Source organism: Oryctolagus cuniculus, chromosome 5 (genome assembly GCF_051225735.1).
Source record: "Oryctolagus cuniculus isolate XC-2025 breed Fujian yellow rabbit chromosome 5, ASM5122573v1, whole genome shotgun sequence".
NCBI lineage: Eukaryota > Metazoa > Chordata > Mammalia > Lagomorpha > Leporidae > Oryctolagus > Oryctolagus cuniculus.
The window spans coordinates 89,875,669-90,019,847 of record NC_142871.1 but is presented as its reverse complement, the minus strand read 5'-3'; the positions used below and the strand labels follow the sequence as shown (position 1 = coordinate 90,019,847).

At 41.0% G+C, this 144,179-nt stretch overlaps 2 protein-coding genes across 7 annotated transcripts; one reads left to right on the top strand and one right to left on the bottom strand.

The window, feature by feature from the left end:
- Positions 1–41,547: 41,547 nt before the first annotated feature.
- Positions 41,548–104,287, bottom strand: LOC149126578 (uncharacterized). Of its 2 annotated transcripts, XM_089332979.1 has the most exons (4): positions 104,153–104,287; positions 103,629–103,687; positions 73,333–73,548; positions 41,548–42,497 (listed from the first exon to the last, which is right to left on the bottom strand). In XM_089332979.1, the coding sequence occupies exons 1-4, from the start codon at positions 104,164–104,166 to the stop codon at positions 42,493–42,495; spliced, it is 294 nt and encodes a 97-aa protein (XP_089189105.1). In that variant the 5' UTR covers positions 104,167–104,287; the 3' UTR covers positions 41,548–42,492. The 2 variants fall into 2 exon arrangements, with proteins under 2 accessions (XP_089189105.1, XP_089189104.1); XM_089332978.1 differs by lacking the exons at positions 103,629–103,687; positions 104,153–104,287 and adding an exon at positions 102,478–103,451.
- Positions 103,637–107,496, top strand: TPBG (trophoblast glycoprotein). 5 transcript variants are annotated; one of them, XM_089332974.1, is made up of 3 exons: positions 103,637–104,035; positions 105,182–105,296; positions 106,029–107,496. In XM_089332974.1, the coding sequence occupies exon 3, from the start codon at positions 106,060–106,062 to the stop codon at positions 106,795–106,797; it is 738 nt and encodes a 245-aa protein (XP_089189100.1). In that variant the 5' UTR covers positions 103,637–104,035; positions 105,182–105,296; positions 106,029–106,059; the 3' UTR covers positions 106,798–107,496. The 5 variants fall into 5 exon arrangements, with proteins under 5 accessions (XP_089189100.1, XP_089189102.1, XP_089189103.1 ...); XM_089332976.1 differs by having other exon boundaries at positions 103,690–104,078; XM_089332977.1 differs by lacking the exon at positions 103,637–104,035 and adding an exon at positions 104,489–104,818.
- The last annotated feature ends 36,683 nt before the right edge of the window (positions 107,497–144,179 follow it).

The window sequence follows — 144,179 nt, the reverse complement described above, 5'->3', positions numbered from 1 at the left end:
AAATCTTTAATTATAAGCCTAAGCCACCTTATAATCGATTTGTTGCTGCCATAATCCTCTATCAGCAAATGCAGGTCCATTGACAGAAAACTGGCTCAAATGCAGCTTTAGGTTTGCTATTTGTCAGATAGGAAACTGAATCATAAGAAGGCAAGAGAATTGATAATATGTGAGAGGGAGGCCAGGAAAATGTATAATTTTGAATTTCTTTGGTTTCCATTAAAACGGCCAGTGCCTCGGAAGACTGTCAGTTTAATGTTCTATCAGTAGAACCATAATTTATTCTTTTGTTACATCAGGAGGATTGGAGATGAAAAGACCTGCGCTAGCAGAAGGCACAAGAAGAGATTATGTATGCAAATAATTCTGTAGCTCTTGTACCAGGAGAAGGTTTGTCTTGTAATATTTCTTTTAAGTCATACATAGAAATCTTTGGTTGGTTTCCAAAAGGCAAAATTGTTAGGTTAAAAAGAACAAGGAGAGAGGAAGCATCTATTTGAAAGGAGCATGCAAGGCTGTGACGAAAAGTCACAAGATGGATGATAACTTCAGGATCTGTGATTTTTTTTTAAGAAGTAAGAATAGAGGGTATGAGGGGTGGTGGTGCTAAGGAACGCAAAGCAGCTTGGAGAAGCAAGGTTAAGTGTATTCAAGCCTGCGGAACTGAAGACATCTGGTCATATGCAGACCAAAAGTTTGTTATCTTCCCAGGTCACCTGCCCTCCTGAGGCAGATCTGCTGCTTCTTGCTCCCCTTCCTGGGACCGGTGGGTGTGTTCCACAGAATAGAGGTGCCACACATCACTTCCTGATGCCCAGGAAATGAGCAGACACTGAGGGAGGATTTTAATGACACCAGAGGGCCTGAGTGGACGGCCACACCCTGGGAACTGGCAGTGCTAGCGGTCCAGCAGGGCCAGGCAAGAATGGAGAGACAAAAAGTTGGAATCTTCTAGCGTGGAAGGGGTTGGCAAAGGGCAGGTTTAAATGAGCTTTATTCTTCCAGCACAAAGTCATTTAGTTAGCTTTCCCCCTGTTCTTTTGTATTTTAGCTTACAAACATCGGCTCCTCTCTGAAAAGGTCACCCTTGTAGTCAGAGAGAATCTGTGACTCTCAGCAGCTGGGAATACCTTGGCATCAAAGAGAACCTATTAGGAGAGGGATAAAAAAGAAGAATCATTGCTAAGCCAGAAAAATGAAGAAAAGATTAACCTCTACATTTTTTTTAATGACAAGAACACAAAACATTTCCCTCTGATTCATAACCTTAATAAATTTTACTCATCGCTTTCAGTAATTATAAGGTGTTCTAAAAACACTTTTATATTAGTGAAGAGTCTCATGTTGGATTGAATGACTTTAAGAAATAAGTGCCCTATTCTAAGAGTTGTGGAAGCAGCTCTGGCAGAACATTATTTACCCTCTCTAACGAAGAAAGAACCTAACAAGGATTGCTGCATTTTTGAGATTAGGGAGTTGTGTTTATACCCACAATAAAATGTGAAACTGCTACTTCAGAAAAGCCTTGGTTCATTTATTTTGACACAAGCATTTGAAATAATTTAGCTTCCTTGGTAAATGGTCTGTAGACTCTTCAAAGTGTTGTTAGCAAAAATATTATTAATGTGAATCCACTCAACACATCTCATAATTTTGATGAGAAATGAGATGTGCATTTCTTGATAGCAAAAGATGGAGGATGGGAGCCCAGAGAGAAGCAAAGATGAACCATGTGGGTGGAGTCACTGAAGTGTGGAGTGAGAGACTGGGAGGCAGCAGTGACTAGAAAAAGAAAACAGGAAATTTGAATTGTGCTATCAATTACTATTCTATTTCTGCCTGGAAAATAAACTATGATGAACACTCACACTGAAGGTAGTTACTAAAGTGTTCACAGCCTGCTCAACTAAACACCTGCTGACATGGTGATGAGGACTTTTGGGAACAAAATATCCATCTATTAACTCTAATTACAAAAGAAGTATAACAATTGTTGAACTGAATCCAAATGAGCACATTTTTATAGAGTTCCTGGGAAATGTTTGTGGGAGTGAAATTTTGAGGGAGAAAAAAGTCAAGTTTGGAGGAGAGTGTACAATGAATGAGTCACTCCATGCCACAGCTTCAGTGTTCTGCCCGAACCCGAGGTGCCAAGTGTAGTCTGTTTTGCTTCCGTGGAAAAACTCTTGCTTCTCCACCTGATAACCTTCTCTCCCATCTTCTCTGAGATTCCACACTTTGTTCTCCACACCATTATCCCATGAAGTCATTCCTGGTCTCTCAAAGACACTGCTCCTCCCATGCCTCATAAGTAACATCTTCCTCTGAATCCCACTGGCCTTTGAATTATTTTGGGGTTGTTCTGTAGCTTCATTTATAATGAGTTGTATAGGGAGCTTTGTCATTCACTGAAATGCAAACTCCCTGCAAGCAGTGACCTTGTCAGTAGCAGATGCTCAAGTGTATTTAAACTACTTAATTTCCATACAGCTCTAGGAGCAGTGCTCCATATGCATAAACCCCAGCGCATTGCTGGGGTTTTCCTAATCACTCAATATAATCTAGTTCCTAGGTGCTAAATTCACTCCCTTCATGAAAGTTCCCAGTGCTCTGATCCATTCAGTATTTCAGTGCATTTGTGCTTTGGCAAATTCTTGGTTTTTAGCATGGGTACACTCTCACTCATCCTAGGCTACTTAGGAGAGCCTGCTGCTGTGTCTCAGAGCCAGCCTGAACACTTTCCCCAGTTTGTGCAGAACTGAGAGCTTTCCTGGAAAGTGGGATTTCTGGTTCGAACATGGGGACTGTGCCAGGTATACTAGGATAGTTGGTCACCAGACCACTGCTCCCCAAGTTTCTCTTTTAAGGGTTCCATAAATGTAGTGCAACCTTGAATTTTCGAATTTGTCCCTCACACTAGACTGAGTGTCTTCTTCCTCCCTATCCTAACTTCTAGCACAGTGTTTAATTGGCTCCCTATAAATGTTTGTGGAATGGATAAAGAATGGAGTGATGTAGGTATGCATGAAAACAAAATATCTATTCATTTCCCCCACAAGGAGGGGAAACCTAAATCCTTTCTGTGTCAGTTGTAGAGTTTCTGGAGAATGAGGGCCATCTGAAGGAATTAGAAGTTCAACTGCAGCCTTCTTGGTCATGGATCACTTTGGCACCTGTTTCTTTTTTTGTTTTTTTCATCTATAACTGTTTTAATATCAGATATAGCACACATCATTCTATTATGAACATGCAATTTTTCTTAATCTTTTGCATCTTTCTAAAGCATTTTTTTTAACTTTTATTTAATGAATATAAATTTCCAAAGTACGGCTTAAGGATTACAATGGCTTCCCCCCCATACCGTCCCTCCCACCCGCAACCCTCCCCTTTCCCACTCCCTCTCCCCTTCCATTCACATCAAGATTCATTTTCGATTCTCTTTATATACAGAAGATCAGTTTAGCATACATTAAGTAAAGATTTCAACAGTTTGCTCCCACACAGAAACATAAAGTGAAAAATAATAGATGATTTTTTAAATGATGATGAAATCAGATCAGACCTATTGTCATGTTTAATCCCAGTGAGAATCAAGTTGGGAATTGATAATTTCTTTTTTTTTTTTAACAGAAGATCAGTTTAGTACACATTAAGTAAAGATTTCAACAGTTTGCACCCCCATAGAAACACAAAGTGAAATATACTGTTTGAGTACTCGTTATAGCATTAAATCTCAATGTACAGCACATTAAGGACAGAGATCCTACATGGGGAGTAAGTGCACAGTGACTCCTGTTGTTGACTTTACCAATTGACACTCCTGTTTATGGCATCAGTAATCTCCCTATTTACCAGTCATGAATTTCCAAGGCTATGGAAGCCTTTTGAGTTCTCTGACTCTTATCTTGTTTAGACAAGGTCATAGTCAAAGTGGAGGTTCTCTCCTCCCTTCAGAGAAAGGTACCTCCTTCTTTGAAGACCTGTTCTTTCCACTGGGATCTCACTCACAAAGATCTTTCATTTAGGGTGGTGTTTTTTTTTTTTTTTTTTTTTTTTTGGTTTTTTTTTTTTTTTTTTTTTTTTTTTTGCCAGAGTGTCTTGGCTTTCCATGCTTGAAATACTCTCATGGGCTTTTTAGCCATTAGGGCTGATTCTGAGGCCCAGGGAGCACACCATGAAGAGCCTTCTCTCTCTTCTTTTGTGAAACAGAAGAGTTTTCTCTTCGAAGACAGCTTCTTTCACTCTCCCCTCACTTGGACAGAGTTGGCTACTTCTCATTCTAGGATTCTATAGCACTTGTCTTCTCTGGCACTCCAAAAGCACCTGGATCTATTTGTATCTTATTCAGCTTTTGGATCACCAGAGGCCAGCATAGTGTTTAGTTCACAGTAGGTGCTCAAAAAAAAAAAAAAATAAGATAAAATGTTGAAAGTAGAGGAGAATTTATTCACAGATGTTCTATAAGTTGGTTATAGAAATGAGAGAGCTAAACTTAAGGAGGAAATGCTTATAATAGTAACTTAGATTGAGTAAGTACTTTGCATTCATAATTTTATTTGATCCTCATAGCAAGTCTCTTAAAGTTGAAATTATCCCCATTTTATGAAGGAGAAAATTAAAGAGTCAAAAAAATTAAATAATTGCCCAAAGTCACCTACTTTATGAGTGGCATGGACAAATTTGGCTTCATATTCCATTTCATTTGACTTGTTTTAATCTAGGGATAAACTGGTTTTACTTGGCCTGTAGTAGCACCATATGTGCGGAGAGCAGCAGTCTGGAAAACTGGCTCCATGGGTAGGAAATTCTGAGAAAGGCATATGTGATTATTAAAAGGGCTCCCAAGTTCCCATTAGAATGATGTGTACACATGTCTTCTTCAAAGCACTTATTCTTCAAATACTTCAGCTTTTGAGATTTGTAGAGAGGACAAGCTAGTAGACATGCCTGTGCCTAATTTTCTTTTTGAATTTTTTGGTTAGGTATGAGTGAATATGATTATGTGATTTTTAGGAACCTAGGAGGAAAAAATTTGCAGTCCCAGATCACGCCTGAAACCCAAAACTGCAGATTAATCCCACTTAAGAAAAGTAGAATCCTTACACGGAAAGATTGAAAAGAGAAAGTATTATGAATTTTAATAGAAAGTATATGTGTATGTATGTGTATGGGGGCGTTCAAGGTTAAATTTTATATTATAATCCAATGCACAAACAACTGTAACTTCTTTACTTCCTACACGCGGGGTGAGAGGAATGTGAAGAAACAAGAGACTTTTTAAACAAGGTAGTGAAATGCACAGACGTCTAAACCATTTTTAAGTATACATTTTAGAGGCTGGGCAACAGACATATTAACTGGCAATTAAAATAACTTCTGAATTAAAAAGTTTATTAAGTTAAATGTTTTGTCAATTCAAGGGTCAACTCCCTATTGGAGATGCTCCTCCCTTTGTTTTTCTACTCAAGATAGTGTTTGTAGAGAAAGTACTCTTGGCAATACAGGTGCATGACATTCTGAAAGTGTTTTCTATTGGTCTTTCCCAGCCTGCACATAATCTGAAGTGTTCTTTGACCAGTATCCCTGAAGTGTAACTGGAAAGGTCACTGAGTCTCTCTGTTTCCTTCAGCATCTTCTCTCAAAACTCTACCTGGGGCCAGTGCTTTGGCATAGCGGGTAAAGCCGCTGCCTGCTGTCTTGGCATCCTATATGGGTGTCGGTTTTAGACCCGGCTGCTCCACTTCCGATCCAGCTCTCTGCTATGGGCCGGGAAAGCAGTAGAAGATGGCCTGGGTCCTTGGGCCCCTGCATCCATGTGGGAGACTCGGAAGATGCTCCTGGCTCCTGGCTTCAGTTCGGCCCAGCTCTGGCCATTGCAACCATTCAGGGAGTGAACCAGCTGATGGAGGACTTCTCTCTTTCTCTGTAATTCTGCCTTTCAAATAAATAAATAAATAAATAAATACATCTTTTAAAAAAAGAAAACCTCTACCTGACAGGTTGCACATGACTTCTGATTATCTTCCTCTGGAGGGTGAGACACTGTTTTCTTTTTCTTCCTGCCGGCAACGAAGTCTCCTAGCTGACAGCTGCCTTTTTCCTGATGGCGTTAAGCAGGATCATTCAGCTTTGCTAGTGGCTGAGCCATCTTTTTCCACGCCTTGAAAGAAACTGACTTGAGTCTGCCAGGTATTGATCTTGATATGGGAGCCTTGTCACAACTTAGAAACAAGAATTGCCGAGGAACAACCAAAATATTACCTTTGTGGCTTATATAAATAAAGCTTTCAGTTGACAAACTTGAGTCAGTTTGGTCAAACTTGGGTGTGATCTGTACTAGATCTCATGGAACTTGAATCTTAAAAGGAAGTAAGTGCCAGCATTGTGGTGTAGCAGATTAAGCCGCAGCCTGTGATTCTAACATCCCATAAGGGTGCCAGTTTGAGTCCTGCTGTTCCACATCTGATCCAGCTCCTGTCTAATGCACCTCAGAAAATGTGGAAATGGACCAAGTCTTTGGGTACCTGCACCCACATGGAAGACCCACATGAAGCTCCTGGCTCCTGGCTTCAGTCTATCCTAGCCCGGTCCTTGTGGTCATTTGGGGAGCAAACCAGTGCTGTTTAGTCCTGCTAAGCCACACTGTCGAGGGTAAGCAGGGTTGCAGTACCTTTTCCCTCCACACAGACACCTGGTACAGGCTTCTGTGGGCATGTCCACATTTATTCACAAGGACATACATTATATAGGGCAGGTAAAAGGGGCATAACCAATTCTGGGGAACACTAACTATAGGACAGAACAGACACTGGCGCCAATATGCCTATCCAATCAGCTTGAAGGTCACGTAGCTTCCCAGGTGGGCTTAATGGGCCTGGGCTGCATCCAGAAGTTGTTTACCTGATTGGCAGAAGGTAGGGGTGGGGAGAAATGTCCCTGGGCTCAACTAACTGCTGAGATCACCCACAAACCAGCAGAAGTAAGGTCCCTCTCTCTCTCTGTCACTTTCTCTGTCTATCCCTTTCTCTGTAACTCTGCCTTTCAAATAAAGCTTACAAAAAGAAAATAATTCATTTCTGTATATATAATGAGTCTATTCTATGTGTTTTCCATACATATTTCTGGTTGTATGTCCAGAAATTGGATTTAGGAAATGAGTGACAACCCAAAAATGGGTTATGACTCCACAAAAACACACGACCACACCCATATCCACATCCATACCTCCCCTACACACAAGATTTGATTAATAATAAAATGAAATTTTCCTTTTTTGGACTTAGTTTCAGTCAGAGATTGATGGAAACCTATTATTAAATCTATATATTTTTATACAGTACCATGGGTTGTGTGTTTTTTATTTCTATAAGAAACACTGTTGGAAGGTGAAGGAAACATCTTACCATGCTAGTCTCTAGAAGAATTTTGGAAGATTTGTCTGTATCAAAAATGAAATTCAGTTACATTTAGAGTATTATAAAACTATTTCATTTATTTGAAAGGCAAAGAAACAGAAAGAGAAGGTGGAAAGCATTTGGCACACCGATTAATTTGTTGTTTGGGATGAGTCATATCAGACAGAGTGCCTGGTTTAGGTGCCAGCTACTCCATTGGGGATCCAGTTTCCTGCTAATGTGCACCCTGGGAGACAGCTCAAGTGTTTGGGTCCATGCCACTCCTACAGGAGACCCAGATGGAGTTCTGGGCTTATGACTTTGGCTTTGCCCAACCCGAGCTATTGAGGGCATTAGAGGAATGAACTAGTAGATAGAAGATCTCTGTCTCTATCTATCTACCCTTCAAACAAAATGAAAATAAATAAAGAAATAAAAACAAAGAGAGGAGAGAGAGAGAGAGAGAGAGAGAGAGAAGAAATTTCATCTACTGGTTTATTCCTTAAATGTCCACAGAAGTCCTGACTGGGCCAAACCAAAACCAGGAGTCCAGAACTCATTCTGGGTCTCCCACGCGGGTGTCAGGGACCCAGCTACTTGAGCTCTCACTGCCGCCTCTCAGAATGTGCATTAGCAGGAAGCTGGAGTAGGGAACAGATTCAAGACTTAAACCCCAGCACCCTGATACAGGATGCCAGTGTCCCGAGGAGAAACATCACTGCTGTCACAAATGCCTAGTCCATTTATTTAAAGTCTTTGATTGTAAAAGTTCTATGGGTGCAAACTGTTGAAATCTTTACTTAGTATATACTAAGTTGATCTTCTGTATATAAAGATAAGTAAACATGAATCTTAATGAAGAGTGAGATGGGAGAGGGAGGAGATGGGATGGTTGCAGGTGGGAGGGAGATCATGGGGGGAAAAACCCACTATAATCCAAAAGTTGTAATGTTGAAATTTATATTTATTAAATAAAAGTTAAAAAAGAAAGTTCTATGGGGACCGGCGCTGTGGCGCAGCAGGTTAACGCCCTGGCCTGAAGCGCCAGCATCCCATATGGGTGCTGATTGGAGACTCCGCTGCTCCACTTCTGATCCAGCTCTCTGCCATGGCTTGGGAAAGCAGTGGGAGGTGGCCCAACTCCTTGGGCCCCTGCACCCGTGTGGGAGATCCAGAAGAAGCTCCTGGCTCCTGGCCTCAGGTCGGCGCAGCTCCAGCTGTTGTGGCCAATTGGGGAGTGAACCATTGAATGGAAGACTTCTCCCTCTCTCTCTCTCTCTCTCTCTCTCTCTCTCTGCCTCTCCTCTCTGTGTAACTCTGACTTTCAAATAAATGAATAAACCTTAAAAAAATAATTCTATGAAAATTTTCTCCAACAGTAAAATCATTATGCTCTAAGGTTTCTAAAAATTACTAGCTTATATTTTATAATTCTACACTAGTATGTATTGTATTAAGAATAAAAGCTTAATGTTTAATATTCACCTTTGACATTTTTGTCTCTTCTAGAATGAAATAATGTGAGCTAAAGATAGCTATCAATTTAATATTTTAGTATTGAGATTAGGTAGACATTGATATATCATTCATATCTGTTCAATTTTAAGGCCAAGAAAAATTGTTATAAACAACATTTATACCTCTGGTTTTCCTGAAGTCTTTTAATAAAGAAAAGGTAGGCAATTCAAAGATGATAGAAAAATAAAAGGAAATGAAATGTTAATTATGCTATTTAACTAATTTAACCAGCTTATCCTGTATCCATGTGTTGCAATATTACGCTAAACCCTGTGACATACACAAATATTAATGGTAATCAAAATAAAAAATCAATACATTTTTTAAAACCGTGAGTTCTAAGAGAATTTATCTGGAAAGGACTGAAAGTAGAGAGATGGCTAACCTCAGGTGTACCAGACCATAATGAAGACGGTAACCTCACTCTAACCTTTGCTTGTTTATTTGATTTCCTGGCTGCTCTGACTTATCTTGCTGCTAGGATGGGTAATACACTCATTTCTTTTTAACTGAAGCTTGTTCTATGCTTATTCAAGTAGCATTATCAGTCGGGTAAGAATTGGGCAGTGAAGCCTTCCCAGGCAGGTTTCTGAGATGAGTGCCTGTCAGCTTCACGCTAGCTGCACCGAGTTTTAGTGTTCCTGTGCCCTTCACATCCCCACCTGACCTCAATCACTTTTGCAGTAGGTCTTTCATCATTTTCAAACCCATTTTAGGCTCCTTACAGATCAATATTCATGGAACACCAACCCTGACAAACTACAGAAACACTTGCTTTTAATATGTTCTGACTATTGATCTTTCTTCATTTTCTACATTCAAGCAAAGTGTGGTATAGTGAGAGAAGATAGCAAGAGAAGTGGTCATATGGGCTTAAGATAAAGTGAAAATGAACTCCCTCTGTTGGAACCTGAATGGAGAGCACGCCGTAGGCCTGCATAGTGTTGGCCTCTAGGATTCAGGGGCTTGCTGTCATCTGGGAACTGTCATGCTTTGGGAACTGTCATTGTCTTAGGTATGCCTTAGCAAAATTGTGCAAAAGGAAAGTTTAGGCAATGATAAAAACTAGTATGTACTGTATACTTTCTATGTATATGATACTTTCTAAAACATTTTAATCTTTACAATCCCATCCTAAAAGAGATACTATCATTTCTGTTTTACAGGTAGGAAAGCAAGGCAAAGAGTAAATAGCTAACACCACAGAGCTAGCAAACAGAAGGTACTTATATTCACTGAAATAATTCTGTTATTCAATCCGTAGATCTATGTGGTATACACATACACACACTGATCTGTAAGGATACTCTTAAATAATGAAATCAAATATGATGAAAGAAATGTCTTCTTAAAGAAAATGTTCTGTTAGGAAGGGCAATAAGAAGGAAGTTTTTGCTGCCTCCAAATCTTTGAATAGCTTCTCTGCAGTGAATTTCAGATTGTGAAGCAAAATAGTGTGCCTGAAAGGGAAGGAAGCAATGCCCTGGGATTCAAGGAAGAGATCAGCAACGTGAATCTTTCCATACTAACTGAAAACACTGGTTACTGGTCAATTTATTTGCACCTATTTACAGTCAACATTGACTGGATTATATTACTTTCTTCACTGATATCAAATTGTTACTATTGGAGTTGATTTTTTCCTTCCCATTTGTGTATGACTCAATACATCTCCCAAAATAGACTGTGATGCAGGCATGTGTTGCAAGGAGCAATGGAAGAATGAGAAATGTAGTAAGCCCAATGGAAGATCTGGTAGAACGGGGATATTACTCTGCCCAAGAAAATATGATCATAAAAAGCCATCATGAGATGTGCTCACTCGCAAAGAGCTTAGTTCCCTTCTCCTTAGTTCCCTTCTCCTTAGCGAGAGTAAAGAGAATCCTCATGGCTCTCTTATTCCTAGGACACTTTCTTTTGTTCCACTGCCTCTCATGAGTGTATAGCTAAGACTCAGAGAAACAGAACAATGGCTTCTAGAAAGGAGAGAAGATAATTTTATAAGCCAAGAGCTAAGAGAAAATTCTTGATACTTTCAGGATCCACAGCTGAAGGAGCGTTCCAGAAAGTCCAGGCAAGTTGATTGTAAAAGTGATTGTACATCATGGAAGGAAGCCGGACAGTGTGTTAGAAGCTGTGATGGAAGCGAGTGGCTCCACAGACAAGGATCTCTATGGAGACTAATCTCTGTATTTGAGAGAGATGCTATGCAGAATTTTTCATTAATTAAACCTTTCAATAAGATTCTGTAGTAGGAATTTTTGCTCTGAATTCAAATATTTCTTGGTTCTGGGTAAAGGGGAGAGCAGAGAAGAAATTACAATACTGGAAAATATTATATAAAATTAATTATTCAGAGGGGATTTAGAAGAAATTTATTACAAGGATGATTGTCCCCACTTAACGTCAGTGATTTTCTTATTTATCAAATCTGTTTCCAGCTATTGAATCAATGTGACATTTCAACAAAGCTCTAACCCAGTTTTTTAAAGTTCCTGCTTTAAAATTTTTTTTCTATTTACTAAAATGTTGAAAGGCAGAGAGATCTCCAATCCAGTGATTGACTCTCCTAATGCCTGCAGCATCTAGGCTAGAGTCGGGACAACTGAAGACAGGAGTTTGTAACAATCTAGGTCTCTCCCACTAGGGACCCAAGTATTTGAGCCCTCATCTGCTGTCTCCCAGAGCGCACATTAGCAGGCTGCTGAAATCAGGAGTGAAGCCAGGACGTCAACCTAAGCACTCTGATTTAGGGTGTGGGTGTCCCAAGCTGCATCTTAACAACTAGGCCAGATGCTTTCCCCTAAGTGTAGTCTTTTGTGTTAAATGAAGGTCAGACATCAACCTCTTTCCTAGTATTTCTTAGCTCCTTACAAAGTCCTACAATTAACTGACTAGGTGATTTTTTTTGAGGGGTAGCATTTTTCTTTTAAGAAAAGATTTATTCATTTATTTAAAAGAGTGACAGTGAAGGGGAGAGAGAGAGAGAGAGAGAGAGAGAGAGAGAGAGAGAGAGAGAGAGAGAAAGAGAGAGATCTTTCATCCACTGGCTCGCTCCCTAAATGGCTACATAGCCAGGTCTGGGCCAGGCCTAAGCTAGGAGTCATCCATCCTGGTCTTCCACATGAGTGGCGGGAGCCAAAATACTTGAACCATTAGAACAGGAGCAGCTGGTGTCAAAAAAATGAAAAAAAGGCCGGCGCCACGGCTCACTAGGCTAATCCTCCGCCTTGAGTCGCCGGCACACCGGGTTCTAGTCCCGGTCGGGGCACCAGATTCTGTCCCGGTTGCCCCTCTTCCAGGCCAGCTCTCTGCTGTGGCCAGGGAGTGCAGTGGAGGATGGCCCAAGTGCTTGGGCCCTGCACCCCATGGGAGACCAGGATAAGTATCAGCGTGGTGTGCCGGCCACAGCGCGCCGGCCGCGGCGGCCACTGGAGGGTGAATCAATGGCAAAGGAAGACCTTTCTCTCTGTCTCTTTCTCTCACTGTCCACTCTGCCTGTCAAAAAAATAAAAATAAAAAATAAAAAAATTAAAAAAAAGAACTGGAGCAACCGGACTCAAATCAGCACTCTGATATGGGATACAGCATCACAAACCCCCGATTTGCCTGCTGTGTAGCACCAGCCCATATTTTTGTCTTTTATCCATTTGACAGAATCACAAGGTCTATATTATTAGCATAATAAATAGATATATGCACACATATAGAGACTACTTTGTAGTTATAAACAAATGAGTTTGTCTACATTTGAGTCAGTTGATTGAAACTTGGAATTATTGTCTGTATAAAAATACTGGAACTTAGTGCTTTCAGAAATATGCTTCCAAGGAATACTGGTGATCTACAAGGAATTCTTGTAATAAGTAAAAAGTATTTTTCTTTCCCCAATATTCAGAGAATTGTAATTTTTGGATATGCTTTTTTTGACTTGAAAGATTTTCCCTATTTTTTTTCTCAAAAGAACTTATTGTGAGCTAAATATTTTTCATGTGTTATCTCATTTTTCTTCACAAGAATCACATCTTATAGACATAAAATTGAAATGACTACTTTTCCCCCAACTACTCAAATAGTAGTGGTTGAGCTAGCATGATGAATTTAAAACACATCCCTTTCCCCTGAAACTGAGCTAGTCTCCTTCACTCACTGTAAGTAGTAGCATTCCATAGAAAGTGACAAAGTGTGACTTCCAAGGCTAGGTCACAAAAGGCCATGTAGCTCCCCCCTGGGTCTTTTGTGACATCTGTTCTAGTAGAAACCAACTGGTAGGTAAGAAATCTGACCATCCTGAGACCTCCATGACAGAGAGGCCTCATGTGGACACCACGGTCAAAGTCCAGCATCAGCTGTCTACTGTGTGAGTAAGCCTTTTGGGCACCAAGCACATGCACCATGCAGCCCTATGTCTGGCTGCCACTGCGTGAGGGACTCCAAGTGAGAACGACGTGGTTGTTGTTTCATACTATGAAGCGTTAGAGTACGTTATGTCAAAAAAAAAAATCAGATGAGCCCATAATAGAACCTGAGTCTGTTGTACTCTAAAACCTTGTCTTATGTTTTATTGCCTCCATTAACCTTTGATTAGTTCCTACCTTTCCATAATAAAATCTAGTACAAGACTCAAGTTAGAATATAATTATTAATTTTAGCATATCCATAGTTTTTTGAGTTCTGCAAAAGTTCCTTGAATTCTATTCTCTTTACCTCTTAAAGATTCAGAAGTAAGTCGTTGTCAATGTATTAATTCAACCAACATTTGTTGAGCATCTGCTATATGCTAGGCAGTGTAAAAATTTCTGTGGACACAAAAATGAATAAAAACAAACTTCATCAACTTGTCATTGGTGGAATTTTAGGAGAAAATGGTGAACACAAAAGCAATATGTAGGGACCGGTTAATCCTCTGCCTGCGGTGCCAGCATCCTATATGGGCGATGGTTCTAGTCCCGGTTGCTCCATTTCCAATCCCGCTCTCTGTTATGGCCTGGGATAGCAGTAGGAAATGGCCCAGGTCCTTGGGCTCCAGCACCGGCGTGGGAGACCGGGAAGAAGTGCCTGGCTCCTGGCTTTGGATCGGCGCCATTCCCGCCAGTGTGGCCATTTGGGGAGTGAACCAACCGAGGGAAGACCTTTCTCTCTGTCTCTCCTTCTCACTGTCTGTAACTCTACTTCTCAAATAAAATAAATAAAATCTTAAAAAAATTTAAAAAAGCAATATGTACACAAAAGCAAATAGTACAACAAATTAAAGAGTCCTGTAACAGAGAAAGCACAAAAGAGAGGCTGGTTCTCTCTGTCTCTCTCTCTCACTGTCTAACTCTGCTTGTCAAAAAAAAAAAAAAAAAAAGAGAGAGAGAGAGAGAGAGAGGCTGGTTACAGAGTTTAAAATTTACTTTCTCAGATAGTTGGAGGAAAGAAAGAAGAAGAATGGAAAAGGACTCCCTGGGGTGATGTAACTTGTTGTACTAACCTCAAGTTCTTAGTACAAGAGCCCTGAGCACTGACCAGCGTGAGGAAGGCAGGTGGAGAGAAGAATCCCAAGGCTGAAAATGAAGGTGGTCCTAGTGCAAAAGCAGCTCTGGAGATACACTGGCCTTGAGAAAAACTGGAAGTAGACCTTCAGATGTTATTCTGCCAGGAGACTTTCCGAATTTTAAAAATTTTTAAATTTCAAAATTTAAATTTTAAAAATTTTCCATATTCAGTGTATGAAACATTAAGTTTAGATGAAGATATTTTCCTTTTTCCCCTGTAAAATAATGATAATGGTTTTACTGCTGAACTAACATGTTTTCACAGGAAAGAGTGAGGCAGTATCTATAAAGATCCCTGATTTCCTTGCTAGAAAAACAAATGGGATGGAAGTTATCATTTTTCCAGCAGTTTAAGAGTAGAAAAACATCTATCTTTGTTCAAGCAGAGTGGTCTACTCAAGGGAGCTATTTTTAATATATTGTATTTCTTGCTCAGTGAACTAACAAACAGTGTTTTCTAATATGCTGTGTCTTTCTCACATTCTTCATTTAATCATCCACAACTAGAGACTGGCCTCGTTGTTCATTTAGTTAGCAAGTTAGTAAATGTTGTACCCATTTTTATTTCTGCCAGTCTCTTTCTGTTTTGGAGATTGTCTACTTTGGGTAGTGAGGACTCTTTTTTTTTTTAACTTTTATTTAATGAATATAAATTTCCAAAGTACGATTTATGGATTACAATGGCTTCCCCCACATACCGTCCCTCCCACCCACTACCCTCCCCTTTCCCACTCCCTCTCCCCTTCCATTCACATCAAGATTCATTTTCGATTATCTTAATATACAGAAGATCAGCTTAGTATACATTAAGTAAGGATTTCAACAGTTTGCTCTCACACAGAAACATAAAGTGAAAAATAATAGATGATTTTTTTTAAATGATGATGAAATCAGATCAGACCTATTGTCACGTTTAATCCCAGTGAGAGTCAAGTTGGGAGTTGATAATTTCTTTTTTTTTTTTTTTTTTTTTTTACAGAGGATCAGTTTAGTATACGTTAAGTAAAGATTTCAACAGTTTGCACCCACATAAAAACACAAAGTGAAATATATTGTTTGAGTACTCGTTATAGCATTAAATCTCAATACACAGCACATTAAGGACAGAGATCCTACATGAGGAGTAAGTGCACAGTGACTCCTGTTGTTGACTTTACCAATTGACACTCCTGTCTATGGCATCAGTAGTCTCCCTATGCTCCGGTCATGAGTTTCCAAGGCTATGGAAGCCCTCTGAGTTCCCCGATTCTTATCTTGTTTAGACAAGGTCATAGTCAAAGTGGAGGTTCTGTCCTCCCTTCAGAGAAAGGTACCTCCTTCTTTGAAGACCTGTTCTTTCCACTGGGATCTCACTCGCAGAGATCTTTTGCCAGAGTGTCTTGGCTTTCCATGCTTGAAATACTCTCATGGGCTTTTCAGCCAGATCCGAATGCCTTTAGGGCTGATTCTGAGGCCAGAGTGCTATTTAGGACATCTGCCATTCTATGAGTCTGCTGAGTATCTCACTTCCCATGTTGGATCACTCTCCCCTTTATTTATTCCATCGGTTAGTGTTAGCAGGTACTAGACTTGTTTATGTGCTCCCTTTGACTCTTAGTCCTTTCATTATGATCAATTGTGAACTGAAATTGATCACTTGGAATAGTGAGATGGCATTGGCACATGCCACCTTGATGGGATTGAATTGGAATCCCCTGGTATGTTTCTAACTCTACCATTTGGGGCAAGTCAGCTTGAGCATGTCCCAAATTACACATCTCTTCCCTCTCTTATTCCCACTCTTATGTTTAACAGGGATCACATTTCAGTTAATTTTTAACACTTAAGAATAACTGTGTATTAATTACAGAATTAAACCAGTCATATTAAGTAGAACCGACAAAAAAAACTACTAAGAGGGATAATGTATTAAGTTGTTCATTAACAGTCAGGGCTATGCTGATCAAGTCACCATTTCCCATAGTGTCCATTTCACTTCAGGAGGTTTCCTTTTTGGTGTTCAGTCAGTTGTCACCGATCAGGGAGTACAAATGGTATTTGTCCCTTTGGGACTGGCTTATTTCACTCAGCATGATGTGTTCCAGATTCCTCCATTTTGTTGCAAATGACTGGATTTCGTTGTTTCTTACTGCGGTATAGTATTCTAAAGAGTACATATCCCATAATTTCTTTATCCAGTCTACCGTTGATGGGCATTTAGGTCGGTTCCAGGTCTTGCCTATTGTGAATTGAGCTGCAATAAACATTAGGGTGCAGACCGCTTTTTTGTTTGCCAATTTAAATTCCTTTGGGTAAATTCCAAGGAGTGGGATGGCTGGGTTGAACGGTAGGGTTATCTTCAGGTTTCTGAGGAATCTCCTGACTGACTTCCATAGTGGCTTGACCAGTTTGCATTCCCACCAACAGTGGGTTAGTGTCCCTTTTTCCCCACATCCTCGCCAGCATCTGTTGTTGGTAGATTTCTGTATGTGAGCCATTCTCACTGGGGTGAGGTGAAACCTCATTGTGGTTTTGATTTGCATTTCCCTGATTACTAATGACCTTGAACATTTTTTCATGTGCCTGTTGGCCATTTGGATTTCCTCTTTAGAAAAATGTCTATTGAGGTCCTTGGCCCATCTCTTAATTGGGTTGTTGGTTTTGTTTTTGTGGAGTTTCTTGATCTCTTTGTAGATTCTGGTTATTAACCCTTTATCTGTTGCATAGTTTGCAAATATTTTTTCCCATTCTGTCGGTTGTCTCTTCACTCTCCTGACTGTTTCTTTTGCAGTACAGAAACTTCTCAATTTGATGCAATCCCAATAGTTAATTTTGGCTTTGACTGCCTGTGCCTCCTGGGTCTTTTCCAGAAACTCTTTGCCTGTGCCAATATCTTGAAGGGTTTCTCCAATGTTCTCTAGTAACTTGATGGTGTCAGGTCATAGATTTAGGTCTTTAATCCATGTTGAGTGGATTTTTGTGTAAGGTGTAAGGTAGGGGTCTTGCTTCATGCTTCTGCACTTGGAAATCCAGTTTTCCCAGCACCATTTATTGAATAGACTGTCCTTCCTCCAGGGATTGGTTTTAGATCCTTGATCAAATATAAGTTGGCTGTAGATGTTTGGGTTGATTTCTGGTGTTTCAATTCTGTTCCATTGGTCTATCCCTCTGTTTCTGTACCAGTACCATGCTGTTTTGATTACAACTGCCCTGTAGTATGTCCTGAAATCTGGTATTGTGATGCCTCCGGCTTTGTTTTTGTTGTACAAGATTGCTTTAGCTATTCGAGGTCTCTTGTGCCTCCATATAAATTTCAGCACCAATTTTTCCAGATCTGAGAAGAAGGTCTTCGGTATCTTGATTGGTATTGCATTGAATCTATAAATTGCTTTTGGGAGAATGGACATTTTGATGATATTGATTCTTCCAATCCATGAGCATGGAAGATTTTTCCATTTCTTGGTATCCTCTTCTATTTCTTTCTTTAAGGTTTTGTAATTTTCATCGTAGAGATCTTTAACGTCCTTGGTTAAGTTTATTCCAAGGTATTTGATTGTTTTTGTAGCTATTGTGAATGGGATTGATCTTAGAAGTTCTTCCTCAGCCATGGCATTGTCTGTGTATACAAAGGCTGTTGATTTTTGTGCATTGATTTTATACCCTGCTACTTTGCCAAACTCTTCTATGAGTTCCAATAGTCTCTTAGTAGAGTTCTTTGGGTCCCCTAAATAAAGAATCATGTCATCTGCAAAGAGGGATAGTTTGAGTTCTTCCTTCCCAATTTGTATCCCTTTAATTTCTTTTTCTTGCCTAATAGCTCTGGCTAGAACCTCCAGAACTATATTGAATAGCAGTGGTGAGAGTGGACATCCCTGTCTGGTACCAGATCTCAGTGGAAATGCTTCCAACTTTTCCCCATTCAATAGGATGTTGGCTGTGGGTTTTTCATAGATTGCTTTGATTGTATTGAGGAATGTTCCTTCCAAACCCAGTTTGCTTAGAGTTTTCATCATGAACGGGTGTTGTATTTTATCAAATGCTTTCTTGGCATCTATTGAGATAATCATATGGTTTTTCTTCTGCAGTCTGTTAATGTGGTGCATCACATTGATGGTCTTGCGCACATTAAACCATCCCTGCATACCAGTGATAAATCCCATTTGGTCTGCGTGGATGATCTTTCTGATGTGTTGTTGCATTCTATTGGTGAGAATTTTATTGAGGATTTTTGCATCTATGTTCATCAGGGATATTGGTCTGTAATTCTCTTTCAGTGCTGCATCTTTTTCCGGCTTAGGAATTAAGGTGATGCTGGCTTCATAGAAAGAATTTGGGAGGATTCCCTCTTCTTCGATTGTTCTGAATAGTTTGAGAAGAATTGGAGTTAGTTCTTCTTTAAATGTCTGGTAGAATTCAGCAGTGAATCCATCTGGTCCTGGGCTTTTCTTTGTTGGGAGGGCCTTTATTACTGTTTCAATTTCTGTCTCAGTTATGGGTCTGTTTAGGTTTTCGATGTCTTCCTGGTTCAATTTAGGTAGGTTGCATGTGTCCAGGAATCTATCCATTTCTGATAGGTTTCCCTGTTTGGTGGCATACAGGTCCTTGTAGTAATTTCTGATGATTCTTTTTATCTCTGTGGTGTCTGTTGTTACGTTTCCTTTTTCATCTCTGATTTTATTGATTTGGGTCTTTTCTCTTCTTTTTTTAGTTAGTTGGGCCAATGGGGTGTCAATTTTGTTTATTTTTTCAAAAAACCAGCTCCTCGTTTGGCTGATTTTTTGGAATGTTTTTCTTGATTCAATCCTGTTGATTTCTTCTCTGATTTTAATTATTTCTCTTCTCCTACTAGATTTGGGTCTGGTTTGCTGTAGGTTTTCTAGATCCTTGAGGTGAATTGAAAGCTCATCTATTTGGTGCCTTTCCAATTTCTTGATGTAGGCACCTATTGATATAAACTTTCCTCTTAACACTGCTTTTGCTGCGTCCCATAAGTTTTGGTATGTTGTGCTGTTATCCTCATTTACTTCCAGAAAGTTTTTGATTTCTCTTTTGATTTCTTCTATGACCCATTGTTCATTCAGGAGCATGTTGTTCAATCTCCATGTGTTTGCATATGCTCTAGGGATTCCTGAGTTGTTCATTTCCAACTTCATTCCTTTATGGTCTGAGAAGCTGCATGGTATGATTCTAATTCTTTTGAATTTGCTGAGACTTGCTTTATGGCCTAGTATGTGGTCAATCCTAGAGAAGGTTCCATGTACTGCTGAGAAGAATGTAAAATCTTTAGCTGTAGGATTGAAAGTTCGGTATATATCTGTTAGATCCATTTGTGCTATAGTGTCGTTTAAATCTACTGTATCCTTGTTGATCTTCTGTCCTATTGATCTGTCTATTTCTGAGAGTGGAGTATTGAAGTCCCCCAGTACTATTGTATTGGGGTCTAAGTCTCCCTTTAAGTCCGTTAACAAATCTTTTAGATAGACCGGTGCCCTGTAGTTAGGTGCATATACATTGATAATTGTTATATCTTCCTGTTGAATTGATCCCTTAATCATTATGTAGTGTCCCTCTTTGTCTCTCTTAACGGTTTTTGTGGTAAAGTTTATGTTGTCTGAAATTAAGATGCCTACGCCTGCTCTTTTTTCATTTCTGTTGGCATGGTATATCTTTTTCCAGCCTTTCACTTTCAGTCTGTATGGATCTTTGTTGGAAAGATGAGTTTCTTGTAAGCAGCAAATAGATGGGTTTTGTTCCTTAACCCAATGAGCCAATCGGTGTCTTTTAACTGGACAGTTCAGGCCATTCACGTTCAATGTGACTAATGATAAGTGGTAACTTTGCCCTGCCATTTGCCAAAGATAAGTTCTAATATATGCTTTGAATTCCCTGTGATCTTTTGCTGTGAGCTTTCCTTCCTTGGTTTCCTTCCTTTACCTTCTTTCATATTGATGACCGTGTTTCTGTGTTTCTGTGTGTAACACATCTTTAAGCATCTTTTGCAGGGCTGGACGAGTGGCGACAAATTCTTTCAATTTCTGTTTGCAATGAAAAGTCTTTATTTCACCTTCATTCACAAATGAGAGCTTTGCAGGATATAATATTCTGGGCTGGCAGTTGTTCTCTCTTAGCACCTGGGCTATATCTCGCCATTCCCTCCTAGCTTGTAGAGTTTCTGATGAGAAGTCAGCTGTGAGTCTGATTGGAGATCCTCTGAGAGTAATCTGACGTTTCTCTCTTGCACATTTTAGGATCTTTTCTTTATGTTTCACTGTGGAGAGTTTAATTACAACGTGTCGTGGTGAGGATCTCTTTTGGTCGTGTTTATTAGGGGTTCTGTGAGCTTCCTGTACTAGGATTTCTCTGTCCTTCTCCAAACCTGGGAAATTTTCTGCTAATATCTCACTAAAAAGGCCTTCTAATCCTTTCTCCCTCTCCATTCCTTCAGGAACTCCTAGAACCCGAATGTTGGGTTTTTTAATAGTATCCTGAAGATTCCTGACAATATGTTTTAGACTCCTAATTTCCTCTTCTTTTCTTTGGTCTGACTGTATCCTTTCCTGTTCTCTGTCTTCTAAGTCCGATATTCTCTCTTCTGCTTCACCCATTCTGTTTGTAAGGCTCTCTATTGTGTTTTTCATTTGATCTATTGAATTCTTCACTTCAGTCACTATCCCAGTTTCCTGTTGTACTAGTTGTTTCGTTTCATTTTGATTCCTCCTTAATATTTCATTTTCACGAGAGAGATTTTCTATCTTGTCCATTAAGGATTTCTGTAGTTCAAGAATTTGTTTTTGAGAACTTCTTAATGTTCTTATCAATTTTTTGAGATCTGCTTCTTGCATTTCTTCTATGTCATCATCCTCATAATCTTGAATTGGGGTGTCTTTTTCATTTGAGGGCTTCATGGTGACTTCCTTGTTTTTATTATCTTGGTTTTTGCGTTTGTTATTTGGTATATTGGAGATATTTGGTTTCTTCACTGTGGTGCTTTTTCTTGTTATACTATGACTCTAGATTAAGTGGACTATCTGTTTTTGATGGAGCCTTAGGGCTTGAGATGGGTGTGGCCTGAGAGCTCTGTTTGGTGTGCCAAAGGTGACACTCCCAGGTTAGGCGTGGTAAACCTCTCTCTCTCTCTCTCTTTCTTTTTTTTTTTTTTTTTGATTCAAAAGGGATTGTCTACTTTGGGTAGTGAGGACTCTTAATCACATGACCTCATTAGACCTGCTAGCAATAAGTCTATGATTCAGGCTGGCCAATAAGATTATTGTCCTTCCTTTCAAACACAGTAATTAGTCCCAGGATGGGTATGTGATCTGCGTGGAGCCAGGGTGTCTTTCAAGCACTGATGTGGGTGATAGAAGACAGGGTCAGTTACTTGTTTGAAGTTCTAAACCTCAAGGTTTGGTATTTTGGGGAGTCATCTTCTCTGTTATGTAGACAACTAACCCGAACATTAAAACCAACACGCACAAAAGCAGAATTAATAGATGAATACATGAAGAGAACAATTCCTGGAAATTTCATTTTAGCACCTAGTTCTTTGCTGGAAGTTACTAACCCTTGGGCTTTTAGATTAAATAAGCCAATAAATTCTTTTCCTTCTGGCTTAAGTCAGTTTGAATTGGGTTTCTGTCACTTCCAATAAAGAGTTCTGGTTACCTAATTTCATTCTTGTATATAAATTCATAACTTTGGAGACAACTTCCACAATGTATGTGCTATATCGTCTCACTACCTTCTTTCCAATGCCCTTGACATACTCATTCAGTGCGGTATGGGTATGAGGAGCAGAGGCTTTGAAGTCAGATAGAACTGATTTTAAAATTCTTATTTATGTATTTTCATCTACCTGAAAGATATATATGGGGGGGGGTGAGACAGAGAAAAAGAGAGAGAGAGAGAGAGAGATCTACAATCTCCATTTGCTGGTTCACCACCCAAATGCCTCCAATAGCCAGGGCTGATCAAGGCAAAGCCAGGAGCCTGGAACTTCATCTAGGTCCCCCACATGTATGGCACAGGCCCAAGCCCTTGAGCCATCATCTGTCGCCTGCCAGGATGCATTATCAGGAAGCTAGATTAGAAGTGGAGCAGCTGGAACTCAAACTAGTACCCCCATATGGATATGGGTATCACAAGTGGCAGTTTAACCCACTGCACCATAACACCTGCCTCCAGTACTGGGTTTTAATATCTGCTCTTTTATATACAACTTGTGTGATTTTGAGCTCAACTGAGTTTTCCAAGCATGCTTCCTCTGTAAAATGGGGATCTAATAGTGTGCATCTTTCAGGTTTGTTTTAGGGTGATTTGGGTAAAGTGCTCAGTTCCATCTTTAATGGATTTTGGGGTCTACTTAAATGATTACTCAGTCACTTTCCCACTCCTTTTGCAGGCTGTCCTGGACACGACTAATGTGGTGGAAGGATTTGGGCAAAACATATGCCAGCAATGCTTCTTTTAAAAATATTTATTTATTTATTTATTTGAAAGAGTTACACAGAGAGAGGAGAGGCAGAGAGAGAGAGAGAGAGAGAGAGAGAGAAAGGGAGAGAGAGAGAGAGAGGCCTTCCATCCGATGGTTCACTCCCCAATTGGCTTCAATGGCCGGAGTTGGACAGATCTGAAGCCAGGAGCCAGGAGCTTCCTTCAGGTCTTCCCACATGGGTGCAGAGGCACTAGGACCTGGGCCATCTTCCAGTGCTTTCCCTGGCCATAGCAGAGAGCTGGATTGGAAGTGGAATAGTGGGGACTTGAATCAGTGCCCATAAAGATGCTGACACTGCAGGCGGCGCTTTACCTGCTATGCCACAGCGCCAGCCCCAAGAATGATTCTTTATTTTATTCCTTAAATCCATTCAGAGGTAAATTGACAGAGGACGGGATTTGCCCCTCAGACATTTCATGATATTCTCTTCGACAGCCGAGTAAGCTGCAGGCACATCTTGGTGTAAAATTATTGCTCTCAGGAGTTGAGATCGTCACTGGCTCATAAGGGGAGCTAGGCTACATTGAAGCCTCTTACAGAAATTTTTCCATCATGCCCTTGGCAATTGTATGCACAACCGGGTGATGGAGCCCTAGGAAGCAGGTCAAAATGGCTATACATACACAGATTTATATTGCAGCAGCCAGCAGCCATTCTACACACAAACAGATACAAAACTGATAGCCTCTTAAATTAGTATGCAGTTCTGAGGAAAACACTAACACTCAATCCTTCTTCAGCTGTTGGAATCTGTGTCCTCTCCCACATTTTTATGTTCAACTCCTAATCCTTAAAGTGATAGTGTTAGGAGATGGGGGCCTCTAAAAGTGTTTAGATCATGAGGGTAGAACTGTCATGTTGAGGAGCAGTCCTGACAGAGAGAGAGAGAGAGATCCTTCCTCTATGTGAGGACACAATATAGAGTACAATTGATACATCAGGAAACAGGGCCCTTGCCAGACAGAATTAGCTTGTGCCTTGATATTGGACTTTCCAAATCCTCACAAAACCCTTAAAGATATTGGAGAGGGGAGATAGGGCTTTATTCATTTTGAGAGAGATAAAATAAAATAGTCCCACATGTTTGGAGAGATTCAGTATACCTTGGCTGGAGCAGCTGTATTACAATTGCTACTATGATGTAGTTAATACTGGAATCCAGTGCGGTGGCCTTTTACATTTGACTCTGGAAGACAGAACTGTGGGTCACTTGAAATCTATATTACTTTTCAGGGAAAATGAGAACAATACTACCAAAATTACTTATCCACGAAAATGTGTTCCTGAGCTCAGAGTTTTTCAAAAGAATTTTTAAAGTAACAAGAGAATGTACAGATGTTTACACTGATGAGTAACTGTGTTTAAGTGTTTGGGATGGTATGTGGCACAAGGTATGATTTCAACAGAAAAGTATCCATTAATAGATAACTTCTTAATAGAAGAGACCATAAAATTATATTAGGATAGACATATAGATAAATGATAGACAGATATATACAGACATGCCTTACATTCATAGCTGGGTGGGTAGATAGATTCAAAATAAAATATAAACAAGTTATAGGGACTATGGCATTGTTGTTACGGCTTGGATTTCATGGTTCAAAGAGAGACTCTGCTTTAATTCTCCCTCTTATCATTCTGCACTCAAATTATACCCTTCAATTCCCATAAGGAATCAAATTTAAATTCAAGAATTTCAATTCCTAAGAATTTTATTCAAATTTAACTAAATAACACAAATGTAATTCTGTGTTCATGATTTGTTGAAATGCCACAGATGGAAGTGATAACTCTTATTTGTAGGAAAACAACCGCAACAAATACTATTCTTGAATACTATGTACAAGTACTTATTTCACATGCATTAATATAAATGACAATCAGAGATAACTTCTTGTTATTATCCCATTTCATAAGGAAGGAAATTGAGGCACAAAGAAGTTAATTAACTTACTAAGGATTTCACAGTTAGAAAGTGTCAAGGTCAGAAGTCAAATCAAGATAGTTCAATTCTGGAGCAGAAACTATTAAAGACTAAATTACATAATCTTCCATAAAGTCAGAAATAACCAGTCACCTTGGTTCATCTTCCTAAATATTTCATCGTTGTCTTTGGGCATATAATTCTGATACTTCATGCATCCACTAACTTTTTCTTTGTTACTGAATGTGAAAGGACAATACTCTAATAAAGAGCCTAGTTTTTCTTTCAGCAAGTATTAAGTGAGCACCTCTTAAGGGCCAGGAGCTTTTCTGGGCACTGGGGCTATAACCATGAACACTATGGACAGAAATCCATGCCTCCATGGAGCTTATATTCTGGTGATATATACAGTTTATTAGGGAAATAACAATAAATATGATGAAGAAACATAAAGCAGAGAAGACTGGGCAGACAAGGACGGCTTCACCAATAAATTTGTTCATCTGTTTAGAAAGTATAGAGAAGGAGAATGAAATTTTGTGTTCACTTTTACTTCTAGTCTCCATTTAACTTAGGTGATGCTTGACTGAGAGCTAGGATGCCACTGGAACCTGCTTACCGCGATTTAAAAAACCCACTTTGACCAAAGGAAAGCCATGTTGATGCTGTTCCCTGTCATCATATTGCTGCTGCTGCTATATTGATGTGTTTGTATGTGGCTGTCACCCCCTGCTGTAACCCTTGTTGGGTGGCAGTTCTTTCCAATGCAATGCTTCTCCATGCTGCAGTGATTTCACAGGTCTGTAGTTCTTGAAAGATACTTCTACGCCAGACTAGCGCCTTCACCTGATCAGCTCTTCATTAAAGCAAAGTGGAGATTTAAACACAGTCAAATGCCTTGGACAGTTCAATGTCCTTTCACAAAGGACATTGGATTGTCAAAAGATGAGTTAGATTCCCTGAGATTTGATCTCAAACTTGTCTGAAGTTAAAACACTGAATGATGAGGCTTTTCCTTTTCTTTCTATTTTGTATGTGTGTGTTTGCTTGTGGCAACATCTTCAGTGAACCTACAGAGACAATCATTATAAAAGTACAAAATAATGGTATGGACTCATGCTGATGAAGACTGGGTTTTCCCATGGGTTTTCATAAATGATCTATCCAGAATAGCAGCCAATCCAAAAACAAGTTAAGTAAAATTTAAGCAAAACACCAATCATGAAAACATTATATTTTGATTTACCATGTTACAGAAAGCTGGATTGGGGAAGTTTCTTTATTTCAAACAGGTAGCAGAAGCTAAGTGGAGGATAAGAAGCAGTTTATTAACATTGAAAGGCCAAGTGGAATTGTCTCCCAAGACTGAACATCAGATCCAGGTTTCTTAAAACTTTTGTAGGTTCATTAACATCATAGTTTAACAACTACAGCATTGGTGGGTTTGATTGCAGGCTACTTGACTCAGGACCACCCATGAGAAATTTAAGACCACACTATGGGGAACTTGAGTGGGAGTTTACAGAAAACAGATTAAGACACCTGCCCAGACATGTCAACATCTATGAGGAACAGAGATTGAGACACCTATGGGGAACTGGAATGGAGATCATAGTAAGCAGAGATTAAGACTTCTACCCTCATCAGAGGTCTTGTTTTCCTTCCTTGTTTCTGGTCACAACCTAATTTCCTCTTCAATGATAGCATTTATTTCCATTGCTTTAAAAATCTCCAGAATTCCTCGATGGTCATCATTTGTTTCCATTATCTCTCTGCCTCTTTATGAAAGCGATTTCTTCAATTATAAAACATAACCACAACCTACTTATTTGGCTTTGGATATAAGGAAAAACAAAAGCTTCAGACCAAAAAATCAGTGGGTGCCATGACTGCAAGGCTTTTCTAAACAACCAATTCTCTTTTTTTAACTTTTATTTAATAAATATAAATTTCCAAAGTACAACTTTTGGATTATAGCAGCTTTTTCCCCCCATAATCACCCTCTCACTCACAACCATCCCATCTCCTACTCCCTTTCCCATCCCATTCTTCATGAAGATTCATTTTCAATTATCTTTATATACAGAAGATCAATTTAGTATATACTAAGTAAAGATTTCAACAGACTGCACCCACACAACCGCATAAGATGTAGAGTACTGTTTGAGTACTAGTTATATCATTCATTCACATAGTACAACACATTAAGGACAGAGATCCTACACGGGGAGTAAGTGCACAGTGACTCCTATTGTTGATTTAACAATTGACACTCTTATTTATGACATCAGTTATCACCCGAGGCTCTTGTCATGAGTTGCCAAGGCTATGGAAGCCTCTTGAGTTCAGAAACTCCGATCTTATTTAGACAAGGCCATAGTCAAAGTGGAAGTTCTCTCCTCCCTTCAGAGAAAGGTACCTCCTTCTCTGATGGCCTGTTCTTTCATCTGGGATCTCACTCACAGAGATCTTTCATTTAGGTAATTTTTTTTTGCAACAGTGTATTGGTGTTCCATGCCTGAGCTACTCTCATGGGCTTTTTAGCCGGATCCAAATGCCTTAAGGGCTGATTCTGAGGCCAGAGTGTTGTTTAGGACATCTGCCATTCTATGAGTCTGCTGTGTATCCTGCTTCCCATGTAGGATCATTCTCTCCTTTTTAATTTGATTAGTTAGTATTAGCAGACACTAGTCTTTAAACAACCAATTCTTATAGTCAGTGCTGGATTTCCCAAGTAGCTCTTCTCAGGTATTTCAGTGGAAAAAACACAAATAATTAGTCAACACACAATAATTTTATATATTTATGAGGTATACTGTTTCAATAGATGTACAAGGATTTTTAAAAAAGTTTGTAGAGAAATGGAATTCAAAAGTATGAATTCATTTTTATGCAAAAATTACCTGGTGCTAAGAGTTTTTTTGTAATATGTGGAAAATATGCATTATGGAAAAAGGACACACAAATTTCAAAACTGGTTTTATAACAAAATAAACTCTTACATTTACTTCCATTTTTCTACAAAGTTTAAAACTTCTTTATTAATATAAAGAGAACAGATTTCATGTATTTCATAGGTAGATTTCTGAGAACCATAATTCTCTCACTCTCCCCTTTTTTAATCCCTCTCTTTCCTTCTTTGGTTTTTTTTTTTAAGTTTTTCAAGAACATAATTTTAGTCCATGTTAAAAATTAGACTTTGGGCCAGCGCTGAGGTGCAGTAGGTTAATCCTCCGCTTGCAGTGCTGGCATCCCATATGGGTGCAGGTTCATGTCCCAGCTGCTCCTCTTCCAATCCACCTCTCTGCGGTGGCTTGGGAAAGCAGTAGAAGCTGGCCCAAGTGCTTGGGCCCCTGCACCCCACGTGGGAGACATGGAAGAAGCTTCTGGCTTCTAGCTTTGGATTGGCAAAGCTCTGGTGGTTGCAGCCATTTGGGGAGTGAACCAACGGACGGAGGACCTTTCTCTCTGTCTCTCCCTCTCACTGTCTGTTACTCTACCTCTCAAATAAATAAATAAAAATCTTTTAAAAAATCACAGACTTAATGCAACACTATCCATAATATACAAGAAGTAAAAAAAAGTAAGACCATATTTCCATAGAAGTATAAAAAAGGGCTAAAAACAACAATCAAATTTCAAAATGTACAATTCATTCTTATATATTTTTTGTATTCTATATTAAGTACTACATATCAGAGAAAATATATGATATTTGTCATTTTGGGACTGGCTTGTTTCACTAAACAGAATGGTTTCTGGCTGTATGCATTCTATTGCAAAAGACAGGTTATCACTACTTTTTATGACTGAATAATATTCCATTATATATATATATATATATATATATATAACTTTTTTATCCATTCATCAGTTGATTGACATCTGGGTTGACTTCATATCTTAGCTATTGTGAATTGGGCTGCAATAAACATGTGAGTATAAATAACTTTCATATTCTGATTTAACTTTATTTTGATAAATTCTCAGAAGTGGGGTGGATGGGTCATAAGGTAGATCTATATTCAGATTTCTGAGGAATCTCCATACTGTCTTCCATAATGGTTGTACTAGCTTACATTTCCACCAGCAGTGTGGGAGTTCCTTTCCAGTATTTATTATTTTTTTTGATTTTTGGATGATAGCCATTCTAACTGGAGTGAGGTGACACTTCATTGCTTTTATTTGCATTTCCCTGATGTCTAGTGATCATGTGTCTGTTGGTTATTTATATTTCATTTTTTGAAAAATGCTTGTTCATATCCATTGCTTATGTCTTAACTGCAATGTTTGTTTAGTTGTTGTTGAATTTTTTGAGCTATTTATAGATCCTGGATATTAATCTTTTATTTGTTAAAGAGTTTGTAAATATCTACTCCAATTCTGTCCATTTTCTCTTCTTTTTGTTGAGTATTTCCTTTGCTGTACAGAAATTCCCTTGCTTGATATAATCCCATTTATCAACTTTTGCTTTTATTGTCTGTACTGCTGGGGTCTTATTCAAGAAGTGTTTGCCTATGTCAGTGTCTTTCAGAATCTACCCAATGTTTTCTCTAGTAATTTGATGGTATCAGATGATAGATTTAGATCTCTGACCCATTTTGAGTTGATTTTTGTGTAAGGTGTAGGACAGGGGTCTTGTTTCATACTTCTGCATGTATAGATCCAGTTTTCCCAACACCATTTTTTGAAGAGACTGTCCTTGCTCCAGGGATTGATTTTTAGCTCTTTTGTCAATTATTAGTTTGTTGTAGATGCATAGATTAATTTCTGGGGGTTTTATTCTGTTCCATTGGCCTACATATATATTTTGTGCCAGAACCAGGCTGTTTTGATTATAGCTGCCTTACAGTATGTCTTGAAATCTGGAATTGTGATGTCTCCAGCTTTGTTTATGTTGTACAAGATTGATTTAGCTATTTGAGGTCTCTTGTGTTTCCATATAAATGTTAACATCATTTTTTCTAGATCTGAGAAGAATATCATTGGTATTTTTATTGAGATCACATTGGATGTAGTATGGACATTTTGATGATATTAATTTTTCCAATCCACAAACATGGAAGATTCTTCCTGTTTTTGTGTCCTCTATTTCTTTCCTTAATATTTTGTAATGTTCTTTGTCTGTATCTTTCACATCTTAGTTAAATTTATTCCAAGGTATTTAATTTTCTTTGTAGTTATTGTAAATAGTACTGTTCTTATAAGTTCTTTCTCAGCATGACATTGTTTTAGTATACAAAGAATATTGATTTTTGTGTGTTGATTTTATATCTTACAGCTTTACCAAACTCTCTTTTGATTTCCAGTAATTTTTTTTTGACAGGCAGAGTGGACAGTGAGAGAGAGAGACAGAAAGAAAGGTCTTCCTTTTCTGTTGGTTCACTTCCCAATGGCCGCTGTGGCTGGTGCGCTGCAGCCAGTGCACTGCGCTGATCCAAAGCCAGGAGCCAGGTGCTTCCTCCTGGTCTCCCATGCGGGAGCAGGAGCCCAAACACTTGGGCCATCCTCCACTGCACTCCTGGGCCACAGCAGAGAGCTAGACAGGAAGAGGAGCAACCGGGACAGAATCCGGTGCCCCGACCAAGACTAGAACCCCGTGTGCTGGCGCCACAGGCGAAGGATTAGCCTAGTGAGCTGTGGCACCAGCCGATTTCCAGTAGTTTTAATGGAGTCTTTGGTTTTCTTTACATAGGATCATATCATCTATAAATGGGGCTATTTGATTTCCTCTTTTCCAATTTGCATCACTTTTTAAAAAAAAATTATTTATTTATTTGAAAGTCTGAGTTACACAGAGAGAGGGAGGCTAAGAGAGAGAGAGTTCTTCCATCTGATGGTTCACGCCCCAGTTGGATGCAATGGCCAGAGCTGTGCCGATCTGAACCTAGGAGCCAGGAGATTCTTCTGGGTCTCTCAATTGGGTGCAGGGCCCAAGGACTTGGGCCATCTACTGCTTTTCCAGGCCATATCAGAGAGCTGCAAAAGAAGTGGAGCAGCTGGGTCTAGAACCAGTGCCCATATGGGATGCCAGCTCTTCAAGCCAGGGCGTTAACCTGACCCCCCATTTTGTATTCATTTGATTTCTTTTTATTGCCTATTGGCTCTGACTCAAGCTTCCAGGACTATATTGAATAGCAATGGTGGAAGTGGTCATCCCTGTCTAGTTCTAGATCTTAATAGAATTGCTTCCAACTATTCCCATTTAATATGATACTGGCTATAGGTTTGCAATATATTGCCTGATTGTGTTGAGGGATTTTCCTTATAAACCCAATTTGCTTCAAATTTTCATCATGAAAGAATGCTGTATTTTATCAAATGGTTTCTGTGCATCTATTGAAATAATCATGTGGTTTTTATTCTTCAAGTTAATGTGCTTTATCACATTTATTAATGATTTGTGTATGTTGAATCATCCCTGCATACCAAGGATAAACCCCACTTAGTCCAGATGAATTATTTTTATGATGTGTTATTGGATTCTATTAGCAAGGATTTTGTTTAGGATTTTTACATATACGTTCCTTAGGGTTACAGGTCTACAGTTCTTTTTTATTTATTCCCCCCCCCCCCAGAATCCTTTTATTTAAGGTATACAAACTTCATGCATTTTATAAATACAAATTTAGGAACATAGTCATTCTTCCCATATTACCATCTCTCCCACCTACACTCCCACCCTTCTTCCTTCTCCCTCTCCTATTCCTATTCTTAGTTTTTACTAAGGTCTATTTTCAATTAACTTTATAAACATAAGACTAACCCTATACTAAGTACAGAGTTTAACAAACAATATGAAAAAAAAATGCTTCTCAACAGTTGAGACAAGGGCCATTCAAAGTCATTGTATCTAAGAGTGTCAATTACACTTCTATAGATTACCTTTTAGGTAGTCTATTAGTTACCATGGATCAGGGAGAATATATATTTTTCTTTTTGGTACTGCCTTATTTTGCTAAGTATAATGTTTTCCAGTTGTATCCATTTTGATGCAAACAACAAGATTTCATTTTTTACTACTGTGTAATATTCCATGGTGTACATATCCCATAATTTGTTTTTCTGGTCTTCAGTTGATGGTCATCTGGGTTGATTCCATTATCTTAGCTATTGTGAATTGAGCTGCAAGGAACATGGGGGTACAGATAACTCTAATATGCTGATTTCATTACCTTTGGGTAAATTCAATGGAGTGGGATGGCTGGGTCATATGGTAGGTCTATATTTAGATTTATTTTTTTTAACTTTTATTTAATGAATGTAAATTTCCAAAGTACGACTTATGGATTACAATGGCTTCCACCACATACCGTCCCTCCCACCCACAACCCTCCCCTTTCCCACTCCCTCTCCCCTTCCATTCACATCAAGATTCATTTTCGATTATCTTAATATACAGAAGATCAGCTTAGTATACATTAAGTAAGGATTTCAACAGTTTGCTCCCACACAGAAACATAAAGTGAAAAATAATAGATGATTTTTTTTAAATGATGATGAAATCAGATCAGACCTATTGTCATGTTTAATCCCAGTGAGAGTCAAGTTGGGAATTGATAATTTCTCTCTTTTTTTTTTTTTTTTACAGACGATCAGTTTAGTATGCATTAAGTAAAAATTTCAACAGTTTGCACCCCCATAGAAACACAAAGTGAAATATATTGTTTGAGTACTCATTATAGCATTAAATCTCAATGTACAGCACATTAAGGACAGAGATCCTACATGAGGAGTAAGTGCACAGTGACTCCTGTTGTTGACTTTACCAATTGACACTCCTGTCTATGGCATCAGTAATCTCCCTATGCTCCAGTCATGAGTTTCCAAGGCTATGGAAGCCCTCTGAGTTCTCCGATTCTTATCTTGTTTAGACAAGGTCATAGTCAAAGTGGAGGTTCTGTCCTCCCTTCAGAGAAAGGTACCTCCTTCTTTGATGACCTGTTCTTTCCACTGGGATCTCACTCACATAGATCTTTTTGCCAGAGTGTCTTGGCTTTCCATGCCTGAAATACTCTCATGGGCTTTTCAGCCAGATCCGAATGCCTTTAGGGCTGATTCTGAGGCCAGAGTGCTATTTAGGACATCTGCCATTCTATGAGTCTGCTGAGTATCTCACTTCCCATGTTGGATCACTCTCCCCTTTATTTATTCTATTGGTTAGTGTTAGCAGGTACTAGACTTGTTTATGTGCTCCCTTTGACTCTTAGTCCTTTCATTATGATCAATTGTGAACTGAAATTGATCACTTGGAATAGTGAGATGGCATTGGTACATGCCACCTTGATGGGATTGAATTGGAATCCCCTGGTATGTTTCTAACTCTACCATTTGGGGCAAGTCAGCTTGAGCATGTCCCAAATTATACATCTCTTCCCTCTCTTATTCCCACTCTTATGTTTAACAGGGATCACATTTCAGTTAATTTTCAACACTTAAGAATAACTGTGTGATAATTACAGAATTAAACCAGTCATATTAAGTAGAACCGACAAAAAACTACTAAGAGGGATAATGTATTAAGTTGTTCATTAACAGTCAGGGCTATGCTGAACAAGTCACCATTTCTCATAGTGTCCATTTCACTTCAGGAGGTTTCCTTTTTGGTGTTCAGTCAGTTGTCACCGATCAGGGAGAACATATGGTATTTGTCCCTTTGGGACTGGCTTACTTCACTCAGCGTGATGTGTTCCAGATTCCTCCATTTTGTTGCAAGTGACTGGATTTCATTGTAATCAAAACAGCATGGTACTGGTACAGAAACAGAGGGATAGACCAATGGAACAGAATTGAAACACCAGAAATCAACCCAAACATCTACAGCCAACTTATATTTGATCAAGGATCTAAAACCAATCCCTGGAGGAAGGACAGTCTATTCAATAAATGGTGCTGGGAAAACTGGATTTCCAAGTGCAGAAGCATGAAGCAAGACCCCTACCTTACACCTTACACAAAAATCCACTCAACATGGATTAAAGACCTAAATCTACGTCCTGACACCATTAAGTTATTAGAGAACATTGGAGAAACCCTTCAAGATATTGGCACAGGCAAAGAATTTCTGGAAAAGACCCGGGAGGCACAGGCAGTCAAAGCCAATATCAACTATTGGGATTGCATCAAATTGAGAAGTTTCTGTACTGCAAAAGAAACAGTCAGGAGAGTGAAGAGACAACCGACAGAATGGGAAAAAATATTTGCAAACTATGCAACAGATAAAGGGTTAATAACCAGACTCTACAAAGAGATCAAGAAACTCCACAAAAACAAAACGAACAACCCACTTAAGAGACGGGCCAAGGACCTCAATAGACATTTTTCAAAAGAGGAAATCCAAATGGCCAACAGGCACATGAAAAAATGTTCAAGGTCACTAGCAATCAGGGAAATGCAAATCAAAACCACAATGAGGTTTCACCTCACCCCAGTGAGAATGGCTCACATACAGAAATCTACCAACAACAGATGCTGGCGAGGATGTGGGGAAAAAGGGACACTAACCCACTGTTGGTGGGAATGCAAACTGGTCAAGCCACTATGGAAGTCGGTCTGGAGATTCCTCAGAAACCTGAATATAACCCTACCATTCGACCCAGCCATCCCACTCCTTGGAATTTACCCAAAGGAGTTTAAATTGGCAAACAAAAAAACGGTCTGCACCCTAATGTTTATCGCAGCACAATTCACAATAGTCAAGACCTGGAACCAACCTAAATGCCCATCAACGGTAGACTGGATAAAGAAATTATGGCATATGTATTCTTTAGAATACTATACCGCAGTAAGAAACAACGAAATCCAGTCACTATATTTAGATTTATGAGGTCTCTCCATAATGTCATACACAGAGCATATGCCAGTTTACATTCCCACCAACAGTGGATTAGAGTAACTTTTTCCCCACATCCTCACCAGCAATTGTTGTTTATTGATTTCTGTATGAAAGCCATTCTAACAGGGGTGAGGTGAAACTTCATTGTGGTTTTGATTTGCATTTTCCTCATTGCTAGTGACCCTGATCTTTTTTTTCATGTGTCTGTTGGCCATTTGGATTTCTTTTTTTGAAAAATATCTGTTTAAGTCCTTTGTCCATTTCTTAACTGGATTCCTTGTTTTGTTGTTGTTGAGTTTCCTGGGCTCTTTATAGATTTTTGATATTAATCCTTTATCAACTGGATAGTTTGCAAATATTTTCTCTCATTCTGTTGGTTGCCTCTTCACTTTGCTGAGTATTTCATTTGTGGTGCAGAAGCTTCTCAACTTGATGCAATCCCATTTGTCAATTTTGGCTTTGACATTTTGTTTCTGGGATCTTTTCCAAGAAGTCTTTGCCTATGCAAAATACTAGCCAATCAATTCCAACCACACAACAAAACAATCATTCATCTAGACCAAGTGGGATTTATCCCAGGTATGCCAGGATGCTTCAACATTCACAAATCAATCAGTGGGATACATCACATTAACAAACTGCTAAACAAAAACCATATGATTATCTCAATAGCTGCAGAGAAGGCATTTGATAAAATACAACACCCTTTCATGATGAAAACTCTAAGCAAACTGGGTATAGAAGGAACATTCCTCAACACAATCAAGGCAATTTATGACAAACCCATGGCCAGCATCTTATTGAATGGGGAATAGTTGGAAGCATTCCCACTGAGATCAAGTACCAGACAGGGATGCCCACTCTCACCATTGCTACTTAATATAGCCCTGGAAGTTTTAGTCAGAGCCATTAGTCAAGAAAAATAAATCAAAGGGATATAATTTGGGAAGGAGGAAGTCAAACTATCCCTATTTTCAGATGACATGATTCTATACATAGCGGATCCAAAAGACTCTACTAAGAGACTATTGGAATTCATAGAAGAGTTTGGTAAAGTAATAGGATATAAAGTCAATACACACAAAGGCTATTGAGCCTTTGTATACACAAACAATATCATGGCTGAGAAAGTACTTCTAAGACCAATCCATTCACAATTTCTACAAAAATAATCAAATACCTTGGAATAAACTTAACCAAGGATGTCAAAGATCTCTACAATGAGAATTACAAAACATTAAAGAAAGAAATAGAAGAAGATGCTAAAAAATGGAAAAATCTTCCATGTTCATGGATTCAAAGTATCAATATCATCAAAATGTCCATACTACCAAAAGCAATTTACAAATTCAATGGCATACCAATCAAAATACCAAGGACATTCTTCTCAGTTATAGAAAAAATCATGCTGAAATTCATGTGGAAATACTGGAGACTCCGAATAGCTAAAGCAATACTATACAACAAAAACAAAGCTTGACCTATAGTTCTCTTACTTGTATCTTTTTCTGGCTCTGGAATCAATGTGATGCTCACCTCATAGAAGGAATTTTGGAGGATTCCTTCACTTTTAATTTCTTGAATAGTTTGAGAAGAATTATAATTCTTTAAATGCTTGGTAGAATTCAGCAAATTACTAGACCTTGGGCTTTTCGTTATTGGGAGGGTCTTTATTACTGATTCAATGTCCAACTTGGTTATTGGTCTTTTTGGATTTTCTATGTCTTCATGGCTCATTTTTGGTAGATTGTATGTGTCCAGAAATCTATACATTTTTTCTGTATTTTCCAGTTTGTTGTCATTTAGCTGCTTTTAGTAATTCCTGATGATTCTTTCTATGTATGTGGTATCCATTGCAACATCTCCTTTTTCATCTCTGATTTTATTAATGTGTATCTTCTCCTTTTTTTGGTTAGTTGGGCCAGTGGTGTATCATTTTTGTTTATTTTTTTGAAAAACCAGCTCTTCATTTTGCTGATATTTTGTATTTTTTTGTTGGTTTTGATTTTTTTATTTCTTCTCTAATTCTAATTCTAATTATTTTTTTCCTCCTACTAATTTTGGATTTGCTTTGTTCTTTTTTTCTACATCCTTGAGATGCACTGTTAGATCATTTATTTAATGCATTTCTAGTTTCTTAAAATGGGCACTAATTTCTATAAACTTTCCTCTTGAGAGTGTTTTGCTGTATCTCATAAGTTTTGGTACATTTTGTCATCTTCATTCATTTTTAGGGGCTCAAGCACTTGGGCCATCTTCTACTGCTTCCTTTGGCCATTGCAGAGAGCAGGGTCAGAAGAGGAGCAGCTGGGCCTAGAACTGGTGCCCATGAGGGGTGCCATATGGGTGCTGGTTCAAGTGTGGCTGCTTCTCTTCCAATCCAGCTCTCAGCTATGGCCTGGAAAAGCAGAAGATGGCCCAAGTCCTTGGGGCCTTACACTGATGTGGGAGACCTAGAAGAAGCTCCTGACTCCTGGTCCAATTGCAGCCAACTGGGGAGTGAACCAGCAGAAGGTTGACCTCTCTCTCTCCCTCTCTCTGTGTAACTCTGACTTTCAAATAAAAGACCTGGAACCAACCCAAATGCCCATCAACAGTAGACTGGATAAAGAAATTATGGGACATGTACTCTATAGAATACTATACAGCAGTCAAAAACAATGAAACCCGGTCATTTGCAACAAGATGGAGGAATTTGGAAAACATATTGCTGAGTGAATTAAGCAAGTCCCAAAGGGACAAATATCATATGTTCTCCCTGATTGGCGACAACTAACTGAGCACCAAAGGGGAAACTTGTTGAAATGAAATGGACACTATGAGAAACAGTGACTTGATCAGCTCTTGTCCTGACGGTTGATGTACAATGTAACACTTTATCCATTTTAGTATTTTGTTTTTGTTCTAGTACCATTGGTTGAACTCTGTAATTAACACACAATTATTCTTAGGTGTTTAAACTTTAACTGAAAAGTGATCCCTGTTAGGAATTTGGAAAACATTATGCTGAGTGAAATAAGCCAATTCCAAAGGGACAAATACCACTTGTTCTCCTTGATAGGTGACAACTAACTGAGCACCAAAAAGGAAACCTGTTAAAGTGAAATGAACACTATGAGAAACGATGACTTGATCAGCCCTCACCCTGGCTGTTGATAAGCAGCTTAATATGTTATCCCTCTTAGTATTTTTTTTGTTTGTTCTACTTAATACTTTTGGTTGAATACTGTAATCAATAGACAATTCTTCTTAAGTACTGAAACTTAACTGAAAAGTGATCGCTGTTAAATATAAGAGTGGGAATAAGAGAGGGAAGAGATGTGCAATTCGGGACATGGTCAAGCTGACTTACCTCAAACGGTAGAGTTAGAAACATACCAGGGGATTCGAATTCAATCCCATCGAGGTGGCATGTACCAATGCCATCTCACTAGTCCCAGTGATCAATTTCTGTTCACAACTGATCATAATGATAGGACTAAGAACCAAAGGGATCACATAAACAAGAATAGTGTCTGCAAATACTAGCTGATAGAATCAAAAAGGGAGAGAACGATCCAACATGGGAAGTGAGATACACAGCAGACCCAAAGAATGGCAGATGTCCTAAACATCACTCTGGCCTCAGAATCAGCCCTTAAGGCATGTGGATCTGGCTGAAAAGCCCATGAGAGTATTTCAAGCATGGAAAACCAAGACAATCTGGGGGAAAAAAAACCTAAATGAAAGATCTCCACGAGTGAGATCCCAGTGGTAAGAACAGGTCTTCAAAGAAGGAGGTACCTTTCTCTGAAGGGAGGAGAGAACTTCCACTTTGACCATGGCCTTGTTTAAATATTATCAGAGTCGGTGAACTCAGGGGGCTTCCATAGCCTTGGCAGCTCATGACAAGAGCCTAGGGTGATTACTGATGCTATAAACAAGAGTGTCAAATTGTTAAGTCAACAACCAGAGTCACTGTGCACTTACTCCTCATGTAGGATCTTTGGCCTTAGTGTGCTGTACATTGAGATTTAATGCTATAACTAGTACTCAAACAGTATTTTTCACTTTATGTTTCTGTGTGTGAGCAAACTGTTGAAATCTTTACTTAATGTATGCTAAACTGATCTTCTGTATATAAAGAGAATCGAAAATGAATCTTGATGTGAATGGAAGGGGAGAGGGAATGGGAAATGGGAGGGTTGCGGGTTGGAGGGACATTATGGGTGGGAAGCCATTGTAATCCATAAGCTCTACTTTGGAAATTTATATTCATTAAATAAAAGTAAAAAAAAAACATAATACAAGAGAAAAGCTAAAAAAAATCAAATAAATAAAAAAGCAGGTGTTTCCTCCCTGCTTGTGCCAGGTGCCTTGCTACAAGAAGATGGCATTTCCTCCAGCCACCATCTGCGGGAGTCGGTGGTGGTTTCCTTCTCAGTGCTGTAAGACTGTAATGTTTCTGCTTCTCCATGACATCTCTCATTCTTTTCTACAATTTCCACTGCAAACTCTTCTCCAACTGTCCTCTGGGAATGTGGTTCCTTCCCTTTTCTTCTCTTACCTTCCTGTTGTCAGAATCAGCATGTCTTTCTCTATTCAGCCGACTTGGATCTCCTTGCCACAGACTATTTCGGAATACCCTCAGATGTATTGAAGAACGATCAAATCAGGCAAATTAGCATATCCATTACTTCAAATACTTACCATTTCTTCATGTTAAGAACATTTAAGGGGCCAGTGCTTTGGCACAGCAGGTTAAAGCTCTGGCCTGAAGCACCAGTATCCTATATGGGTGCTGGTTCATGTCCTGGCTGCTTCTCTTGTGATCCAGCTCTCAGCCATGGCCTGGGAAAGCAGTAGAAGATGGCCCAAGTCCTTGGGCCCCTGCACCCATGTGGGAGACCAGGAAGAAGCACCTGGCTCCTGGCTTCGGATCAGCGCAGCTCCGGCTGTTGTGATCAACTGAGGAGTGAACCAGCGGATGGAAGCACTCTCTCTCTGTCTCTACCTCTTTCTGTAACTTCGTCTTAAAAAAATAACATTTAGAATTTGTTCATCTAGCCTTTCAAATTTATTTATTTATTTTAAATGCAGAGTGATGGATGGAAGGGAGAGACACACAGACAAAGAGATAGAGGGGACAAAAGGCCACAGCAGCTGGAACTGGACCTGGTCAAATTAGCAGCCAGGAATTCCATTTGGATTGCCCACATGGGTGGCAGGGACTCAAGTACTACTTTAAGCCATTATCTGCTGCTTTCCTGACACCTTAGCAAGGAGTTGGATTAGAATCATGGTATCTGGGACTCAAACTGGTTACCTGGTAGCCAGTAGATGATGCAGGCTTCCCAAGTGTTTGCTTATCCTACTGAACCACAAAACTTACCTTGCCTTTTAGCTGTCTTGAATATACAGTATATTATTAGTAATTATAATCACCTGACTGTGACATAAAACACTAGTATTTCTCCTATCTAAGTGAAGCTTCATACCTATAGATTCATGTCTCTCCTTTCCCTATCTAATCTCCTACCTCAGAGTCTCTGGTAACCATTATTCCCCTCTCTACTTCTGTGAATTTGAGTTTTTCTAGATCACACATATGAGTGAAATCATTAAGTATTTGCCTCTCTGCGCCTGGTGTATTTCACAGTGTATAAGGTCTCTAGGTTCATCCATGCTGTTGCATGTGAGAGAATTTCTTGCTTTTTAGAAGACTGACAAGTATGTCATTGTGTTTGCATACTTGTTATTTTTCATCTTTTAAAAAGTAGCCAATTCAATTGATATGATATATCATTGTTTTAATTTGCATTTCTCTGATGATTAGAAGCATTGAGCATTTTTCTCATATCTGTTGGCTGTACTGTACATATGTATTCTTTTGATAAGTGCCATTTTGTATATCAATTATATATAAAATTCAACAATATATATACTTTGAAGGCTTCTTCCCATCCCAAAGATGGCTTGGGCAGAGCTCTAGAATCTACACTTTAAAATTCAATTCCAGGTGATTCTGTTATAAGGATGTTTGAGGACCACCATCTAAAAAGCAGTGTTAATTGGCAGCAAAACAATTTCTCAAGAAGGGAGCTACATGAAATTTTAGATTTCAGATACATTCAGTGTAGAATGAAGATTAGACTTGAGAGTTGTACACATGTAGCATGTTAGAATGCTCAGGCACGGAAGGGAGATCATTCTAGTCTATGCCTTTCTTTTACAGGTGAGAAAATATAGGTTCTGAAGAGTGCCCAAGGGTTACATAACAAGTTTGTGGCAGAATCAAGGCTTGGCAATAAGATCTTAACTGTTCAGAGATCCCTCCACCCCTGCCCGATCCCATTTTGCATTCTAAAATGACATACAATTTTAAAAGTTCATTTAAAAAGTTCTTACAGTTTTTTTAACCTTATGTAGGGCTTGAGAGTTTCTAATTATCTCTCAAAATACAGCTACAGCCTATTTAAACATTTTGGAAGGGCAGCAAAGGGGTTGATTTCCACTAAAGTAGCATGGAAAAATACAGCTACTAGAGGACAAGTTTTTCTCCATGGAGAAATTTAAACAATGCTTTTATGGTTTAAATACCTCTAATTAGACCCCTCTGTAAAACCTTTTTAGTCTCCTTTTGTCTTTTCCATGTAAAATTCCCTCTTCCTTCCTTCCTTCCCTTTCTCCCTTCCTTCCTTCTCTCCCTCCCTCCCTCCCTCCCCATTCTTTCTTTTTCCTTTTTTTTTGTGCACTACAAGATAAAATTGTGTTTTGCTGATACATGCATGAAGTGCCAGGTGCATGATCATGAATGCTAACTGCTAATGCTGATATTACTTTAAGAGTCAGATATTAAAACCTACAATATCAACACAGAGAAACAATTTATTTTATTTTATTTTATTTATTATTTTTTTTAGTGGGAGGTAAAATAGCAAGGTTTATTAGGGAAGGGACATCCGTAAGGACGGATGGGCACCTCTCCAGACAGAGCCTAAGAGAGAGTGCAGTCGCTCGGACTGGGGGGGGGGGGCGGGAAGGAGCAAGGTTGCATGGTTGAATAGAGAGATTACACCTGACCAGGCCAGGCGGGCAGCTCAGCAGAGAGGCAGAGGGCTGAGCGCGCAGTCCGGTTGAGGCTGGGGGTTTTTAAGGAGATGGGTCTTGGTTCCCCACCTCTGCTCCTCTTGGAACAAAGGGCTTTTTGGATATAAATAGAAAAACTTCTCTCTTGAAGGTCTGAAACAAAGGACTTTATGGATGCAAATGTTATCAGACAGGAGGAAGGGTGGGCAGGACCCCCTAGAGAATTGGGATCTGGAGCAGGGTATTTGAAATGCAGATACTGGGCTGCACCTGGGAGATTGTGGAAGATTTGTCAGGCAGAAGGGGTGGGGACCCCCCCCCCCACCTGGCAGTTTATCAGGTAGAAGCGGGCAGGGCAGGATGCAAATACTGGGCTGCCCCTGAAACACCATCAGGATGACTTTGAGATGCAGCATATGCTGGACATAGATGTCTTCTCTTTAGGCCTTTATGTCACACACACATAAGCTCATAACTGACTTTCCTACCTAACATTCCCCCCTCAAGAGGCAATACCCAAAATTCTTCTTTGGGATTATGGATGGAGTTCTGTTTTCTGTAACTTCTTCAAAGCTGGCATGTGGGCGTCCAGGAGGATTTGGGTATTTCCTCTTGCTATCTGTCTTATGGTGTGCAACATTGGCCTTGGAAAGACTGTCCTGCTAGGTCCAGAGGGCTGCTCAGGTTGTCCAGTGGAATGGGCTGGAAGCCTTGTCTGATGACCATTTGGAGTTTGACAGCTTTTAGTCTGTTAGAGACAAAACGAACAAGGGCATTAAAAACACATGGTGCAAAGAGAAGCATCAAGATTACAGAAGTTATTGGGCCAAGGAGAGGAAATAGCCAGGATTTCCATGACCAGATGTCAGGCCAGAAATCTCAGCCTTGCTTGGCCTGGTCCTGGAGGTGCTTGGCTTTGTCCAGGAAAAGTACGAATTTGGATTTGTACCTGTCTAGTCTGATTGACCCAGAGACAACATTCTTCCTGGAACATGGCAGATACCCCCTGGAGCAGCAGTTATCATGTCCAGTATTTCTTTCTTTCATAACCTTTTGTGACTTCTGCACACCTTCTTCAACTTACTTGAAACATTCCATCATTTTCATTCCAGTCTAGAGTAAACTAGCCCTCAGGATAAAGTCATTCTTACAAACCATGTCCTTTCCTTATTAAAAAAACTCTTTTCTTCTTAACCTTTCTTACCAAGCACACATTTCTATACTTGTGATGTTTTCCATAGAATCTGGTTGGCTCTTTCTACCTTACCGGAAGACTGAGGTCTCCATGCAGAGTGAAGGTGCTGAGATATTCCTAGGGCCTCACAAATCCCTTGTGTGATCTAGAGCTCTGGTTAAGGCAATCAGTTCTGCTAACTGAGCAAAAGTTCCTGGGAGCAGAGCACGCTTCAATAATGTGCCATGCCATAACTATTGCATACCCTGAGAAGCAGGTCCTGTATGACAAAACTGTTTCTGTCTGTGAACCAAACCTCACCTGTGTTAGGGGGCTGTCTTTTAGGTCCCTTCTGCTGGCATAGATCAAGTCTATAGACTCAGTACAGGGTGGAGGGGACCACTTTCCCCTGGAACTGGCATTAAAGTAGCTGGATTTAAAGTGGAGCAATGCATTATTTTTACCTGAGGGTTTTCTAGAAGGAGGACCGGATACATTAGTATCCTACTATCTGTGAGCCAGTGAGAGCCCTTTTGCTCTAATAGAGAATTTATTTGATGTGAGGTATAAAGGGCGATATTTTGCCCCAATGTAATTTTAGATACCTCCTCTGTCAGCAAGGCAGCTGCCACTATCATCCTTAGGCAGTGAGGCCATCCTTGTGCAGCCATGTCTAAGGTTTTAGAAAAGTAGCCTACAGGTTGTTTAACGGGTCCCAGATCCTGAGTTAGTACTCCTAAGGTGACTCCCTGCCGCTCAGTGATGAACAGCTGGGAGGGTCTCTCTGGGTTTGGCAGTCCTAGCACAGGGGCTTTAGTCATAGCATGCTTTAGCTGAGCAAAGGCTGTGGTTTGTTCTTCCCCCAAAGTAGGGGGTTCTGCTTTGGCTGCCAGTCAAGAGCCTGGTTTAGGAACTGTGCTATTTCCCTGTATCTAGGAACCTGTAACCTGATAGAGAAAAGCTGGGACTGCCTGAAGTTTGCAGAAGCAGGAATTTGCTGCATGGCCCATATCCTCTCTGGGGCAGGTTTTCTCTCCCCAGGGGTGAGGATAAGGGTTAAATAATGAACTAGCTATGCTTTGTTTTCCTCTGGATACCCAGTAGCTAGTTTTGCTAGGAAGTTAAGCCAATGTACAAGACTAGAGTCTCAGGCTGGGAAAGGAGACAGACTAACAAATCATTCACATTTAACCATCTACATTATGGACTATTGTGCACCCCCCTCAAGAGATAGGCCCTTTAAGTCTTCAGTGAGGACCTGTCCAAATAGGTGCAGGACTATCTGAGTTAGCTGTTACTGAAAGCCCTGTTTTTAGGAACTGGCAGGGAGGGCTTTCTAAGCTTACTATTATTGGATAGACTTTTAAGGCCTGGCTGGGTGTGTGAGGCCCAGACCTATCCATGGGGTGCTGGAAGAGAATTGCAAGAGATGCAAATCTCCTTTAAGGGAGGCACCCTGTTGACTTGCATTACGTGGCTGGACTAGGAGGAAAGCTGAACAGGAGGCTGATAGAAATAGGCAACTTGTGTTTCACTGACCCTAGGCCTTCCCTCAATAGCAGTGGCTGGAGCTGGAAGCTGGGCAGAGGCTGGGCAGAGCCAAAGGCTTTTTAGCTCACGGCCACAAGGTCTGTGGTTCTGAACCAGGAGTCCTTCGACACCCAGGGCACTTCTGTGTCCAGTGGCCTTGCTCTTGGCAAAGCTGACAGAAGGCAGTTGCTGTCACAACAGCTGCTTGCCCAATGCCCTGGCTCCTTATATCAGCAAGTTTGGGGGAGAAACAATATTTTGATGTACTCTTTTCCATGTGTGTCAAATTCTTCTATATTTTTATAGGACTTAAAAAACATTTCAAAGTTGTGCTAGTAGCAGTCTTGCATAAAATTTCTAGTTTTTAAATATGGCTATTTATTTCTACACAGGAAAAATACAAATATGAGTATCATAGAGTTATTCTATACATTATACCAGCCCACTTACCTGGAATATCCACCATTTTAGGTGCTCTCTTTTTAAAGAAATACAGCATCAGCAAATAAGTTACACCTTTGAACTTGAAATCTGATATTCTCAAAACAGGGATAAAAGTTCACTTTTCTATGGTGAAGACAACAGCCATATTGGAGTTGAAAGAGTATTTGTGTTGAACTCAGGTCCAACAAGAAAGCCTTGCCTGGCTTGCCTGTTCTGAACAAGTTTTAATTTCATTTTGTTTGTGTGAGAAATGGGAATCACACCCTAACTTATTTGACAGATTATCAAAAAGCTTATATGCATTTATAATTATAAACTGATTAAATCATCCGATACTGTCACTTAGTAACATGTTTATTTGCAGTGAAAATAGCTTTATGAATATGACAAAATGGCATAAGGAGGAAATAGTCACCATTAGTTACTATTAAATATTGCCCATTTCTGGTGACAGTTGAATACAGCCTTCTGCAAGCCTAGCATTACATAAAATATTTGAGTAATATTATTAGTTTACTTCCCCAGGGTCTTGGAATCAGCTCATAGGTGCTGACTTTTTCCAACCCCCAAATCTCATTCTAGGCAGGAATGAAGCCAAGTGGAAGGAGGAGGGAGGCACGCTGCAGGGAAAGGGAACAGGACCAGTGACAAATGATGATGATACTCTTCCTGAGAGTTCATCTATTCCTTGTACACAACTCCAAGCTTAAAATTGCCTCTAAGAGGACCACCTACTGCAAGCTATTTGTCATTGTAACTCATCAAATCTAATTCACTAAATGAGACAAAGCAACAGTAATAGTCTGAGTGTCACTGAGAAATAATCATAGAGTTTGGGGCTAGAAGGTGTGCATTTTAGGTAATTTCTTCTATGTTCTGATATCCAATCAGGTTTGTGAACCAAAATTATAGAACATCTAATCCAGTTGTTCTCACACTCTGATGCACTGTATAATTAAGGGAATACTTTTTAAAGTACCCAGGCTCCATTCACAGATATGTTATTGAATTGTGCATCAGATTTTTTAGCATCACCAGTGATTCTAATATGCAACCAGAGTTGAGAACAATTGATCTTGTTTAATTTCTTACACAATGAAGAGACTCAGCTCCTCTCCTCTTAGAAGGAGTCTATAATTAAATTTCTATAACCACATACAAATATGAAGACTCAATTCAACTCAACTTGTTGTTGAGCACCTATCAACAAACATATGATATGAATTCCCATCCAATTGGACTTATCACTTATAACAGAAATAAAAGCAATTCATAATTATATAGTGTAGTGTAAGATAAATGCCACAGGGCAAGAGAAGCAAGGTGTTTTGTTATTTTAGAGAGCTGAGAGATAACTTGAAGCCTTTATGTAGCATATCATGGGTGATGTTAACTTTTTTTTAACCTTCTTTAAAAATTTATTTATTTGTGAGGTAGAGTTACAGACAGAGAGAAATCTCTTTCACCCACTGGTTCACTTCCCAAATGGCCACAATGGTCAGTGATGAGCCAATCTGAAGTCAGGGGCCAGGAAGCTCCTCTTGGTCTCCCACGTGGGTGCAGGGGCTCAAATACATGGACCATCTGCTACTGCTTTCCCAGGCCTAAGCAGGGAACTGGATTGCAAGAGAAGCAGCCAGGACTTGAATCAACACCCACATGGGACGCTGGCACTGCAGGTGGTGGCTTTACCTGCTGTGCCACAGCACCGGCCCCTGATGTTAACTTTTGAAAGCCTTTAAGTTCTGAATCTACAGAACTGAAGATAATGATATGATACTGCAATTCTAGCTCATACTTCAAAAGTTATCCTAGCTAAAAACCTAGGAAGACCATTTGATATGGAAACTAGAACTACACAAGAGTCACTTAAAAATTACATACAGATAATAAATATCATATATTTCATATATACAATTTTAAGAGCATAATGATACTCCCACCCTACCCTCTCTCCCTCCCTTCTCCTTCTTCTCTTATTTTTCTTTCAATTTTTACAATGGCATGCTTTCAATTTACTTTGTTTTTTTTTAAAGAGAGAGAGAGAGAGATTGAGCTCTTCCATCTACTGGTTCACTCCCCAGTTGGGCACAACAGCCAGCGCTGTGCCGATCTGAAGCCAGGAGCCAGGAGCTGCTTCTGGGTCTCCTATGTGGGTGCAGAGGCCTAAGGACTTGAGCCATCTTCTACTGCCCTCCCAGGCCACAGCTGAGAGCTGATGGGACGTGGAGCAGCCAGGACATGAACTGGTACCCATATGGGATGCCAGCATTGTAGGCGGCAGCTTTACCGGCTATGCCACAGTGCCCGCCCCTCAATTTACTTTATAATCACAAGCTTAACCCTCTACTAAATAAAGAATTCAACAAGTAGTAAGTAGAAAAACCATGTTCCTCAAGAGTATAGACAAGGGCTATAAATAATAATCAAGTCTCAAAATGTTAATTTCACTCATCTACATAACTTTTTTGTATTCTGTGTATTTGTTGCCATAGATCAGGGAAAACATGATATTTATCCTGGGACTGGCTTATTTCACCAAGCATAAATGTCTCTAACTGCATCCATTTTGCTGTAAAAGACAAAATTTCATTCTTTTTTTTACAGCTGAGTAATATCCCATCATGTACATATACAACAATTTCTTTATCCAGTCATCAGTAGATGAACATCTGTGTAGATTCCATATCATAGCTATTGTGAATTGAACTGCTTTAAATATGGGAATAAAGTAACTCTTTCATGTGCTGATTTTGTTTCCTTTGAGTAAATTACCACAAGTAGATTGACTGAATCATATGGTAGATCTATTTTCAGATTTCTGAGGAACCTCCGTACTATCTTCCATAATGGTTGTACTAGTCTACATTCCCATCAACAGCGTATTAGGGTAATTTTCCCCCACATCCTTACCAGCATTTATTTTTTTTTAACTTCTAGATGATAGCCATTCCAACTGGGGCAAGGTAAAACTCACTTTGGTTTTGGTTCGCATTTCCCCTATGGCTAGTGATCCTCAGCATTTTTTCATGTGTTGTTGACCATTTGTCTTTCATCCTTTGAAAAATGCCTGTGCATACCCTTGGCCCATTTCTTAACTGGATTGCTTGTTTTGTTGTTGTCAAGTTTCTTTGAGGTCCTAATATATCCCAGATATTAATCTTTCACCAGATGTATAGTTATCAAATATTTTCTCCCCATTTGAAAGTCAGAGTTACACAGAGAGAGAAGTTGAGGCAGAGAGATAGAGGTCTTCCATCCGCTGGTTCACTCCTCAATTGACCACAATGGCTGGAGTTGTGCTGATCCAAAACCAGTAGCCAGGAGATTCTTTCAGGTCTCCCACATGGGTGCAGGGGCCCAAGGACTTGGGCCATCTTCTACTGCTTTCCCAGGCCATAGTAGAGAGCTGGATTGGAAGTGGAGCAGCCGGGACTTGAACCAGCACCCATATGGGATGCCAACATTGCATGGGGCAGTTTTACTCACTACGCCACAGTGCCACCCTAGTGAATAATTTTTTTTAAAGATTTATTTATTTGAAAGTCAGAGCTACACAGATAGAGGAGAGGCAGAGGGAGAGAAAGAGAGAGAGAGAGAGGATCGGAAGTGGAGCAGCTGGGTCCTGAACCGGCGTCCATATGGGATAAGATGCTTCAGGCCAGGGCATCAACCCGCTGCGCCACAGCACCACCTGCCCCCATGAATACTTTTAAAAGTAGTGAAATCTGAATAAGGTGTATGTATTGTGTCAATGTCAGCTTTCTTGTTTTGAATTTGTACTGTCTCTATGTAATATGCAACCACTGAAGGAAACTGGGTGAAGGCTTAACTCTCTGAACTACTTTTGAAATCTCCTAAGGATCTATGGAACAATGAAATTAGAAATTAAGTTTACTTTTGGACAAAGACTTTTTAAATTCATGCATAGTTTTTTCATGATATGCATAGACTTTTGAAAAATGTCTCATAATTATTTCAAAATAGGAAGTTTTTTCAAAAAATTAAGAACTGGGGAGAAGGCACATATTTCACACAGCAGTGAAGATACCACTTGGGACATTTGCCCTCATCCCATATGAGAGTACCTAGGTTAGAGTCCTGACTCCACCTTTTTTTAAAGATTTATTTATTTGAAAGGCACAGTTACAGAGAGATGGGAAGAGACAGAGAGAGAGAGATCTTCCCTATACTTGGTTCACTCCCCAAATGACTGCAGGGCTGGTCCGATGAAATCCAGGAGCCAGAAGCTTCTGGGTCTCCCATGTGGGTGCAGGGACCCAAACACTTCAGCCATCTTCTGCTGCTTAGCAGCATTAGCAGGGAGCTAGATTAGAAGTGGAGCAGCCTCTGCCATGGCCTGGGAAATCAGCGGAAGATGGCCCAGGTCGTTGGGCCCCTGCACCTGCATGGGAGATCCGGTAGAAGCTCCTAGCTCCTGGCTTTTGATTGGTGCAGCTCCAGCCGTTGCGGCCAACTGGGGAGTGAACCATTGGATGGAAGACCTCTCTCTCTCTCTTCCTCTCCTCTCTCTCTGTAACTCTGACTTTCAAAATAAATAAGTCTTAAAAAAAAAAAGTGGAGCAGCTGGGTCTGGAACTGGCACCCATATGGGATGTCCATGTTGCAGGTGGCTGCTTAACCTGCTATTCCACAGCACCTGCCCCAATAATAAAAGAAATTAATTTACAGAGTTTACAAAAACAGAACCACATGAAAGGAATTTTACTTTGGTCCACAATAGAAATGGCCAGTTTTATTATACATCTTTCTCTTGATCTCAGTTTTATTTGAATAAAATATAGCTGAATGAGTATTTTTAAAATTTGTATAACTACCCAGTGGTCTTTCCCAAATTGAATATGGTAGAGGGAATTGTCAGAGGTACACTTGTGATGATTTGCATAGCAGTTTCTCCTTCATAGTTTTGTCTTGTTTCTTCTCTGTCTTGTAAAATTTCAACCTTTAGAAATGTATATTTTTTAAGGAATTTATTAATATATTAGAGTCTCAGGATGCCAATAAATGCATGATAATTACTACAACACATTCCTCACCAATTCTCGTTTTCATATAATATTAACACAAAGAGAACAGATTCCATGTAGTTCATACACAGAATTCTAAAACTAAGATACTTTCTTTCCTTCCTCTCTCCCTCTCTCCTTCCTCCCTTTCCTCCTTCCTTCCTTCCTTCCTTCCTTCCTTCCTTCCTTCCTTCCTTCCTTCCTTCCTTCCTTTCTCTTTTTTCCTTTTAAATTTTTGAGATAACATTTTAAATTTACATTATAGTGACAGGCTTAATGCTGCCAGTTGGCCGCAACAGCTGGAGCTGCACCGATATAAAGGCAGGAGCCAGGAGGTTTTTCTGGGTCTCCCACAGGGGTGCAGGTCCCCAAGGGACTTGGGCCATCTTCTACTGCTTTCCCAGGCCATAGCTGAGACCTGGATTGGAAGTGGAGCAGCTGGGATTCAAATCACCACTCATGGGATGCCGGCACTGCAACACTGGCCCCAAGAAGAAGTTTCTTATCTTAGCTTAATGTAATCCTATTTGTCTATTTTTTTTGTTTTTTTTTTTTGGCCTGTATTGCTTGTACTTCTGAGGTCTTATCCAAGAAGTCTTTGTCTAGGCAAATTTCTTGCAGTTTCTCCCATTTTTCCTCTAGTAATTTGATGGTTTGAGGTCTTAGATTTAGATCCCTGATCCATTGTGTGTTGATTTTTGTATAGAGTGAGGTAGGGACCTTGTTTCATAATTCTGCATGCAGAGATCCAATTTTTCCAACACCATTTGTTGAAGAGACTGTCCCTTCTTCAGGGAGTGATTGTAGCTCATTTGTCAGAGATTAATTGGTTGTAAATGTGTAGATTAATTTCTGGGTTCTCTAATAAGTTCCTTTGGTGCACGTGTCTATTCTCATGCCTGCACTAAGCTGTTCTGAATATAACTGCCCTGTACTGTGTCTGGAAGTCTGGCATTGTGTGACCTCTACTTTTATTTTTATTGTTTAGGATTGCCTTAGCTATTCAAGGTCTCTTATGATTCAGAAATATTGCTATAGGTAGAGTAACTTTGAATTCTTTTCATTTACAGTTTTATTTTAAATTGCAGAATTGTATATCTGAAATCCTAAAAAATTACTTAAGGATATCTCTTAAAGATGGCTATGAATATATGGTCTTTCCTTGGATATAATTTTAAATACTTTTTTAGCTTTCAGATGTATTCTGATATGTTACTACCCCAATTTCAACGATGCCCTAAGTTTAGGGACTCATTGCCTACCATCCAGATTATCTCAAAGTCTCCTTTCTGGTTTTCTTTCCTCTACGCTCTTATCCCATTGAATACATTCTCCATATCCTCATTAAAAATTAGTCATTCTAAAATACTTCTGTGAAATATTTTATTTTGTTTGAAAGAGAGAGAGAGAGAGATCTTTCAGCAGCTGGTTCTCTCCCCAAATGCTCACAACAGACAGGGCTGAGGTAGGCCAAAGCCAGGAGCCTAGAACTCAATCTGGGTTCTACATGGGTGGCAGAGATCCCAGACCTGAGCCATAATTCAGTTTCCCAGGATGCATTAGCATGAAGCTGGATTGGAAATAGAGTAGCTGGGACTGGAAATGACATGTGGTATCCCAAGAGGAGCTTAACCTGCTGTACCACAATGTTCACCCTGTAAAGTATTTTAAACTTATATTGAAACTTCATTTTCAATACAAAATTTTATACTACCCAATTATATGTGTCTCTTTTAAAAAACTTAATCATTGTTTATCTTGCCAATACAGAAATAATACCTTTTACTTTTTTAGACAAGTTTTACTTATTTTCTCGCAAGTCAGAGTTCCAGAGAGAAAGAAACAGAGATAGAGACAGAGACAGAGACAGACAGAGATCTTCCATCTGCTGGTTCACTCTCCACATGGCTGCAGCAGCTAGGGCTGGGCCAACCCAAAGTCAGTATCCAGGAGCTTCATCTATGTCTCTCCCACAAAGGTGGCAGGTCCAAACACTTGGACCATTTCCTAGGCCATCAGTAAGGAGCTGAACCAGAAGCAAAGCTGCCAGGACATGAACCACTGCACACATGGGCTGCTGGTGTCACAAGCAGTAGCCTTACCTGCCATGCTACAGTGCCAGCCCCAAAGTAATACATTTTAAAAATCAAAAATATTTAAGAACTTGCAGCTCTCACCTGTCTCAGAACTTTGCATTCCAAATTTCTGCTCCCCAGAGGAAATCAATTTCTACCATTTTAACTGTTTCTGCTATTAATTTTGGAAATGATCTGCTTACACTTCTGCTTGTAGTTTTCTCGATATTAGACATCACCTGTGAATTTCCCACTCCGAAGGATGGGGCATTAGCTCAGTTACACACTCCCTGCCCTCTCCCTATGATAACTGAGGACAGACGAGGATGTTCTGGCAGACAAGACTAGGGTCCTCATACTTACATTCCTTGTGAAAAAAAAAAATACATAAGCAGCCACATAACTGAATAACATAATTCCAGAAAGTGACCTAAATACTTTTAAAAATAAAGAAGTAAGGACAAGAAGAATACACACACCTTCTTCCATCTCCCCATTATGAGTGTAATAACATGTTTGATGTTTTCGTGTGTATGACTGGATAATTACTAGACACTGGGGCATACATTGTGCTTTGCCTATCTTTCCTTTATTGTACAATTATTTCTTTCCTCTGACACTGCAATTGCCTTGTTTTTGCAATTGCTTCTTTTTCTGTGTACTGAGAACTGATTCATTCCTCGACATTCTGCCAGAACTATAAAACTTCTGTCAGTATGGTCAAACACAACAGATAGTCTTTTGATTTTTCCTCCTCCTCCTCCTCCTCCTCCTCCTCCTCCTCCTCCTTCTCCTCCTCCTCTTCCTTTTCCTCTTCCTCTCTCATCCTTCCTTGCAGAGACATTTTGTCCTCTTGCTCCAGTCTTTCCCAGGAGGATTCCAGGCTTACAGCACAGCTATCATTCATGGCCTCCCTTATCATTTTCTCAGGATTTTCTTCCACCTGTCTCCTGGATAGATGTCCTTTCCTGGACACCATGTTTTCTTCTCTCTTGATTAATCCCCCAGTAGTTTCTGGAGAAAGAACGCACATGAATTGAATTTTTGCAACCTTGAGTGATTGACGGATACTTTTATTCTATTCTCACCTGTGGTGGATAGCCTGGGTGTAGAATTCCAGGTTGGAAATAATTTTTCCCTCAGAAATTTGGAGGCATTGTTCTGTTGTCACCTGGTTTTCAGTGTTGCTACTGAGAATTATAATTCCATTTTGCTTCCCAGTCCTTAGTACATGATCTTTTTTTTTTTTTACTGGAAGTCTTAGCGTTCTAAACTTGTAAGATAATTTAGATTTTACAAGCTTTTTGTGTGTGTGTGTCTGTGTGTGTGTTTGGAGACAGGAATGTGTGTTGACTAAGTATACAGATTTTAGAGCCAGATTCTTGCTTTCAGTACTTATCTAGCTCTATAATTCAGGAAGGAATTTCAATGTCCCTGTGCCACTATTGGCTATAAAATGAGGATAATACTAGTGCCCACATTATGAATTTTTGGGGAGGTTAGCAGTAATTATTTAAAATGTCTAGAATAGTGCCCAACACAAGCCCTCTGTAAACACTGGGTTTTAATATTATTACTTATTGAGCTGGGCATTTATTTCAATTTGGAAACTCAAATTTTCTAGTTGGGAAATCTGCTTGTGTTAAATTTTTTAAAATAATTTCTTCTTAATTTTTTCAGTAATATATTTCTGGACTCCTTGTCATTAAATCTAATTTCTTCAATGTTGTATTTCATGGGGAAAAGTTTCTAGTTTATTCTTCTAGCTGCTGTACAATAAATGTTTGTTAAATAAATTAATGTGCCCAGAATTAGTCCCATCTACCCACCCAGCTGCCTTTCCCAAACTCCTGGCAAATGAAATATAAAAGAATATACAGGAATGATTCCTAAATTATACTCCTTGTAATCCTGACTTTGCAAGAACACTTCATTAAGTAAAAGGTAGCAAGAGATCTGAAGTTGAAGAAGTTTCCTCAACTGAGTTCAACAAATTAAATCAATTCATTCGCACCAAGACTGCTTGGAATCTTAACTATGGTAGCATTCATCGTGAATTTTTAAAAAAGAAAAAATTAGTATTTTCCAAATTTATTTCAGTTAATCCTACTTAGACAACAGTCTATGAGCTCCTTAAGAAACAAACTGTACCGGCCAGCGCTGCAGCTCACTAGGCTATTCCTCAACCAAGCAGAAAAACCTGACTCTGGAGGGGAGAAATAACAGGAGACTAAGACCTAGTGAATGTATGGAGCTTATGAACCAGGACTGTGAAAAAAAAAAAAAAAACAACTGAGGGTGTGTGGGAGAACTCACGGTGTGGCTGAGACATGAGTAGTCTCTGTGGGAGACACCATAAGCTTGGGTGGCCTTGGCTACCCGGTGAGAGACATTGCAGGGGAATCTGAGCTTACACTGAGGACTGAACAGATCCTTTCTGTAGTTCTTGGGACAGAGCAGATGAATAATACACCAACTGGGGCTAGTGCTCAGGTGCTGATCTCCATCAAGAAGAGCTCAGCTGAGCAGAATTGCTTCCCTTCTGAATAAAAAAAGAGAGAGAGAGATTTACCATGCCAAACTTGGGTGTGTCACCTTTGGCACACTCTTAACCCTGAAGAACTGAACAGAGCTCTCTGGCCACATCCACCACAAACCTCTAGAAATTCACCAAAAGCAGACAGTCCACATAATCTAGAGTCATAGTATAACAAGAAAAGGCACCACAGTGAAAAAAAAAATTAAGAAACCAAAGAACATCCCCACAATGCCAAACAACAAACAAAAAAATCGAGAAAACAAGAACAAGGAAGACATCATGACGTTCCCAAAAGAGCATGACACTCCAATACAAGATTATGAAGATGATGAGATAGAAGAAATGCAAGAAACAGAACTAAAACATTTATGATAAGAACAATTAGAAGTTATCAAAAACAAATGCATAAACTACAGAAATCCATACAGGACATGACAGAAAATCTCTCTCATGAAAATGAATCTTAAGGGAGGAATCAAAATGAAATGAGGAATTTAGTAGAACATGAAATTGAGATATTGAAGAGAAACCAAAATGAAATGAAGAATTCAATAGAACAAATAAAAAACACATTTGAAAGCCTAAAAAACAGAATCAGTGAGGCAGTAGAGAGACTATCGGACTTAAAAGACAGAGCACAGAGAAGTATACAGTCAAACCAAAGAAAAGAAGAGGAAATTAGAAATCTAAAAAATATGGTTGGGAATCTAAAAGATACTATTTAAAAACCCAACATTCAGCTTCTAGGAGTTCCTGAAGGCATGGAGAGGGAGAAAGGATTAGAAGACCTTTTTAGTGAGATACTAGCAGAAAACTTACCGGGTTTGGAAAAGGAAAGAGACATCCAAGTACAGGAAGCTCATAGAACCCCTAGTAAACATGACCAAAAGAGATCCTCACCATGACACATTGTAATCAAACTCACCACAGTGAAACATAAAGAAAAGATTCTAAAATGTGCAAGAGAGAAATGTCAGAATACTCTCAGAGGATTTCCAATTAGACTCACAGCAGACTTCTCATCAGAAACCCTACAGGATAGGAGGGAATGGGGAGACATAGCCCAGGTACTAAGAGAAAAAACCTGCCAGCCCAGAATATTATATCCTGCCAAGCTCTCATTTGTGAATGAAGTACAAATAAAGGCCTTTCATAGCAAACAGAAATTGAAAGAATTTGTCGCCACTCATCCAGCCCTGCAAAAGTTGCTTAAATATGTGCTATACACAGAAACACATCCATCAGTATGAAAGAAGGTAAAGGAAGAAAATCTCCCAGTAAAAGATCACAGGAAGTTCAAAGCATGTATTAGAAATATCTTTGGGAAAATGGCAGGGCAAATTCACTGCTTATCAATAGTCACATTGAATGTAAATAGCCTCAGCTCTCCAATTAAAAGACACAGACTGGCTGAGTGGAGTAAGGAACAAAACCCATCTATTTGCTGCTTACAAGAAACACATCTTTCCAACAAAGATGCATGCAGACTGAAAGTGAAAGGTTGGAAAAGATATTCCATGCCAACAGAAGCCAAAAAAAAAAAAAAAAAAAGCTGGCATAGCCATATTAATATCAGACAAAATAAACTTTAACATAAAAACTGTTAAGAGAGACAAAAGGGGCACTATATAATGATTAAGGGATCAATTCAACAGGAAGATGTAACTATTATAAACGTATGTGCACCTAATTACATGGCACAGGGTTATTTAAAAGATATGTTAAGAGACTTAAAGGGAGACTTAGACTCCAATACAATAGTATTGGGGGACTTCAATACTCCACTTTCAGCAATAGACAGATGAACTGGACAGAAAATCAACAAGGAAACAGAAGATTTAATCGACACTATAGCCTAAATGGATCTAACAGATATCTACAGAACTTTTCATCCCACACTTGAAGAATACACATTCTTCTCAGCAGCACATGGAACTTACTCTAGGATTGACCACATACGAGGCCATAAAGCAAGCCTAAGCAAATTCAAAAGAATAAAAATCATACCATGCATCTTCTCAGACCACAAGGGAATGAAGCTGGAAATTAGCAATTCAGGAATCCATGGAGCATATGCAAACACATGGAGACTGGACAATATGCTCCTGAATGAACAGTGGGTCATAGAAGAAATCAAAAAAGAAATAAAAATCTTTCTGGAAGTAAAGGAAGATAAAAACACAACATATCTAAACTTACGGGATACAGCAAGAGCAGTGTTAAGAGGAAAGATTATGGTAATAGGTACCTACATCAAGAAATTGCAAAGGCACCAAACAAATGAGCTACCAATGCACCTCAAGGATCTAGAAAAACTGCAGCATATCAGACCCAACACTAGTAGGAGAAGAGAAATAATTAAAATTAGAGAAGAAACCAACAGAATTGAATCCAAAAAACCATTGGTATGCAAAGGAATGCTACAGCTGAGAAAAAACTTCTAAGATCAATCCCATTCACAATAGCTACAAAAACAATCAAATACCTTGGAATAAACTTATCTAAGGATGAAAAAGATCTCTACAATGAGAATTACAAAATCTTAAAGAAAGAAATAGAAAAGGATACCAAAAAATGGAAAAATCTCCATGCTCATGGATTAGAAGAATCAATATCATCAAAATGTCCATTCTCCCAAAAGCAATTTATAGATTTAATGCGATACCAATCAAAATACAAAGACATTCTTCTCAGATCTGTAAGAAATGATGCTGAAATTCATATGGAGACACAGGAGACCTCAAGCAGTTAAAGCAATCTTGTACAAAAAAAAAAAAAAAAAGATGGAGGCATCACAATACCAGATTTCAGGACATACTACAGAGCAGTTATAATCAAAACAGCATGGTACTGGTATAGAAACAGATGAATAGACCAATGGAACAGAATAGAAACACCAGAAATCAATCCAAACACCTACAGCCAAATTCTGTTTGATCAAGGGTCTAAAACCAATTCCTGGAGTAAGGACAGTCTATTCAATAAATGGTGCTGGGAAAACTGGATTTCGACGTGCAGAAGCATGAAGCAAGACTCCTACCTTACACCTTACACAAAAATCCACTCAATATGGATTAAAGATCTAAATCTATGGCCTGACACCATTAAATTATTAGAAAACATCGGAGAAACCCTGCAAGATAGACACAGGCAAAGACTTCTTGGAAAAGACCCTGGAAGCACAGGCAGTCAAAGCCAAAATTAACAACTTGGATTACATGAAATTGAGAAGTTTCTGTACTGCAAAAGCAACAGTCAGGAAAGTGAGGAGCAACCGACAGAATGGGAAAAAATATTTGGAAATTTTGCAAGCAATAAAGGTTTAATAATCAGAATCTACAAAGAGATCAAGAAACTCCACAACATCAAAACAAACAACCCACTTAAGAGATGGGCCAAGGACCTCAATAGACATTTTTCAAAAGAGGAAATCCAAATGGCCAATAGAAATGAAAAAATGTTCAAGATCACTGGCTATCAGGGAAATGCAAATCAAAACCACAATGAGGTTTCACCTCACCCGGGTTAGAATGGCTCTCATACAGAAATCTACCAACAACAGATGCTGGCGAGGATGTGGGGAAAAAGGCTCACTGTTGGTGGGAATGGAAACTGGTAAAGCCACTATGGAAGTCAGTTTGGAGATTCCTCCGAAACCTGAATATAGCCCTGCCACATGACCAAGCCATCCCATTCCTTGGAATTTACCCAAAGGAAATTAAATTGGCAAATAAAAGAGCTGTCTCCTCCTCCATGTTTATTGCAGCTGAGTTCACAATAGCTAAGACATGGAATCAACCTAAATACCCATCAACAGAAGACTGGATAAAGAAATTATGGAAATGTACTCTATAGAATACTATACAGCAGTAAAACCGTGGCTCAATAGGCTAATCCTCCACCTGCGGCGCCAGCACCCCAGGTTCTAGTCCCAGGTGGGGTGAAGGATTCTGTCCTGGTTGCTCCTCTTCTGGTTCAGCTCTCTGCTGTGGCCCGGGGGTGCAGTGGAGGATGGCCCAAGTCCTTGGGTCCTGCATCCGCATGGGAGACCAGGAGAAGCACCTGGCTCCTGGCTTCAGATCAGTGGCCACAGTGGCCATTGGGGGGTGAACCAACAGAAAAGGAAGACCTTTTTCTCTGTCTCACCCTCACTGTCCACTCTGCCTGTCAAAAAAAAAAAAAAAAAATCCAAATGAAATCCAGTCATTTGCAACAAAATGGAGGAATCTGGAAAACATCATGCTGAGTGAAATAAGCTAGTCCCAAAGGGACAAACATCATATGTTCTCCCTGATCAGTGACAACTCACTGAGTACCTTAAAGGAAACCTGTTGAAGTGAAATGAACACTATGAGAAACAATGACTTGAGCAGCCCTTGTCCTGACTCTCTAGGAACAACCTACTATTTTATTCCATTTAGTATTTTATTGTTCTACTTAATATCATTGGTTGAACTCTAATTAATTAAGTTATTCTTAAGTGTTTAAAATTAACTGAAAAGTGATCCCTGTTAAATATGAGAGTGGGAATAAGAGAGGGAGGAGATGTACAGTTCTCCACATGCTCACTTGGTCTTACCCCTAATGGTAGAGCTAGCATTGTTCCAGGGGATTCCAATTCAATCTCATCAAGGTGACATGTACCAATGCCATCTTGCTTATTAAAGTGATCAATTTAAGTTCATAATTGATTAAAATATAGGATTAAGTGTCAAAGGGATTACATAAACAAGACCAGTGTCTCCTAATAATAACTGATAGAATTAAAAAGTGAAGAATGATCCTACATGGGAAGGAAGATACACAGCAAACTCATAGAATGGTAGATGCCCTAAACAGCCATCTGGCCTCAGAATCAGCCCTTAAGGTATTTGGTCTGGCTAAAAAGCCCATGAGAGTTTCTCAGGCATGGAAAGCCAAGACACTGTGGCAAAAAAAAAAAAAAAAACCTAAATGGAAGATCTCTGTGAGTGAGATCCCAGCGGATAGAACTGGCCATCAAAGAAGGAGGTGCCTTTCTCTGAAGGGAGGAGAGAACTTCCATTTTGACTATGGCTTTGTCTAAATAAGGTCGGAGTTTGTGAACTCAAGAGGCTTCCATAGCCTTGGCAGCTCATGACAAGAGCCTTGGGTGATTACTGATGTCATAAATAAGAGTGTCAATTGTTAAATCAACATCGGGAGTCACTGTGCACTTACTCCCCGTGTAGGATCTCTGTCCTTAATGTGTTGTACCATGCGAATTAATAGTAAAACTACTACTCAAACAGTACTCTATACTTTGTGTGCCTGTGTGGGTGTAAACTGTTGAAATCTTTACTTAGTATATACTAAGTTGATCTTCTGTATATAAAGATAATTGAAAATGAATCTTGATGAAGAATGGGATAGGAGAGGGAGTGGGATATGGGATGGTTGCGGGTAGAAGGGAAGTTAAGGGGGGAAAAGCTGTTATAATCCAAAAGTTGTACTTTGGAAATTTATATTTATTAAATAAAAGTTGAAAAAAAAGGAATCTGATTTTCATCATCAGGGGTGGTTTTATCCCTCTCATTACCACTTCCATTCTAGATCCTGATAGCTCTTGATTTCTCTCCTGATATCTTCTGGAATATGAGATTGACAATTTTCTTGCAGGATCTAAATAAGGGGAAAATAAAAACCTGAATCAGAAAAATTTTCATATGCTCACTATTGTGGATTAGTGCGAATGAATAATGAATAGCAGTGGGATGGTGTGGTATAGGACAGGTCATCTGCAGGCCTCAAATGTCTATCTTGTGTATGCCTAGGATCAGGATTAATTTTAGGCAGAAATGTAGAGAGAGCGCATTTTAAGGTCTTATAAGTGTCCTCCACTTTCTTGGTTTTCTCTCTGCACTTTAACATTTGCCAAACTTTCTCTTGACTTGTATTAAACATTCTGAGTTTCTAGCCAGAGCCTCAGACTGACTGAACCAGAATCAAGGCCTAACGATCCATATGCTGAAAACAGAATTCTTAGGACTGGCAGATTTAGGAAATACTACACATGGTGGGCACAATGGTGGGGCTGGCTGGCCATGTCTGACCCTGTCCTCCACGTGGTTCTCTCATTCATGTAAATCCTTTTGGCGAGTCTGAAGAATGTCATCTAGACCAGTGTAGCTCGAGAGCTGATTGTGCAATTCCTGTTCTTGCTTTCTATATTTACCATTTTGCAGCGGCATTTAATGGAGACTCTTCCTTCTTGGATTACTCTTGCCAGAGCACCTCAGTAAAGAAATGATCTGAATGCCTCCCCTAATATTAAAGGGAATTTAATGTTAAGTAGATGCCAGGCACCCAAAGAATAATTGTGAAAAGGGATTTTAAAAAATATAACTATTCAAAATCCAGAATTCAAAAAGTACAAAAGGGTAATCCTTAAAAGATATGATTCATTTGTCCTGTGTTGACCAGCTGTGCGTTTCTCTTGCTTGGAGGTCACTAGTGTAATGGGAATCCTCTGGAGATCTTCTAATGAGTTCATTAACATTCATATATATATATATATATATTAGTGTGTGTGTGTGTGTCTTTCACACTAAATTATCATGCTATCTACTCTGCTCTACACATGTTTTTTTTTCCTCAGAATTTACATGAGAAAGAGTGAAAGTGACCTTATTTGGAAATAAGGCCTTTTTTTAAAAAAAAAATTTTATTTATTTGACAGGCAGAGTTACAGATAGAAGGAGAGACAGAGAGAGTTGTTCCATCTACTGTTCACTCTCCAAACTACAGCAATGGCCAGAGTTGAGCTGATCTAAAGTCAAGAGCCAGGAGCTTCTTCTGAGTCTCCCATGTGGGTGCAGGGGCCCAACTACTTGGGCCATCTTCCACTGCTTTCCCAGGTCATTATCAGAGAGCTGGAATTGAAGTGGAGCAGCTGAGACTTGAACTAGCGCCCATCTGGAATGCTGGCACCACAGGCAGCAGATTAACCCACTAAGCCACAGCGCTGGCCCCAGAAATAGGGTCTTTACAAGTCTAACTAGTTAAGATGAGATCATACTGAAATAAGACTGATTACCAATCCAGCGTGACTGGTGTCCTTATAAGAAGGGGACATGGAGACGTACAAGGAGAATGCTGTGTGGTGATGGACACAGAGACAGAGATCTCCGTCCTGCAGTGGCAGGTCAAGGACTGCTGAGGCTTGCTGAAGCTGGGAGGAGGCAAGGGAAGATTCTCTCCAATAAGTTCCAGGGGTAAAAATGGCATGGCTGACTCAATGATTTTACAATTTTAGCCATCAGAACCGTGGTGCAACAAATTTCTGTTGTAAGCTACACAGTTTGTAGTACTTCATTTCAGCAGTCTTAGTAAACTAATATAGAAGGATGTTTTCATTTCAACACAGAGCTCTGGCATTCCATTTGACAGCTACATGGTAATTTTTTTGTATGACTGGGCTATAATTGATTTTCCTAGTCTGCTATTGATGGGCATTTCAGTTGTTCTCAAACATTTATCATCACGAACAATTCAGAAGTGAATAGCACATTGTACAGGTGTCATTTTAACACAAATCAGATTATTCCAAGCTAAAAACCTAGAAAAGGACATTAATTTTTTAAAAGATTTATTTATTTATTTGAAAATCAGAGTTAGAGTTAGAGAAAGGGAGAGACAGAGATATCTTCCATCCACTGATTCACTCTCCAAATGGTTGCAATGGCTGGGGCTGGACCAGGAAGAACCCAGGAGCCAGAAGCTTCTTCCAGGACTCCCATGTGGGTGCAGGGGCCCAAAGAGTTGAGCAATCTTCTACTACTTTCCCAGGCTCTTCAGCAGGGTGCTGGATCAGAAACAAAGTAGCCAGGCCTTGAACTGGCACCCATATGGGATGCCAGCACTGCAAATGGTAGCTAGCTTAACAACCATTGTGCCACAGCACCAGCCCCTGGGACATTAAATTAAAACAACATGTTTTGTACATAAACAAGAGAAAAATTATTGTGATTTAAGCAACTTTAAGTTTACACAAGTGGAAGGAATAAACTGTGTTCAAGTAGATAATGATGCTGAATGATAAGGCTTTGTCCTGTCCTGTCTCCCATCCCTGCTTCTGACTGTGCACCTGCTGCCATGACCTTTCAGCAAGGCATTTTTTCCTTTTGGACCTCTGCTGCCCGTGGGTTTTCAGTTTTATCATGCTTACGTGTGGGGAGCAGCCCGGACTGGACTGAGTTACTGGAATTAAGACTTATTCTATGCATCTGCTCTCCCACAATATGGCGCTGGGAGAGAAGTAAACAGCTTCCGCACAGCTGCCTCCAGTTCAACCAATAAACTGTAGGACTTGCTCCTGATTGGAGAGCAGCGTACTCGGCGTGTGGGCAGCCGAGTTAGGATTGGCGGAGGAGGACTATAAAGGAGGAGAGAGACGGCATGCACCAGGAACATCTAAGGGGAACATCTAGCTGAAGGAACACCTGTGCAGCCCCCGAGCAGAGCCGGCCGGCGGTGTGCCGCTCCCCTGCGGAAGTGGGGAATGTGGCCAGGGGGAACTGCCCTTCCACGGAGGTGGAAGGGATAGTAGCCAACCCGGGAAGAACCAGCAGCAAACCCGGGGAGGGCCGAGCAGACGAAAGAACAGCGCAGGGTCCTGTGTCGTTCCTCCACGAAGAGGGGGAGCGACATAATGGTGCCGTGACTCGGATATGAAGCCTAGGCAGGGCTTAGTGTCGTTCCTCCACGAAGAGGGGGAGCGACATAATGGTGCCGTGACTCGGATTAGGAAACCTAGGACGGATTAGGAAACCTAGGACGGATATGAAACTTAGGAGGGAAGAAATGGGAAGAACTGGGAAAATACCGGAGACAGAGACTAGCAAACAGCCTAGGGAAAAGCCGGACGAAAAAGGTGCCGGAAGAAGCTATTGAAAGCCTAGGCATAGACTCGGATACGGACTACGGGGGGAAGCTGGGAGAAATCTCTAAGGTCGAAAACGAAAGTGAAAGCTAGAACAAACAGACTCGGATACGGACTGTGGGGAGAGGCCAGGAGAAATGAGGGAGGAATATTGTTGGAAGAAAGCTTAGGGAAACATACCGGGTAGAGAAAAATGTTAGGGAAATTGAAGCCGCGGGGGGCAGGCCAAGGCGGAAACGAAAGCCACTTTGGGATTCTCAAGTTAGCCCGGGAATAGGGGGCGAAAAGTTGAAACCAGAAGCTGAAACGTAAGCCAGATTGGGATCCGTCTGATTAGCCCGGGGAGCAAAGGACGGGAAGCCAAACCGTGGGGTGGAGACGTAAGCTGGGTTGAATTCGCCAGGCTAGCCCGGGGAACTTAGATTGAATGCTAGTGGCAGACACGTAAGCTACGCTGTGTGACTCGTGGAGGCTGCCGTGCGCAGACAGAGCGTGCGGGGCTCAAGTACATAGGGAACGCGGGGCTGGCGCGAGGCCGTGGTTCAGACGCGAAAGGGTTAAGTGCGAGACTGCGGAGTGTGCGCGCAAAGCCGAGCCGCGCAGATGAGAGAGACGCGGGCTGAAGCGGCTCAGCCGGAAAGCCGCCGAGAAATAGCCTCGGGGCGGAGCCTGCCGGCAGGGCGAGGCGCCAGGAAGCTGCAGGGATAAGAGAAATAGAAGTTTAGAAGTAAAGTGAGAGAAATAGGAATGCTGGAAGATAGAAGTAAAATGGGAGAAATAGGAATGCCCGGAGATAGAGAAATAGAGAAATAGAAAGGCCTCCCTACAATACTGCGATGTGAGAGCTTGGATTCGGTCTGCCTGATTAAGTGAGGCGATGAGCACCTGCGGGCGGCTAGCAGCTTGTGCGCCGCAGGTCACCGAAGACAGGCACGAATTAACATCAGTAAGGCTTCCCCACAATACAACAATTAGGAGGCTTGGATTCGGTCTGCCTGATTAAGGCGGTAAGCACCAGCAAGCAGCTCGACCAGAGTATGAGCTGCAGGTCACCGAAGATAGGCACGAACCAACACTAATAAGTCTCCCCCACAATACGGCAATGAGAAAGCTTGGATTCGGTCTGCCTGATTAAGGCGGTAAGCGCCAGCAGGCGGCTCGACCAGAGTATGAGCCGCAGGTCACCAAACACAGGCACGCATCAGCGCCTAAAAACCTCCTCACAACATGGCGAAGAGAGGACCCGGATTCGGTTTGCCTGATTGATAGGACTTGTAAGAACCTGTGGCAACTCTAGCAAGTAGAGCAGAGTGTGTGCCGCGGGACACCGAAGACAGGCGCGTATCAACGCCAAAAAATAAAAAGAAAGGGGGATCTGTGGGGAGCAGCCCGGACTGGACTGAGTTACTGGAATTAAGACTTATTCTATGCATCTGCTCTCCCACAATATGGCGCTGGGAGAGAAGTAAACAGCTTCCGCACAGCTGCCTCCAGTTCAACCAATAAACTGTAGGACTTGCTCCTGATTGGAGAGCAGCGTACTCGGCGTGTGGGCAGCCGAGTTAGGATTGGCGGAGGAGGACTATAAAGGAGGAGAGAGACGGCATGCACCAGGAACATCTAAGGGGAACATCTAGCTGAAGGAACACCTGTGCAGCCCCCGAGCAGAGCCGGCCGGCGGTGTGCCGCTCCCCTGCGGAAGTGGGGAATGTGGCCAGGGGGAACTGCCCTTCCACGGAGGTGGAAGGGATAGTAGCCAACCCGGGAAGAACCAGCAGCAAACCCGGGGAGGGCCGAGCAGACGAAAGAACAGCGCAGGGTCCTGTGTCGTTCCTCCACGAAGAGGGGGAGCGACATAATGGTGCCGTGACTCGGATATGAAGCCTAGGCAGGGCTTAGTGTCGTTCCTCCACGAAGAGGGGGAGCGACATAATGGTGCCGTGACTCGGATTAGGAAACCTAGGACGGATTAGGAAACCTAGGACGGATATGAAACTTAGGAGGGAAGAAATGGGAAGAACTGGGAAAATACCGGAGACAGAGACTAGCAAACAGCCTAGGGAAAAGCCGGACGAAAAAGGTGCCGGAAGAAGCTATTGAAAGCCTAGGCATAGACTCGGATACGGACTACGGGGGGAAGCTGGGAGAAATCTCTAAGGTCGAAAACGAAAGTGAAAGCTAGAACAAACAGACTCGGATACGGACTGTGGGGAGAGGCCAGGAGAAATGAGGGAGGAATATTGTTGGAAGAAAGCTTAGGGAAACATACCGGGTAGAGAAAAATGTTAGGGAAATTGAAGCCGCGGGGGGCAGGCCAAGGCGGAAACGAAAGCCACTTTGGGATTCTCAAGTTAGCCCGGGAATAGGGGGCGAAAAGTTGAAACCAGAAGCTGAAACGTAAGCCAGATTGGGATCCGTCTGATTAGCCCGGGGAGCAAAGGACGGGAAGCCAAACCGTGGGGTGGAGACGTAAGCTGGGTTGAATTCGCCAGGCTAGCCCGGGGAACTTAGATTGAATGCTAGTGGCAGACACGTAAGCTACGCTGTGTGACTCGTGGAGGCTGCCGTGCGCAGACAGAGCGTGCGGGGCTCAAGTACATAGGGAACGCGGGGCTGGCGCGAGGCCGTGGTTCAGACGCGAAAGGGTTAAGTGCGAGACTGCGGAGTGTGCGCGCAAAGCCGAGCCGCGCAGATGAGAGAGACGCGGGCTGAAGCGGCTCAGCCGGAAAGCCGCCGAGAAATAGCCTCGGGGCGGAGCCTGCCGGCAGGGCGAGGCGCCAGGAAGCTGCAGGGATAAGAGAAATAGAAGTTTAGAAGTAAAGTGAGAGAAATAGGAATGCTGGAAGATAGAAGTAAAATGGGAGAAATAGGAATGCCCGGAGATAGAGAAATAGAGAAATAGAAAGGCCTCCCTACAATACTGCGATGTGAGAGCTTGGATTCGGTCTGCCTGATTAAGTGAGGCGATGAGCACCTGCGGGCGGCTAGCAGCTTGTGCGCCGCAGGTCACCGAAGACAGGCACGAATTAACATCAGTAAGGCTTCCCCACAATACAACAATTAGGAGGCTTGGATTCGGTCTGCCTGATTAAGGCGGTAAGCACCAGCAAGCAGCTCGACCAGAGTATGAGCTGCAGGTCACCGAAGATAGGCACGAACCAACACTAATAAGTCTCCCCCACAATACGGCAATGAGAAAGCTTGGATTCGGTCTGCCTGATTAAGGCGGTAAGCGCCAGCAGGCGGCTCGACCAGAGTATGAGCCGCAGGTCACCAAACACAGGCACGCATCAGCGCCTAAAAACCTCCTCACAACATGGCGAAGAGAGGACCCGGATTCGGTTTGCCTGATTGATAGGACTTGTAAGAACCTGTGGCAACTCTAGCAAGTAGAGCAGAGTGTGTGCCGCGGGACACCGAAGACAGGCGCGTATCAACGCCAAAAAATAAAAAGAAAGGGGGATCTGTGGGGAGCAGCCCGGACTGGACTGAGTTACTGGAATTAAGACTTATTCTATGCATCTGCTCTCCCACAATATGGCGCTGGGAGAGAAGTAAACAGCTTCCGCACAGCTGCCTCCAGTTCAACCAATAAACTGTAGGACTTGCTCCTGATTGGAGAGCAGCGTACTCGGCGTGTGGGCAGCCGAGTTAGGATTGGCGGAGGAGGACTATAAAGGAGGAGAGAGACGGCATGCACCAGGAACATCTAAGGGGAACATCTAGCTGAAGGAACACCTGTGCAGCCCCCGAGCAGAGCCGGCCGGCGGTGTGCCGCTCCCCTGCGGAAGTGGGGAATGTGGCCAGGGGGAACTGCCCTTCCACGGAGGTGGAAGGGATAGTAGCCAACCCGGGAAGAACCAGCAGCAAACCCGGGGAGGGCTGAGCAGACGAAAGAACAGCGCAGGGTCCTGTGTCGTTCCTCCACGAAGAGGGGGAGCGACACTTACGGTCTTAGTGTGGTTGAAAATATCAAGTCTTTTAAAAATTTTTGTCAAAGCCATTACCCTCTGCAAAGACAGAGATTTGTTATTGCTTTTGCCTTAAAACAGTGCTTGATGACTTTATTGTGCCCTTTAGCCACATTCTACAAGCAAGCACACACACATGCACACACACACAAAGGTGCACTAGGTGTAGGTCTGTTTCTAGAATTTACGTTCTCATGTATTTAGTGGTTTCTTACTGTCTCCTCCTTTACATTTTCCCACAATAATTAATATGGTTTCTTTTCCATAAATGATACTCCTTGACTTAAAAAATATTTATCTTGTGTTTTTTAGGCTAAATTTCTTCTCAAAGAAAATTTTTTTTATTTCTTGTAGTTGGCATGAGGATTTACTTTTATAGAATCTAATTTCTACAAACTACTTTCTTTCTCTTTCTTCTTTTCACAAATTAGAGTGAGGGACTAGTCTTTTAACCAATGGATTGGGGGAAAAATCAGTATAAGAAGCATTTAATTTTCTCAGCTGATCCATGATGGAGGCTACACTAAAGTGGGAGGTAATTTCATATTATTTTCCTAGGTCAAGAAGACTTTTCTTTTTAGGCAGTTTAGCATTGGGACCCTCGTCACATGGATATTATTCTTAGTCTTCTCAGCCTTGTAGCCTGCCAAGAATTGTCAACACTAAGAGTAGCCTGTCGTTTATATGATAAAATTGGTGAAGTGCTAGGAAGAGTTCGAAGTCTTCACACATTGCTCCTAGAGAATTCCAAGGTACTTAAAATTCCTAGTTTCAGAGTCAATGCTTTGTGAATTCTCTCTCTCTTTCAGATGTAAATAGCCTGAAGGGACATCATAATAAACCATTATCAGTCATCAGCAACTCAGTGTGAATTGGTCTATTAGATTCTCTTCCTGCTAACAATGGATAGCCAAAAAGAAAAATGAGAATACAACAGAGAAACTTTTATGGAACTGAGCTTGCTGTGCACTGTTTCTGCCCTGAGAGCCAGGCGTGGCCAAGCACTCCTCCACCATCACCGCCATCACTGCCACCACCATCACCACCCCGGCCCAGCCCCGCCCCTAACCCCGTCATTTCCTGTTTCACAGCTCCTTTGGAGGAAGTCAGTTCTGGGATTGGAGAGGTGTAGAGAATTGGCCAGAATGATCTTCACTTGCCTTCAGAATCAACTCGAGGCAAAACCGTCAAGAGGTAGCATAAGTTTTTGTGGGGTCACTCATCCCCATCCATTTTGGAAGTGGCTATTTGACTCTGTTTAATATTTTATGGCCAACACAATCATCGGTACTCTCCAGTAATCTCCGGTACACCCTACCTGAGATCTGCTTGAAGGATTGTTGGTTGTTATCTCTCTCCCCCTCCCCATCTTTGTGATTCTTACATGACTGTTGCAAACAGTTGATATCCCCTTTAGGTAAACTTGACCACATCTTCCAAGAATTCACATTTATTTCAGCAGCAGTAAAGAACTCTAAGTTCAAAGGAACTTTCAGAGGAAATACTCACTTTTGAGAATAGCCAAGAAATTGTAGTAGATGGTTTCATAAATTGGATTCATCCAGAGACGTTTCAATTCAAATATTTCTCTCTGTTATTGATTTATTAGACTTGTCATATTCTCTCTCTGTGAAATTTATTCTTTATGAAAAAAATTTCTCTAAATAAAGAAGCTCCCTCTTATAATAGTGTTATGCTTATGCAATTACTATCTCTCTCTTCTCAGCCTAAAACATGTTCAAGCCTCTCTCCATCCTAGAAAAAAGAAAATCTCTTAAACACTGCTTCCTACTCAATTGAGTGCTTTATGTTTTCCCTTCCTTATAGATTTCTCGAGATTCTTCCAAATCCTAAACTCCCATTTTATCCTTAATTGTGATTGTATCTTTACTAATAGTGATGTTAATTTTTTAAATGAATAATATGTGCCAGCCACACATATGTACACCCCTTGGGAGCCTGCATCTCTGCAGGCTCTATGGTCAGTCCCATGAGGTACCTCCGGCTGTTGAGAAGTATGCTCTGACAAAGGCTGCTTTAGTTGTACAAAAACGCTCCAGGTTTTGCAAGTCCTGGTCACTTCTATGCCTCTAATACAAAACTGTGAGTTTCTTTCAGAAATATAGCTGCATGTTCTCCAAGAACATGTATAAGAATACCTTGGATTCCTCTGAAGGGTACTAAAACATTAGGGAGCCCACACACAGGAAGTACTTCAGTGAGCCACTGACCAATAGAATGAACTAGAAGGAGGAAGACAAGAGCATCTGCCAATAAGATGATCTATACAGCAAGTTCAATGATTACATCATCAATGTCTACAACCATAGTGAAATCAAAATTTTCTACAAACCTATCTCCAGCACAATCACAATGCTATTCTTGAATTTATACAAATTAACTTCCCAATTTGACATTCACAGGACATTGACTAGGAAGCTCATATGTGTAACCCACCCTAAAAAGTGGCATGGTTTATAAAAAGAGCGGGAAACCTGGGCCTCCTACTTTCAATCTAGTAGGGGAAACAAGCATTGCATACAGATTACCTTAAAACAGAGTGGAAAGAGGTGAGATTTGTAAGAAGGCAGCAAGAATTGTGAGCAGTCTAAGAGTAATTATTTCTGCACGTAGTTATGTCATGTGATATTACCTAAGCCTTGCCCAACGTCTGTGCCCCGAAGACTTCTTTACATGTAGTCTTAGGAGCCTACTAAGCTAAAGTTTACTAACAAGAAAATTTGGACTTAGAAGAGACAGAGAGATCTAGAGTAGGCCTTTACCTAAATAACAATAACAGTGAACTCCAACAAGCTATCAAGGAGCAAAGCAGAAATCTTTCTTTTTCTTTCCTTTTTTTTTTTAAAGATTTATTTTAGGGGCCGGCACCATGGCTCACTAAGTTAATCCTCCGTCTGCGGCACTGGCATCCCGGCTGCTCCTCTTTCAGTCCAGCTCTCTGCTGTGGCCTAGGATAGCAATGGAGGATGGCCCAAGTCCTTGGGCCCCTGCACCCACATGGGAGACCAGGAGGAAGCACCTGTCTCCTGGCTTCGGATCGGCATAGCTCCGGCCATTGCGGCCATTTGGAGAGTGAACCAGGCTGGCGCCGAGGCTCTCTAGGCTAATCCTCAGCCTGTGGCACTGGCACCCGGATTCTAGTCCCGGTTGGGGCACCACATTCTGTCCCGGTTGCTCCTCTTCCAGTCCAGCTCTCTGCTGTGGCCCGGGAAGGCAGTGGAGGATGGCCCAAATGCTTGGGCTCTGCACCCGCATGGGAGACCAGGAGGAAGCACCTGGCTCCTGGCTTCAGATCGGTGCAGTGCACCGGCCGTGGCGGCCATCTGGGGGTGAACCAACGGAAAGAAGACCTTTCTCTCTGTCTCTCTCTCACTGTCTAACTCTGCCTGTCAAAAAAAAAAAAAAAAAAAAAAAAAGAGAGAGAGAGTGAACCAATGGAAGGAGGACCTTTCTCTCTCTCTCTCTCTCTCTCTCTCTCTCTCACTGTCTGTAAACTCTACCTGTAAAATAAATCAATAAAAAAGATTTGTTTTATTTAGTTGAAAGATAGAGTTGCACAGAGAGGTAGAGACAGAGAGAGGTCTTCCATCCCATGGTTTACTCCCCAGATGGCCACAACAGCCGGAGCTGAGCTGACCTGAAGCCAGGAGCCAGGAGCCTCCTCTGGGTCTCCCACGTGGGTGCAGGGACCCAAGGACTTGGGCCAACTTCCACTGCTTTTCCAGGCCAGAGAAGAGAGCTGGATCAGAAGTGGAACAGCTGGGACTAGAATTGGCACCCATATAGGATGCTGGCACTTCAGGCCAGGGCTTTAACCCACTGCACCACAGCGCCAGTCCCAGAAATCTTTCTTAATGTCTTGTGGTTTATAAGCCATAAATTCTTTTTTAAAGATTTATTTATTTGTTTTATTTTATTTTTTTAAATTTAATTGAAGGTAAAATAAATTTTATGTATGTCATACATACAGATTTAGGAACATAGTGTTACTTCCCACCCTACCCTCTCTCCTGCCCGTGCTCCCACCCCTCCTCCTTCTTCCTCTCTTACTCCTTCTCTTAATTTTTTTTTTTTTTGACAGGCTGAGTGGACAGTGAGAGAGAGAGACAGAGAGAAAGGTCTTCCTTTGCCATTGGTTCACCCTCCAATGGCCGGCGCGGCCGGCGCTCTGTGGCCGGTGCACTGCGCTGATCTGATGGCAGGAGCCAGGTGCTTCTCCTGGTCTCCCATGGGGTGCAGGGCCCAAGTACTTGGGCCATCCTCCACTGCACTCCCTGGCCACAGCAGAGAGCTGGCCTGGAAGAAGGGCAACTGGGACAGAATCCGGCGCCCCGACTGCGACTAAACCTGGTGTGCCGGCACCGCAAGGCGGAGGATTAGCTTAGTGAGCCACGGCGCCGGCCTCCTTCTCTTAATTTTTACAGTGTCCTACTTTCAGTTTACTTCATACTCATAAAATTAACCCTTCACTAAGTAAAGGGTTCAACAAATAGTAAGAAAGAAAGGTTGTTCCTCAACAGTAGAGACAGGGCTGTAAACAATCATTGAATCTCAAATGTCAGTTTCACTCCTATACATTACACTTTTGATACTCTATTTGTTACCACAGATCAGGGAAAACATATGGTATTTGTCTTTTTGGGACTGACTTATTTCACTAAGTATAATGATTTCTGGTTGCATCCATTTAATTACAAAAGACAAAATTTCATTCTTTTTTACTGCTGAGTAGTATTCCACACTACATATATTTATATATTTGAAAGGTAGATTTACAGAAAGAGTGAAAGAAACAGAGATGGGGGGCAGAGGAGAGATTATCTATCCACTGGTCCATTCCCCAAATGGCCACAACAATCAGGGCTGGGCTAGGCTGAAACTAGGGGCCAGAAACTTCTTCTGGGCCTCCCAATGGGTACAGGGGCCTAAGCACTTGGACCATCCTCTGTTGCCTTCCCAGGCCCATTAACAGGGAGCTGGATCAGAAGCAGGGCATCTGGGGCATGCATGGTCATCTATATGGGAAGTTGGCATTGAAGGTGACAGCTCAGCCTGCTATGCCATAGCACTGGCCCCAAGTCATAAACTTAATAACATAACATAACATAAATATGAAATTAAACACTAGAAACAAAAATTCTGAAGTGTTTGTATTGGCAGTATTTTACAGTTTTCTTGAGCATAGACATATTTTCTCAACAAAGCTTTTATCATAAAATGAATGCTGAATGTGGTACCTTTTGTTTCTAAATCAAATATCAATTGATAATGAAATTACACATGGCATGATTTACAACAGAAATTATAAGAAAAAATCAAGTTCAGCAAAGATATCAAGAATTCTGAATAATGCTTCATGTTCATATAACTGTACTTTTCACATTATATACAAACTGTAATCGAATAAGGATATTTGTTTCTTTCTGTCCAAAGAAAAAAAAGCCCCCCAAAATGTCATAGTGAATTGCTTGTGATAAAACCTATTTGTCATATTGACTTGCCACGTCATATATTTAGAACATATGTTCGACAACTCTTGATGAACACTTTGCAGTCACAACCTTCAATTTTGCATTGACATATTTTTCTTTGTGTGAGCATTGATAAGCTTTATTTTAATTTCAGAACTTCTAACAGCAAACTGTTGGACTAAGATCCACTGCTTGATGCAGTATCTCAGCCTGGAGTCCACATTATGTAAAGTGTATTAAGATTTTCCCCCTTTACAGAATTTACTGTAACGTTTAAAGCTTCTTACATTCCTTCTACAATAACCCCACAAGAAGGCTTTGAGTATCCAACTCAGGCAACGAGGTGTGTTAAGGTGATCCCTGCCACAGATGTTTCCCAGCATCCCCTGACTGTAACCTAGTGACATGTAAACACATCAGAGAAATCCCTACCTGGCTGGCTGTCCTTGAGTGCCCAACTGTGATTACCAATAAAGGAACCAGACGGGTATTCCCTGTCTCTTTGCTTCTCATCTGCTTGGTGAAATCTGCTCCCTTTGTGCTCCTTCCAACGTGAACAGTGTGCGGTGATCCTGGCTCTCTGGGACCCATGAGCATAATAACCTTGAATTTTCCAGAGCCTCTCCTGTTTCTTCTCAGGGCCACCACCTCAAAAAAGAATATAAAAGAGTGATTCTTTTATTTTCTTTAGGAAAGAGTAAGATGTAGATGCATTTCTTTTAAAATGCTATGTTATGATACAATTTTTAATGTATTCTGAAAAATTCAAAAATTGTTCAAAATTCTATTTGTTAGGAAGGCATCGAATTCATTGTTTAGGCATTTTAAATTGCACTGATTAAAGGTGATTGATACTTTGTAATTAGTTTGTGATCCATCAGTCCATGCATCTGCGGAGTCCTTCATTGGTGCTTTCCTTGGCACTGAGGATAGAGAGGAGAAAGGATCTCAGTCTGATACAGGAGTCAGCCACGTAAACAAAGAACTGTCACACTTGAGATAAATTCCATCATAGAAGTGCATACTTCATAACTTGCATGGGTAGGACAGAGATCGGAGCAGTGAACTTTCTGAGATCGTAAGTTTTTAAAAGAAGAAAGTGTCGTTAAGTATTACTGTTATAGAATGAATCTGAGTTTACCTAACAAGCAAGGGAAGCTCTCTGAAAAAGTGTTGAGTGTATAGAAAATGGAAAGGAAAACCGATACGTTTAGGAAGACATGAACTCTCTGGTGTTGCAGAAGCAGGAGATACAGGAGTAATTTCAGGCAAGTGGTGTGTGGGGCTGGGAATGCTACCCTGAGAAGTCTGCATCTTATTCTGGAGGTGACAAAGTGCCATTCAGGCTATGAGGTGAGAGTGAACTGCTCAGAATTCCGTTTGCAGAAAGATCCCTTCAGTCAGAGTGCAGATGAATTAGGAAAAGGAGAGACTGGAAGGACTAGGTTGGGCATATATTCCCATTACTCCCTGGATGGAATGTCTTCCGCCCTCCCGTATCAGCCCATATTCATTAATATTCTTTAACTTGTGAACTTTGTCTACAAGTTTCATAAAGCAATCCCTAGACTCTGATTTATGTTCACTCTTATACAATGTTAGCTCTTAAAACTCACTTGTTCAACTTTTTTTTTTTACTCCCTCTTCTTTGTCATTTCATCCTTTTAGCAATTTTGTTTCCATTTAAAATGAGCAAGTCAATGTTTTTCTTTAGTACCTTCAGGGCTATTCCATCATCTCCATTATCAACCTTAAAGCATTTTCAGCAAATCAAAAAGAAACCTGTACCCACTAGCAGACATTCCCCGTTTCCCACGCAACCAGTTCCAGCCTTAGGTGACTACTAATCTCTCTGTCTATAAATTTTTGCCTACTCTCGACAACTCGTTTTTGTAGAAACCTATGATATGTGGCTTTTACAGATTGGTTTCTTTCATACAATGTAATGTCTTCAAGATTCATTCATGTTATACAGCATGTACTGGTTCTTCCTTCCTTCTTATTGGCAAATAATGCATACCATTGTATAAACATATCACAGTTGTTTATTTGTTCATTATTAGATGGACATTTTGCTAATTGGAGTAGTGATGCAATAAACATCCATTTCCAAGCTTTGTGTGGACATAGGTTTTCATTTCTCTTACATGTATACCTGGGAATGCCATGGGTTGGTCATATGTTAACTTTTTGTTTAACATTTCAGAAGTTGCAAAACCTGTGACCTAAAAAGCTGCACCACTCAACATTTCCACCAACGATGTATATGAATTCCAATTTCTTCACATTCTTGCCAATACTTGCTATTACCTTTGATTATAGCATCCTAGTTTAGGTGAAGTGTTATCTCTTTGTGGTTTGATTACATTTTCCTTATAGCTTATGAGCATGGATTCATGTCCTTATTGACTATTTGTATATCATCTTTTCAGAAATGACTATTTAGATCCTTTGACCAATTGAAAAAATTGGATAATTTGCCTTTCCATTATTTATTTATTTATTAAAAGGTTTTATTTATTTGAAAGGCAGAGTGGAAGGGAGGTGTCTTTGATCTGCTAGTTCACTCTCCAAATGAGCACAAAGGCTGGACCTAGTCTAGGTGGAAGCCAGGAGACAGGAACTGCATCTGGGTCTCCCACATGAATGGCAGAGGCCGGCCCTAGGCCATCTTCTGGAGCTCTCCCAGGCACATTAGCAGGGAGCTGGATCAGAAACAAGCAGCCAGGCTCCATGGCGGTATCGCAGGTAGTAGCTTAAACTGCTGTGCCACTATGCTGGCCTGTGTCTTTTCATTATGTATTTGTAAGGGTTCCTGATAAGTTCTAGGTAAAAATATCTTCCCAGATACATAATTTGTAAACATTTTCTGCAATCTTGTGTACCTTCTTTTTCATTCTTGTCAGTATCCTTTGAAACATGAAAATGTTTCGTTTTGATAAAATGCAACTAACAGTTTTTTTTGTTATTGCTTTGTTTTTTGATGTCATATATAAAAAGGTTTTTCCTAATCCAAAGTTGCAGAAATTTACCCCTGTGTATTTTCCCAAGCATTTCCTAGTTTTAGCTTTCACATTTAAATCTCCATTTTGAATTTTTTTGTGTGTGTGTGCATAAGAAGGAATCCAACTTGTGCTTTGGTTGGCTTGTAGAAATTTAGTTGTCTCAGCACAACTTGTTGAAAAGATCATTCTTTCACCATTGAATGGTCTTAATACCTTCATCAAAACCCAGCAGAGCATAAAAGTTAGGGTTTGTATATAGCCGTTCCAGTTTATTCCACTGGTTTATGAGAAACAACAACCCACAGCTAACACCGCATTTCATGCTGAAAGACTGAATGGCTTCCCTGTACAGTCAAGAACCAGACAAGTTTGTCTGCTGCCACTACTTTATTTCAGCGTTGTACTGGAGCTTCTACCCAGGGTAATTAGTTAATAAAATGAGACTTTCAAATTAGGATTCAGATTCAATTGTATCCTATGCCAGTATCATTTTTTTTTTTTTTTTTGATTACGGCACCTATGTAGTGAGTTTTGAAATTGGGAGGTGTTTGAGTCCAACTTTGTTTTTCTTTCTCAAGACCACTTTGACTTTTTCTGGATATCTCACATTCCCATAGAAATTTTATGGTCAGCTTATTGATTTCTATAAAAATCTCAACTTAAAATGTATTTTATCAAATGCTTTCTCGGCATCTATTGAGAGAATCATATGGTTTTTCTTCTGCAGTCTGTTAATGTGGTGTATCACATTGATTGTCTTGCGCACATTAAACCATCCCTGCATACCAGGGATAAATCCCACTTGGTCTGGGTGGATGATCTTTCTGATGTGTTGTTGCATTCTATTGGCGAGAATTTTATTGAGGATTTTTGCATCTATGTTCATCAGGGATATTGGTCTGTAATTCTCTTTCAGTGCTGCATCTTTTCCCGGCTTAGGAATTAAGGTGATGCTGGCTTCATAGAAAGAATTTGGGAGGATTCCCTCTTCTTCAATTGTTCTGAATAGTTTGAGAAGAATTGGAGTTAGTTCTTCTTTAAATGTCTGGTAGAATTCAGCAGTGAATCCATCTGGTCCTGGGCTTTTCTTTGTTGGGAGGGCCTTTATTACTGTTTCAATTTCTGTCTCAGTTATGGGTCTGTTTAGGTTTTCGATGTCTTCCTGGTTCAATTTAGGTAGGTTGCATGTGTCCAGGAATCTATCCATTTCTGATAGGTTTCCCTGTTTGGTGGCATACAGGTCCTTGTAGTAATTTCTGATGATTCTTTTTATTTCTGTGGTGTCTGTTGTTACATTTCCTTTTTCATCTCTGATTTTATTGATTTGGGTCTTTTCTCTTCTTTTTTTAGTTAGTTGGGCCAATGGGGTGTCAATTTTGTTTATTTTTTCAAAAAACCAGCTCCTCGTTTGGCTGATTTTTTGTAATGTTTTTCTTGATTCAATCCTGTTGATTTCTTCTCTGATTTTAATTATTTCTCTTCTCCTACTAGATTTGGGTCTGGTTTGCTGTAGGTTTTCTAGATCCTTGAGGTAAATAGAAAGCTCATCTATTTGGTGCCTTTCCAATTTCTTGATGTAGGCACCTATTGATATAAACTTTCCTCTTAACACTGCTTTTGCTGTGTCCCATAAGTTTTGGTATGTTGTGCTGTTATCCTCATTTACTTCCAGAAAGTTTTTGATTTCTCTTTTGATTTCTTCTATGACCCATTGTTCATTCAGGAGCATGTTGTTCAATCTCCATGTGTTTGCGTATGCTCTAGGGATTCCTGAGTTGTTCATTTCCAACTTCATTCCTTTATGGTCTGAGAAGCTGCATGGTATGATTCTAATTCTTTTGAATTTGCTGAGACTTGCTTTATGGCCTAGTATGTGGTCAATCCTAGAGAAGGTTCCATGTACTGCTGAGAAGAATGTATAATCTTTAGCTGTAGGATTGAAAGTTCTGTATATATCTGTTAGATCCATTTGGGCTATAGTGTCGTTTAATTCTACTGTATCCTTGTTGATCTTCTGTCCTATTGATCTGTCTATTTCTGAGAGTGGAGTATTGAAGTCCCCCAGTACTATTGTATTGGGGTCTAAGTCTCCCTTTAAGTCCGTTAACAAATCTTTTAGATAAACCGGTGCCCTGTAGTTAGGTGCATATACATTGATAATTGTTATATCTTCCTGTTGAATTGATCCCTTAATCATTATGTAGTGTCCCTCTTTGTCTCTCTTAATGGTTTTTGTGGTAAAGTTTATGGTGTCTGATATTAAGATGGCTACGCCTGCTCTTTTTTCATTTCTGTTGGCATGGTATATCTTTTTCCAGCCTTTCACTTTCAGTCTGTATGGATCTTTGTTGGAAAGATGTGTTTCTTGTAAGCAGCAAATAGATGGGTTTTGTTTTTTAACCCAATCAGCCAAACGGTGTCTTTTAACTGGACAGTTCAGGCCATTCACGTTCAATGTGACTAATGATAAGTGGTAACTTTGCCCTGCCATTTGCCAAAGATAAGTTCTAATATATGCTTTGAATTCCCTGTGATCTTTTGCTGTGAGCTTTCCTTCCTTGGTTTCCTTCCTTTACCTTCTTTCATATTGATGACCGTGTTTCTTTGTTTCTGTGTGTAACACATCTTTAAGCATCTTTTGCAGGGCTGGACGAGTGGCAACAAATTCTTTCAATTTCTGTTTGTTATGAAAAGTCTTTATTTCACCTTCATTCACAAATGAGAGCTTTGCAGGATATAATATTCTGGGCTGGCAGTTGTTCTCTCTTAGCACCTGGGCTATATCTCGCCATTCCCTCCTAGCTTGTAGAGTTTCTGATGAGAAGTCAGCTGTGAGTCTGATTGGAGATCCTCTGAGAGTAATCTGACGTTTCTCTCTTGCACATTTTAGGATCTTTTCTTTATGTTTCACTGTGGAGAGTTTAATTACAATGTGCCGTGGTGAGGGTCTCTTTTGGTCGTGTTTATTAGGGGTTCTGTGAGCTTCCTGTACTAGGATTTCTCTGTCCTTCTCCAAACCTGGGAAATTTTCTGCTAATATCTCACTAAAAAGGCCTTCTAATCCTTTCTCCCTCTCCATGCCTTCAGGAACTCCTAGAACCCGAATGTTGGGTTTTTTAATAGTATCCTGAAGATTCCCGACAATATGTTTTAGATTCCTAATTTCCTCTTCTTTTCTTTGGTCTGACTGTATCCTTTCCTGTTCTCTGTCTTCTAAGTCCGATATTCTCTCTTCCGCTTCTCCCATTCTGTTTGTAAGGCTCTCTATTGTGTTTTTCATTTGATCTATTGAATTCTTCACTTCAGTCACTATCCCAGTTTCCTGTTGTACTAGTTGTTTCGTTTCATTTTGATTCCTCCTTAATATTTCATTTTCACGAGAGAGATTTTCTATCTTGTCCATTAAGGATTTCTGTAGTTCAAGAATTTGTTTTTGAGAACTTCTTAATGTTCTTATCAATTTTTTGAGATCTGCTTCTTGCATTTCTTCTATGTCATCATCCTCATAATCTTGAATTGGGGTGTCTTTTTCATTTGAGGGCTTCATGGTGACTTCCTTGTTTTTATTACCTTGGTTTTTGCGTTTGTTATTTGTCATATTGGAGATATTTGGTTTCTTCACTGTGGTGCTTTTTCTTGTTATATTGCGACTCTAGATTAAGTGGACTATCTGTTTTTGATGGAGCCTTAGGGCTTGAGATGGGTGTGGCCTGAGAGCTCTGTTTGGTGTGCCTAAGGTGACACTCCCAGGTTAGGCGTGGTAAACCTCTCTCTCTCTCTCTCTCTCTCTCTCTCTCTCTTTTTTTTTTTTGATTCAACAGGGAAGTTATTCTGCACAGCTGAACAAAGTTGGAGGTAGTTAGCAGGCGAATGATATACCCACAGGAGCCAGAGATCAGAAGCTCTTTCCCAAGGACCACACAGGGAATCTGTTCGGCCCTTAGAGTGGGCTCAAATTCTCCTTCAGTCTCCCACTGGGTTGCCAAAGTTACGGAATTGTAGCGTCTCTGGAGAGTGCTCACGTGAATTCCGTGAGTTCTCTCCCCCACCGTCTCTTTTTTCACAGTCTCAGTTCAGTAGCACCATAAATTTACTAAGTCCTAATCTCCTGTTAATTCGCCCCACCCAGAGTCAGGTTTTTCTGCTAGGCTCAGGGCCGGTGCAGACCTGAGGTCGCTCTGCTTATGACGTATGTCCAAGATGGCGCCTGCTCTTTGTCTTGCTCGCCCTTGAGAGGTGAGCGGAGAGAGAGAAACCCGTGTCCATACCAGTCACCTTTTTTTTTTCCCCCTCTCTCTCTTCCAGTTAGCTTGGTGAAGTCCCCCCCGCCCCGGGGGTCATTCCCTCTAGTCTCCTCTCTCCGCTTGCCTGCCGGTGTCTCGGGTTATTGAGGTTCGGCTCACCTCGCGTTCCAGCGCTGGTGTGTTGAGTCTGCCGCTGATGTCCCGAACTGTGGGCTCCCACGCTCTCCACGCAGGTCTGCTCCCCTTCCAGCGCCGATGTGTGGACTCGGAGCCCTGGACTTCCCAAGTCTCCCCGCTGTTGCACTCCCCTTCGAGCACTTGCGGGCAGACCCTGCAGCTTGCGCAGCTCAGTCCCGCTGCTCGGCTTCCGCGGCTCAGTCCCGCGGCTCGGTCCTGCGGTTCGGCTTTCGCGCGCGGTGGGCGACCTTGTTCTCCCAGTAGGTCCTCCGATTCACGCCCACTGGATCCAGAAGAGTTTTGTCTGCAATATTTTCCTGGTTCTTTTTTCTGAGGCTACCGTAACTCCCCTTTTATTAAACTAAATTTTCCCGGACTATCGGTGCGCGCCCTCACTATTCCGCCATCTTGGCTCCCTGATCGGTGACAACTGACTGAACACCAAAAAGGAAACTTGTTGAAGTGAAAGGGACACTATGGGAAACGGTGACTTGATCAGCATAGCCCTGACTGTTAATGAACAACTTAATACATTATCCCTCTTAGTAGTTTTTTTGTCTGTTCTACTTAATATGACTGATTTAATTCTGTAATTAATACACAGTTATTCTTAAGTGTTGAAATTTAACTGAAATGTGATCCCTGTTAAACATAAGAGTAGGAATAAGAGAGGGAAGAGATATATAATTTGGGACATGCTCAAGCTGACTTGCCCCAAATGGTAGAGTTAGAAACATACCAGGGGACTCCAATTTAATCCCATCAAGGTGGCATGTACCAATGCCATCTCACTAGTCCAAGTGATCAATTTCAGTTCGCAATTGATCATAATGAAAGGACTAAGAGTCAAAGGGAGCACATAAGCAAGTCTAGTACCTGCTAACACTAACCGATAGAATAAATAAAGGGGAGAGTGATCCAACATGGGAAGTGAGATACTCAGCAGACTCATAGAATGGCAGATGCCCTAAATAGCACTCTGGCCTCAGAATCAGCCCTAAAGGCATTCAGATCTGGCTGAAAAGCCCATGAGAGTATTTCAGGCATGGAAAGCCAAGACACTCTGGCAAAAGATCTCTGTGAGTGAGATCTCAGTGAAAAGAACAGGTCTTCAAAGAAGGAGGTACCTTTCTCTGAAGGGAGGAGAGAACCTCCACTTTGACTATGACCTTGTCTAAACAAGATAAGAGTCGGAGAACTCAAGGGGCTTCCATAGCCTTGGAAACTCATGACTGGAGCATAGGGAGATTACTGATGCCATAGACAGGAGTGTCAATTGGTAAAGTCAACAACAGGAGTCACTGTGCACTTACTCCTCATGTAGGATCTCTGTCATTAATGTGCTGTGCATTGAGATTTAATGCTATAACGAGTACTCAAATAATATATTTCACTTTGTGTTTCTATGGGGGTGCAAACTGTTGAAATCTTTACTTAATGCATACTAAACTGATCCTCTGTAAAAAAAAAAAAAAAAAAAAAAAGAAAAGAATAGAAACTATCAACTCCCAACTTGACTCTCACTAGGATTAAACATGACAATAGGTCTGATCTGATTTCATCATCATTAAAAAAAATCATCTATTATTTTTCACTTTATGTTTCTGTGTGGGAGCAAACTGTTGAAATCCTTACTTAATGTATACTAAGCTGATCTTCTGTATATTAAGATAATCGAAAATGAATCTTGATGTGAATGGAAGGGGAGAGGGAGTGAGAAAGGGGAGGGTTGTGGGTGGGAGGGACGGTATGGGGGGGAAGCCATAGTAATCCATTATTCGTACTTTGGAAACGTATATTCATTAAATAAAAGTTAAAAAAAAAAAATGTAATAGGGGGGCCGGCGCCACGGCTCACTAGGCTAATCCTCCGCCTAGCGGCGCCGGCGCGCCGGATTCTGTCCCGGTTGCCCCTCTTCCAGGCCAGCTCTCTGCTGTGGCCAGGGAGTGCAGTGGAGGATGGCCCAGGTGCTTGGGCCCTGCACCCCATGGGAGACCAGGAAAAGCACCTGGCTCCTGGCTCCTGCCATCAGATCAGCGTGGTGCGCCGGCCGAAGTGCGCCAGCCGCGGCGGCCATTGGAGGGTGAACCAACGGCAAAAGGAAGACCTTTCTCTCTGTCTCTCTCTCTCTCACTGTCCACTCTGCCTGTCAAAAAAAAAAAAAAAAAAGTAATAGGGGTGTGTTGAGTCTGTAGATTAATTTGTGAGATATTTCCATCTTAATATAAATCCATAATATAAATCTTAATATAAATCTTCAAATCCATGAGCAAGATGCCTATTCATTTATGTGGGGCTTCATTATGCTTTTTTTTTCCCAGAAATATCTTGTAGTTTCCAAAAAAGTGTAATTCTTACACTTTTGTTAGTTATTTCTTTTTTTTTCATTTTGATGGTATCTTATGTTGAATTTTCACAAACTATACTTTTCAGATAGTTTATTACTAGTACATGGAGATAAATTTGATTTTTGTATCATTAGTGAACTCTTATCTCACTAATAGGTTTTAGATAGATTTTAAAATATTTTCTACATAAGAGAAGATCATGTCATCACAGAATAAAGTTAGTTTTGTTTCTCCCTTCTCAATCTGAATGCTTTTTATTTTCTTGCCTGGTTGCCTTGGTTAGAACCATTAGTACAATGCTGGGTAAAGGTAGTGAGAGCAAACATCCCTGTCCTGTTTCAGACAATACTGGGAAGCTTTTCATTCTTTCAGCATGAAAGGCGGTAATAACTGTGAAGAGTTCTGCTGCTGTTTGTTTCATTTTACTTTATTTTGTTTCTGATGCCCTTCATCAGATTGAGGAATTTCCCTTCTATTCCTAAAAAACATAGTGTGTGTGTGTGCGTGTGTGTGTTTAATCATGACAGCTATTGAATTTTGATAAATGCTTTTTCTGCATCAATTGATATGGTCATGGGTTTTTTAAAAACTCTTTTACTGGTGATATGGTGTATCACATTAATTGATTTTCAGATTTTATACCATCGTGCATTCCTGGATAGAAATATCATTTGGTCATAGTCCATAGTCCTTTTTATATATTACTGGATTTCATTTACTAGTTTTTTAAAAAGAATTTTTATATCTATATTCATAAGAGGTAACGATCTAAGATTTCTTGTGATGTCTTTGTCAGGTTTTGGTGTCACAGAAATATTGGCATCATTAAATGAAGATGGAAAATGTTCCTTTCTGTTTGAATTTTACTTCTATAAACTCAATAGAAATACTGAGATATAGAAACATCTCTCCTCTATAGCTTTATTTCCTTTCCCCCTTTTAGTGCTGTTATTGCCATACAAACTCATAATATATTTATATAAGCATACATGCATACATTTTCATGACTATTATAAATTTTGTGTCTATTAAAGTCTGAGAAAAGAAAGAACAGTTATGTTTATAGTGTTTGTTATATTAACTTCATTACTTAACATTTTTGTTCTCTACATATGTTCCATGACTTTAAGTTACCATCTAATGTCCTTTCCTTAGTTAAATACAACTTTTCTCCCACCTTTCTTCTTTATATTGCCATTGGCAAATATACAACAGTTCTACATGTTCTGGGTCAACAGCACAATAATATATGTATTATTTTCTACAATTGCATTTATTTTTTATTTTATTTATTTGAGAAGCAGAGCTACGGGGATTGGTAGGGGGGGAGAGAGAATTTTCTGTCCGCTGATTCAAAAATGGCCACAATGGCCAAGGCTGAGTCAGGCTGAAATCAGGAGTCTGGAACTCCATCTAGGTCTCCTATATGGGTGGCAGGGGCCCAAGCATGTGAGCAGCTTCTGCTACTTCCCCAGGTGCATTAGCAGGGACCTGGATCAAAAGTAGACTGGCCAGGACTCAAACCTGTGCCCATATGGGTTGCCAGTGCTGCGTGCGGCCATTTAACAAGCTGTGCCACAATGCTGGCTCCTATACAATTGCATTAAAACATCACCTAAGAGATTGAAATAAGAAGTAACATGCTTTTATAATTAAAACTAGTTATAATTTTAAATCTAATTATAATTGTAATTAACAATTAAATTCAGGCAGGGATAGTTTTTGAGACTAGTCAAAACAGATTTGTTCTGACCTCAAAAAGGCTCTTCTAGCCTAGTTTTTCAGTAATTAAAAAAAACTTATTTATTTAAGAAGCAGAGTTACAGACACACACACACACACACACACACAGAGAGAGAGAGAGAGAGAGAGAGAGGTCTTCCATTCACTAGTTCACTCCCCAAACTCTGCAACAGCTGGAGCTGGGCCAATCTGAAGCCAGGAGCCAGGAGCTTCTTCCAGGTCTCCCAGGTAGGTGCAGGGGCCCAAGCACTTGGGCCATCTTCTGATGTTTTCCCAGACCAAAGCTGAGAGCTGGATCAGAAGTGAAGCAGCCAGGAATCTAACCTTGGGTCCAAATGGGATGCTAGCACCACAGGTGGAGGCTTAATCTACTATGCCACAATGCTGGCCCCATCTTTCCAGCAATTCTCTGGTAAACTGGCTGGCCTATGACTCAGCCTGTTGTATTTAAATTAAGAATAAATATTGCTTTTGAAAGTACCCTTAGGCTTGAACATTGCCACACTCTTTGTCAAATAAAGTCAGTTTCGTTGGAGAACATCAAAACTCCCCTTTCTTATGGGTTGCCTCTCCCACAGGAAAAAATATTTGAGCCTGTATTCCAGACACTGCAGAGAGCAAGGTACATAGTCTCTGACATTTTCAGCGTGCCTCCTCGGGTACAGAACTTATGCACTACGTGTTAGAATGCAGACAGTTCAGACCCATATTCTGGGCTTGCTATGCTTGGGACAGAGCTTCAGTACAGATGGAAGATAGGTGGAGGAATTTAGCCTCTCCAGCTTGGAGTTCAGGGAGGTGAGAAATGTTGGCAGCCTGCACCTTCTGATGAGACCTGGGAACACTTGATTGGGAGCTAAGGAGGGAGGAAGTAGCATCCTTTTGGCCTTACCCACTGGATGCAGCTATTACCATCTAGCTGAGTTTGGCCTTGGGGGAGAGCAACTACTGGTTCAATTCTGCAGACTTTTCTATAGTATTTTAATAGACTTTCTTGAATAAATGCCCCTTTATTTGCTATTTGCCCTTAGTACAATTTTCTGAGATTTTAAAATGATAGGTTTACATAGTTTTTTGCCAGCCCTGCTTGCTTTGCTGGGGAGAGGTTTCACAGAGCTTTTAAACATTGTTTGTTTGTTTTTTTAAACTTTTATTTAATAAATATAAATTTCCAAAGTACAACTTTTGGATTATAGTGGCTTTTCCCCCCATAACTTCCCTCCCACCAGCACTCCCACTCTATCTCCCATCCCATTCTTCATCGAGACTCATTTTCAATTATCTTTATATACAGAAGATCAATTTAGTATATACTAAGTAAAGATTTCAACAGTTTGCACCCACACAGATACACAAAGTATAAAGTATTATTTGAGTACTAGTTTTACTGTTAATTCGTATAGCACAACACATTAAGGACAGAGAACCTACATGGGGAGTAAGTGCACAGTGACTCCTATTGTTGATTTAACAATTGACACTCTTATTTATGACGTCAGTAATCACCCAAGGCTCTTGTCATGAGCTGCCAAGGCTATGGAAGCCTCTTGAGTTCACAAACTCCGACCTTATTTAGACAAAGCCATAGTCAAAATGGAAGTTCTCTCCTCCCTTCAGAGAAAGGTACCTCCTTCTTTGATGGCCAGTTCTATCCGCTGGGATCTCACTCACAGAGATCTTCCATTTAAGTCATTTTTCTTGCCATAGTGTCTTGGCTTTCCACGCCTGAGAAACTCTCAAGTGCTTTTTAGCCAGATCCAAATGCCTTAAGGGCTGATTCCGAGGCCAGAGTGCTGTTTAGGGCATCTGCCATTCTATGAGTCTGCTTTAAACATCGTTTTTATGTCTAGGCAGAGACACAAATTGGGTCTTCCCTAGATGGAGATAAATTTGTCCCTTGGTAGGAGAAGCCCAGTTTGGGAATGGTAGTTGTGGAAATCTCTTTTTTGAGACATGGGTGTTAATTAATGATCTTTAATCCTCATTTACAGATGAGATGAGAATATAAAAAGTTACATAAATAGCAATTAAAAAATTGGAATGAAGTCAAGTGAGTCTACCTTCAAAGGCCCAAATCATATTCTAATACCAATCCAATGAGCAATTTCTTCCTACACTGGAATGGGAGTATTCCAACTGGAGTATTGTAGGGGAGGAAAAATGATTCAGGAGGAAAGAATAAATAATAATTCATCGGAATTGGTTTAAATTTCTCAGAAGCTACCTTGTAACTGATGGACTGTCTTCCTCAGAATCTAACAACAATACTGTTATCCGGAGCATCTGACCAAACCTATTTATGCCAACTACATCACAGACTTTTAATGTCTGTTTATTCTTGACAATCGCATCACTCCACTTACAAATTATTCACAAATCAATCTGTAAAGCTGGCATGCTTATGATGTAATGAAGTGACTCTTGACAACCCCAAACTTTACTTCTCTTTTCCCACAAGTCTTAATTGGCAAAGCATTTTTAACAAGTGCCTTTTAAGTATTTGTTTAGATAGTTTGGATTTTTCTTCTATCATCTATAAATACTATGAATAATGTTGACACTTTCCTAGATTGAATATTTGAATTTCTGGAAAATAATATTATTTGTCCATGAGATAATTTCCCTTTTATATACTATTGATTTTTTTCTTACTAGTATCTTATTTTTCTTACTAGCATTTTTGTATCTAAATTTATAAGCATTTTAGCCACAATTTTTTTGTTTTGTACTAATATCAAATATTGTTTTTAAAGAGTTGTACACAGGAGGCCGATGCTGTGGCATCGTGGGTAAAGCTGCTGCCTGCAGTGCTTGCATTCCATATGGGCTCCAGTTCAAGTCCCCGCTGCTCCACTTCTGATCCAGCTCTTTGCTATGGCCTGGGAAAGCAGTAGAAGATAGCCCAAGTCCTTGGACCCCTGTACCCACGTGGGAGACCTAAAAGAAGCTCCTGGCTCCAGCTCAGTGTAGCTCTGGCCATTACAGCCATTTGGGGAGTGAAACAGTGGATGGAAGACCTCTCTCTCTCTCTGTCTCTGTCTCTCTCTTTCTCTGCCTCTCCTTCTCTCTGTATAATTCTGACTTTCAAATGAATAAATAATCTTTAAAAAAAAAAGAGTTGTACACAGGACTCAGAACACAGCAGTAGAGCCATGTGGTACAGATTCACGAAACAATATTTGGAGGGAAATTAATAAAAAAAACAAACAAACAAGATGTAGAATGCCTACAATCTCATTTCTTACTGTCCCACAGTTAGGCCAAGAGGCATGTTCCATGGTCATTATTGCTATGAAGAGTGGTCTTGTCCATTACGGTGAACATATTTATAGTGACAGGAGAGGCTGCTTTGTATATGAAAACTTCCAGATCTGAAAAGAGGCCTAGTTAAAAAGACGGGGGCGGGACTGGGGCCGGCGCTGTGGTGTAGCGGGAAAAGCCGCTGCCTGCAGTGCCTGTATTTTCATATGGGCCGGTTCAAGTCCTGGCTGCTCCACTTCCGATCCAGCTCTCTGCTATGGCCTGGGAAAGCAGTAAAAAATGGCCCAAGTCCTTAGACCCCTGCACCCACATGGGAGACCTGAAAGAAGCTCCTGGCTGCTGGCTTTGGATAAGCTCAGCACTGGCTATTGCAGCCATTTGGGAAGTGAACCAGTGGATGGAAGATTTCTCCCTGTCTCTGCCTCTGCTTCTCTGTAAATCTGCCTTTCAAATAAGTAAATAAATCTCAAAAAAATAAAAAGAAAGAAAGAAAGATGAGGTTGTGATCTTCATAGTTTACAGGTTCTTATTGGCCTGTACTCCTCAGCTTCCTGTGACCTACTAAACCATCTCTTTGTTAAGCCATCAAACAGGAAACGAACCCCCAAGGCCATCCAAATTTGCCTCTTCTCACAGGGTTTCCTTTTCTCATATAGTCTTTTTCAATGATATAATCTCTATTTAGTACTACAGAAATTATCACTCTGCTCCTTAAGTTTGGAATTAAATTAAAATCAATAGAATTTTAAGAGCTTACTGTCATTTGCAGAGAATTTATTTTCTCCCTGTTCATTTCTTTTTTCTGATTTTCTCTATTTTTTCCTAGTTCTTTATCAAAGTTTGAGTGTTAATATTTAAATAATTTATTTTCATTTTTTATAATAAAAAAATTAAGTGTCTTTTCCTAGTAAAAACAATGGCTATCATTTTAAGTTTCTCATAATAAATCAGGTGCTCCTCAAAACAGATCTATAAGATATATACTATTATTCTCTCCACTTTTTGCAAGGGTGCAGAACAGTTAAAAAGAATCTGTCTAAGTTTCAATCAAACTATTCTAGCTCAAGAATTTGCTACTAAACACTTTGTGATATGGCTCTTACTATGCCCCACAATTCTTCGTTTTAATTTTTTTTTAATATTTATTTATTTATTTGAAAGGCAGAGTGGTGGGAGTGGGGGAGAGATGGCTACAGAGAAATAGTGAGAAAATTTATCCACTGGTTCACTCCCCAAATGGCTGCAACGGCCCGGCTAGGCAATGCCAAAGCCAGGAAGCTAGAACTCCATCTGGGTCTCCCACATGGGTGGTAGGGGCTCAAGTACTAGGACCATCTTCCACTGCTCTCCCAGGTGCATTATCAAGGAGTTGGATCAGAGGTGGAGCAGCTGGGGAACTGGATTCACACCGTGATATGGAATTCCGTGTGGCAGAAATGGCTTAATCTATTGCACCACAATATTATCCAATTCCTATCAATCGTTTTTAAAAGATTTATTTATTTATTTATTTATTTGAGAGGCAGAATTGTAGTCAGAGAGAGAGAGAGAGAGAGAATGAGAGAGAGGTCTTCCATTGGCCAGTCCACTCCCCAAACGGCTGCAACGGCAGGAGCCAATCTGAAGCCAGGAGCCAGGAGCTTTCCTGGGGTCTCCTCGTGCGTGCAGGGACCCAAACACTTGGGACCAGCCTCTACTGCCTTTCCAGGCCATTAGCAGAGAGCCAGATCAGAAGAGCAGGAGCTAGTACACGAATCAGCAGCCATATGGGATGCTAGCCCGGCAGGAAGAGGCTTAGCCTACTACGCCACAGTGCCAACCCCTCTCATAAATCTTGAAAGATATTTCTCACGACTTATAACTAGTCTACAATTTTAAAAATGTCCAGTTTATTACTGAATTTATTTTCTAACTTCTAAATTGCAATCTTTTACTGTGAATTCAATTTTATTGCATTGTGATAAGAAAATGTAGTCCATTTCATTTCAGCTTTCTGAAATTAAAGTTCAATACTGTCCAATAGAGACTTATATATTAAATGTATTCAATAAGAACTATAAAATGAAGACATATGGGATAATGGAATTATAATATTAAGTACATTATGGCTCTTCATTAACTTATTCCGTATAACTTCCATATAATGGAATTATAATATGAAGTACATTATGGTTCTTCATTAACTTATTGACTTTTTAATCTGTATAATGCGTCAGTGAGGCATCTATTTTTTTTTTTTTTTTGGACAGGCAGAGTGAACAGTGAGAGAGAGAGACAGAGAGAAAGGTCTTTCTTTGCCGTTGGTTCGCCCTCCAATGGCTGCTGCGGCCGGCACGCTGCAGCCGGCGCACTGCGCTGATCCGAAGGCAGGAGCCAGGTGCTTCTCCTGGTCTCCCATGGGGTGTACCTCCACTGCACTCATGGGCCACAGCAGAGAGCTGGCCTGGAAGAGGGGCAACCGGGACAGAATCCGGCGCCCCAACCGGCACTAGAACCCGGTGTGCTGGTGCCGCAAGGCAGAGGATTAGCCTAGTGAGCCCCGGCGCCGGCAATGAGGCATCTAAAAGTCTCATACTACAAGTGTTTATTGTTCAATTTCTCTTTATAATTCTTGCAGTCTTAATGGACATATTTTCATGTTATTCATTGAATAAATTTTATTGATATTGTCTTTATTATAGAATGCACCTTCATTTTCTTAACACAACTATTCTCTTTGTCCTGTTTTATTTCCTTTCAGTTGGACTTGTTCCCTACGTTTTGTTGTTGTTTGCATTAGATGATGTATCTTTACAAAGCCTTTGGTTTTCAATTTGTCAAATGCTTTTGTAAACAGTATATAGTTTTGTTGTAAGACTCATTATTATTAACTGGGGATATTAAACTCTTTCATTCAGTGCCATAACAACTAGTATTGTTCTATTTCTGATTTTTTTCTAACACTATTGGTTTGGATCCTTCCTTGATATTTCTTTTTAATTAATTAACTTATTTTGTCCTTTGTTATAATTTTATCTAGTATTTTGGGCTACATGCATCCTATGCTCTCTATTAAATTTCATAATTTTTTTAAATAGTATTTTTCTTTCTTGTGCTGTAAGTTTACCTTCAGACAACTTCAGAAAAATTACTATTTGAAGAAAATGACGTTGTCATCTTTTCCCTCTTTTCTTCCTGAAAATCATCCAAAGGACAAGGGAAACAAGAAATAGAATGTGCAAACATTTCCTGTGGGACAATGGGAGAATTAAATCCCAAATTAGGTTCTAGGTGAGAAGGCTCCTAAGGCACCAGCACTCAGCAAGAAGGAAGCCAAAAGGACTTTTTTTAAGTCATAAAGAACATTTCTGAAAGATGAAATACACAGAGGTGCAAAACACCAATCGTGTAGTCAGCTGCTTGAGGCAATGGCTATTGGCAGAGTTTCCTTAGGACTGGGTTGGTTCCATAAAGCAAAGGAGTCGAGGCTAGATCAGAAATTGCACAGGTCACCGTATTTGCCAGGATCAGTTGGTCTCTGGCAGAAGACAGGGAAAGACTTTTGCACTGTGAAAACTTCCACACTGCAGTACTTTCTTTGGCCGGGAAAGCATGAAGGTTAATGTAACACACAAAATCCCAGTCCCTCATGGAAATTCTGGCTACTTGGAATACAGCCTCATTCGTCTACTCGTCATGAGCCTTTGGCAAACAGTAGACAAGGAAAAACTGACCTCTTTCAAAGAAGAATAATCACAAAGGACAGGGCACAAGAACAAGAAAAACAAATGCTGGACAAAAGCACACAAAGATATTGTGTGAAAGCAGATGACAAAAGTAATCATGTATTTTAACCTGAAGTTTTTTAAGTGACAAAGCTTGAAGTAGAAAGCTCTATAAAACAAGAACAAAAAGAAGTGATACTAGAGTCCAACAAATGCTAAAAAAATATAGTAGGCGATAAAGATATAAATGTAAAAGTGAAATATTTTAATGTTAAAATGAAGGCATTCCTGAATTTGACAAAACTCAGAAGTTATAACAGTGATAAACTAGACTATCCCACAATTTTTAAAAACTACATGAAAAACTCCCAAAAGCAAGTGTATGGATATATGTTAACTAATAAATAAAGTTCTATTTTCCTTAATCAATCAACTGGGAAGAGGAAAAACAGTCACAAGCAAAAAAATGCTCAAACACCTCCACAACTCTACTGAAAAAAAAAAATGGGTAAAAGATGAGAACAGATGAATTCAAAAAAGAAAATATAGGTTTTTAAAACATAAACACAGATTGTCAGTCTTACAACAAGAAAAATACAAATAGAGTAATCAAAGATTATGCTTTTACATGTCAGAACAGAAAAGATGTTTTTTATAAAATGATAACATAGTCCCAAGATTGCTGGTAGGAATATACATTGCTTCAATCAATCATATCTGAACAGTGCTTTAGCAAAACCTATTAAAATTACAAAAGCCCCTTTTAACCAAGAATTTCATTTCTAAAGGATTTATTCTATAGATGTACTGCATAAGTGGAAGATGACATTTGTACATTTTGTCACTATTGCATTGCTTATAATGACAAGAGGCTGAAAACATCCTAATAGGTTAATTATTTAAATAAATTGTAGAATGTCAGCTTGTGGTCAATTTCATCACTAGCCCCATTTTTTTAAAAAAAATATTTTATTTCATTTATTTGAAAAACAAAGTGACAGGGAGAGAAAAAGATCTTCATCTGCTGGTTCACTTCTCAAATGGCTGCAACAGCCAGGGTTGGGCCAGACTGAAGCCACGTGGAAGCCAGGAGCCTGAAACTCTTGGGCCATTTTCCACTGCTTTCCCAGGCACATCAGCAGGGAGCTAGAATTGGAAGTGGGAGCATCTGGGACCCAGACCAGAGCTCCAATATGGGATGCTGGCATTGCAGGCAGTGGCTTAACCTGCTGTGGCCCTTGGCTCTAACAGACCCATTGCCTTAGACCTTCCTTTAAACAAGCCTTGTGCCAGGGTACTCTACAGCACTCATCCATTTCGGATGGAGTGTAGTTCCCTGCTTCTGGGCTTTGGCATGTGATTTGCTATGGTTTTTTAGTACATTGACAGATGTGATACAAGCAGTGTTTTAGCAAGGACATATATTTGGCTTTCTTTTTCTTGTTGCCATGAAAACAAAATGCTTAGGCTATTCCAATTATTTGAGGAGGAGCATAGGAGCCATTTGGAGTGGAAGTATCTTCAAATAAGGTGCTCCAGTCAAGCCCAACTTAGAGTGGAGCCCACCAGTCAATTTTCAGGACCATGAGCAAGCCCCAAGCTAAGCCTATCAAACTCAGATCATCTAGTCCTTAGTCAATCTACTGATGCAAAACACAAACAGTATGTGTGTGTGCAGCAATGGATAGTTAATGCATTACCAGTGAATACCATCTACACATAAAAGTCATTATACTAATAATCTCTGAGTTATTAACAAATGAGTTACAACTATTCCTGAAAATGAATTTTCATACATGTACATAATATATAACTGGAGAAAGAATACACACAAAAAATTGATAAAAGTTGATTGGCTATGGAAAGGTTTATTGGAAGACTGAGGGACATAATTGGAGGGAAACTTTCCTTTATACCTTCTGTCACTTTAAATATTTCAACTGTTTAAATGCAGTAAATAATGTTTTTAAAAATTAAATTATGTTTTAATACTAAAACTATGGCTAGTGCTCCATAATTTTCTGGCATATATAGAACAAAAAAATAAAAAAAAGAATATGAACCAGTTAGATTTCTCCTCCTTTAAAGTAGCAAGATTTTTGCTTGAGCGATTAAAATAAAATTATTTTACTTTTCCCAGAAATTGGTAGTTTTAACCATATTTGCTGAGGTATAGAACTCTAGGACTATTTCTTAGATATTAATGTTTCTTGGAAATTAATGTTAATATCCTAGACAGTAGATTTTTAAAAACTCTTAAAATTCTATCACAAGAAACAACAAGCCCAATTTAAAGACAGGCAGATGAGTCAATCAGACATTTTATGAAAGAGAATACACAGGTATAAATTAAGCATGTTAGAAAGTGCTCAACATCACTGAGCAGTGAAAAGTAAAATGAGATATCCTTATATACCTTTTAGAATATCTACCTGCTGTGTCACAATACAGGCCCCCATAGACCCATTTCTTTAGACCTCCTTTTATACAAGCCTTGTCCCAGGTTACTCTCCGTTTTTGGATGGAGTGTGATTTAAAAATCTAGCCATATTAAGTGTCAGAATGCTGTGGAACAACTATAATCTTATTCACTGTTGATGGTCATCTAAAGAGGCACTACTTTGGAAAGCAGTTTGACAATTTCTGAAAAAAAATAAACATAAATTTATCATATGACTCAAGCATTCTATCCTTTGGTGTTTATTTATTATCTTGGCTATGAAAGCATACGCCCATACAAAGACTTGAATATGGACATATATCACAGACTTACACATGATACCATCAGAATGAACAATCCAAATCAATGTTCACCAACAGGGAAGGGTAAAGAAAGTGTCCTTTGTCCATTCTATGGAATACTACTCAGAAAAGAAAAAAAAATAAATTATTGATAATCATAACAATATGGCTAAATCTCAGATAAATTATTCTGAGTGAAACAGGCAGATGTAAAAGAGAAGATACTGTATGATTCCACTGATATGAAATTCTAGAAAATTCAAACTACCCAGAGTAGCAAAAATCACATTAATGTTTACCTAAGAATGGGCTGGGGTGGCTAACAGGATTGCAAAAGGGCATGCCTTTTGAGTCTTGATGGCTAAAATGGGTCTAAGAGTGGATAAATGAATAAAAATTTACCAAGTTACATACTTACATGCAAGAGAAAATTGAAAAAGAAATCTAATATTGGAATTTGTAGGGCTGAATAATAGGTGCACAGATTTTTATGCTATTCTCCACTATTGAGCATGTGTTTGCTATCTTGAATGACAAAGTATTTTAATTGAATTTTTAAAAACAAAAACTAGATTTCCACATTTGGGGTAACTGATTTAATAAATTAATACTAACAATAACTTTCCTGAAAATACATCCCTTATCTGTTTCATTCACCATTGTGTCCTCAGTTCTCAGAACAGTTATTATAGGGACTCAGCACATACTCCAAAAATCTTAACTCAATAAACAATCAACAAGTTCTGTCTATAGCTCTTGGTTGTGCGCTTTTAAAGAAGTTATCAATTCCTTGCCATGGAGCTTAGGAGCTACGGAGCAATTTTAGAATGACTGCACATATTATGACAATGGCTGAGGCAAAACATCCGCAAAGTGTCTTGAGTCCTCTAGAAGCCATACAGGGCTTGTGTTCAGGCAGCCTGGCCCTGTGATGCTCTGGCAGCTGTTGACAGCTGGTGCCCTGCCTGATTATTAAACACTTCAGTGTCTGTGCCATACTTGTTTTAAATTATTTTGAATGCTACTGTGGGGAGCAACTCGGACTAGACTAAGTTACTGGAATTAAGACTTATTCTATGCATCTGCTCTCCCACAATATGGCGCTGGGAGAGGAGTAAACAGCTTCTACACAGCTGCCTCTCACCAACTTGACAAGCTGCAGGAGCTGCTCCTGATTGGAGGAGAGCAGCATACTCGCCGTGTGGGTAGCAGAGTTGGGATTGGTAGAAGAGGACTATAAAGGAGGAGAGAGACAACATGTACCAGGAACACCTGAGGAACATCTGAGCAGCCCCCGAGAGAGCCGGCTGGCGGTGTGCCGCTCCCCCGCGGAAGTGGGGAAAGTGGCAGGGGGGGCCGCCCCTCCACGGAGGTGGAGGGATGGCAGCCAACCCGGAAAGAACCAGCAGCAAACCCGGGAAGGGCTGAGCAGACGAAAGAACAGTGCAGGGTCCTGTGTCGTTCCTCCGCGAAGAGGGGGAGCGACATAATGGTGCCGTGACTCGGATAGGAAGCCTAGGAGGGAAGAAGCGGGAAAATACCAGAGAGAGAGACTAGCAAAGAGCCTAGGGAAAAGCCGGACGGAAAAGGTGCCGGAAGAAGCTATCGAAAGCCTAGGCATAGACTCGGATACGGACTGTGGGAGAAAAGCTAGGAGAAATTTATGGTTGAAAACGAAAGCTAGAAGAAACTTATACTCGGATACGGACTATGGGGAGAAGCCAGGAGAAATGAGAGGGGAATATTGTTGGAAGAAAAGTTAGGAAACATACCGGGTAGAGAAAAATATGTTAGGGAGGATGAAGCCGCGGGGGCAGGCCGAAGCGGAGACGTATGCTAGGTTGGGATTCGTCAAGTCAGCCCGGGGAGCAAAAGGTGAAAAACTAAAACCAAGAAGCGGAGACGTAAGCTAGGTTGGAATCCGTCAGATTAGCCCGGGGAGCAAAAGACAGGAAGCCAAACCGAAGCGGAGACGTAAGCTAGGTTGGATTTCGTCAGGTTAGCCCAGGGAACTTAGACTACTAAACCAACTGATAGCGGAAACGTGAGCCTAGGCTGTGATTCCCGGAAGCCGCCGCGCGCAGAGAAAGTGCACGGGGCACAAGCTGAGAGAGCGCACGGGGCGCGAGTAGATAGGGAACGCGGGGCTGGCGCGGAGGCCGTGGTGCGAGTACGAAGGGCGCAGAGACCGCGGAGCTCGCGGGAAGCCGGGAAGCCACGCAGATAAGAGAAGCGCGGGCTGAAGCCACGCAGAGCCAGGAAGCCGCCACGGGGCACGGCGCCGAGAAGCAGCCTCAGGGCGGGCGCCGGGAAGCCGCGGGGATAAGAGAAACAGAAGTTTAGAAGTAAAATGAGAGAAATAGGAATGCTGGTAGATAGAAGTAAAATAAGAGAAATAGGAATGCCCGGAGATAGAGAAATAGAGAAAAATAAGGCCTCCCCACAACATGGCAATGAGAGGGCTTGGATTCGGTCTGCCTGATTAGTAAGACGATAAGCACCTGCAGGCAGAGTATCCACTGCAGGTCACCGAAGACAGGCACGTTATCAACACCAATAATTCAATGAGAAAGCTTGGATTTGGTCTGCCTGATTAAGGCGATAAGCACTTGCAGGCAGCTCGAGCAGAGCATGCACTGCAGGGCAGCGAACACAGGCACGCATCAGCACCTAAAAACCTCCTCACAACATGGCAAAGAGAGGACCCAGATTCGGTTTGCCTGATTGGTAGGGCTTGTAAGCACCTGTGGACAACTCTAGCAAGCAGAGCAGAGTGTGTGCCGCGGGGCACCGAAGACAGGCGCGTATCAACGCCAAAAAATAAAAAGAAAGGGGGAACTGTGGGGAGCAACTCGGACTAGACTAAGTTACTGGAATTAAGACTTATTCTATGCATCTGCTCTCCCACAATATGGCGCTGGGAGAGGAGTAAACAGCTTCTACACAGCTGCCTCTCACCAACTTGACAAGCTGCAGGAGCTGCTCCTGATTGGAGGAGAGCAGCATACTCGCCGTGTGGGTAGCAGAGTTGGGATTGGTAGAAGAGGACTATAAAGGAGGAGAGAGACAACATGCACCCGGAACACCTGAGGAACATCTGAGCAGCCCCCGAGAGAGCCGGCCGGCGGTGTGCCGCTCCCCCGCGGAAGTGGGGAAAGTGGCAGGGGGGGCCGCCCCTCCACGGAGGTGGAGGGATGGCAGCCAACCCGGGAAGAACCAGCAGCAAACCCAGGAAGGGCCGAGCAGACGAAAGCACAGCACAGGGTCCTGTGTCGTTCCTCTGCGAAGAGGGGGAGCGACAGCTACCCCTTTGTAAATGTCACCACATCAATATTTCCTAGGTTAAAGTATAACCTGATTTCACACATTATTCCAGCGGGCTTTCATTCCAGTTCACTGTAGGCATCTTATGCTCCTGTCTCCCACTCTGTTCAGGTCATATGATTTAATACTGGCTTGATTTTGTCTCCACAGTTACACTGATTAACCTTTTTTTTTTCTACTGCCAAGGTAATATGATACATTTCTATTCCAAAATACATAACATCTTCTAGTTCTTCCTTGGTTTTTATATGAGGATCTAAACTAAATCTGATAGATACTCTTGGATTTGAACATTTCAAGCCATGCTAGTAGCCACCTTATGAATCTTGTATTTCAGTTTACAAGGCAGACTTATAAAATAGGTTAGAGAAGTCAGGGCCATGTACCCATATTTTGGCCTAGGCGTATCTGCTCAGTCTCTGCCATGGACATGTGCCAGGATCAGACATTTTGTTAAGGGAAATTGCTGGCTCTGTTTGGAAAGAAAAGGGGATACTACCATAAAAGGCATGTGAATAAACATTGATTGAACTGTATTAAATTTAATTGAAATTAATTGAATTTGGATGGTGGCTACAATTTCAACTGCTCCTATTTTGTGGCTGGATTCATTTTGGTTTAGGAGTCCATATTGGGTAAGAACTACAACAATGAAGAATCTTCACTGTTACCTTTAAAGCCAAATTAATTTACATTAAAGAAAGGATATTGGGTAACACTACTGATTTAAATATTCACCACAATTTTCTTTAAAAGACAATAATTTCAACCAAATAAGAAAAGTTCTTTTTTTTTTTTAAAGATTTTTGTTTATTTATTTGACAGGTAGAGTTACAGACAGCGAGAGAGAGAGAAAGAGAGACAGAGAGAAAGGTCTTCCTTCCATTGGTTCACTCCCTAAATGACCACCATGGCTTGCTCTGTGCCAATCCGAAGTCAGGAGCCAGGTGCTTTTTCCTGGTCTCCCACGTGGGTGCAGGGGCCCAAGCACTTGGGCCATCCTCCATTGCCTTCCTGGGCCACAGCAGAGAGCTGGACTGGAAGAGGAGCAGCCGGGATTAGAACCCTAGGGTTCTAGTCCTAGTCAGGGCACTGGGGATTCTGTCCCGGTTGCTCCTCTTCCAGTCCAGCTCTCTGCTGTGGTGTGGCCCGGGAGTGCAGTGGAGGATGGCCCAAGTGCTTGGGCCCTGCACCCGCATGGTAGACCAGGAGGAAGCACCTGGCTCCTGGCATTGGATAGGCACAGAGCAAGCCGTGGCGGCCATTTTGGGGGGTGAGCCAACAGAAGGAAGACCTTTCTCTCTGTCTCTCTCTCACTAACTCTGCCTGTCCAAAAAAAAAAAAAAAAAAAAATGTGAGATAGAACTGTTTCTAGGTCGAGAAAATCAGTTTCACCTTACAGTCATGCACAATGTACACAACTCATTGTATAACGCTGCCCCTGTGGCTGTATAACGCTGTCCTGAGCCTGTGGCCACTGGGTGCTAGCGGCTCTCCCCTATTATCAGGACCACCAGAAAATGCCTCCAGAAATATCTAAACTGCTCACCGCGGGCAGTACCATCCTGTTGAGGACTACTGGGCTATATCATTTGTTCCTGCCTTGCCAATCTTTTTGCTTGACATTATTTACAACTCTCACTTGGACCTCCCAACTTTGCCCCCAGTTCTCAATCTTTTCTGCCTATATTACCCCTCAAACAAACAACAAATATGATCTTTCTAAAACGCACATACAATCATGTCATTTTCCTGCTGAGAAGCCTCCACTGGTTCCCCAGCACTTCAGGAGAAGGCAAACATGTGAGACTGGTCATCAGTAATCTGATCCCACCACACTTCAAATCTGGCTTATACCGCTCCCTCTAATGTGTGCTGTGCTCTTCCCATGAAGTCCCTGGAACTGAAGAAATTCTTTGAGTTCTTTCACTAGCGTGCTAATCTGTTACCCAGCAAGTTCTTACTACTACTTCAAAATAACTTAAGCATCACCACGGAACGAAATCTCAGGACAATCTCTCCACTCCAAGTCCCAGCCTTTGCACCTACCACAGGTTTCCTTATTGTTAATCTGCTTCCCCTTAACTGTGAGTTGTCAGGGGGAGGGACTTATTCTGTCTTTGTATACCAAGTGCAACAAATAAGGAGGGTGTCCAGTGAAATCCTGAAGCACCTCGCTGAATTCAAGCTGAGCGATCTATGATTTTAGCTGTGCGGAGACTCTGTAGGTCATGGTTGCTTGCATTTACCTTTCAGTATTGTCCCATCCTTGAAGAATCACTTATTTCCACGCCAGTTTATTCTTTTTATTTTATCACAGTTCTTTTCTTGTTCTTCAACGTTTAATCTCCAATGAATTTTAAAACACCTTTGTTATATTTTTCTTTAACTACCTCTCTCATCATACTGATTGATGAGACAAATATATCATTTTTGACCCATTCTCTAGCTTATATTGCTTATATTTCATTTAGTTTTTTTTTTTTTTTTTTTGACAGGCAGAGTGGACAGTGAGAGAGAGAGACAGAGAGAAAGGTCTTCCTTTGCCGTTGGTTCACCCTCCAACGGCCGCCGCGGCCGGCGCACCGCGCTGATTCGATGACAGGAGCCAGGAGCCAGGTGCTTTTCCTGGTCTCCCATGGGGTGCAGGGCCAAAGCACCTGGGCCATCCTTCACTGCACTACCTGGCCACAGCAGAGGGCTGGCCTGGAAGAGGGGCAACCAGGACAGAATCCGGCGCCCCAACCGGGACTAGAACCTGGTGTGCTGGCGCCGCTAGGCAGAGGATTAGCCTAGTGAGCCGCGGCGCCAGCCTCATTTAGTTTTTATATCACCAAAAAACTCATTCTTCCTAAAGTGATTTGAAATAAGCTAAAAAAAGTTCTCTTATCAATAAAATTTTTAAAAATTATATATATATATATATATAAACTCCCCCTACCCTTTCTTTTATGATATTGACTCCCAAATTGATCATCCATATTTTAAGTGTTGGTTGATGGTGTTATGGCATAAGTGCTTGATGTTCCAACACTTGACTTTGTTTTGAAGACTTTTCAGATTTGACAGTGCTCGCCTTCATCAACTCCTTTCTTAATTTAAGGCAGGGATCAAAATTAACTACCTTGAGATACTCTTACTGTGTGTTCATCCTAACCTCTGTGGCTTCTCTCTACCAGTTACCATGAGGATGGCCATAATCACCCATCATTTTTTCATACTTAGCTATGCCTGGCTTTCCCAGGATTTAGAAGCAATATTTCAAAAACTTACTAATGATTTTCCATCAGGTCATTAGAATAAAAGTGATTCCTTGTAAATCTTCTAAATAGATGATAGTGTAGAGACATGGTCCCTGGAGATACAAAGTGACCTACTGCAATACACTAAAATTTCTGCTTCTCTGTCAAGATATTCAGATCCTTCTTTACTTCATCTTGGAATAGACGAATAAATAGTGAAAAAATGTACTCTGAAATCCTCTGTCCTGCTTTAGAGCATGTAAATAGCATCATGCACAAAAAATTTTCAAGCTGTCAGGAGTAAAGTATGATAATTTAAGATAATTAAATGCTTAAGACAATCAAAATAGAACTGATCCTAGTAAGCTTTTCTCACTTGAAGGCAACTTCTTTGAAAAAATAGTTACTGATCTAAATGTTTTTTCAATAGGATGGTTAAAAAATTGTGGTATCACAATCCATTGTATGGAATATTTTACAATCTTTAAAAAAGGAGAGAAGCTTATCTATATGAGAAAGATTTATGGTTGTCTTAAAAAAAGAAAAACTGTGAATAATGCATATACTATGATCCCTCTAATATAAAGAATAGCAAGAACAGAGGCAAGAAGAAGGGAGCCTGGAAAGAGACCCACACCAAACTTGCGCTCAGTTCTGCATTGAGAGCTTTTATCTCAGCATCTGCTTCTCCCACAATATTATGAGCTGCTTGCTGCCAGATCAACTACAGGACACCAACTGAATTTGAAGTTTAACTGTAAACAAGAGATATTGTTGTAGTGTATATTACAATATTGCATAGGACAAACTTATAGTAAAAGATGATCCACTGCTTATCTGAAATTCAAGTTGCACTGTGTGTCCTGTATTTTTAACTGCTAAATCCGGAACTCTAAGGAGACCTTCAAGTATTCATCCGTGTATTCCTATCACAACATAGTTACCAAGATAAAGGGGTCACAATAAGCTGCAGGAGAGAGATTAATTAAGGAGAGAACAGTAATACTTGGTGATTTTGCTAAACATGTTACCTACATTTTCTCAATTCTCATGAAAATGTTTTAAAGTTTAATTAGTAGTCCTATTTTACAGATCAAGAAACAAGTACACAGAAGACACCCAGCAAGTAAGCTAAAAATGTTCCTAAATTTCCCGGTCCCTATTCAGAAGCTGTAACCAACTGTCAGCTGCCAGAAGGTACAGGTGGACAACAAGCTATGGGGCACCCGAATCCCATATGGACATCGGTTCATGTCCTGGCTGCTGCTCTTCTGATCCAGCTCTCTGCTATGGCCTGGGAAAGCAGTAGAAGATGGCCCAAGTGCTTGGGCCCCTGCAACCGTGTGGGAGACCTGGAAGAAGCTCCTGGCTCCTGGCTTCAGATCAGCTCAGCTCCAGCCATTGCGGCCTTCTGGGGAGTGAACCAGTGGATGGAAGACCTCTCTCTCTGACTCCCCTCTCTCTGTACCTCTACCTCTCAAATAAATAGATAAAATTAAAAAAAAAAAAGACTACATTTCACTCTCTTTCCCTTTGAGAAATAGACAACCAATTCACTTAAAACAACAACAATAACAAACCTAGAAGGAGGCTTCCATTCTGCTTAAATGAAACATGAATAGGGCTTAACACAAACAAACAAATCTCACCTGGAATGTGAAATACATATGAGAATCAGTCACATTTGGGCCTGGTTCTCACCTCCATCACTCATTCATTTGAACAAGTTATATAATTTATTTTTTCGTCAACTTTCTAGTCTGTGAAACTGGAATGAGAGGACATACCTCCATACATGTGTGAAAAGTATGTGAGGTAGCTTTTGTGAAGTGAGCAGCCCGTGGCTTGGCAAGTAGAAGGCACTCAATCACTGCTGGTTATTCTCGGTTCAAATCCCCAGTGTTTTCATTTGTAAGAGAATAACAAGAAGAAGACAGTAACACTAATGGTACCCATCTTGCCTGTGAACAGTTTTGAGGATCAGATCAGAATATATAAATGCCTTTCCAACTCCTCAAATACATCTCACTTTCCAACCAGGGCAGCTGTTCTTCAGATAGAAGAGGATTTAGTATGGGGCTCAAGCATTACTACAGTTTCCACCCCGCTCCTAGGAGTAACTGATTTTATTTTGTAAACTGTCATACAGGGAAGTTGACTTTCTAGTGTACAAAGTCCTATGAATTTTAACATATGTATAGATTTATATAACCATCCCACAATCAGGTTACAGAACATGACAGCTTTTGAGATTCTTTTTTCCAAGTGCTTCGCATTCATGTTGCCAAACACTTTTAAAAATAAGAAAAAGGGATTTAGATAAATGTGCTAAAGATGCAAATTAATGAAACTGGCTTTTTGCACAAATCTCTGCAGTCTCCAACTCCTCCAGCTTTTTCGGGGCCCTTTTTGCTGTTCTCTCTCTTACACAAGTCATAGAGCCTCGCGAGTTGGGGCTTTCACGCTGACACATTTCACGGGCACAAACTTCAGCACCTGTCGTCTGACCCTTTTTATATATTACTAGATCTGAATTTACCTAATCGTGTTTGCCCTAATTACTACCCCTCCCCGCCCCCCAATGCAGCACCCAGGAATTAATCAGCACCTTCCCGCCCTTTAGGGGAAGTTATCTTATGGGCGCAAAGGGGATGAAAGTTACTAAGAGAGCGCCACTGGCCTTTCAGGGTCCCAAACCTCTGCGGAGTACTAAGGGACGCCTCCTGTGATCCTCCACTCTGCCCCTTCCCTAACGCTGGTCTCCAGCCGCCGGTCGGGCGCCCCTGGGAGGAGGGACTTCGAGACCCTCCGCTGCCCTCCCGGGCCCACCTGCCCAACCCCCACCGCCCCGCGGGTGGGGTCCCCGGGCTTCAGCACCCGCACTGACAGCGCGCGCCTCTTCTCGGAAGGGGGCGGGTCCGCTTTCCGGGTGACTCACGTCGCTGCCGTTTGCCTTTGTGTTTTTCGGATGCTTCGGCTGTCGTTTTCTTCCCTCTGCTTTTAATTTGGGGAGGAGAAAAGCTAATGAATCAAGAATTTATCTACTCTCCACTCATCTTGATTTCTTAAAGTTGACTCTGACTGTCTCTTTCTCTCTCCCTTTCTCTCTCGAGTTCCGCAACGACCTCAGCAGAGCGGGGGCTGCACAGGTGGGAAGGAATTAATTACACCTAACTCTGAAGTTGACAGCCCAAGGCATCACACGTCGGTGCGGAGACTTTCTGAGGCTGGGCGCGAGCTGCCGCCGCCGCCGCCCTAGGTTTTGGGCTCCTTCCTGCCGCGGCTTTGCGCGGCTCTGTCTGCCCCGCTTCATCTACCTCTTCGCTGCCGAAGGTGCCCGAAACGGTGAGTTCCACGAGGCTCAGCAAAGGTTTCGCTCCCCTCCAAGGTAAATACAGTTATGCAAAAATGAGGAACCACCAAAGGGTGCCGGGGAGGGGGGAGAGAAAGGGATTCCCTCACCTATTCCGGCCCATTCTTCCTGAATTTCCACCAGGAGGAGGCGCGCAGCCCAGCTCCCCGGGAGCCCTCGTCCTCAATCCTCCTACCTAGGCTGCCGAGGCCGGCCGCGCAGCCCGAGTCCCCGCGGCAGGCCCGGCCCTCCGCCTCCGCCTCCCCCTCCCCCTGGGTTGGTTCTGCCCAGCTGCGGAGGTTGGGCCAGGGGCTGGGGTGCGAGGCGAGTCGGCGCCCGCAGCGCGGAGCCTGGAAGTCGCCGCCACTCTGCTGGGACGCGGAGTTGGCTCCGAGGCGGCGCGCGCGCACGGAGGTGAGCGGCGGGGAGCGGCCGGCGAGGGGGAGGGCGCGGGGCCAGCGCCGGGCCCCCTCCCCAGTCTAGGGCGGGAGAGCAGCCCAGGTCTTGAGAGCAGCCACCGCGCCCGGGGTCCCAGCGCCGCTTTGTTCGCCTACTCCCTCCTTCCCTTTGGAGAGGACTTAACGCCCCTCTGGGATCCCAGGGGCTGGCGGGGTGCGGCCCGGGAGGGGGGCGACAGCTGCGCTGCCCTCCATTTCCTGCTAATCCAAGGAGGTTCCAAAAGAGATCAAAAGACTCCTGTAACCCGAAACTTGCCTCTCATCCCAACCTGGACGTGGCGGAGAGGTCCAGGCGGGGGCGGCGGCCCCGGAAGGCAGGTGGTCCGCGGAGGCGGGTGGGGAAGAAGCTGCGGGAGTGAGAAGTTTTGGTGGGGAAGGCGCTGGGGATTAAGCGAGAAGTTAGAGGCGGCCGACGAGTGTGGTCGGGAGGGGAGGAGGGCGCGAGGCTGGAAGGGTGTATATAGTGTGGGCCGCGGAGACGGGGACTTGGCGCTCCGGGTCTCGGGACGCGCGTCCCTCTCCCGGGTGAGGAAGTGCAGTGGGGGCTGGAGGGGGCGGGCGGCGGGAGGTCTCGGGTGGGGGGTGCAGAGTGGAGACGACCTGCCTCGCAGAGCCCGGGTTCCTGCACTCGGGGAGCCGAGGCGACCGCCGCTCCTCACGCTTGCTTCCCGCTTGTCCCAGGTCGCGCCGCGGAGCCAGCGAGAGGCGCCAACAAAAGCGGCGAGGCGGTGCCACCCCGGACCGCGGCAGGTAGAGGAGCCGGAGGAGGAGCGCGAGCCCACCGTCCCGAGCCGCTGTGCGTACTTTCTGGAGGGCAGGGCAGCGCGGGGGACTCGGCCCCGGGAGGGGGGACGCCCGCGGCGCGGGGGTGAGCCAAGTTCCGGCGGCGGCGGCGGCGGCGGCGGCTCTCCTCCGCTCCCACGAGAGGAAAGTTTCTGCAGACGCTTCCGGCCAGCCCGCGCCCTCCGGGCCCAGCCTCCCGAGCCTTCGGAGCGGGCGTCGTCCCAGCCCAGCTCCGGGGAGAGCGAGCCGCGATGCCTGGGGCGTGCTCCCGGGGCCCCGCCGCCGGGGACGGGCGGCTGCGGCTCGCGCGCCTGGCGCTGGTCCTCTTGGGCTGGGTCTCCTCGCCCTCTCCCACCTCCTCGGCGTCCTCCTCCACCTCCTCGGCGTCGTCCCTGGCCTCCGAGGTGTCTGCTCAGCCCCCGCTGCCGGGCCAATGCCCCCCGCCCTGCGAGTGCTCCGAGGCGGCGCGCACCGTCAAGTGCGTGAACCGCAACCTGACCGAGGTGCCCGCCGACCTGCCCCTGTACGTGCGCAACCTCTTCCTCACCGGCAACCAGCTGGCGGTGCTGCCCGCGGGCGCCTTCGTCCGCCGGCCACCGCTGGTTGAGCTGGCCGCGCTCAACCTCAGCGGCAGCCGCCTGGAGGAGGTCCGCGCCGGCGCCTTCGAGCACCTGCCCAGCCTGCGCCAGCTCGACCTCAGCCACAACCCGCTGGCCCACCTCAGCCCCTTCGCTTTCTCTGGCAGCAACGCCAGCGTCTCGGCCCCCAGCCCCTTGATGGAACTGATGCTGAACCACATCGTGCCCCCGGCGGAGCAGCGGCAGAACCAGAGCTTGGAGGGCATGGTGGCCGCGGCCTTGCGTGCGGGCCATGCGCTGCGTGGACTCAGTCGCCTGGAGCTGGCCAGCAACCATCTCCTGTACCTGCCCCGGGACTTGCTGGCCTACCTGCCGGGCCTCACACACCTGGACCTGCGTAACAATTCGCTGGTGAGCCTGACCTACGTGTCCTTCCGCAACCTGACGCACCTTGAGAGCCTCCACCTGGAGGACAATGCCCTCAAAGTCCTTCACAACGGCACCCTAGCCGAGTTGCAAGGCCTGGCCCACGTCAGGGTCTTCCTGGACAACAATCCCTGGGTGTGCGACTGCCACATGGCTGACATGGTGGCTTGGCTCAAGGAGACCGAGGTAGTGCAGGGCAAATCCAGGCTCACCTGTGCGTTCCCAGAAAAACTGAGGAACCGGGTGCTCTTGGAACTCAACAGCTCCGACCTGGACTGTGACCCTATCCTGCCGCCATCCCTGCAGACTTCTTATGTCTTCCTGGGCATTGTTTTGGCCCTAATAGGCGCGATTTTCCTGCTGGTTTTGTATTTGAACCGCAAGGGGATAAAAAAGTGGATGCATAACATCAGGGATGCCTGCAGGGATCACATGGAAGGGTATCATTACAGATACGAAATCAACGCGGACCCCAGGTTAACAAACCTCAGCTCCAACTCGGATGTCTGAACCACGTTAGCGGACAGGTCAAGGACAGCTCTGCATGAGGTGTAGACTTAAGCTTTCTCCCGTCCTAGGCTTGTTCCACTTGCACCCTCCACTGTAGACACCACTGAGTTTGAAAGCAGTGAAGGGGATTTGCTTCCATGTTATGTAAAGTTTCTTGGTGTGTTCTGTTAATGTAACACGATGGACAGCTGTGCATGGTGTTCTACCCTCTTCCTTCTCTGGGAACTTCTTCACCCGCGTGGAGGGATTTTTCAAGTTTCAGCATGAACGTGGACTCCTTGCTGTCTGTCTCTTTCTTAGTGCAGTTCCAGGTGTAGCAAGTGTACCCACACAGATAGCACTCAACAAAAGCTGCCTCAACTTTTTTTGAGAAAATTTCTTTACTCATAAATATCAGTTTTATTCTCCTATGCGTAAGATTATGGAGAAAATAATTGCATCCTATAAACTGCCTGCAGACCCTAGCAAGCTCTTAAAAATAACTCCATAGTGCACAGGAGCACCTGCATCCAAGAGCATGCCTACATTTTACTGTTCTGCATATTACAAAAAGTAACCTGCAACTTCAGATAACTTCTTTGACAAAGTAAATTACTTTTTTGATTGCAGTTTATATGAAACTGAAGTTCTTTTTATAAACTGCATCGAGATCCAAAAGACTGAATTGTTAAGAAAAATCAATAAAGATTCTTAAAAGAATTACAGTGTGTTCAAGTTTGCTGTTTGATAAAAAAGGATGAAGGGCAGTGATACTGAATGGTCTTCATTCAGATGGTGTTATTAGTTAACATAGCTGAGGATCAAACCAAAGCAGTGTCTTATATAAATAGAGTTTGGAGATAGTTTTGAAATGGTGGATCCTTTTAGGATTTAAATAGAGTGTTTGAATATTCATGTGACTAGATTTCTCCTGGTCTCAAAGTTAATGCTATTCATGAAAAAATTGTTAAGAGCATTATGAAATTGGTAAGAGTTCTGAGGGTAAATGGTTGACAGTGCAGGACTTTTTCTAGACCGATGAAGCTGGAACAGAACACTATTGTTTACTTAGGAAAACTCTCCATATGAGATTGTTCTATGGAGTTGTATAGCTGAGCATGAAATACAGTGCAAATAAATATATGAAAAGGAAGAATCTTAAAGGCAGAATATTCTGAAATAAAAGTTTTAAAATATGAATTAAAAAATACTTCCCTAGGATCATAATATAAGTTGAAACTTAGATTTTTTTTCTAGAGAATCTTTTTAAAAACATTTCAATAAAAGAAACATAAATGATTGATACTTTTTCAGAGGCCCAGCTAATTTGTTTTTAAAATTGCCATGATTGAATTTGATGCTTGAGGAAATAAGGGGAGATAAATATCCATGTCCATAATTGAGGGTTGCAGTTAATCATAGGTTCATATGTGAAGAATTTAAGAATTCGAGAATATTTTGGTTGTAACTGAGTTGTGTTTGTTTATACACCTTTGTGAAGACTCACAGTGAGGTATAAATGAAAGCAATCATTAGTTCATTTATATCAATAGTAGACCAGAAGTTTGTTTGTTTATTTGTTGAGTTTACTATCAGCCTTGGAAGCTCAAAAGTAAATTCTGTTAGTCAGTCTCCAAGCTATTACATCAAGTGACTTAAATTTCACCTAACTGAAAGTAGTACATAAACTTGCATTAGTAAGTTTTAGGGCCTACCTACTTTCCCTTTAAATTGGTTGTGTTCTGCAGTGCTTTATGTTTGAAATAAAATTTACATTTCAATATTGCTATAAATAAAATAGAATTAGTACTGTAGGTTCTAGAATTTTTGGCTGATCCCTTCATTGAAGTAAATTCAAAGTTTTCAAAATAAGATAAAAATATGTAAATCTGTCCTTTGTTTAGATTACGTGATTCAGTTGAATATGAAGTTTTAATACCTTAAGTTTCATAAAGTTCATTTTATGAAATATTTTAGTGTTCATTATTTGTGGGTTACCTGAGAAAAAGCTAAATATATGATGCTTAAGATTCCATTTAATGTTGAAGTGTTCACTCAGGAATAAACTGGCTGGCTGCCATTCTTTTCCAAGGAAGATGATGATGCTAGCCTGCCAGAAATAGTGAAAATGTGGTAAAATTACAGCACACCCTCTTAGGAGTAAGTTGCTGTTGGACTTGGGTTGGTGAGTCTGCCTATAGAATAGAAAACAGCAAATTATAATATTGACGCAGCCTTTGGTTGGAAGAATTGTGTCTTCATCATGTGTTAATTAATATTTAAAAACTGAGTCTTAGCTAAGAGTCAGGAAGGCAGTAGATTCATCAGTCTGGTGTTGCTCGTCAGTGCCCTGAAGCAACAATAAATCTATCTGTGAGCAAACAGAGCTGAGTTTTCACCTGTTCGATGGGTAGTTTTTGTGACGTTACAGTTTCTTTCTTTTCTCTTGGACTTCCCAATTTGTCACTGGTGTTTTCTGTCACATAACTCCTTGCACTTGTCCAAAAAAAAATGGCAGTAGAAAATTCTTAAGGTGAAAAATAGTTATGGTTTGACAGCCAATTGATATTGTGCAACTATAGTACATAAGTCTATAAACCTACGAGACATTTTAAGTTCCTTGGGAAATAGCTGCTATTTAAATACAGTCAGTAAAACATAGGAAAAATAAAATAAAAACATCACTTCATTTAACAATGAAACAAACCCACTTGTGTTAATAGTACTGTTACACATTTTAGATTCCAGATACCTACAAGTAATCCAATTTAAAATTTATTTTCATCAGTAATATGCTTTGTTACCATGATTTAAGTGCTTAGCAGAAAATATCTTTCATTTATCCTTTACAAATTGCATTTCAAGAAAAATACTTTAAAAATTCAAACACTTGATAAGTCTCTAATACATTTCTACTTGAAGTAGCAAGCATTTTAGGGTCGCCCAGCTATTGGATCCTGAATTGTAACTATCCTCTTTCTTTGAAACCATTCAAGTTGCAGCAGGTTTTGTAATTCCGTTTTGCTGCCATGAATGTGATTCAGTGGTAACCTACAGGGTGAATTTGTACAGCAGCTGATAGATTTTTTTTCCTACAAAATAAGGAAATTTTAAAGCACATTTGATAGAATTTTTTAAAGGACAAGCTACAGACTTATGGGAGTGGAGGGAAAGCTCGACTGAAATAAATGAACAAATCATAAATAGTAAATCCTTTATAAATAGCTTGACTGCTAACAAATGTGAATTATGTTCATCTCTTATATAATTAGAAATAATTTATACTTTTTTTCTTTTTAATTTAAGTCACTGTGGAAAGAAAGAAGATCCAAGTGCACCGTGATTGTTTCCTTAGGAATTGTTTCATTCTGTCCCTTTTGGCCTGATGTTGTAAGATGGGCTCAGCTTGCTGAGGATAGTCCAGGATTTGCAACTTTAGTATGTGAGTTTCCCATGTCATTTCTGCTTTTCATTTAAATTTTTCTCCAAAGCCTGCAGTAAAAGAGACACCATGAGTATGTGCAAGGTTAAAAACAATTTGGCACATGCATTCCTCCTGTTCCAAAATCCATTCAGTCATCCAGATTTCAGACCTGCACCATGAACTGAAGACAGACATTTATTGGATGAAATTCCAATTTTGCTGTTAGACTTGAGCAAGGATTCTAAACAGTAAAGGAGACGAAAGGGAGCAAGTGGTATTTCTGGATAATATATGAAAAGTACCTCGACAGTGTCTCTTAAAAATCTCTCAGCAGTACCGCAGTGCTGCACTAGAAATAATTAGTTTAAGAAAATATATTCTGCACTGTCCGAATGATACTGTCTCCTTTTAGATGAGGAAAAGCAACTCATTGAAGATATTTTGCAGAGCTATTTTTTCATTCTTATCTTCAGAGACTTTTGACTCAAGAAAGGTGCACTTTTTAAATTTTGTGCTTGACATTAGAACACTTTAGCAGCTCCTTTTCATGGGTTAAATAAATCTAGATTTTTAAAAAAGTTTGATATATCATTTATGTAATATAAACAGCATATGAGTTCATAGTATTTCAGTGTTGGAAGATCTCTCAGACATGTCAAGTCCATTTCCCATTCTACAAATGAAAACAGGGATAATTGTGACAGTGTGTTCTATTATGACAGCCAGGGCAAGACCTTAATGTTCCAGTATCCTTTTGTCAAATGATGGTATTACTAATTTCCTACCTTAAGATCTTTGAAATTCTCAATGTCCAATTAAAAAAAAAAAAAGACAATTAGTCTGATGGATTTATTTACTTTTGCTTCAAGTGAATGTTTCCATTTGCTTTAAATTTCACATCTAGTTTGTTTATTAAAAAATGATGATGTTTCAGACCCTTGTATATACTCAAATGATTTTGAAATCTTTTTTTTTTTTTCATGGAAGTCTTATTATTCTAATGCTCCTTTAAGCGTATGACATGTTAGGAAATATTTTGGAAATTTCCCAGTAATATTTCATTTGTAAAGAAAAAAAAACCTCTGGAAGACCATGCTAACTTGTATTCGATCTTGAAGATGAGTTAGCTCAGCTGGTGAGAAAATTAAACAAATGAGACCAAGTTCATGGCCATGAAATTAGTTACCATGTGAGACAGTCAGCTTTGCATGCTCTGGTCTGCTATCCTGGCCCACACCCACTCCAGGTGCATGTTACATCCTCCAAGAGCTTAAACCAAACAAGGAAACTAATCAATGCAAATCCATTATCACCCTGGAAAACCAGTGGACTGACTGACCAAACACCACCAGCCCTGCTGCTAATGTGCCAATTCACTGTTTCCTGATGTGCAGGGCTGCACACAATAGGCCCAGCTCTTCCCACTGTAGTGTATGTGTGTGTATACAAATATATATACATGTACATATATATATATATATGCCAGAGATGGCACTAAGTCATTTATGTGAATTTTGAGAAATATGCAAAATTGATGAGGTTTACTTTTTATTATTTAAGATGAAAATGTGTTTTAAGATTAAGGAACATGATTGCTCCATCAAAAACTTAAAATGTTTGTAAAAACAGACATGCAGTTTATGTTTAAGTGACATTTTATGATAATAGGACTTATTTGTGGCTCCTAGTTTAACTTATTAATGTAAGGAAACATTTGTTTTCAAGGAAGTAAAAACTTGAAATATGACCAACTACAATCCTTTTGTGAGAAGTAAATATTTAATAAGACTTTTTAAATAACCTGAGGATGTTATCAAAATAGACTGTTTCCTAATAGAAGTTTACAAGCTTCCCTACATCCTGTCTTCCTCCACAGTCCTGTTTCTGCTGCTTTTTGTTTTCTCCTAAAGAGAACTAAGATACGTGACATTCAAGGGGACCACTTATACTCCGGAGATCTGAACTGCGACATTGGCTGTGTCAGTTCACCACAATATATAACGCTATGATACAGTTTCTCTTGATTTTACAATATAGTGTTACACTATATCTGAAGAATACTACTTTTCAATTAACTTGTTCTGTGATTATTCTTATAGATCATTCAAACACATGGCTGTAAGACATGCAATAGACACACCTTTAATAAACTCATGTTTTGTAGATACTTAAAAATAAACCTTGAACCCAAAGGAAAGACAGGCCCTAAAATTGAGAAAATGACCTTCTCTTTATGTCATATGCATCTTGCCTGTTCATTTACAATGCCGTCAACATTCTCCACCAACATTAAAAAGTATTTTGATACCTAGTTTTAGAGTACTGCAGACAATAAAGCATTTTATACATATAGGATATTTCTTGAAATTTTAACTAATAATCTAATGAACATCTTTGTATCTTCCTGCATTTCTCTACCTTACATTTTTTCCCCTGAAGGCAAATCCTTGAAGGATAATCACTAGCCTCTAAGATAACTTTGATATCTGTTTAAATTAGGAATATTAAACAGTAGTATTCCATGGATTTCAAAATCTTTTGTGCCAAAATAAACTTGTCTTTTAGTTTCATTTTCCACAAATCTTTGAATGTCCTCTGGCATAAACCATATATCACTATATGTTTTAAAAGTTTCACATCACACTAAAGAGTAATGAAATATCTGTGGATGGGATTTTGACCAGAAAGAAACTGACAAAATTGCCAAGTAACTTGTCACAGTTTTAAATTGGTGAATGTCTGTTCTTTGTTAAAATAAGAAACTTAGAAGGTACCTAAGCCCATAAGCCAGTTGAGAGAGGTACAGAGAGTTGCAGGGTTGTGGAAAGGCTGTGTTGGGTGTGGAAAAACAATTGGATAACTTATTTAGCTAATCATAAGTTAGGAATAAATTTTCAAGACAAACCTATATCTTTGCCTGAATTCTACTCTCTCTCTTTCTCTCTTTAAGATGATTGGTGTATATATACTTAGAATTAATTTAGATGCCATGCAAGTGATTTAATTGGTTAATCTTCTGGTTAATTTGCTTTCAGATTTCAATGAGGACCCATGAATCCTTTCTTCAGTTAATTCAACCTATATTTATTAAACACTTGATACCTATCAGAATTGTTGTTGCTCTGTATCTTACAAAATGAGTTTGTCATTTGAAATTGCATCTGATCTAGTAATAAGTAATGACAATAACCAACATTTTAATGAGTGTTTACTACGAGTCAGGCACAAGACAGAGCTATATAGAAGGTCTTATTTCTTCTCATTTGAAGGGAAAACTGAAGCTTTGCAAGAACAGATAATGTTCCCAAGGACAACTAGGTAGTAAGACTCAGATTTGGGATTTGCATTGCTATGTTTTGAGGTAAGAATGGGACTATCTCCGGGCCCCATGTTTTCCACACCTGAGCTTTAAGATGCGAATGGCTGTTGTAGGCCACAACGTGAGGAGCATGGACCAGAGATTCAAACAGTGTGAGATAACTTTAAAGCACAGATCTTATTTTGTTGGGAGATTTTGCAAAAGGGTTTATGCTAGAGTTAGCTATAAAAATGTTTTGAAGGAAGAGGAAACTTGAAATGGTGAATGGGAGACAAAACTCAGGTCAAGAAGGGACAACACTTGCAAAGAGTAGAGGCAGTTGGAGACTGAGTGTGCTCAAGGAACAGTAGCATGTGAGGCATAATGTATAGAGAGAACAGTGGAGAGTAAGAAAGATAAATCTGTAACTATGAGAGTTTCCATTTAATTCACTGGACAGTGAGGAAGCAACTAGAAGTCTATGAGCAGGGGGGTAAATGAATAACTGTGTCTGTGTCCCCACTCCCAAACCAGATGGGATCAATCCCCTTCTCACATTGGTGTAAGTATCAAGAATGTTGACAACACATATGCATCAACAAGGTAGAAACAGGTCAATTTCGTTGCACAGTGGCACTTCCTGGGGAGAGCAGGACTTGTCTGTGTGTTTTCGTTGTGATTGTGGATGAGGCTGGTTTCTCTGTGGTTTTAGTGTCTCAGCAGATGCTGAAGGATGAAGCTCATGGGCCTTGAATCTTAATGAAGAATGGATAGGAGAGGGAGTAGGAGGTGGGTTGGGAGTGGGGGTGGGAGGGCAGGTATGGAGGGAAGAACCGCTATATCCCTAAAGCTGTACCTACGAAATTTGTATTCATTAAATAAAAGCTTTCAAAGAAAAAAAAGTGGGAGAAGGAAGGATGGGGTCTAAAAGCTGTCAATAATCAGATACACAAATGGAGACAGACTCTACCCTGTATTCCAATTCACTGCTGATGTCTGATTGATGACTGAAGTGTGCCATGTCTCACTCAATTAGTTTTAACCTTAAATAAGCTAGTATTATGCGCTTTGTCAGGCTTGTAGAATGAGCTCAGTGAGGGAGGTGAAAGTTCCATTAAATGCTTTTTTAAGAGCCCAGGGTGTGTGTTTTGATAAGTGAAATGTACGGGAGATAACAAGTGTGTGGAAGAGGACTCTTACTTTGTTGTTTTTTGTTTGTTTATTTTGACAGTCAGAGTAGACAGTGAGAGAGAGACAGAGAGAAAGGTTTTCCTTTTCCGTTGGTTCACCCTCCAATGGCCGCTGCGGCCGGCTCGCTGCGGCTGGCGCACCGCGCTGATCCGAAAGCAGGAGCCAGGTGCTTCTGGTCTCCCATGGGGTGCAGGGCCCAAGCACTTGGGCCATCCTCCACTGCACTCCCGGGCCACAGCAGAGAGCTGGCCTGGAAGAGGGGCAACCGGGACAGAATCTGGCGCCCCCACTGGGACTAGAACCCGGTGTGCCGGCGCTGCAGGCAGAGGATTAGCCTATTGAGCCACGGCACCGGCCATTATTTTGGTTTTAATTTGGCTAGACCAGTGACCATGGATTATATTTTGGGTATCATGAGCAATTACCAGAGTTTCTTACTTAAGAGGGGTAACATTGGATAATGAATTATTGTTATTGCTGTTGGCCAGACTAATTGGCCATTACTAGGTAACTGGTAATGCTCCAAGGGTCTGTACAAATGTACACATTGAACCAATTGTTGGCCAAGCATCCTCTCATGCAAAGATGAGTGCATTAGGTCTGGCCAGTTGTGCTCACTCTTAAGTCCTAACCTTGAGTGGAGATATCCTGGTTAGGGGTCGGATAGCAACAGCTTGGTGGAGCGCTCCATCATGTGGTGAGATGGCCTTACCATGGGTAAAGTACATGAGCTCCCTTTTCTGATTAATCAGTTCATTCCTAGGGACTCTCTCTATATGGTCCTGGGGTCTGAGTGAAGGGTGGCCTCCTGTAGTACCACTGCATGTGGTAAGGGACTGAGGACAGAGAAGCCACTTCATCCTATAAGTTGGACAGTGCTCCCATAGGTGCATATTTGGCTCTGTTTTGTAAGCACCATTACCATTTTAACGAGGAGGCCTCCATAACTGTGCCAGGTCTGAGGGTGCCACATCGGTGAGCCAAGGTATTAGAGGCTGCTGATAATGGCAAGTCATGGGTTCAGGGCCTGTGAGGGCCTTTGTGTCCAGAAAGGCCAGTGTGCAGTCGGCAGCTGATATACAAATGGTCTGTAACATGAGGTTGGGGAGGGCCAGTTTCTTGCATCAGAAGTCCATGGGCGACTTACGGCCGCCGTGGGTGGTTCATATGGGCTCCAGAAGGCACGAAGCAAGGTTGCTAAAGCTTCTACTGTGAAGGAGACCCTGGGGGGCATCAGTGGGAATGCCTATTTATAAAAGCACAATCTGTACAAATTCTAAAGCCTTTTGTTGAAGGGCATTCCATTCAAGGTTATCCAATTTTTAAGTAACAGCGTAAATGAATTTAAGTAAAATTTGTCAAGAATCTGTTGCTTCTGGAACCTTGGAAGTGCTAAAGGTGTTGGATTATCTTAATGTGTGGATAGTGAGAAGGTCAATAATTATTATCTGACTGTGTCAGGGATGGAGCAGCCCTTGACTGACAAAATAATCCCTGGGAATTTAACTGAAGTGTCAGGAACTCGTACTTTCTTGTAGGGCAATGCCCATTCCTTTTTTTGTGAGTATTTGTATTTCTTAAATGAGATAGCAAATGAATCTTGGAAGAGGAGAATCTCATCAGTGAGAATCATACCTGTGCTTCTAGATGATATGATGAGGTCTTGGCCACAGAGACTGTGAGAGGACAGGGCAGCTGAGGTACCTGACCTATAGCCAGGAGAAGTTGTAGTGGGTCCCTTCAAAGGTGGATACAAATTGGGGCTGTGAGGCTGTTGAAATAGAAACTCAATAGAACATGTTTGCCAAATGTGTCCTGGCAAACTATTTTCTGGTTGCTAATTGGATGGAGTCAGTAATTTCAATATTGAGTGTGAGAGTCTTAGTTGGATGCACTATGGCATTAGAGCTAGAGTAATCCACTGTTAGATATCATTCATTTTGTATCAAGTTTGAATATTGGTCAAATTGGGTCATTAGAAGGTAAAGCAGTAGAAACGATGGTTTTCTCCTTTTGTAGGTATTTTAATAGGCCTTGTTTTGATCTATATTGCACTGTAAATTGGCTTTTCATCCCTGTAACATATACCTGAGAGAAGCTACTTGTGAAGGAAGGAGATTTATTTTGGCTCATGGTTTTGGATGTTCACAGCCCAAGATTAGGTGGTTCTCACTGGTCTGGCACCTGATGATGATAGTGGATGGGAAAAAATTGTGCAGAAGAAGGAGCGAATGCCAGCCAGGAAACATACACACACACACACACACACACAAACACACATACACCAAGGCAGTCTAAAAAGGTTTATGACTGGAACAATGGGACTTTTTGTAGAGAAGGGGACAGATATCCAAGGTGGTCTAGAATAGCTTAGACAACAAGAGAGGAGTGGCTCTGATTTTTAACATGGGTAAGGGAAAGGGCAAGTCAGGAGTTCCCAGGTTTGTTTGACTGGAATTCTCTCCCTACTCCTTTTGCTTGTCACCCTTACTTCTAAGCCAGGGGAAGGATGGCTGGAGACTTCTTACTGGTTTGCCCAGATGTGGATGAGAGAGTAAAAGAGAGACAAGGGCTTGATAGCATCAGTTTGAACATCAAGAGTAGAGTCAGATTCTTTATTATAATTTTGCACCAGGAAAACTAATCCACTAGTGATGTCAAGAAAGATAGGAGACAAGTAGCTAAAATGGCTTTTTTGAAATAAAGTAAGATCATACTTTCTATCAGTTTTTTAAAGCTTCCTGGAATCAAATCTAAACATGATGCTATGTTTAGCAGGTCAGTTCTTGGGACCAGCTGGTTTTGACCTCTGAGTGAATGAATGGAGTATCTAACAGCAACAGGCTTTCATGTTTTATTCTTTCTTTTCTCTTCTCTTCTCTAATTTTATTTGTTTATTTGAGAGACTGAAAGAGAGACAGAACTCCTATCCTCTGGTATATACTCCCCCAGTGCTTGGATAAACATTGGTTAGCCAAGGTTGGGTGTTGGAAACTCAATCCAGGTCTCTCAAGTGGAAGGCAGGGACTCAGTTACTTGAGCCATCACACTGCCTCACAGGGTGTGCCTTAGCAGGAGGCTGGAGTCAGGAGCAGGGGCTGGGTATGGAATCCAGGTACTCCTTTATGGGACGCAGGTGTCTTAACTGGCACCTTTACTACTAGCCCAAATGCCCATCCCTTTCCCTTTATTTTCTCTCCTATCTTTTGATAAGAGGTCTATTGAGACTTTAATTCACCAGAGAGTGTTTGAACAAATCTGCAGTCTAAAAATTCACTACTAGCTAATCATGTTAAACATTGGTGGTATTCTGTTCTTAACAGTCCTTAGGTAAGTTGGTCATATAGATATGGGTTAGTTTAAAATTAACATTATATTACATTATGTATGGTTACACTCTATACTACATATTGTATCATATGTATGCATGCTTTCTACATACACTGCACACATAGTATTAACTTAAAATAGCAAGTAATTTTTTTTTCATGGAAATATGGCAGGGACTTTTTCATAAGTGAGAAAACTGAAGCATGCTGGAGGTTAAATAGATCACTAAAATTCACACAGCTAGGAAGTGGGATAGCTGGGATTTGAACCCAGAGATTTAAATTCTGTCCCATGGAAGCCATAGTGCTGTGTGTGTTTAGAGAAATTAGGAATATTTATAAAAGGTTTCTATTCAGCAATTATGAACAAGTGACAAACAAATTGTTATGTGGCTATTTCATGGGGAGATAAGGTTTTAGTAACTAATTAAAAAAAAAAAAAAGATGCACAGGCAGTCATGAAGTCATGACTCCCTGATTTACCTTCTCACTGCCAAACTCTCCCTGTCACAGGCAGGCCCTCTGTTGTTGCTGTGTTGTGTTGTAGTCATCTATGTGGAGACCTCACACTCTGAGGGACTCCCACGTCCTTGAGAACTTGGCTTCTGTCTGCAGTAGCTCAGTAATGCAGGGTAGATCACTAAAAGATGCTTCTTTAAAAATTATTTCCTTTTTTTGGCAGAGGATGGTTTGAAAGTCATCTATTATATTTAATCTTCATCGAGCTAATTTGATTTTAAAATCTTAATATCTTGTAGTTATGCCATGAGAACAAGCACACCCGTCCTCTGGCTCTCTATCTTCGCCAGGGCCCAGTTTGAGGAGGTTCCTCTGCTGCTTATTTATGCTTACCCCAACATGTGCAACAATAGTCAAACCAGCTCCTTATTATTTGAACTGGTCATGTCATAAAATAACCACCTAGTCCAAAGACATGTTTTCAGTTAACTTAACTTTTAGATGGAAATACAAAATGCATTTTTAGGTTGACTTGACTTTTCTTTGCCTACACTTGACTACTTTGCTTGCACAGATTACCACAGTGTTAGTCTGAGGTTCTTTGGTGAAAAATGTAGCACACAAAGTGAAGAACCACTGAGTCAGATTTTCCTGTGTTTAATTTACCCCTTGGTTGGTGATAAGCTGCTTTGGCATTGGGAAGATCTGACTCAATCCTTTGACTCCTTGGAAAGAAGACAGTGAGCTTTAACTGAACACAATCAGCAATGTTGATGTTCAGGATAGTGACAATTTGTTACTGTACTTTGTTTGGCTTGAGGAACTCAATATGCAGCCAGCATTTTTGCCAACACAACTGAATGCAGAGAGCTGATGATGCTTGCCTAGATAGATCTAGTTTTGGCCAGTCTCAGAGTTAAGCCAAGTTCCTGGCTTGATTGAGGCTTTACTCAAGAAGACTTTCTTCAAGATGGAGGCTGTTGGAGATTGGCAGCATTCTAGTCTCTAGGGGCGACTGATGCATTAATTTGGATTAAGTTCAGCAGTGAGTGGCAGAATATCGAGTTAAGATAAATTCACTTCTTTCCCCTGTAAAAAGAAGAGGCTTGAAGTCCTGAAGTAGTATGATAACTCCACATAATTCTCAGGAACTAAGCATATTTCTTTGTGATTGCTTCTCTAAGTAGTTGGTCGTTCTAATCATTGTGGTATAAATTGGGTTGAGTCTGGAATTGGGATGAGTCCTCGGGGGCCTCCCTTTATCTTCTGGCTCCAGTCTTGCCAGGATGTGTGTGTGTGTGTGTGTGTGTGTGTGTGTGTATGTAAAGGGGATGAGCTTGGGTTCTCTACATATTTTTACATTTTTATTAATTTTTATTTTTTTTGGAAAGCAGAGAGAGACAGAGAGAGAGAGAGAGAGAGGGAAAGAGACAGAGACAGAGAGAGAGCTTTTATCCATTGATTTACTCCCCAAATACCTGCACAGCAAGGGCTGGGCCAGGCTGACGCCAGAAGCCTAGAACTCCACTTGGACCTCCACAAGGGTGGCAGGAGCCATCTTGAGCCATCCCCTGCTGTCTCCCAAGGTGCGCATTACCAGGATTGGAAGCGGAGCAGGCACTCCCATGTAGGATGCAGGCATCCCAGGTGGTGACAGTCACTGCAACAACCACTCACCATCTATGTTTTCACAGGTCGCTTCTGATTTTAACCATGGAATTTGCTTATTGAAAAGTAGGATATGTATTACTTGTGAAAGTCCTAAAGTTTCACTGGGGCCTGTAAGTCTTTTTGTTCGGTCGCTAGAGTGAATCATCCACATACGGTTCAAATTAGTGACGTTTTTGAGTTCAGGTAATATTTTTTCAACAGTTTCCAAGGGTCCATGACTATGCTGGGGCAAATGGGGAGTAAAAGATGAATAAGACATAGTTAATTCTTTCTCATAGTGAAAATTAGGCAAATATACAGCTAACTCTAACAACAAAACGTGCATAGAAATACCATACAACATTATGGAAATCCAAAGGAGAGATGATGCAGAGAAGACGTCATGGTGTCAGTATCATAGGATTAGGGCTTTGGAAAACTAAAATACTAGCGACAACTGTTGGTTGCCATATAATAACCATTCCTACCTCAACTCCATCCTCTTTCTGGACAGTAGAGCGCCTATTCATTTTAGAGGCTGAAAATACTAAATGCTTACTTTTCCCCACCTCCTTGGAAACTAGAGAATGAATATAACGGTTCCTTTCAATTGGCAGCTGAGCAGAGGTTTGCTAAGGGCATGCTGGAAGTGGTTTTCCGTCGCTTATAATGAAAGTATATAAGGGGAACTTCCCTCCCCTCCCCTTTGCAGTGGATGTGTGAGGAAGTGATGCCTGGAGCAGTGGTGGCTATATTGTAACTATAGGGAATTAAACTTGAAGAAAATGGCCACCTGCTGCAGATAGCAAAGTAGAATGGTGGAAAGCCAGCAGCTCCTTCCATATCAGAACTTCCTGATATATAAGGTAGCAATGTATTGTTTAAGGCACAGTGGGTTAACTATTCTGTTACAGGAAGCTATAAAGCTCCATAATGCACAGAGTGGGATTTTTCAGGAAGTTTGGGATCATGGTGGGGAGTGGGACAAGGAAAGTTGGTACTGAGGAAACTGCAGAAACAGTGAAGATAATGTGGAATGGAAAACTTGGCTTGTATTAGGGACATAGCAAGTTATTTGGTTTGATTAGAACAAAGAAAAGGCTGGCAAGTAGTGGAGGTGACTTGTAAGACTGGAACAAGAGCACAGAAAGTTTTGTAGTCATGCTTAAGAATTTGTAACTCATTCAACAGGAAACAGCACTTGAAGAATTTTTCAATGGAGAGAAATATAATCAAAATTATGCTTTCTTTTTTGAAGAATCTATCAATCTACCACCCGTATCCACACATACTTTCTCATGGTTACACTTTTCTCATTCTGAATTTTCTCCATCCAGTCAACAAGAACGTATAATCTACGGAGTCAAAAAGAGGGGCAGAGTTGTATGAATTTTATAACACATCTAAATTAAATTTTAGGTTTCTACTTTGATTACATGTGGTAGTTTTCCTGTGATTCATTCTATTTAAGCATCTCTAGAATGAAGTGATTTGATTTTATGGACACTCTGCAGACAAGAAACCTTTTAGAGATGCTCATTCTAGTTTCTTTCCTTTTTTTAAATGATTCATTTATTTATTTGAAAGGCAAAGTTACAGAGAGGCCGAGGCAGAGACAGATAGAGAGAGGTCTTCCATCCTCTGGTTCACTCCCCAGATGGCTGCAATGGCCGGAGCTGTGCTTCTTCGGGTCTCCCATGAGGATGCAGGGGCTCAAGGACTTGGGCCATCTTCTACTGCTTTCCCAGGCCATAGTAGAGAGCTGGATTGGAAGTGAACAGCCGGACTCGAACTGGCGCCCATATGGGATGCCTGCACTGCAGATGGCGCCTTTACCTGCTATGCCATAGCACTGGCCCTGCTCATTCTATTTTAACATGCAATTATTTTGTATTTTCACCAAGAGTTAAAGTAATTCTTTGTTCTTTTTAAAATAAGGGTTTTGTCTTTCTCTCTGTCTCTCTCTCTCACTGTCCACTCTGCCTGTCAAAAAAAAAAAAAAAAAATAAGGGTTTTGTCATTACAAAATAATAAATTATTCATTGTGAAGCATTTTGGAAATTCAAGAAAATGGGAACAAGAAAGAAATCGACATAGAGTCTTTACCCTCAGATCACTGCTGTCACTAAGCATTTTTTTTCTGTAACTAATTTATTTTTAAATGATTGAAGATGATACATTAAATTATTTAAGTAGGAAATGTGTCATTGGCACACACAGTTTAACCAATTGAATCTGATTTCATGATTTGACAGGAAAATGTTATGTAATTGTCCTAAATTCTCACTTAGATAATGTATTCTTCAGGCTGCAAGTGTATTATTCCTTAGGAGTTTTAGTTTATTTCAGAAAACGAAGGTAGATCATCTCAGAGTAAACAGAGCAATTTCCTCTGAAAACTGAGCAGATCCTCAGTTTCGTGTTGGATTTCCAGAGAGAGAATCACAATCCAGTAGAGGTTACTCTTGTTCTGAAGAAAGCTTTCCACAGCTTTGCTGGAAGAGTTGCAGCATCATTCTGTTATCACGAGTTCCAAAAAGACTGCATACAAGACACAAGTACTTGATAAATGAGCACACAATAATAATCCTGGCCCATTAAAAATTATATCATACAAAAGCTAGCAGTTGCTGTTGTATGTGTCATCAAGAATTATTCTTTTGGTTGTACCTTGTGGTTTATTACACATTGTTTGGGACTCTTTTAAGGATTTCTAGAAAGAAATTTAGGAAAAGTCATGTTAAAACTCTGTGATGTTGTCATTATCATGAATTGGTTTAAATATGAGAAGTTTTAGGATTTTTTCAAAGTATTTTTGGCTTATCTTTAATAATTCATTATGAAAAACTTAAAGCCCTTCTTTTCTTTGTAAGAAGTTTGTGTAGCTGTGTTTTAGCACAGGGCTCCTCAGGGTAGGGCATGCACAGCAGTCACACGTGCTACAATGCATTTTCTGATTGAGAAGGTATAGGGTGGATCCTGCATTCTCCATTTCTAATAAACTTAGTGCCAAAGCTGCTAGTCCAGGGACTACTCTTGGAGTAACAAGGTTTGATAGGAAAAGACAAAAGCATTGCTCCTGTTCTTATATAAAAAAATACATTGCAAAAACTAACAGAACAATCAAATCACATATAATTGGTCAGGAAATGCTGTGATCAGGAAGAGGCATCATTCAATACTACACTATTTGCAACTGCAAAAATATATGAGATTTTTAACTCACTAAAAATTTTCCAAAATACTTTTCTTTTGTGTACTTAAGAATTCCATAGCCCTGTCATTCTGACCCAACAAGTTCAAACTGAAGTCTAGATTGCAGACATCAAACATAAGACACAAATTCATATTTCAGATCTGTGTTTGTAAGGAAACTTGGAATGGGCCTTTCCCAAGTCTTTGAAGACATTTGAATGTAGGCATTTTCATTAATTACTCTTAAGAAGCAATTAATACTGCCTTTGGAGTTTCACAGAGGCTCCAGTGTTTCCAGTGCTGGATTTGTGTTTGATGCTGTGTTGCAGACTTTCAGGCTGGTTACTTACTTCCCTTTCATAAACACTCTGAAGCAGGAAAGGGAGAAATTTCAGGGAGAGGAGCTGTTCACTATCTAGAGGATTCTTTTTTTCCTTGTGAATTTTTCCTTTTCTTTTCTAAAATGCTGAATTTAACAGAAAACTTGGGGATATTTCTGCAAAGCAGATTTTTTCCCCCATCCCCTGAGTAAAATCGACACAAGTAAAGGTTAGGGGAAGTAAATATTTATCTCGATGGTTACAAATGATGAATTTTAACAAGTTGGGAGCAGACTCTTACAGCCCCTCGTCTTAACTCCAGCTGGATGGGACGAGGTCCCCAGGCGTGGGCACAGGGCTCAGCCATGCAGCCTCCTTCAGGTAAGTGGGAACGGAGCCCTGCAGGCAGCTCCTGAGGGGGACAGCCAGATGCAAATTGGCTTTTTGAGAACTGGCAGCTTCCTCTGCCTTACCTGTGGATGTCAGCAAATGAGTCATTAAATATATTTCTGTCAAAGTTTATTTGTCATATTTCAGGTGCTTTAAAGATCAAGTTTGAGGTCAGCAGTGAGGACCACAAATCTTAACTGGAAGTGAAACCTTTATCATAAGCTACAAGGGTGCTGGGTTCTGCTGGCCTGGAAAGATGTTCATTTCATTTTAAATTTTCAAAATTTTATTGTTTCCCCATTAGCTTGGAGATCTCAATTTATGGGGCAGGCGTTTGGCCTACTGGTTAAGATTCCACCTAGGATGGCCACATCCCAGGCCAGCGTGCTTGGGTTCAAGGATCAGCTCCCCTCCCAAATCCAGCTTCCTGTTAATGCACACCATGGGAGGCAGAAGGTGATGGCTTGTGTAGCTGGGTCTCTGCCACCCATGTGGAAGTCCTGGATTGAGTTCCTGGTTCTTGGCTTGGGCTGGCCAAGCCCCAGCTGTTGTGGGAATTTGGGGAGTGAATCAGCAGATGGGAGCTTGCTCTCACTCTCTTTCTCTTGCTCTCACTCAGAGTTCTTGCTCTGTCAGCCTATCTCTCCCACTCTTTCTGGTTTTCTGCCCTTCAAATAAGTAAAATAAATTTAGACCCAATTTTTATGCTAGGAAAAATCCCCTAATTACAAAATAAAAGTAAGAATATACTTCTAAAAAAAGAAAGAACAGAAGTACTGTAATACAATGGGCCACCCAACTTAAATAGATACCATGATCTAGGTTAAGTGGTATCAGATACACATTTGAATGCTCATTAAATAATAACAGGCCATTTAATAATAATTTAATACTCAGCATTTTAACACCCTGTTCTCTCCCTGCTTTCCACCTTCCCTTCTCCCCAGAGCAAGCTGAACTAACCTACATTGGCTAGTAGCACCTGTGTCCACTTGATGCTAACCATCATCCAAAGCAACAACTCACTGAGCTTTCTCTCTGGCCTCTGCTCCAGCACAGAGCCCTCATCTCACCCTCCCCTCTGTGTTCTGGCTTTCAGGGAAGTGGCATGCAAGTTTTTGGTGACTTGTTCTCTATAGATAACGACCGGATGGTCCCCAACCCCTTCTAGAGGTCTCCGGTCCTCTCTGTGAAGCTGTTTGTCCTGACTATACATCATAACAAAATTCTCTAAATGGAACTGTACCCAACCTCAGTTAGACCTGTGCAGCTGACCAAGCTGAAGAAGTGCTAAGGGAACATTTCTTGTAGGTGTTCAGAATTGGATAGTTTATAAAATTGCTGTAAGATCAAAGTCCAAAATATTTAAAAAACATTAACATGCATGAGACAGTAGTAATAATCGAGATGTCATCAGAATCTCTTGGAGTAAGCCAGAGAAAAGAAAAGCAATTGAAGAAATTGTGAGTGTGTTTTATTTGTCAGAAGTTTTAACTTCTTTTATTGGGAAGATACAGAGGCTTTGTCTTGGATTAATTTAACTTAAAGTTCAGTATTCATGGTATTGATCAAGGGATCAAGATTCAGTTGAGTATGGTACTGACTTCTCTGTCCCGTGATTTTCAGAGTTTTTGGTCACTCTATTGATAGCACACATAACTGGCTCTTGTCCGACTGTAAAGTGTTAGAGGTGCTATCTAGCAGATGCTACGTAAAATCAAAGCTCAGGCTTGGGACCATTAGTAGTCTCATGTGAGAAGGAGTAAAAGACTCCAGCGGTTGAAAGGACATATACTGTTGGCAGGAGTGGGCGAGAGAACCTCAGTTCATTGATCTGATACCAGAACTGCACCAGGCTTCAGACGCTGGACTTCTTGCAGTAACGACACTGCTGTCTGCTTCTGCTTCTCTTGTGGAAACATCTGACTTGCCACATTTTGATGCAGCATGGTGTCTGTTAAAGCAGTTCTAGATAACACTGAGGGAATCTGCCTGTTTATATAATTTTGATTATATTTCCCTCCACTCAAAAATTCTTCTACTGCTTACTGTTTCCTATTGAATGAATGTGTGTGTCCATGTGTACAAGTGATCCTGTGTGCATGAAAGTGTGTGCGTGTGAGTATGATATGATGTGCCTGTGATATGCATGTGTGTGTGTGTGTGTGTGTGTGTGTATGTGTGCATTTTCATCTCTCAGTCTCCTACTCCTGACCAGCCAACCAACACTGGAAGAAGAAATTTCCTGTCTCTTGTGCCACGTCTGACTCTATCAACATCTCATCTCAATTAATTATTTCAGGAGTCATTTAAAAAGAACAATTAAAAAGGAAAATTATAGGACTAATTTAACATTTAACATGTTAAATTATAGAACTAATTTAACATTATCAAATTCATTTGGAGTAATGTTTTCTCATGAAAGCAAATAAAGGTGAATGTTGCTCTCTCTCCCTCTCTCTTTCTGTCTCTTGGCTTTCAGTTTCAAGTTGTGGTAGAATGGAATAATAGGAATTAGATGGATGGAAATCACATTCTGTGTCTTTCAAAGCATCATTTTAGTTAGAAGATGCCAACTATAAACATCAGTGCTTTTTTTTTTTTTTGCAAATGATTAAGATGCTTATAGGCAAGGCTGTAGGAGACTTAATATATTTGTGGATTCCTCAATATTCTTGATATATCACTACTGTTCACATGTAATAAAGCAGGAAAACATCTGGCAGGCTGGAAAATTATTCTCTCAGAAGCCTAGTTTTATGTGGAATGAAACTTTATATGGTGTATATTTTTTCCTTATGTTCCAGTGTTTTTGCAAAATAATAGAATAAATACCAATTGAATGCAGCAATGCTTTTTTCTAGGAAGAACAATTGTGCATTTTTGTGTTACTGCTTAGCACTGGGAAAACTGTACCTCCTGGGGATAAAGTGTTAATAGCAGTGGTAAATGTCTACTTTTAGTAAAAGAAGTTCATTTACATTACACAAACATCCTCATTTAGATGACATTTTTGCATAAGGTGGTTGTTTCTGAATAAGTTGATTTCTTCCCTGGTGTTTAAGTAGCTCTCTACATTGTGCTCTCCTAGGACCTTAAAATACAAGTTGAACCCACTGTGACATTTATTGTTTTTGTTTGTTTGTTTGTTTGTTTTTTTGACAGGCAGGAGTGGACAGTGAGAGAGAGAGAGAGACAGAAAGGTCTTCCTTTGCCATTGGTTCACCCTCCAATGGCCGCCGTGGCCGGTGCACTGTGGCCGGCACACAGCGCTGATCTGATGGCAGGAGCCAGGTACTTCTCCTGGTCTCCCATGGGGTGCAGGGCCCAAGCACTTGGGCCATCCTCCACTGCACTCCCTGGCCACAGCAGAGAGCTGGGCTGGAAGAGGGGCAACCGGGACATTTATTGTTTATAATATATAACATTAAGAAAAAGATACATATTTCAGATAAAAAGCCTGTTCTGTGAGGTGCATTTAAGTTTATTTTTGTCAAACATTGCTGTTTTTCATGCTGAAAGCCATAACAATTTATATTATTACTAGTTTTAAAAATTCTCTTGTATTCTAACCATGGTCAATAATGTTAAATAAGTATTCTTCATTATCAAGATTTTAAAGTTACCACGTATGACATTCTTCTCTATATTTACAGCATGTTTTTCATTTTTTCTAAAAATTAATTTAATATCTATATTTCCCTTAAAATACCTGTTGGGGAAAAACTATTAAAATGAAATATTTAGATACACATGTACATAGTATCGGTGAGGCCAGTGAGAAGCTTATTCATTTCATTATTCCACACAGATTATTCCTAGTCTTTACACATCTCATATCATTGACTTGGACCAGGAGAACATTTTCCACAAGAAAGAGGTGAAAAAATATCTAAAGGGGTGGGCGTTGATGCAGCTGATAAGATGCTCTGCTGCTGATTCCAGCCTCCTACTGATGCACACACTGGGAGGCTGTAGGTGATGGCTTACTATAGCCAACTACTAGGTTGGGTCCTTGCTTTATGCAAGTGTGTGACATGAATTGAATTTTAGACTCCCGTCTTTGGTCTGGCCCAGCCCAGATGCAGGCATTTGGAGAGTGAACCAGATGGTGGGAGATCTCTCTTTCAAATAATAAAATTTAAATAAAAAAATCTAGTATAATTCTATGTATGAAAAAAATACTCCAAATAATGATTATGTTTTGTTCTTTGAAATGGCAAATGCATGTTTACTTACATGTTTTGTTTGAAGTTTTATTTCTTTTTTTAAAAAATTTTGTTTAAGGTATACAAATTTCATGTATTTCATTTATACAGGTTCAGGAACATAGTGATACTTCCTACCCTACCCTTCCTCCTGACCACATTCCTACTGTTATTGCTCCTCTCACTTCTATTGCCACTTTTAATTTTTACAAAGATCTATTTTTAATTAACTTTATACTCATAAGATTAACCCTACACTAAGAATTCAACAAGTAGTGTAAAGAAAAAACTCTGTTCTTCTACTGTCAAGACAAGAGCTGTAAACAATCATCAAATCTCAAAATGTCAATTTCACTCCTATACATCATCTTTTAGATACTCTATTCATTACCATAGATCAGGGAAAACATATGGTATTTGTCTTTTGGGGACTGGCTTGTTTCACTAAGTACAATGATTTCAAGTTGCTCCATTTTATTGCAAAAGACAGGGATTTCAATTTTTTGACTGCTGTGTAGTATTCCATAATGTATATATACTATAATTTCTTTATCCAATCATCTGTTGATGGACATTTGAGTTGATTCCATATCTTAGCTATTGTGAATGGAGCTGCAATAAACATGGGGGTACAGATAACTGTTTCATATGCTGATTTCATTTCCTTTGGGTAAATTCCCAGGAATGGTTTTCATGAGTTTAAATATCTGGTTATCTGCATAGAAAATGCATTTTCTTAGCATACCCACACAAGTAACACAGTAGCATATCTTCTACCTATAGACTCAAGTGATAGGATTCTCCTAAATTAATTTTCATTTGGATGATAATATGTCATGCAATTTCATGGGAAATTTTGAATGGAATAAGATCTCAAGGACTGTTTTAATAGCTGTATATCGCATTTATATTTTTAGATAGGACTTTATGTAGTATTTCAAAGTCTTGGAATGTGGGAACAGGGAACTGGAGTTTGGACAGGCAGTCAGAGTAGTGTGATTAAGAATTTGGCCTATCAGTCAGGACTGTTCTTTTTTTTTTTTTTTAATATTTATTTGAGGGGCAACACTTTGACATACTAGGTTAAGCATCTGCCTGTGGCACCAGCATCCCATTTGGGTGCCTGTTTGAGTATAAGCTGCTCTACTTCTGATGCAGCTCCCTGCTGATGGTCCAAGAAAGCAGTGGAAGATGGCGCAAGTGCTTGGGCCCCTGCACCGTGTGGGGGATCTAGAAAAAGCTTCTGGTTCCTGGCTTTGGATCGGCCCAGCTCCAGCCGTTGCAACAATTGGGGAGTGAACCAGTGGATGAAAGACCTCTCTCACTGTTTCTTCCTCTCTGTCTGTAACCTGTGTCTCAAGTAAATAAATACATCTTTTAAAAAATTATATATTATAAAAAATTTACTTGATTTATTTGTCAGAATTACAGAGAGAGGAAGAGGGATGGAAGGAGAGAGGAGGGAGGAGAGAGAGAGAGAGAGAGGGAGAGAGAGAGAGAGAGAGAGAGAATCTTCCATGCTGAAAGCCAGAGCCAAGAGCTTCTTTCAGTTCTCTTATGTGGGTGCATGCCACAGCGCCAGCCCCAATCAAAGTGGTTCAAATCTTGGTCTCTCCTGTGGGGAGCAACCCGGACTGGACTGAGTTACTGGAATTAAGACTTATTCTATGCATCTGCTCTCCCACAATATGGCGCTGGGAGAGGAGAAAACAGCTTCTACACAGCTGCCTCCAGTTCAGCCAATAAACTGTAGGACCTGCTCCTGATTGGAGGAGAGCAGCATACTCGGCGTGTGGGCAGCCGAGCACGGATTGGCGGAGGAGGACTATAAAGGAGGAGAGAGACGGCATGCACCAGGAACATCTAAGGGGAACACCTGTGCAGCCCCCAGAGAGCCGGCCGGCGGTGTGCCGCTCCCCCGCGGAAGTGGGGAATGTGGCAGGGGGAACCGCCCTTCCACGGAGGTGGAAGGGTCGGTAGCCAACCCGGGAAGAACCAGCAGCAAACCTGGGGAGGGCCGAGCAGATGAAAGAACAGCGCAGGGTCCTGTGTCGTTCCTCCATGAAGAGGGGGAGCGACATAATGGTGCCGTGACTCGGATATGAAGCCTAGGCAGGGTTTAGTGTCGTTCCTCCATGAAGAGGGGGAGCGACATAATGGTGCCGTGACTCGGATAGGAAACTTAGGAGGGAAGAAACGGGAAGAAATGGGAAAATATCGGAGAGAGAGACTAGCAAACAGCCTAGGGAAAAGCCGACGAAAAAGGTGCCGGAAGAAGCTATTGAAAGCCTAGGCATAGACTCGGATATGGACTACGGGGGGAAGCTGGGAGAAATCTCTAAGGTTGAAAGCGAAAGTGAAAGCTAGAACAGACTCGGATGCGGACTGTGGGGAGAGGCCAGGAGAAATGAGGGAGGAGTATTGTTGGAGGAAAGCTTGGGGAAACATACCGGGTAGAGAAAAACGTTAGGGAAGTTGAAGCCGCGGGGGGCAGGCCGAGGTGGAAACGTAAGCCAGTTTGGAATTCTTTAAGTCAGCCCGGGGGGCAAAAGGCGAAAATCTAAAACTAGAGGCGGAGACGTATGAGCTAGGTTAGAATCCGTCAGATTAGCCTGAGGAGCAAAGGATGGGAAGCCAGACCGAAAGGCCCAGACACGTGAGCTAGGTTGAATTCGCCAGGTTAGCCCGGGGAACTTAGATTGAATACTAGTGGCGGAGACGTGAGCTGGGGCTGTGTGACTCGCGGAGGCTGCCGCGCGCAGAGAGCATGCGGGGCACAAGTAGATAGGGAACGCTGGGCTAGTGCGAGACCGCGGAGTGTGCGCGCGAAGCCGAGCTGCGCAGAGCCGGGAAGCCGCGCAGATGAGAGAGGCGCGGGCTGAAGCGGCTCAGCCGGGAAGCCTCAGAGAAGCAGCCTCGGGGCGGGCGCCGGGAAGCCGCAGGGATAAGAGAAACAGAAGTTTAGAAGTAAAATGAGAGAAATAGGAATGTTGGTAGACAGACGTAAAATGGGAGAGATAGGAATGCCCGGAGATATAGAGAAAAATAAAGCCTCCCCTCAACATGGCAATGAGAGAGCTTGGATTCGGTCTGCCTGATTAGGGAGGTGGTGAGCACCTGCGGGCGGCTAGCAACTTACGCGCCACAGGTCACCGAAGACAGGCATGAATTAACATCAATAGTCTCCCCACAATACCGCAATGAGAAGGCTTGGATTCGGTCTGCCTGATTAGTAAGGCGGTAAGCACCAGCAGGCAGCTCGACCAGAGTATGAGCTGCAGGTCACCGAAGATAGGCACGAATCAACATCAATAGGCCTCCCCACAATATGGCAATGAGAAGGCTTGGATTCGGTCTGCCTGGTTAGTAAGGCGGTAAGCACCAACAGGCGGCTCGACCAGAGCATGCGCTGCAGGGCACCGAACACAGGCACGCATCAGCGCCTAAAAACCTCCTCACAACATGGTGAAGAGAGGACCCGGATTCGGTTTGCCTGATTGATAGGACTTGTAAGAACCTGTGGCAACTCTAGCAAGTAGAGCAGAGTGTGTGCCGCGGGACACCGAAGACAGGCGCGTATCAACGCCAAAAAATAAAAAGAAAGGGGGATCTGTGGGGAGCAACCCGGACTGGACTGAGTTACTGGAATTAAGACTTATTCTATGCATCTGCTCTCCCACAATATGGCGCTGGGAGAGGAGAAAACAGCTTCTACACAGCTGCCTCCAGTTCAGCCAATAAACTGTAGGACCTGCTCCTGATTGGAGGAGAGCAGCATACTCGGCGTGTGGGCAGCCGAGCACGGATTGGCGGAGGAGGACTATAAAGGAGGAGAGAGACGGCATGCACCAGGAACATCTAAGGGGAACACCTGTGCAGCCCCCAGAGAGCCGGCCGGCGGTGTGCCGCTCCCCCGCGGAAGTGGGGAATGTGGCAGGGGGAACCGCCCTTCCACGGAGGTGGAAGGGTCGGTAGCCAACCTGGGAAGAACCAGCAGCAAACCCGGGGAGGGCCGAGCAGATGAAAGAACAGCGCAGGGTCCTGTGTCGTTCCTCCACGAAGACGGGGAGCGACATAATGGTGCCGTGACTCGGATATGAAGCCTAGGCAGGGTTTAGTGTCGTTCCTCCATGAAGAGGGGGAGCGACATCTCCCACTTCTCAAGTGCATGAATTTAGTAGGCAAGGTATATAGCTTTTGCAGATTTCAATTTTCTCAATTATAAGGTAGACCTCACAGGTGTCAAGACAGTTAAATGAAACAGTGCATGTAAAGTGCTTGGCATAAAGAATGTGTTCAATACATCCTAACTGTTGTTGCATCAGTTTCTTTCTCTGCCAACCTAGTAAGCTCAGTGATGACTTAGGTTGTACACTTCTAGTTAATGTTTTTGGAAATTTGTGCTGTTTTTCTCAGTTGTAATAATTAAAATTTTATGAGAGTATTAATATCTTCAGGTTATAGCTTTATTACTTCATATAAAAATAGTTTACTTATGCTCAATTTAACTCTATAGAGTATGGTGAGGAGGAAGAGCTACAACATAATCTCAATTTTCAGTTGGAGAAACAAAGCAGAGAAAAATTAATGAACCTGACTAGAGTCACACAACACATCACATACACAAAGTTAATTGGAACTTTCATTTGAACAGGAGAAATAAAGTTTATATGATGCAGTAGGTCATGTAACTGATTTTGCAAAGAAGATATTTAACACATTGAATTGAAAAGCAGTGTTCCTTTGCAGTTGATTTTTATGCTATTAACAGTAGAGAAGTTTTTCATACGCTTTAATTACATTTGAAATAATTTCTAGAACACTGACAGAAAAAAAATAAGTTTTTCCAGTAGTGGTAAATTTTTTCAGAATATCATGTCAAAAGGGGGAAAAATCTCTTTTTCATGACACGTACTGCCAGGTTAGTGCTTAGCTTAGCTTGTAATGCACATTTGGTGTTTCTTGAGAGCTTTTTTTTTTTTTTTTTTGAAGATTTATTTATTTATTTTTATTTGAGAGGCGGAGTTAACAGACAGAGGAAGCGCAGAGGTCTTCCATCTGCTGGTTCACTCTCCAAATGGCCACAACAGCCAGAGCTGGGCTGATCAGGAGCCAGGAGCTTCTGGGTCTCCCATGTGGGTATAGGGTTCCAAGCCATTGGACCCTCTTCCACTGCTTTCCCAGGCCATTGGCAGGGAGTTTGGATCAAAAATGGAGCAGCCAGGGCTCGAACTTGTGCCCATATGGGATGCCAATGCCGCAGGCTTAACATGCTATGCCATAGTGGCTGCCCCTCTGGAGAGCTCTGACACTATAATAGTTGTCATGTGTTTTCTTACTGCAGTCATCACACCATTTATAATTTGTCTAAAACTTTATTCTCTAGCTATGTATAAATTGCCACTTTGCTGCTTGCAATTTTGTTTTATACAATTACGTTTGGTTTCACAGAGATGCGCACGTATTTCATTGAAATTTGCCCTGTGAGACAGTATTTTTGTAGTTAATAAGTATCTGACAGATTAAAACAATCAATATGGTGACCTAATTCCCTAATATATGACTCAAAGATATTTCACCTGATTAAGTATCCCACATTTACAGAATGAGAAGAGTTTCTCTAATTTTATGCTATCTTCATCTGAGATGGATGAATGTCTACTGATCTTATCAAATCATTTGTAGGGATTTTATTTAAATAAGAGAATCATTAATCCAGCCAGCTGGATTAGTTCATTGATGTCACAGCCCTAAATTTCCCCTAATTATGTATGCCATTTCAGACTCCCAAGGCGTAGAAAGAGTTTCACACACACACACAAAAAGTTTCACATTATTTAAAATGGGTAGTTTCTGTGAAATAAACAGTTCTTGGTTCACCAGGCAAGCACTTCTGTGCTCTCTCTGGGTCCCCAGTGAACCACAATTCATTAAACTCAGATACATTTGGACATCAGACCCCCTCTCTAACAAGGAAAGGGGTCACTACAAGGAGAAAAGCAGAACTGCCAGTCGGGTTCGTCTCCCACCAGAAACAGGCTTTAATGAGCATGTTCTTGCTTCTCCGGGCAATCCTCACGCTCCCACTTTGCTCTCAGCAAGAACACCTGGGATTCTGCAGCCTCGCCATGTGTGGGGAACGGCCCAAAAATAGGCCTGCTAAGACTTCCAAGATGGATTGCTAGACTTTGTGAGTCACCTCTGAAACCTAAAGCTCTGTGCTTTGTGATTTTTGTTTGCATCATTAGGATGAGGAATTTCAGCAAAGCTAACCACAATTACTTCTGGCTAATCTTAGGAGATATAAAAGCAAATGTTTTCTCTTTCAAAGCCATATATATATGTATGTATGTATGTACACAGAAGACAAACAAAACTTTGGGTTGGGTAACTCTTTCTTTTATTTTATTTTTTTATTTTTATTTTTTTTTTGACAGGCAGAGTGGACAGTGAGAGAGAGAGACAGAGAGAAAGGTCTTCCTTTGCCGTTGGTTCACCCTCCAATGGCCGCCGCGGCCGGTGCGCTGCGGCTGGCACACCGCGCTGATCCGATGGCAGGAGCCAGGTGCTTCTCCTGGTCTCCCATGGGGTGCAGGGCCCAAGCACTTGGGCCATCCTCTACTGCACTCCCTGGCCACAGCAGAGAGCTGGCCTGGAAGAGGGGCAACCGGGACAGAATCCGGCGCCCCAACCGGGACTAGAATGCCGGTTCCTCAGGCGGAGGATTAGCCTAGTGAGCCGCGGTGCTGGCCGGGTAACTCTTTCACAGCTACTCTTCTCAACAATATACTTACAAACACAAGCTTGTCAGTATAAATATGGTATTCTACTAAAAATACAAACTACATTTCTCAACTTTATGTGGCTTTCTAAATTTTCCTTTACATACAACATTAGTAAAGAATAATTAGAACTGCTAAGTGAAGTAAATTACTTAAGTAAAGCGATTTTGCACTGGATCTTCATAATAGGGGCTGGGTCAGCTCTGGAAGGCCCCATGGGGATGCCGACAGTCTCACATGACTGAAGCATGAACCAAACAGCACACACGGAGTTGCAGCTTACCATGCATAGGCTGTTTACCAGGTTGAACTCCAGTATCCTTGTCCTGTGTCCCCCTTCATATTTTATGATTAAAGAGACATTTCATTGTAAGGAGGGCTTTGTTTGGTAGTATGTACCCGGAGCAAGGCGGGAGGTAGATTGTGGAAATGACCTGGAACCAGAAAATGGGTGATGTAATATCATGCCCTGACAAATATGGATTCAGTGATCATTAGAACTCAAGTTGCCTCCTATTTAAAGGAAGACCAAAATGTTACGCCTCAAACTGGTTCAAGGATGACGCCAAGCTCAAGTGTTAGGTGCACATTTAATCTGGAAAGCAAGAGAAAAATAAATCTAGGAGAAAAAAAAAGAGAATGGAAAATATAGAGCAACAAAGGAAAGGCATAAAAAGGAAAAATGTGGAAACTGTGGCACAGTGCCATAGACCAACTATTCCAGAACCAAAGAAAAACATATCTGAATAAATTAAGCCTTCATCTCTCATTACTTATGGCATAGGAAGAAAGGGAGAACATGGCTAAAGGAAATGCAACCAAAAATTGGAAAACTAATTTCAGCTGGTAGTTTAAATTTGTCTTAACGATCTCAGCACATTTTTCAAAGTTTAAAGGGTTTATGTCAGTTCATGGAATTACAATCTTTAATGCCTCAAATTCATGTCCAGATGATAAATGATGACCTACATTTCCAATAGCCCATTAGCCAATGTTCTCAACTCACTTTAGCAATATTGTCCCGCACAAGCTTCAAGACAACTGGACATTATTACCACCTGTAGTTGGTAGGAGGGCAAATATTGATAATTAAACAAATAAGTGAAATCGGTTATCAAAGATTACATTGTATATGTTGGAGCATATCTAAACTGCACAGCCCCTGACTCTGCTCACATATGCCATCTTTTACTTATTTTCTTCCAAAAGTTATGGGGCCCAGGCTGGGAAATGCTGTGATTTTAGAAACTTCAAAAGAGTATATATACCAATTCTTTTAGACCAAATGTGACTCACAATACAAACACATGAGTAACCATTCAGTTCAGTAAGTTCTAAGACAGTACAGGTTTGGTCAGAAACTTAATTACCTTAAGGCCTGAATAATAATTGGAAAAGGAAGTATTTTTATAGAAAGGAAATTATGGGGAAGTAGCATACATATCCAGAAAGTAGATTTCTTCCCTCATTCAGCAGACAATTTTTTAAAGTTTGAAAGGATGCAAAGGGCAAGGGTTTGATAGTTCTCAGATTTCTGAGGGGATTGGCAGGAGACGGAAGTCTGGAACCACTGGGCTGCTGCACCTGGCCCACACTGGTTTGTGAGAGACAATTGTTAAATTTCAGTTTTGTAAGCCAGTTTTTGATTATAGCCATTAATAAAAATTAAGTTACATTGATGAATTATATTAAAAACAAAAGCAGTAAATACTCGAAATTGACACTTGCCTGATCATTTCACTACATTTTACTATTATCTGTGCTATTGAGATCATTTGTCTGTTTGCATGTGGGAACGCCATAGCTGGTGTGCTTCTGTGCATTTCTTTTAAGCTCTACTTTCAGTCACTTCATGTTGGTCACATTAAGTCAATGATACTCAGAGGGGCCGGCGCTGTGGCGCAGCGGGTTAAAGGCCTGGCCTGAAGTGCCGGCTCGTGTCCTGGCTGCTCCACTTCCAATCCAGCTCTCTGCTATGGTCTGGGAAAGCAGTAGAAGATGGCCCAGGTCCTTGGGCCTCTGCACCCGTGTGGGAGACCTGGAAGAAGCTCCTGGCTCCTGGCTTTGTATTGGCACAGCTCTGGCTGTTGCAGCCATCTGGGGAGTGAAACAGAGGATGGAAGACCTCTCTTTCTGTCTCTACCTCTCGCTGTAACTCTGTCTTTCAAATAAATAAAATAAATCTTTAAAAAAAAAAAAAAGATGATGCTCAGGAGTATTTACATAAAGGAAACTGGCAGGCAGTCAGGTAAAACAATAGTTTTGTTGACCATCTGAAGAAGGGTGCAGCACATTAGAGCCTGCCTGACATCTTTTGATATAAAGTTTTATTGGAACACTGCAATGTCCTTTCATATGCACTATCTATGACTGCTTTCATACTACATTGACAGAATTGGGTGGTTTTGACAGAGACAAATGACCAACAAAGTCTAACTCTTTACTCTCTGGTCCATTAGAGAGAAAATTTTCTTACCCCTCGTCTACACCTACAGAAGTGATGAGGAAAATAATAAAACATAAATTAATCTTATGAACATGTTGTCTTAGTAGTCATTACATTGTGAATAATAAAAAAACTGAGGAAGTATTCTTCCAATATTGGAAAAATATCTGATTAAGCAAAGTAATCACTGACATTATTGATGAGTGAGTGTAAGTTTCAACATAAGAGAAAACAAAGTAGGTTTTTGTTTAACGAATGCAATCTATATGAGGGTAAGAAATTGCTTAACATTAGATTACATAGTCAGATTTAATGACTATGTTTCACCATTTTATTGGCCAAAAATTAGTGGATCATCTTATACCCATTAAAATGAACACCATTAAAAAAAGAGAGGAAAGTGTTATGAAGGATGTAGAGAAAATTATTGTTTGGGGCCAGCGCCATGGCTTACTTGGTTAATCCTCTGCCTGCTGTGCCAGCATCCCATGTGGGCGCCGGGTTCTAGTCCCGGCTGCTCCTTTTCCAGTCCAGCTCTCTGCTGTGGCATGGAAAAGTAGTGGAGGATGGCCCAAGTGCTTGGGCCCTGCACCTGCATGGGAGACCAGGAGGAAGCTCCTGGCTCCTGGCTTCAGATCAGTGCAGCACTGGCCGTGGCGGCCATTTGGGGAGTGAACCAACGGAAGGAAGACCTTTCTCTCTGTCTCTCTCTCTCACTGTAACTCCACCTGTCAAATAAATAAAAAGAAAAGAAAAGAAAATTATTGTTTAATGGACATAGAGTTTTACTTGTTCAAGATAAGTATGTTCTGGAGATTGATTGCACAATGTCAATACATTTAATACTGTAGAACTATACTCTTAAAAATGGCTAATATGGTAAATTTTATGTTACTTGTTTTTTAAAACTTTTATTTAATAAATATAAATTTCCAAAGTACAACTTTTAGATTATAGCAGCTTTTTCCGGCCATAACCTCTCTCCCACCCGCAACCAACCCATTCTTCATCAAGATTCATTTTCTTTTTTAAAAAACTTTTATTTAATAAATATAAATTTCCAAAGTACAGCGTATGGATTACAGTGGCTTTTTCCCCCTATAACCTCCCTCCCACCTGTAACCATCCCATCTCCTGCTCCCTCTCCCATCCCATTCACATCAAGATTCATTTTCAATTATCTGCATATATATAGAAGATCAATTTAGTATATACTAAGTAAATATTTCAACAGTTTGCACTCACACAGAAACACAAAGTATAAAGTACTGTTTGAGTACTACCTATACTGTTAATTCACATTGTACAACACATTAAAGAGGAGTAAGTGCACAGTGACTCCTGTTGTTGATTTAACAATTGACACTCTTGTTCAGGCATCAGTAATCACCCTAGGCTCTTGTCATGAACTGCCAAGGCTATGGAAGCCTCTTGAGTTCACCAACCCCAATCTTATTTAGACAAGTCCATAGTCAAGGTGGAAATTCTCTCCTCTCTTCAGAGAAAGGTACTTCCTTCTTTGATGGCCCATTGTTTCTGCTGGGATCTCACTCACAGAGACCTTTCATTTAAAAATCACTTTTTTTTTTGGCCAGAGTCTTGGCTTTCCATGCCTGAAATACTCTCATTGGCTTTTTAGCCAGATCCAAATGCCTTAAGGGCTGATTCTGAGGCCAGAGTGCTGTTTAGGACACCTGTCATTCTATGAGTCTGCTGTGTATCGTGCTTCCCATGTTGGATTGTTCTCTCCTTTTTAATTCATTCAGTTAGTATTAGGAGACACTAGTCTCATAAAAATTCATTTTCAATTCTCTTTATATACCAAAGATCGATTTAGTATATAATAAGTAAAGATTTCAACAGTTTGCACTCACACAGAAACACAAAGTTTAAAGTACTGTTTGAATACGAGTTATACCATTAATTCATGTGGTACAACATATTAAGGACAGAGATCCTACATGGGGAGTAAGTGCACAGTGACTCCTGTTGTTGATTTAACAATTGACACTCTTGTTCATGGCGTCAGTAATCACCCTAGGCTCTTGTCATGAACTGCCAAGGCTATGGAAGCCTCTTGAGTTCACCAACCCCAATCTTATTTAGACAAGTCCATAGTCAAGGTAGAAATTCTCTCCTCTCTTCAGAGAAAGGTACCTCCTTCTCTGATGGCCCATTGTTTCTGCTGGGATCTCACTCACAGAGATCTTTCATTTAGTTTTTTTGTTTGTTTGTTTGTTTGTTTGTTTTTTTGCCACGGTGTCTTGGCTTTCCATGCCTGAAATACTCTCATGGGCTTTTTAGCCAGATCCGAACGTGGAGTTTCTTGATCTCTTTGTAGATTCTGGTTATTAATCCTTTATCGGATGCATAGTTTGCAAATATTTTTTCCCAATCTGTTGGTTCCCTCTTCACTTTCCTGACTGTTTCTTTTGCAGTACAGAAACTTCTCAATCTGATGTAATCCCAGTTGTTAATTTTGGCTTTTACTGCCTGTGCCTCTGGGGTCTTTTCCAAGAAGTCTTTGCCTGAGCCTATATCTTGCAGAGTTTCTGCGATGTTCTCTAATAATTTGATGGTGTCAGGCCATAGATTTAGATCTTTAATCCCTATTAAGTGGATTTTGTGTAAGGTGTAAGGTAGGGGTCTTGCTTCATGCTTCTGCACGTGGAAATCCAGTTTTCCCAGCACCATTTGTTGAATAGACTGTCCTTGCTCCAGGAATTGGTTTTATATCCTTGATCAAATATCAGTTGGCTGTAGGTGTTTGGATAGATTTCTGGTGTTTCCATTCTGTTCCATTGGTCTATCCATCTCTTTCTTTACCAGTACCATGCTGTTTTGATTATAACTGCTCTGATGTTACGTGTTTTTTTAACCACAATTTTAGTAAAGAATTAGTAGATATAGGAGCCCATTTGATAAATTGTAGTTTCGTTGCAAACACTGTTTGACCAATGGTATAAGAATTGAGCAAATGTCAATTCAAGCATTATATGAGATTCAGTTGGTGATATGTTATTCATAATAAAGAGTCTTATAATTTTCTCATTATTTGTATACTGTGTACATTTCCTTTATATTAGTAAACTTTGAGTAAATTTATGTACAAATATATATACAGAAATATGGATGTTAATATATACAAGTATGTCTCTATATGTATATACATATATACATCTATGTATACATATAAGTATATATATGTATACATATAAGTATACATAGATGTGTATATGTAGTCCAACACAGACAGCTGGTTGTTGACATTTACCAGCCCACCAGTGGGCTCTCACCCAGGAACTGACATCCACTGTGGTGGAAGGGTGTTTTGGTGCAGGTGTTTTGGTTCTATTTCTGAATCCTTCACCAACTATTAAGACAATTCTGGGCAACTTGTTTAAACTGTCAAGTCTAAGTTTCCTTATTTGTTAGAAGAGAGGTGAATTGGGTAATTTGTAAGGCTATTTTGTGCAGTAAAAGTCTATGAAGAATGAGATTGTAAATTCAATGACTATAACTAGTACTCAAATAGTATTTTGCACTTTGTGTTTCTGTATGGGAGCAAAATGTGGAAATCCTTACTTAATATATGCTAAATTGATCTTCTGTATATAAAGATAATTGAAAATTAATCTTGATGTGAAGGGGAAGAGGAGAGGGAGTGGGAGAGGGGAGCGTTGTGGGTGGGAGGGAAGTTACGGGGGGGAGGAAGCTATTGTAATCCATAAGCTGTACTTTGGAAATTTATGCTCATTAAATAAAAAAAAATTCAGTGAAACTAGAAACTGTTGTTTAATTGCTGCATTTCCAAAAGACGTAACATAGTTCTTTGCACACTCAACTAACCTCTGTCACATTAGGTTAACTAGCATTTGGTTCAAAATGTTGGTGAATTCTTTTAAAGATTATAATACCTAAGATTTCCTATGCTGCTATGAACAAGTTGCTTTATCTTATCTTTAAATTCTATGCCGTAATTATTAACCCCACATACGTAAACAAAGTGAATGAGTTTCCCAAGATCTCACAGCTAGTGCTGGCAAGCTGCGATTAGAAATTGAATCTGTCTCACTTAACAGAAGCCCTCTCAACCACTATGTCACACTGTTTCTTATCAGGCATTAAGGTCTCCCCCAGGATGCTAATCACAAGGAAGCACTCTGCAAGACCAGAAAGTGAAAAGACAAGTAATTCTTCATGCCTACTCAAGGCAAGCCTGCAGATGCTGTCATCTGTGTCTCAAACTTTAGTACAAGTCAGAGTCACCTGCATCTACATGCAGGCTCCTCAGGCCTATCCTACACCTCATCAATCAGAATCTCTGGGGGTGGGGCCAGAAAGCCAGAGTTTGAAAATCTGAACCCAGATTTTGATGTGGGAGGCCCTGGGTCACGTGTGGAAGAAGGGGTGTCCCTAAACAGGGACTTTCCTACATTTTTACCAAAACCTGTAATTTAGAAAACATTTTGTATTGTTACGCAGCCCTCATGCATGTGCCCACAAAAATACAAACCTTATGATATTTTTCAGCTGTAATCCTCTAATTCTGTCTTATTTTCTGGAGATGATGGTCAAGATCCACAAATTAATTGTATGCTCCTCTAATGAATCATTTTATAAAATATTGACTCTGAAGATTTACACTTGTTCCACATGTCCTCTTTTTTACTGATTTAGGAGTTTCCATATCAGTAAGATATGCTGTCATTCTGCTATACCTGAGTTCAATCACTTGATTGCTGGAATAAGGATTTACTCCTTATCCTCCCTCACCCTGAAATAAAGGGCTGTTTGTTTTGTTTTGTTGAGTGGTTTTGAAAGTGCTATTTAACCAGTGCAGTCCATCCGTCCCACCACTCCTGCAGAGATCAGCCAGGGCAGCTGCAGTTCTGTGTCCCCTGAGTGAGCTCTTTTCCTCTTCAGCTCTGGGGGCAGGTGGCAGGGCCCAGTCTGCACTCTGTGCATCTGCAGCCTGGGAAGCATTTGGCCTTAGGGTTTGGCCACAGTTTCCCATCTGCAGTAGGTGTGAAAATTTTCCTGGGGAAGCTTATGACTTTTTTTGTTCCTCACTTTATCTATCTAGGGGAATTTTTAAATGACCTCTTGCTGAATTTAGCTGAGAGGGAGTTTTATTTTCTTGGTGCTGGTGAAGCAATCGCAGATACTTTATAATGTCAAGTCCTTTACATTTCATTCAGGGGTTACGATGCAGAAGCTCTTTGCAGGGCTATTTTGATGGGAAGAGTATGTAAGCCAGAGGTAGGAAAGGAAAAATATTTTGTTTATGGGGGCTCAGTTTGGGGTCATCAGGCACAAACTCCTAATTGAATTTATCATCAAGGAAATCCTATCTTTTTTTTTTCCTTCTTTTTTATTTCCTTGGATTCTTTTCTTCATTCATTTTGATCACCTATTTAACATACATTTATTGAGTATCCATCAGGTACCAGGTACTGGGGTAAAAATGCAAGAGGCAAGTGAGCTGATACCCAGAAAGCTATAATCTAATTCTCTCTCTCTGTCTCTCTGTGTGTGTGTGTGTGTGTGTGTGTGTGTTGTGGCGGGAGACTTCAGTTAATAAGCAAATCTAATGTTATCAGGAAAAAGAAATCTACATCAGTTGGGGCATTCAGGTAAGGCTGTTCTGAAGAGGTGACGTTTAAGTGTGAAATCATGAAGAAGTCAAAGGAGGGGAAAATGGAGAATTTTCCTTAGTATGGGCTTCCCTGAAAGCAGAGCCAGCAATAAGGATGCAGATGCAGGTAGTCTGAAGTATGGTTCCAAGACGAATGGAGTGAGAGACTATGAGTCAGAGAGTCCGTGACCTTGTGTTGGTGAGCTCATTACAACTGTGGTCAACCCTGCTTCATTCCACTGAGCTCCTCTGGAGGAATATAGAAAAGTACTGCATAATGGCCTTTTCCAAGGCCACGTGGTGGGGTATCTGCTCCCAACTCCCATCCTCACTGAGACATAGGGTATGTGTTTGGTGTGTGTGTGAAGCTAGACTGGAAGGAACAAAAACTGGCTGGCTGTTGTATTGGGTGAGCATCCTCATTATTTGTGGCCAGTTACAAATGGGGTGGACTTTAGGAGGGTTCCAAATACCATTTTCTAGACATTCTTCATTTTATGTGAGAGTTGAGGCTTGCCTAAGCTTTCCTCATTTAGTTCGGCTCATCATTCCTTACAAATTGGATAGTTTTTTCCCACAATCTGATGAAGGTAATACAACCAATATGTTTTTAATATTATGAGTATTCATTTGTTTTTATGTTGTATATTTGAATGGAAAATTAAAATAATCTCATCAGAGGTTGCTATTTTCATGGCATTTTCAACCCTTATATGATAGGAAGTATGATTATTTTGCCACAACATACGTTACACTGTGAAAAGTGCTCAGTGGAAACCATTTTGGTTTATAAAAAGTTTTTAGAGCTGCTTCTTAGGTTCTGTTATATGTAGTTCATATGAGTGTAAGAGAGTAATCATAAGAATTATGTTAATATATTCATCACCAGTAAACAATACAAACTAAATTAAGTCTCATAATTACAATATTAAAAAGAACACTATGTACTAACACAAGAAAAATGTAGGTAGGAAAATTATTAAATAATTTAAAAGCAAAATATAAAATTTAGGAATAAAGTTTATCCACAAAATTTATCAATAAAATATGATTTTCTCTTAATTTCCTCTCAA

Bases quoted from the DNA above. Each gene is read 5' to 3' on its own strand.
- LOC149126578 (XM_089332978.1), bottom strand. The intron at 42,498-73,332 runs GTAGGGATTTCT...TGTCTCTAACAG, and splicing joins ACTCAAGGACAGCCAGCCAG to ACTAAAAGCTGTCAAACTCC.
- TPBG (XM_008263149.5), top strand. From the start codon at position 105,535: ATGCCTGGGGCGTGCTCCCGGGGCCCCGCCGCCGGGGACGGGCGGCTG.